Source organism: Equus asinus, chromosome 4 (genome assembly GCF_041296235.1).
Source record: "Equus asinus isolate D_3611 breed Donkey chromosome 4, EquAss-T2T_v2, whole genome shotgun sequence".
Taxonomy (NCBI): Eukaryota; Metazoa; Chordata; class Mammalia; order Perissodactyla; family Equidae; genus Equus; species Equus asinus.
Window position 1 is genome coordinate 73,662,659 of NC_091793.1, and position 144,179 is coordinate 73,806,837.

Consider the following 144,179-nt stretch of genomic DNA (forward strand, 5'->3'; position numbering starts at 1 on the left):
AAAAAAATAACTTATCAGGTACCATAAAAAGCCATGGTAACACAGCATCATAAAAAGAAAATAAAGTACTCCAGAAACCAAAAATAAAGTCATGGACGATTGCAATCTAACTGATAAAAAATTCAAAATAGCTCTCATGAAGAAACTCTATGAGCTACAAGAACACTCAGAAAGGCAGTTCAATGAGCTCAGATATAAAATTAATGAATAGAAAAATACTTTAACAAAGAGATAGAAACTCTGAAATAGAACCAAACAGAAATTCTGGAGCTAAGGAACTCAATAAATGAGACGAGGAGAGCATCAGAAAGCACTAGAAATAGAGCAGACTGTATGAAAGGGAGAATTAGTAAGGTTGAAGATAAAAACCTAGAAATGATGCAGGGCGAAGATGAGAGAGAACAATGATTATTTTAAAAATGCAGAAATTCTATGAGAATTATTTGACTCCATTGGGAAGGGCAACATAAGGATAATGGATATCCCAGAAGGAGAAGAAAGAGAGAAGGCAGCAGAGAGCTTACTTAAAGAAATAATAGCTGAGAAATTTCCAAACCTGGGGAAGGAACTGGATACAAAAAATCCACAGAGCTAATGGAGCACCCAATTATCTTAATGCAAAAAGGCCTTCTCCAAGACACACGACCATAAAACTGTCAAAAATCAGTGGCAAAGAAAGAATATTGAAGACAGCTGGGGTGAGGGGGGCAAGGGTGGACAATAACCTACAAGGAAACCCTTATTAGTCTATCACAGATTTCTCAACAAAAACTCTATAGGCCAGGAGACAGTGGAATGATATATTGAAAATATTGAAAGATAAAAACTGTGGGCCAAGATTCCTCTATCTGGAAAAGTTATCCCGGAGATGCGAAGGAGAAGTAGTCTTTCCCAGACAAAGAAAAGCTGGGGAAGTTCATTGCCACCAGACCTGCCCTACAAGAAATATTGAAAAAAGACTCTCCTACCTGAAATGAAAAGGCAATGGTACACAAAACTTTGAGCAAGGCAATAAATAGACAGATAGAATCAGAAAATTGCAACTCTGCATCAGAATAGGTTAGCAAACTCTTAATTATAACATAAAGTTCAAAGGGAAAGGAAGCACTGAAAAGAACTATAACTACTTCAATTTGGTAACAAACTCATGAGATAAAAAGGGATACTCTGCATCAACAAAAATATAGAAGGGAAAGAGAAAAAGGATGGAACCTGTGTAGGACAATGAGGATAAGATGTTCTCAGCAGAAAAAGGACTATCTAATCTATGAGATCTTTATACAAACCTCATGGCAACCACAAAACAAAAATTCAGAGCAGAGATACAAAACATAACAAAAAAGAAAACCGAGAAACACATCACAGAAAAACCACCAAACTGAAATGGCAGACGGAAACACAAGGAAAAAGAAACAACAGAAATATAGAGAAACCAGAACACAAAAGATAAAATGGCAGTGTTAAGTCCACTTATATCACTAATCACCCTGAATGTAAATGGATTGAATTCACCAATCAAAAGACATAGAGTGGCTGAATGGATTAAAATTCGTGATCCAACAATGTGCTGTCTCTAAGAGACCCATCTCAGCTCTAAAGAGAAACATAGGCTCAAAGTGAAGGGATGGAAGATGATACTTCAAGCGATTGGCAGTCAAAATAAAGTGGGTATAGCCCTACTTATATCAGACAAAATGGACTTCAAGCCAAAAAAGATAACAAGAGACAAAGATGGATATTATATAATGATAAAGGGGACAATTCATTAAAAGTTATAAAATTGATACAGATATGTGTGTGTATACTATACATAATACTGGACTACAAAAAGTGAAATCTTGCCATTTGTGACAACATGGGTGGATCTTGAGGGTATTATGCTAAGTGAAATAAGTCAGATAGAGAAAGACAAATACTGCATGATTTCTTTCATATGTAGAAGATAAAAAACAACAACAACAAACAAACACATACATACAGGGAACAGATTGCTGGTTACCAAAGGGGAAGGCAGGTCAGGGGAAGGGTGAAAGGGTAAAGGGGATCATTTTGACAGTAACAGGTATAAAATAGACTTTTGGTGGCAATGTAGTGGGTACAGTAGTCGGAATATAATAATGTACTCCTGAAATCCATATAATGTTATAAACCAATGTTACCTCAATACAAATAAATAGTTACTGAGTTACAGTTATGATGAGTGCTGCAGAGAAGAGCATACTGAAAGTGGGTATCATGAGAAAGCCTAACCTTGGTTAAGAGGAGAGGTTGGGAGAGGTTTAGGAAGGCTTCTCTGAGGAAAGCAAACTTAAGCTGACACTTGAAAGAGTCAGTGAACGCCAAGTCATGTATGGACAAGATGCAAAGAAGTGTTGGGAGATCTAGATAGAAGAGCAGCTTGTGGGGTCGCTCTGGCAGGCATGGTTGGTACACCCAGAACATGCAGGGTCTGTGGGCCATGCAAGCTGCTTATCTCTCTGGATTTCAATGGCCTCTTCCATGAAATGTTGTGATGGTGACACCTTTCTAGGACTGACTTTAGAAAGAGAATGAGTTTATATAAATCATCTAGTGTCTGTGCACGCACATACACACACACAGGAGGAGATTGCAAAATATAATCACAGTTTTGACCTGTGAAACTGAATTTTACGTGAATTATAGAATTTTAGAACTAGAAAGGGTCTTGAAAATCATCCTGGACAACACTTTATAGATGAGGGCAATAAAATTAGAGCTTGTTATTTTCCCTAGATTATAGCATTGCTTAGAGGCAGAGCTAGTAACGCATTTCCTGATCTTGAATTTATCACTCTTGCTCATATACAGTAAGCTTCAAAATGAATTATTTGCTTATGTCACATACTACTCAGGATTACACATTAACTGTTGAAGTCAAAATTTGAACCCAGGTCTTCCTAATAGTAAAACCCTAATAGTAAAACCCACATTTTTTATACCAAATCATAATGATATTCAGTAAATGATTGAACCAAATTATATAAGTAAACGAGCAAATGAATGTGTAAAGCTGTAAAACAGTATTATGAATTAGGCAGCGTTTATATTGAGCAAACAAGAACAGTTTTGAGAAGAACATTGTTATCATTCAGAAGTTTTTTTTTAACAGAATTCAATCCTGGCTATATGAGAGTACAAGGAGATTTATCATAAGAATCTAGAATTGGTGGGAGACTTGGAAAATAAAGAATTCATGAGTTTGGCAGCAAGAGCAATTGGGCCAGGATTTTCCTGCTGCCTTCACGCTACACTCCAGGGCAATAAAGAGCTCCCGCTGGCCACTCATCCCTGTGGTTCTTGATCTAGATTCAAAGACTTTAGCGGGAAGATCTGATTGGCAAAGCAAGGGTCAAATATTTCTGCCAGGGAGTCAGGAGACAAAAGAAAACCCATCTCTAATTTCTATTTAGGAAGTTAAGACACTATGCCCTACTAATATTATAAGCAATGAAGAATTTCTATAAAATATGAAGGGAGATTGGATGTTTGTCAAGCAAAATAATAGAATATCCCACTACAGCACTTTTTCTGAATACTGATAAAAGTAGGAAGAGAATTAAAAAATAAGCTTAAGTAAATTATTACTTTAAATGTGCCTTAGAAGAGTATTTGGTGATATTATGAAACAGATGAAGATTAATTCTAAGCTTATTGCTAAAAGCAAGAAGAAGGAGAAATCAACATCAAGAAAGTTTGTGATTCTAAAGCCCTTTCAAAAATGAAAGCAAAGAATTAAATATGCAGATATCTTTTTGCTTGAAAAATAGTAGCTTTAGCATTTGCTCACTGACGTATCACACAAGAGTACAGAAATGGTAGTGGAAGAGGGAAGAATAAAAACTAAAAGTTTAATATATATATATTTTTTGAGAATTGTAGCTGTATTCTAGAGGCAGTAAAGATCACTACAAAGCATTGAAATTAAATTATTCATATTGTGGGAATGAATAATGAAAATGTCCATCACATTTTTTAGCTAACAAAACAAAACAGAAAAACACACATACGCAGATAAAATAAGTTGTTTTTTTGTTTTTTCTTTTGTTTTATTTTTACAAAAGCTCAAAGGTTCTTTTTAATATTATCTATATAGACAGGATAACAGTTCTAAAGGATGGGAAACAACAGTGCAAATTTTTTATTATATGCATGCACTGTATCCATAAGAAAGGATTTTGTAATAATTGGCTGGAATAAAGGTTGTATTATTTGTGCGTCTCATCTTTCCCTCATTGTATATCCTCTATCACTACCGATAGTAAAAAGCTAGTTGATTCAATTCTTTACACCTCAATGAGGTACTTTGACAAGGAGGTCTCAAAATTCCACTATATTCACAGGTCGCAGAATGCTATGCTCATCCTCTCAGAGGATTTGAATAAATGCCAAAGGTTATGGATGCTTCCAACATGTGAATTTCTAGAGAAATGTGATAACAAAGAATCCAGGCATTCTGTCTACTGTCTGAACTTTTTTCATTCCCCATGTGTATTTATTGATGCCACAGCTCTTCCTGAATGCCTCAGTGCTTTCTCGCCAAGACTTTAACAAGCTAATAATTAAAGAAAGATGTACAGATCACTAGAAAGAGACATGATCAATAACAGTTCCCACACACTGTGGTCTTCGCGTGGTACCAACTGAGCACCTTAAACGGATTCACTTAGTTAATCTTTACAAAGAACCCGTAAAATACATACTATTGTCCCAAGTTCCTATGAAAACAAACAAGGCTTGAGGAGGTTTAGTTAACTAAAAATAACTAAACTGTACAATATTACACAGACTCTAAGGAGTGGATTTAAACATAGGTCTTTTGAGGACTAAGTCCAACATCTTAACTACTCCCCCTTCAGCCACCAAATTGTGAATTTTGTTTTTACCCATCTGCAGCAATGAAGCATGCTTTCATCATATTTGTTTTGTGCCTCCTCTACTTGTGTTTCAGCATTTGGACTTTACAGTTTGGCTAGAAAACAAATAGAGAAGAGGCTTTGTATATCAGGTGTATTTGGGGAGCATTTTCATCAGCTATGGAGACTTCAGCACTGTCACCTGGGATTAGGCAGGTCTGGGATGTGGCTATCCTGAGTTGCCAAAAATGCTAAAGTTCACCTAGTGATATAAACCAAAAGCATTAATTTGTTTGGGACCCCTTTCAGGTTCCCCATTCCTCTAATCCTTTACTGATTATTCTCTCTGATATGTACATGCATCTGCAGGTTAATCATAATTCTTTCAGTTCCACTCTCGTCAACAGCTCTTTTTTGTTACTCATGATACATGTACATGCTATATAAATTTGAATGCTTATGATTATGTACCCCTCATAGAATCAGATGAGTGCTATGAAAGCCATCCTCCTCCTACTATTGAAGTAACATACATCAAATATTTGAAATCTCAGTATACAGAGGCGAGGATTCTGGCATGGTGGTGTGAAACGATCAAAATATTCTTTCTCCAGCAAATATAAAACTGGGAAAATGATCAAAACCAATCACTTTAGGGTTTTGGAAGTTAACCAAAAGCAAACAACAAATTGAGAAATACTTATTCATAAAAAGCTACTGGTCAGCCTTCTTTCCTGAGGCTGTTCTTATTCCCTTTTTCCCATCCAGGACAAAGTCCTGGACTGTTTCTCTAGGATGCAGCTGGCCCTAAAAGTCAGTAGCCATGCTACCAGAAGGGGCAGATTTGATTTGGTGTCAAGGCCAAAAATCACGTTCACAGTATTAGTAAAAGTAACAGTATTGGGATGAAATGAACAGAGAAATCTATACCTCCATCAGGTCAAGGTTGAGGACAAGTCAATAGGCCATGTATTTAACAGAGAGAACCTAGAGATGAGAGAGCCACTGAAGGACCTCATAAGTTCCTCATACCTCCCTGAATGACTGAGGAAATAATCACGTGAGCAAGGAAGATCAAAATGAGGCCAGCAGAAAGGAAAAGACTAGGGAGATATGAGAACTGGCTGAATTTTGAATGCATTCTGCAGAGACAGCCTTTCAGCAGAGAATGAAAGCCTTATGGAATCAATGTGCTCAAGTCAACCTCTGCCCAAAATATTGACCAGCCACTAAGCAATATGACACGGGGGTGATCCTCAGATAACTGGATTAAAAAACAAAACTAAGGAAAAATAACTGAACAAAGACATCGGTGGCCATATGTCATGGGAGTTTAAGTCCAGGCAAGTTATGAAACAAACAATAACAAAAACACATTCCTTAAGGGCGAAATCAGAGGATAATATATCATCTAAGATGTCTGGTTTATAACAAAATAGTTATGACATATGATAAGCAAAATGAAAATGTAATCCATACTCAAGGGGAAAAAAAACAGTTAATAGAAAATAAGAGGCTGGATTCAGCAAAATATAGTTATATTCAAAAAATTAAAGGGAATAAATTTAAAATAAAGTCCTGAATAGAAGCCGAATGACGTATTCAAAAGGCTTAAGAAAACAAATAAACCAAAAAACTCTTAACCGATAATTTTATTATGACAAAATTATCTTTCAAAGATAAAAGCAAAATGAAACAAAAAACCCAAAGATATTCATTGTAGCAGACATGCTCTACAAGAAAGACTGAAGGAATACATTTAGTCTGAAAAAAAATGACACCAGACAATAACTTGAATATAGGAAAATAAATGAAGATCCTCAGAAATAGCAGGTATGTGCCGAAGTGTAAAACACAGTACTTTAAAAAAGTTCTTTTGGGGGGGGCCAGCCTGATGGCACAGTGGTTAAGTTCACGTGCTCCGCTTTGGCAGCCCAGGATTTGCGGGTTTGGATCCTGAGCACAGACTACACACCACTCATCAAGCCATACTGTGGCAGTGTCCCATGTATAAAATAGAGGAAGATTGGCACAGATGTTACCCAAGGGACAATCTTCCTCAAGCAAAAAGAGGAAGCTTGACAACAGATGTTAGTCCAGTGACAATCTTCCTCAAGCAAAAAGGGGAAGATTGGCAACAGATGTTAGCTCTGGGCCAATTTTCCTCACCAAAAAAAAAAAAAAAAAAATTTCTCATATGAATTTGTTTAAAAAATATTAGATGTTATAAAGCAATAAATATGCTGTTCAACTGTTGGGTTTATAACATATACAGATGTATGATATATATCAAAACAACACAAAAGAAGGATGAAATGGATCATTATTAGAACAAAGTTACTACATATTATTGGAATTACATAATTATTAACCTGAATTAGTTTGTGATAAATTAAGATCTATACTGTAATTCTTAGAGCAACTCTTAAAAAAATAGCTAAAAAATTATATTAAAACATACAAATGAAATTAAAATAGTACACCAAATATATTTGTTGAACAAAATATGTCAGTGATATCTCTCAATAAACAAAAATGAAAGTCACATATTTGGAAATGAAATCAGTATCAGTAAATTACCATTATTTCTTTTTACCTCCTTTCATCGTTTCTTTGAATAATCCAAGATCGACATATTCATAAGCAGAAGCCTAGCTTGTTACAATCCTATGTCCTTCTGAGATTAACTGTGGAAGTTGCTTCTTCACTTGTATATCTATTTTCTCTTAAGTAAAATATTATTGTCAATGTTATATTCTAAGCAGTATATAAAAAATAAGTCAGTCAGGCTTCCAGTGATTCTTTGTGGGGGGGTCACAAACAATGTTTCTCGTTCACTCAATGGTGAAGAATCAACTTTACTTTCATTTTTAAATTTGTCACCAACCAATGCTTTTCTAAAGTACAGTAAAATAAATTACTATAAAAATGAAATTTTGAGGGCTGGCCCAGTGGCATAGTGGTTAAGTTTGCATGTTCCACTTCAGTGGCCCGGGGATCACGGGTTTAGATCCCAGATGCAGACCTGCATACCACTCATCAAGCCATGCTGTGGTGGCATCCCACATACAAAACAGAGGAATATTTGCACAGATGTTAGCTCAGGGCCAATGTTCCTCAACAAAAAACAAAAAAAAATTTACTAGACCAGAAAATGTAAGGCAACATCTTTTTTCATTATAAGAATCACCAAATTTTACCAAATTGCTGTGAGAGCTTCTAAACACTCTCAATTTCTTTACTTACCACAGTGTGATGGTTAATTTTATGTGTCAAGTTGACTGGGCTAAGGGATGCACAGAGAGCTGGTAAAAGTTTATTTCTGTGTCTGAGATGGTGTCTCCAGGAAAGAAGTGTTTGAATTGGTAGACTGAGTAAAGATTTGCGCTCACCAATGTGGCTGGGCATCATTCTGTCTGACAAGGACCTAAATAGAACAAGAGGTGGAGGAAGGGCGAATTCTCTCTCTCTGCTGGAGCCGAGATTGAACTTCTTCCTCTAAGACAGGTGCTGTTGGTTCTTGGGCTTTCAGACTCAGATCAGAATTTACACGATAGGCCCCCAATTCTTGGACTTCTGGACTCTATTAGCTCCCTAGTTCTCAAACCTTGGGACTCAGAGTGAAATATACTGTCAGCTTTCCTGGTTCTTCAACTTGCAGATAGCAGGTTGTGGGACTTCTCAGCCTCCATAATACCTTGAACTAGTTCCTATAATTAATCTTCTATTATATCATCTATCTATCTATCTATCTATCTACCTACCTACCTACCTATCTATCTATCTATCTATCTTTTATTGGTTCTGTTTCTCTGGAGAATCCTGACTAATACACACAGTCTGGGCACAAACAGTTAGTTTCGGGAATAACAGGAGGCCAAACAGCACTTTGAGTAGTTCTTCTCTGAAAAATCATCTCTACTTTTGAGGGCAAAGAGTCTTCTAGCACAGTATTCTAAGAACGCTTATTTGAATTTCCATGGTTATCCAGGCTTATGTTGCATAAGGGCAAAGCAGATGGTCAAATATATGATGTGATATTGAATGCAGAGAGGGAGTCACCCTTCCCCCCATTTTAATACTTCCTAACTTGAAAAATGTCAAAGGTTCTGCCTTTTTTATGTTCAAAATTTACTCCTCTCAAAAGGGGACAATGTAAGGGAGACTTGAGTGCAGTTAAAGGATCTGAAAAAATAGCAAGCCCCAGGAGGAAATGGAGTTAGCATGAGGATGCTGAGCAGGAAGAGAGGGGAACAGGAAATGGAGAGTAGATTAATCACAGTGAAGAGCAAGAGTTGGAAAACATGTTTATTTTCTAAAGAGGTATGCTTGGGATGGTAATAAAATCCAAATTTCCTTGACCTGACAATGAGTTTGTTTGGCAGACTTTGTTTTATACCTGGCTCTAGCCATATATGAGACTTACTAAGGTGATAAGATGCTGTTGCTTTATGAATGACTCTGATGTCCTTTGACCTGGTTTAACATCTTCTACTGAATTTGTGGAATAACAACTTTCTTTACAACCTGCGAACATATATTCCTAATTGCTAGATGATAGCGGACAGAACAAAATAAAAAGGTAGAATTTTGGAAGCAGTACAAATCAAATGGAAATGAGAAAATTCTGCATGAATGTAATTTACTTTTTAGACTACCTCATGTGCTTTTTAGATATAATCAGTTCCTAACACATTCCTGAATGGTGCCTTTGTTGCATCTAAGCTCTCTTTTAAATAGGGATGAGGAAATCTAATGGCTTTCTTTATCAATGCTAGAATTGGATCATAAAGCAAACATAAATGTAGTCGTATATATGCAAAAACCTGTAAATCACACAGAAACAAGTGTTTGCTTATGTATGGAAGCTATTATGGTTGAGTTTTCTTGTGAAGCCTAGTTCTCAGTCTATAAAAACTTCTTTGTAAGAACCATTTAATAACAGACCAGTTCTTCCTTGTAGTTTCATGGAATGCTCTCACTGGTTCTCTTTATGTTCTGAGATTCAGCGAACAAACACTTAAGTGACAGAAGAAATGAGAAGCAAGAGTGACCTTGCCTTATAGGAGAACGTGTGACGCCACAACAGAAATGACACTGGGAAATTTAGTCTAGACTTTAGAAGTTTGAACTGCAAAAGACCAAACAATGAATTCAAGGATTGGTGGAATTGGGTCAATATTCAATTTTGAAAACACGGTCATAGTCTTTTTGAGTTCAACTTCTTTTCATAAATATTTGTCTGACATCTATTATGAGTAAAACCTATTGATAGAATGATATTGAGTCAATGCTACTTATTCTCTTGTTAGAATCCTATGCAAAGATTAAAATGTGGGGGAGGGACTGTGCTTATATTTAGAATAACTCATATAGAACAGATTTCCCCAAAGAGAAATCTAACACAGTTCAAATACATAGTAGATATTGAGTAAAATTTATTGAATGAATACACAATAACTGATTGTTATTTGTTCCAGAGATTATCTCTCCATAAGGAGAAAATGCACTTTTTTTAACAGGAAAAATATTTCAACAACTATTAATATGATTTTTTCCCTTAGTTTTCTTGAGTACATGATTTTCACCCAGTTAACCCACAGTATCCATACCCCCAGACTTGTGGGAGGGAGAGAGAAAATTAGGAATACTAATATTCAGCCTCTTGCATTCAAAAATGGGATTTTACGGCAAGACAATTATGTTCATTCTAAGCTACTTTTTTTGAGAAAGAATGGCCTAAATTCTACTTTTGGTTTTTCTTTTTAAGCATATTAAGAGACAGGAATGTCAGACTAGATTTGACATAAGGAAATCGAAATAGAAAGAAGGGTGAAAGTTAAGACCCTTTCTTGAACTAAGGTGTTAAGCAAAGGAAAAGAAGAAAAAATGGAGGAGAATGAAAAAGCCAGATAAATGTCTAACTCAGAGAGGGAGAGCTGACTACATACTGTGAGAGGAGTACTGAAAAATCATTTGCTGGGCTACGATAAGGTCATCTCATCAACTTTCCTGTTCCAGCAATCATGGTGGGCAATGTAGTCAAGCAGAGGGGGTTGCAGCAGCTTAGTCATCCTGGTCCCTCTCAGTTCCAATGTAGCATAGATGCTCATCTACCAGCCTGATTTGCCAGTGGCCTGCTGTGAGAGAATACTGATGGAAGTACAAAGTGACCTCTCCTTGGAGGATGTGGGAGACATCCATTCCAGGGGACAACATAGACCATGGACCAGGAAGAAGCACCAGTTGAAGCTAAGTTGAAGTCTAGAGGTATCCCAAAACTACTGCTGGAGCCTAGAGAGACCAGACTGTGAATTAAACTGGGTGTAGATCTCTCCACCTATGTCATGCAACAGCTAGAGATGTGCAAAAAAACTATTATTCTGCAGATCCAAGGATTGGCAAGAGGTCAGAGAACCCCTACCTTTCACTTTCTGGAGCATACAGACTCTGCTTTACCATAAATTTAGATCTTAGGGAAAAGAGTCCAGGAGATGGGGGAGGCTGTTCTAGAGACTAAGCACTTTTATGCAAAAGAGACTGAAAACCCATCCCCCCTTAAGGAACTTTAATGATTGAGTTGGACTAAAATTTAGTCCAGATTAGATATCTAGTGATTTTTTTTCTTGCTATTTAGGATGTGAAACCTTGTATAAAACAACATACTCAGTTTAATCAAGAATAAATAAATTTCCTTTTATGTTGAATGTCCAAGAGGCATTGTGAGCCAAAATTTATGATCTGAAGCCCCTCTTCCTCCATACAATTTTAATTTAAAGAGAATTGCCGCTCAAAAGCAACAAGCATTGACAGACCATGCTCTTTTTTTATTTCCAAATCAGTTAGTTTCTCTTTTTTTTCTCGAGAAGTTGAATCTCCTGAAAGAAGTCTTTCAAAACAGATACACGACTGAATAAGACAGAGTTCTGCCTTTTCTAGCAAGAGGTGGGGGCTAGTCACAGAAGCTCACCTTTGTGGAATAACACGTTAAGTTTGACAGTGTGATTTATACAAAATGTCACAAGAACCCAGAGGACAGAGTTACTCCCTGCGTCAGGGGAAGTTTTGCTGCTGAGGTGGCATTTGACCAAGGCCTTGAAGAGCTGCTAGTAATCAGTCAGAATGGGAAGATGGGAGAAGGATATCCCAAACAGTTTATTTAAAAGTGCAGAACTGAACAAAAACCAGGCACGCTTGGGGACTCTGAGGGTTTGTTGTGTCTGAAACATACAGAGCATACACGTAGAAGTGGAGAATGATTAGCTATAAGGATAGAAGCAATGAGCCAGAAGTACAAGCCAGTTCCAATTAAATATTGAACTGTGAGTCATTAGATATTCGAGTATTATGGGAGTTATGAGTATTATGGGAGTTTAGAAAAGAGGGAAACTAATGAGGACAGAGCACTCAGTGAAGGCTTCACGGAGAAGACACGTGATTCATGCAGATGCCTTCAGCATTATGGTTCTTATGTCAGCAGTATTCTTATTACACCTCATGCAATCAATGGGCACCAGTCAATTAAAGCATCATGACGGAAGGGACCAGCATGTGGACCTTCTGATTGAGATTCGTGGCTATTAGGCTGACTGATCCAGAGACAGATGTGGGAAAAGACTAGTTTTTTTGGCTGTTCCATGTGTGGCAGCATTTCCCAAGACTGCTCCTCAGGAGCCATTGCCATTGGTGGTTAACAGGTGTTTCCTGTAAAAAGAATTTTTTAGACAAATATCAGTGGGCTTCTGAGATGTCCTTTACTAATATTCTAATAGGTGTTGGGGTGCTCTAAGTGGTGACAATGTAAGCAGTGTTTCTGAACAAATTTAACCACAAAATACTTTCCTGGAACATCTCACGGGATTAACCTTCCACAGCACACATTTTAAGAAACAGAGACATGGTTTGGCTACTATAACAGGAGAATCTAGATTATCATTTGGCAAGAAAATAATTCAAAATATAATAGGATGCCCTACCAGAGAGCAGAGTTCTGCAAAATGAAATACTGAAGCGAGTTATATTTAGGGACAGAAGTAAGGCAATGTGCAGTTTTTATTGGGAGTGCTTCACAGTCTCATACCTGTCCCAACTTTTAAAAAAGTATTAGTTTTTATGGAAAGGCATAGACTTTCTGTCTCTGAAATTTGACATTCAACCCTTTCAATTAGCTGCTCTTCGTCATCTCCTTCCCTGCCTTTTGGTGTTTGGTTCAGCCACGTCAGCTCTAATATTTTCCTCCCTATAGCCCCCTCCTTTTCTCTGGTGGCTGAATTTAAGAACTCTCCTTTGACTGAATTCAGAAATTAAACTTACACATCCATCTTGATAGATTGTAGGCAAGAAATTCCCTCATTCTTCTCATTCCCAAGGTCCTCAATAGAGGTGCAGGGGTGAAGGATCCACTGTTTATAAAGCAAATCAAGGCTAATGTATTAGAAAAGGGTTTCTTGTCCTAGAACAGTACCCATAGAATCTTGGGAGGATCTCTGCTCTTAAATGATTTGGGTAAAATAAGTGACTCACTCCAGCATTCAGGCAAAAGGATGAAGATCAGAACCTAGTTACCTGAGCTGGGAGCAAGGTAGGAACTGGAGCGAAAGTCAGTCATCCTTGCAGCAACAATGACTTGAAGTTCAATTCTAGCATATTAGTCTAGAATGTCTTAAATCCCAACTGCTTGAGATCAGAATTTGTTTAAATGTATACCTCTAGCTTCAATCCTGTGTTCCAATGGTCAATTTCACGTTTCTAGTTGGATGTTTAAGAGATATCCCAAACTTAGAATTTCTAAAACTGAACTTTTGATCCCCTCTCCCCCATCATTAATCCTTATGTTCCTACAATTTTTCCTATCTTAATAAAAGACATCACCAATAATCCGTTTTCTCATGGCTAAAACTTAAAGTCTAAGCTCAGGCTAGGATCCTTCCTACTTTGAGAATTTTATAATTAATTTTACCTCTTAAACTTTTCCCGCAGATATTGTGTTTTGGTCTTCCATATCATTTAGTTCTGTCTTTAAATGTTATCTTCCCAGAGAGTTCTTTTCTGGCATCCTGATCTCAAATGATACTCACTCTTCTCCATTTTATTATTCTTCATCACACTTATCACTTCATGAAATTATATCATTTATGTTTCTTTTCTACTTGTGAATTGACTCTGTCTCCCATTTTTGATTTGAATCATATTAAGCCAGTAGTTCTGATTACCAGTGTATAGTAAATACAGAAGACAGAGAAATATGTCACATGACGTCACATGTATGCCATCAGTGAATTTTAGATTGTGGAAAACTCTGGTTCAAAAACAACCCATTTTTTCCCAATAAACAAATTACAAGAAAATAAAAGATTAAAAGATGTATAAAAGATGTTATAAATAAATTTGATGTGTAGACCTTATTTAGATCCCAATCCAAAAAGAGAAATCAGTGATAAAGATAAAATAAAACAAACAAAAATACTCTTATGAGACAATCCTAGAAAATTTAATACTTTATTATCTTCTGGAAAATGAGGAAGCCCACTTGAGGAAATTCAACTAAAGAGATTCATGTTACTGTATAAACCAATGGACCTTTCATACAACTATCTTAAAACACCGTTATGTAGATAAACCTAGAAAAGACATAGATTTCAGGTCACTGTGTACAAAGACACATTATTAAAAACCAAAACATTCCCAGAGAAGTTGAAAATATTGGGGGAAAAAAGTTGTAACTTAATTTCTCGGCAATTTCATGGCGATATTTATAAGAACTTTAAAGTTATTATTCCTCAGGAAAAATTCTTGTACATCTTCTGGGGCTTGACGGCAATGAATTTACAAAATTACTTCTACCCACTTTACTTATGACCCACTACTCAGGGATAGATACATTTGCTGTGATTACTTTAATCTCCCAAATGAAAAGAATATGGCTCTAAATTTCCAGCCAGTACTGGATAATCTCAGAACGTAGTTCCCAGTCCCTAAAGCTACAGTTTTGAGATGGGTGGTATCCAGAAAGCTTTGGATAGACTCTTTCTTTTGTAATCCATAGAAAGGAGGGACTATTAGAGACTAGACACATGCCAACCACGGATAAAAGCTCAACTGTATCTCCAATCTCCAACTTCTCTACCTTCAAAATTTCTGTCAGAAATAGAAAAATAGATTTATAGTAGTGTACCTTTTTCTTCATTTTTCTCTCCTTACTCTCTATGTAAATATTATTGACTGGGGAAGAAATACAATGCCTAGGTTTTATCTTCCTTGTAAGTACAGATTCAATGTTAATGTTCTTCTCTCCTCCATTAAAAGTATAAAGAAGTCTCAAGGACTTTTCAGGCTGAGTATTGACAAGGTGATCTTTTGCTGCAGGATTCCAGGTCTGTAACCCCTACGCCTGTCCTTCTGAGTTGTGTAAAATGGTCAGGTTACGGATTTACAGGCTTACAACATGGGTATTATGAGACTCTAATAAGATGGATGTGTCGGCACTTTGGAGCAGAAAGTTTTCCACAGCTACGGAATGCTTACTATTATTGCCATAATTGCAATTATTATTAATAACTAATGCAGAAGTGGCTCAAAAATTCATATTGCTCAAAATTAAAGTCAAGTATTTTCTATAGTCATAACTGTGATCCTTACATTTGTCTTCCTAAATAATTGCTAAATTACTAATTATTAAAGTGCACTTAGATGTGAATTTGAAACTCACTGTGTATCTGCCAACATAAGCCCCTTCCCACCCTTGCCTAATAGAGCTGGGAACCTGTGCTCTTCTCTCACGCTGTTTTACCCATAACCTATTATTGTACAGAGTTTTTGTGTTTTAAGAAACAAATGCATTTCTGTAGAAACATTTTAGTTTTATTATGCTTTTTATGTTTTAATTAGATCTCCTGGGAAACATCTAGGCACATGAATTAAAAGTAAAAATGTAGCAAGAGGAATACTCATTATTGGATATCTTTAGGTGTCCTTATGTTTTTGGGTTGAGGATCTTACCAGAGGATTTCCAGATGGAGATCTCACCTGTAGTGCTCATGCATAAAACGCAACCCCACAGGTTTAACTTACCTTGAGTCCTCCATTACTTCCAAGCTCGATTAGGCATTTGGCCCACTGATTCTCAATATGCCAGCTATTAGCTAACATAAAAAGTATCACCAGCTTTTTATCCTGCTGTCGTTCTATGCCGACTTTTGTTTTTTGCAATATCACTGAGGACAAAGCAAACTGATAAGATATTTTGCACTGTTCTATCTCCTAAGAAATCCACTTCCATTTTAATAAGCTAATAGCACTTTCAAATGCATATACTTCGATTGACTTTTGCTAATCAGTTTAGATCAACAGACTAATTAAGACCTTAAGTTTGAAGTTCAGCGTTAGGTGCAAGGATAAATAAGAAGCACTCCTTATCCTTAAGGAGCCCAGGGTCAAGAAGAGGAGATCATTGTGTAATTAATCATTGGCAATACAGCAGGATACATGCAGTAGTTATACGATTATAAAGGAGATGTAGATAATTTAAATCTTGAAGTCGTTTTTTACCTTCAACATGCCATCTAACAAATTTCACAATAAAATGTAGTTTAACCAATGACCTCTCATTTAAAACCGTCTATGGATTATTTTTTCTGCAGTTTTCCAGTACAATATTAATTGATATATCTGATAATGAACATGAAGTAGTCTAAGAGAGTGACTTCTGAATCATTGAATCGCTTAATTAAACACTGGGTTATTTTCTCATTAAAATTTCTTATTTATTATATTCTTATCCTCTGAAAATTGAAGTTGCCTATCCAATATATAAAATCAATTTTCATTCAGTCATTTTATTAAGGAGAAAGTTCTCTAATAATGCTAGAAGCCGAAAAAGTTTAGTTTCTTAAGCTTGGTAAGGATTTACGAAATAAGGATCATCTATCAAAAATTATTCACTAGACTTTAAGCTCCATTTATGCTTGTATCACCAGGATTGATCTTTTTCAGAGAGAAGAAAATATTTTGCATTAATAATTACGAGTAGTAGTAACCCATGCTTGATTAACATATTCTGTCATGTTTTGGTATACAGAATCCTAAGCCAGGCAAAATTTCTTTGCTACCCATATATTTTGCTTCTTTTTATTCCTCAAAAATAGGGCAAAACAAAACAAAATAAACTCTATCAAAGAAAATTTTCAAAACTAAGTTTTTAGATAGGATTTTCTCTATTGTCGGTTCTGATATTTACAGGAGATAGCAATTTCTATTTTGTATTGTCCATTTTCCATTTTTATTTCTTTTCTGTGTCTGAGTTTATGTTTTCTACACTCTGCTTCTGTCTTTTCTTCTCATTCATTTTCAGTTCTCAAAAGGAAGCCTGAATTAGTCTGTTTTATCTCTAATGTCTGTGCTCTAGATTATTGTCATTACCATACCAGAAATTGATGGAAGTTGACTTTTTCTAGAGCTAACCGGAGATCTTTGCATTATCACTAGTGATTTAAATAGTATGGACAGCTTGTTTCTAGGAAATATAGGGGTTGACAGTCTTAAAAGAATATTTTTATTAAAAAGATGACAAAGCGCCAACTCCAGTGGATTGTATTGCTTCCATTCATGAGATTGACCTCAGGCAGTGGGATTTAAAACTTATTTTTCTAAGTAGCCAACTAATCAACATAAAAATTCTCTCACTACTTTTTTTCTCCATTGTCTTTCTTTTGTGTGCCTATGTCTAGGCTGTTGAGTCCTGATGCAAAAAAATTCACATTGCTATGAAATGTGTAATCAAATCAAAATAATATTCACCAAACATCCAAGCCATCAATGCACCTCTCAGATCCTATGTATTCATATAGTATCATCCTTCCTGTTTCTCCAGTTCTCTCTATCCTCTCAACACTCTATATTCCAGCCATTTGAAATTTCAGATTTTGCTCATGTTCTCTTTTATTAAATGATATATAATTTTTCCTTCTATTTATTATGAGTCACATTCCAGTATGAGGGTATCAAATCCAAAACATGTGACAGCTAGCATATTGTGTTAGCAGTCCCTTCTTTGTACTATTTGCGATTCCCCTGGAAATATCTGCCACACATCAGAAAATATAGTAAATTATTTGTTTACTTGTTTCTTTTGTTTGTTGGACTATTAGCTCCTTGAAGACAGACACTGAGTCTTCTGTCTTTATTTCTCCAGCCACTCTTCATATTTAGCACAGATTTTACTGCCTGATAAATTCCTTCAAGGTAAACTGGATCCATTTGAGCATTTGGAAGATCACTTAAGGAGATATTTAACTCAACAAAAAGCAAGATTTTCTTTTTCCCCCGAGGAAGATGAGCCCTAAGCTAATATTTGTACCAATCTTCCTTTACTTTATATGTGGATTGCCTCCACAGCCTGGCTGATAAGTGGTGTAGGTCCACGCCTGAGATCTGAACCCATGGACCCCAGCCAACGAAGCAGAGTGTGCTGAACTTTAACCACTACACCATGGGGCTAGCCCCAGCAAGAATATTTTATACTCCAAGGAGTTGAAAACTTCATCTGCTAGTGATTGGGCCCTAGCATTTTGTTGAAGGCAGTGCTGAAATCCTGAAATATTGAATTAAAAACTAAATTTTGTGGCCAGCCCAGTGGCGCAGTGGTTAAGTTCACACATTCTGCTTTGCTGACCCAGGGTTCACTGTTTTGGATCCCGGGTGTGGACATGGCACTGCTTGGAGAAAGCCATGCTGTGGTAGGCGTCCCACATATAAAGTAGAGGAAGACGGGCACAGATGTTAGCTCAGGGCCAGGCTTCCTCAGCAAAAAGAGGAGGATTGGCAGTAGTTAGCTCAGGGCTAATCTTCCTCACAAAAAACAAACAAACAAACAAACAACTAAATCTCTTGAAATTTAAATAAAGTCATTAAATATACTTGTGGACTAATTTATAGTCTGCTTTTGATTAAAATCACATATTTGAGAGTTAATTTTTGTTGGCAAACTGATTAAGAACTTTGAATATAAATTTCTATATCTCCTAACCAACAGGGCACATGACATACAAAAACATATTGGGTGTATAAAGTAGCAAAGTGGCTTCTAAACCACCTCTACAAAAGCATCTTCAAAAGAGGCAGACATAGAAGGATCATTTCTCACAAATCTAACTCCTATCAAATATGAATTAAGATCTGTTTAATGTAAAATAATGTTACTTAGCTACTTGTGAAAGTCAAGCCTAACACTTCATGGCTGAATTTTCAGGAATGAAGAGTCAGCAATATATTTAGCATTGATGGGAAGCCATATTGTTAAGTCTTTTTGGGGATTCTTAAATGATGAAAATCGCTGAAGTCCACCTTCCAATGAATCTGATCATTCACCATTTCAGATCTAACTCTTCTGTGTGAACACCTCAAATAAACCTAAGACACGGAGTCTTTATGTAGAACATGAGTAATGGAGGCTGGATTACATATCTGAATGCTGTGGCCAGCTGAGGGAAAGAGAGAGAAAGCGAGGGGGAGAGGGAGAGTGTGAAGAGAGAGACAGAAAATGAAAGAGGAAGAAAGAGAGAGAATAATACCAAGTAAAAAACAACTAGTCAGAATTAAAATGCAATATACCTATATGATTCCATTTATAGGATATTAGCATATCCTGGAATAGATAAAATAGAGAACAGAAAACAAATCAGTGGGTGTCAGGGGCTGCAGGTGGAAGAAAGAATTCATAACAAAGTACATAAGGATACTTTGGAAATGAGGGAATTCTTGTGTGTCCTGATTCTAGTAGTTGTACGGAAGTGTAAGCATTTGTAAAGTCTTATAGAGCTAAATACTAATATGGAAAAATATCTTAAACTTTTGATTTTGAGATAATTGTAGATTGACATATAGTTGTAAAATAATACAGAAAGATTCCACATAGCCTTCATTCAGTTTTTCCCAATGGTAACATCTTGCAAAACCATAGTACGATATCACAATCAGCATATTGAGATTGATGTATGTCAAGAAACAGAACACTTCATCACCACAAGGATCTCTCATGACGCCCTTTTACAGCTGCATCCTCCTGCTGCCACCCAATTCTTAACCCATGGCAAGCGCAATTATATTCTTTGTTATTAGATAATCATGTTATTCGTAAATAAGGATAGTTGCATTTCTTTCTTTTAAATTCTATGTCTACTAGTTCCTTGTCTTGACTTATTTTCCTGGCTAAAGGGCGTCAGTAACGTATTGAATAAGAGTGATAAGAGCAAGAACCTGTCCGTTTCTGATTGTAGGGGGAAAGCACTGTCTTTCACCATTAAGGAAAAAATTAGCTGTAGTTTTTGTGCAGATGCTCTTATCAATTTGAGGAATTTCCCCTCTGTTTCTACGTTGCTGAGTGTTTTTATTGTGAATGGGTGTTGAATTTTGTCAAATGCTTTCCCTGTATCAATTGATAGGATCATGTGAGTTTTCATCTTTAGCTTATAAATATGGTAGATTATATTGGTTAATTTTTTAATATTGAACCTGTATTGCCTACTTGAAACAAACTCCCATTGGTCATGATGTTTAATTCTTTTTATATATTACAGAATTCTATTTGCTATATTTTCATGAGGATTTTTGTATATGTATCATAAGGGATATTGGCCTGTAATATTCTCTTTTTTTGGAACTTTTTCTGGTTTTGTTATCAGGGTAACAATATTAAATTAGGAAGTGTTCTCTCTTCTATTTTATAAAGGCAATTATATAGAATTGGTATTAATTCTTCTTTGAAGGTTTTATAGAATTCTTAGGTGAAACCACCTGGTATTGGAGATCTCTTTAGAGGGAGTTTTTAAATTACAAATTCAATATTCTTAACGTTATAGGACTATTAAAATTATTTATTTCACATTGGAGGAGTTGTATAAATTTGTGGTTTTGGAGGAATTGATCCATTTCAACGAAGTTGCCAAATTTATGTGTGTAGAGTTGTGTTCACAGTATTCTCTTATGATCTTTTGATGTCTGCAGGTCTGTTGTGAGAACGTCTGTTTCATACCAGATGTTGGTAATTTTGTTTTCTTTTTTGCTTTGTGAGTTTTGTACAGATTTGTCAATTTTGTTGATATTTTGGAAGAATCAGCTCTTTGTTTCATTGATTTCACTCTTCTTTTCAGTTTTCAATTCTATTGATCTCTGTCTTGTTGCAATTATTGTTGTTATCCCTTTCTTTTTGTTTGCTTTTGAGTCTTTGACACGTAAGCTCAGGTTACCTATGTTAGCCTTTGCCTCTTTTCTTATGTATGCATGTAGAGCTGTAAATTTCTTTCTCAGCATTGTTCTACCTATGTCCCACAGGTTTTGATATGTTATATTTTCATTTTTATTCAGTTCAATGTATTTATTGATTTTCCTTGAGCCATTTTTGACCAATGGGTTATTTAAAAGTGTGTTGTTTAGTTTATAAGTGTCTGGAGATATTTCTGTTATCTTTCTGTTATTGATTTCTGGATTGATTCCCTTATGTTCAAACTCTGCGTAATTTCAATCCATTTAACTTTACTGAGGTTTGTTTTATGACCCAAGATATGGTACTATCTTGGTCCATGTTCCGTGGGCACCTAAAAAGAATGTATATTCTGCTATTATTGTAAGGCGTGTTCTATAAATGTTGATTAGATCCTGCTGGTTCATTGTGTCGTTGAGTTCTTCTATATTCTTGCAGATTTTCTGTCTAATTGTTTAATAAATTATAAGTTATTGAGAAAGGGGTCCTGAAATATCAAACTATAATTTTGGATTTTTCTATTTCTCATTTCAGTTTTATCAGTTTCTGCTTCACATTTTTGCACCTCTGTTGTTGCATACATTTAGGATTGTTATGTCTTCTTGGTGGATTGACCCTTTACTAATTATATTCTCTCTGCTTCTCTTTGGTGATTTTCTTTATTCTGAAGCCCATGTCATCTGATATTAAATAGTCATTCTTGTTTCTTTTGATTAATTTTTGCATGATATATCCTTTTCCTTTTCATTTCAATTTGCCTATATTGTTATATTCGAAGTGAGTTTCTTGTTGATGGCATAGAGATAGATGATATTTTCAATCCACCCTGCCCATCTCTGTCTTTTTGTTGGTGCATTTAGATCATTTACATTAAGTTAATTATGTACGCCATTTTACTTTTGAGTTTCTGTTTTTTCTCTTTGATTTTGTATGTCTGTTTTCTTTTTTCCTGCCTTATTGACCTTTTTAAGAATTTTATTTTGACTATTTATATTCCTCTTGAGCATATTTTACAGTTATTTTAATGGTTGCTTTAGGTGTTATGTTATTTACACTTAAATTATCAAAGTCTATTGGTGTCATTATTTTGCCAGTTCAAGAGAAGTATAGAAATTATCTCCATTTCTGTTCCTTCACCTTCCTCCATTTATAATATTAAATATTTTTAAAATGTTACTTCTACAGGTATTTCGACCCACGTCAATATTATAAATTTTGCTTAACCATCAAACATAATTTAGAAAGCACAAAAGAAGATGGAAAGCCTATTTTGCTTTTGCTAACCATGCTCTTTCTACCTTTCTGATGTTTTAAGTTCTTTTCCTTTTATTGTTACCTTTCTGTTTAGAGAAATTCCTTTAGCCATTCCTTTAGGTTGCGTCATCTGCTAGCAACAAATTCTTTTCATTTTCCTTTGTCTGAGAATGTCTTCATTTCTCCTTTGTTGCTGAAGGATATCTTTGCTGGGTATAGGCTTCTGAGTTGACAATTGTTTCAACACTTGAAAAATACTCTGCACTTCCTTCTGTTCTCAATGGTTTCTGATGAGAAATCCGATACGTTTTAAAATGTTTTTTCATTATGTATAAGGTGTTGTTTTTCTCTGGCTGCTTTCAAGATTTCTTTCTTTGTTTTTGGCTATCAGAATTTTAATTATGATGTGTCTTGTACTCGATTTATTTTGGTTTACCCTGTTTAGGTTTTGCTTAGTTTCTTAAATCTATTAGTATACATATCTTGCCAAATTCAGGACATTTTCAGCCAGTACTTTTACAGCCTTGCCCCTTTTTCCTCTCCTTCCAGAACTCTGATAAAGGTGAATGCTAGATATTTTGTTATAGTCCCATAATTCCCATATCCCCATATATGTAGCCTCTGTTCATGTTTTTCCTGTTTGTTTCCTCTCTGTTGTTTAGATTGAGTAATTTCTATTGTTCCTCATCCCAGTTCACTAATTCTTTCCTCTGTCCATTGAGCTTTTCATTTTGTTTATTGTATTTTTTATTTCTAAAATTTCCGTTTGATTCTTCTTTTTAACTTATATTTATTTGCTGAGACTTCTTATTTGGTATTACTTTCTATTTTTTATCTGTTTCAAGCATGTTCATCATTGCTTGTCAAAGCAATTTGATGAAGTTGGCTTTCAAATCCCTAGTAGATGATTCAAAAATATCTGTAATCTGAGAGTGGCGTCTATCAGTTGATTGTCTTTTTCATTCAGTCTGAGATATTTCAATTTTGAGTGAAATGTGAATGCTTTTACATAATTTTATGAAACTTTGGATCTTATTTAACCTTTCTGTCTTAGTTGGCTTTTTTTGATACTGCTCCAGCTGGAGAAGGAAGGTACTGTGCTGTATTGCCAGGTGGAGGTAAAAATCCAGGTGTCCTACTTGTTGTACTGTAACACTCAAGGTTAGGGATCCTCATTACTGGTTGATGATCTTGACAGTCTTGACTCTTCAGTAGCTCTCTTCTTATGTCATCCCAGTCAGATGTGAAAGGAGCACTTTCATTACTGCTGAGTAGGAGTGGAACTTTAAACTCCCATGTTATTTCCATTGAAACACTGGGGGTGGAAGTTGTTACTGGCTGATGAAGATGAAAATCTTGAGTCTCTGCTTTGCCTTCTCAGGCATCACATCAGTGGGAGTATTCGAGTATCTCATCACACACTTGCCAATGTGGAAGTCTCAATTTCCCACTCAGCATTTGCTGGCATGGCTGGGGTTGGGCCACAGTTTTTTTCTGTGGTGTTTGGCTGGAATAGAGCACTTATTATCTAAAATGGATCATTAACAGAGATGAGTCATGTTGATAGTATTTTCTCTTGACATAATATGAAGAAAAGAGTGCTTTACCCCTGTGATCTTTCTCCCCAAAACCCATAACCCCAGTCAAATCATGGGAAAATATGGAACAAATCCCAACTCAGGATCCTTCTACAAAATACCTGGCTTAGACTCCTCAAAACCATCAATGTCATCAAAAACAAAGAAATTCTGAGAAATTTTCACAACTACGAGGAGCCTAAGGAGACATGACAACTAAATGTAACATAGTATCTAGGATGGGATCCTGGAGCAGACAAAAGACATTAGGTAGAAACTAAGGAAATGTGAAAAAGAATGGACTTTAGTTAATAATGATATATCAATATTGGTCCATTAATTGTAAGAAATGCATCATACTAATGTAAGATATTGATGATAGAGGAAACTGGGTGTGAGATATATGACATCTCTCTGCACTATCTCTACAATTTTTCCATAAATCTAAAACAGTTATAAAAAATACATTTTATTTTAAAAAGATAATATGTTTATAATTACCTTAACAACAAAAACTCTCATTTAATGATATACTTTTTTTGCCAGCCAGTGATTTTTATTTAATTAGGCAGAGTAAAAAATTATAATAGTGACTTGTGAAACTATCTGTTATTCAACAGAATTCCTTGTTTAAGCCACATCTTCATGTTTGTACTATATAGTTCACGTGAAAGTACTCAGAAAGACTGACAACAGCTGCTGTTCTGGTGTTTATTATAATGACCTTAAGGAACTGAACTTATCCAAGGACGGTCAACACATGCTCAGATAAATTTTTTTACTAAATATCACTTGTGGTGATATCATTCTTTGACAGCTGTTAATCATATAAATGGCACATTTTTATCAACCCATCTTTTAACAGGTAGAACAGCCCTGTCCTTGTATTTAAAGAAATATACATTATTGGTGACTGCTGATTTGAAATCTATTTAAGTTCTTGATTCCAAATATAAACACGCATGGTTAGTTACCTATTTAGTTAGTTTGTTAATCAATAAAGTCCAATTTCCCTCACCTCACTAATGTTTATTTCCTTCCATTATATCTTTTCACTTTGCAAATTCAATGCTGAGAAATACTTTTTATAATCATTGTCCTTCTTGCTTTATGGAAACTCAGAAACTCACCCCTTGCTATTAGCACTGATGTTTAGGCATGTTTCTAGTCTTCCTCTGACACTGCCTTTGTGGTTTGGAGCTTGTATTTCTAATCTGCAATTCACATATCCCCAGCATCTCCATCTGGGAATTTCACAAACCAGGGCCATGCAGACTTGCTTAAATGGGCTTCCTTCTGACACTTGAAGATCTGTGAGCTCTCAATTTCATGCCATACCAGAGACCCAGTGAACTCTCAAATGTGCCATCCAATCAGAATATCTCTAGAAGAAAACTCATCTTCTAACATCAAGCTGGAAAGCTCAAAAGTGGAGCTAGTTGGAGTAGGGGATGGCAGGCCCTCCCAGCTGGTTGGTGGAAAAGCTAGTACATTAAAAAGGCATCACTTTTTAACTCCTTTTTCTGCATATCTCAAGGTCTAACTGTTGTTTCAATCGTGTGTTGAATTAGTTGACCTTCTTTCACACTTCAGTTAACTCATCTCAAACACTATTTCAACACATTCTCTATATATTGTTGAAAGGAACCACTTTGGGAGCAAATGCTGAGCAGAAGTACCCAACTCACTCACATCTGGAGGCAACCTCTTGTGGATACCCTTGCAACCTATTCAGTAGCTGGACCACAGCTGTGAATGTTTTGAGTTAATTTTTTGCCTTGATGAGAATGGGGTTTAATTCAAGATAGGCTGCTGCCTCTGAAATGTCAATATTTAAGGCAGTGACCCAGTTCTCTCCAGTGCTCTCCTGAACCCACCCTGCCTCACTAGACAAGTGGTCCTAATATCACAGCTTTCCCTTCCCCTCTTACAGGGCTTGTTGAGGAAATTACCTGTCTGACCGGATCTGGGTTCTGATGTTTCCTCTTTAAAGCACAGTCCTTGTTACAAAGGCATCCTCAGCGTCCTCTAAAGTATCTCATTTAGCAGATCTTTTCATCCACACACTTTCCTCATGGTTAGGTTTCACCATTGACCACCATATGGCCTTTCCATGTGCTATCCTCAGAGGAAAAGCATCGTCTGACATACATTGTCTGCTTCCAAGAGCCAGGGCTCCATGGTATAAAAGGCTGCACATTAGAACTATTCAAAGGGTTTTTAAAAACTCTAATGCCTTTCTCAGTCCATCCCCACAGATATTCACATTAATGGTTTTGGCCTCCTGTGAGGCTTGGCCATCAGAGGTTTATAAAAGCCTGGCCTATTGAAAGTCCTTAACTATCATTATTAGCCATTTCCATTATTTCATCAGCTTTCTTACCTATTCACTAATTTTTCCTTCCTCTCCCACCCCTCAAAACAAATACAAATAAGGATAAGAGGCCTCCAGCATCATCATCATCATTAGCTAATAGTTAGCAGAAGCTATTGAAGTATCTTTTTAATTTTTTTTATTGCAGTAACATTTTATTATAACATTATATAACTTTTGAAGTGCCTTTTACACTAACCAGCTCAAAGATAAAAATACTTGCTTGAAAAGCACGATTAAGATTAATTATTTTTACATGGATTGAGTTCTTCAAAGTCACATTTATATTTATATTGCAGATTCTCATTCTAAAGTTTTTGACTTTTCTATCATATTATAAACCAGAGATGAAGAAGTCTTAGTCTGTAGCATTTATAAAACTAACCGCTAAAGCACATTCAAATTTGGAGGTTAACAAGTTGTATTTTTTAAAGATATTTTAAAAAGATATTTATGTGCCTAGTCCTAGTTTTACCATTATGTGTACATCCATTTAGTGAACATGGGCCATTACTTCTCTTCCAAAGGAATATTGTTAATTACAATAAAATTATAAGCCAAGGTTACTGTTTGGTTCTAATGTATCTACTTGCTTATGAGCTGTGGTATTTTGCTAGCTACATTTAGGTTTCCTTTGTTAAGATCTTCAAAGTGCCATTGGAAGGATCATTGGAAGGGCTTTGAGCAGAAAAGTGAGAAGGCTCAGTTGGTAACAAATATTCTTTTGGCCAGTGGGCAGAGCTGTAGGATAGAAACTACTTTTTGACTACTAAGATAAAGGATGCAGATTGGCCAAGAGAGTAAGAGTACAACAGTTAGAGGAGCTTCTGGATATTGGGCTGTTTGGGGATGATAGAATAACCTGAAAGCCCAGAGGACCTGATGACTATGTGGAAGCAGGACCCAGTAACACTGTAACAATCTCATTCAAGGGATGTCTGAATAGAATGTGAAGGATGTGTGTAGGGTTGAGCCTGCCCAGAGGTGCAATGTCTGTGTATTTGTCATGGTTCTCCAGAGAAAAATAAGCAATTACATATGTATAGATCTATATAATTATATCTGTTAGACATAGATATAATACAGTATAGTATAAGTATATATAGATAGAGATATCTAATAAATATAAATATAAACATACATATACATATATGGAGAGAGAGATTTTAAAGAATTGGCTTACATGATTGTTGGGACTGGCAAGTCTGAAGTTTGCAACGCAGCATGGCAGAGTGGGGGTGCAGGCAAGAATTGATATTGCAGCTTGATTTGGAAGTCTTTCTTGAGGCAGAATTCCTTCTTTTTAGGGGAAACTTCAATCTTTTCTCTTAAGTCCTTCACCTGATTGGGTGAGGCCCATCCACCTTATGGATGGTAATCTGCCTTACTCAAAGTCTACTCCAAGTCTACTAGTTTAAATGTTAATCATATCTAAAAAAATGCTTTCATAGCAATACCTAGATGGGTGTTTGACCAACCAGCAATCTGTGCTTGTATTTTAGAACCAATAATGTGTCATCAAACTGTGAGTTCCTGAGCATAAGAACTACTAAAAGGTGTGCTGTGGTTCTTAACATAAGTGTTCGGTGATATGTGCTGTTTGTGCAGAATTTAATACTAAAGTTGGAATCCGTTCTCTCCTCTCTATAACACCGTCTCATCTAGGGAAACTTAGTTGAAAATCAAAGATAAGAAGAAAAGTAAAGCCACTACTTAAAATACTGTAAAATTTGGAGATGAAACTGAGCATTGGATAGAAAAGTTAGAAATGGTATGGAGATGGCATAAGGATTTTGTAAGGAATAATTGATAATTTATCACCAGTGTGAAAGTTGCAAGCATTTTGATTAACTTGGATTTAGAGACGTGGTTCAGATGGGCTGCATCAGTGAAACAAACATTATTGACAATTATTTTCTAATATTTGCAGCAATAAATAAGTTCAAGGTTCTTCTGGTATCCAAATGTTCTATCGAATAAATCAAGTTCTGTGTTGCCCATGGAATTGATTTCGCCAGAAATAAAAGAATGATTTATTTTGACTTATCCCACAAGTTGAGAGGGCTCTTTGTTATTCTAATAGAAGAACCTAAAAAAAGATTTAAAGAGTCACTATCAGTTTGTTCACAAATAAGTGTATTCTCTCAGCAGTCTCTCTTTCACTGCGCTCCTCTGACCTGCTCATGGAGTAAAAATATTCTCTTGTTTTCTCTTCCTTGTTTTTCCGAGGATGGTAATTTCAAGACAGCATTTAAACTCTCCAAGGCTTCTTTATAAATATAGTTGTAAATTACACTTTTTACTGGCAAGACCAGTCCAAGGAATTATTCCACAATGTGAGGTATCATTTATTTGTCGTTACTGTTCCAATATATTTGTTATCATGTGGCATTAACTGGAATGCCGTCTTTGATATCGTATAACATGTAACCACCAAGAGGCAGGGCCTTTGAAATTGGCTGGGATATATAGTGTTTAATATTTCTCACTTTTACTGGGTGATTATCTTACACTAATTCAACTTAATCACTTTGCAGCATTTCTAGAAAATCACAGTGCTTTATGTAATTTCAAAGGGAGCTAAACTTTTTGAACTTCTCCTTACATTAATTTTAAATGCCAGCAGAGAGCCAACTGCTCTGAAAAAAATGAATGAACTATGTCATTCTGTCTTCACTTTGCGCTTGACTAATATCGTCCTCTGAGAACATATGCAGCAAACGAAATAAACCCAGATAATACAAATGACGCCAAAGAAATAGCAATCTATCTGTTATTTGGCTAAGAAGGGACTGACAATCCCAGTCTTTTTTCTGTAGACAATTTTTCTTAAGGAAATGAAGAAAAAAAAATTAGTTGTTCTTGTTGCTAATCTTAGAGAGTCATATTAGAATGTGTTACTATGAGATTCTATTGTATTACTTTTACCGAATTATAGTATTTATTATTTCTATTCCATCATGTCATGCATCACATTCAAAGAGATACGTGTGTTAGCTCAGGGCCAATCTTCCTCACACACACACACACACACACACTCACACAAAAGAGATCTGTGAACTCTAAGTTCTGAAATTCCACAACCTCACTATTCTGCACGAGATGGTGTGGAAGGTGGTGGTGTTGGGTTCCTCATACTTGGCTTCAAATCTTGGTGCTGCTCTGCTATTTCTCAGCTTGAGAAACTTTGTTAATGGCTCAGAGAATCACTCTCCTCATTTGTAAAATGGAGATAATGGGCCTAATTGTAGGCATTGGATTCTGATGAGGAGTAGAAGTAATATGCGTTAAGGATCTAGTTTAGTCTGTAGTAGACACTCCATAAATTGCGCTTATAATAACAACACTTATCATTATCATTATACAATAAAGACGTCATGCAGAAAAAGAGACATATTCTTTCTAGGCTATGCTAAATCTCAGCGCAACACCTGTGCACATTTGCAAACTATAAACAGACTACCTCCAGATACATCATTCTTATATTTTTGCTGCAAATGACTCTAATCCTAATGCACAAACAAACAGGATATTTGGCCTGAATACCAGGAAAGAATCTTTTTATTTTAGTATTTTTATCCCTGGGTTGAATTTGGGGAGTTAATTATTTTTTTTCTTTACTGACCCGGGAAAAGATTTTTCTCTTAAGAACAGAAAGTATGCAGAGTTAAAAACATTCCAAAGGAACAAAACATAAACTACAATTGCTCAAACACACTTTTGGTGAAACTAAATACCCTTTTTTTTTCCTTTTTGCCCACAGAAGTCACTCATGTTGGACTGCATGACTCTGAAATACACTAATAGAAAAAATTATAGAAACTGATTAAATAAAGGGCATCATTCCCAATACACTTAAATGGCATTATACATGTGTGTGGTATCTAAGTAGCTGTATTTATACTACACCACAGCCATGTAATAGAAACTTGGCACTGCAGTATAACAAATCTATGTGCTTAATTAAAACACTGGCTTCTCTGCAACTAAGAGAAATAACGAAAGGTTACTAATGCGCTTTTTGAATAAGCAGATTCTAGATCGTGAGTCTGTAGCATCTGTGCTCCTATTCTCACTCAGATAAGCGAGGTGACTGGTTTGGAAGGCTGAAGCGCCACAAACCTTGCAGCCGTATATGTGTGGGCTTCAGAGGATTATCAATGAGCTCATATTTGTCTTCACTTCCTGACAATTTGCGCAAGCTAGGAATGCTTGATGCCATTTTTCTCATTTAACTTTCCCTTTCCAGCCCAACTGCGTGTACCAGGAGACGTTAAACAAATACTAAGAATTCGTGGACATAGACTTTTGTCTGTCATGCTTCAGGTGTTCCTATCTTCCACCTTCTGCTCTCTTCTGATTCCCAGGAATAATCCATAGTGCCATGCCTGGCTTGCCAATTCTCCAGGACTTTCTTTCTGGTGCTCAACAACTCTGGTCTTACTGTTCAGCTATTCCTATCTCAGATTTCTGTTTATTTCTTTCTCATGGAGACATCCACTTCTCTGGCAAACTCTGGAATGTTTAGTTTTTTGTTTCATATTCTCATTGTACCTAAATTTCTTATTCTACTATAGTTGTCTTTGACTGATGAATAGTTTAAGAAACCAAGGAGTGAAAAATTTGTTCTGATTTCCATAATTTTATGGAAAATTTCTACTGTTTGTTTTAGTTTATGATCACCTAGAGATCAGAGATATTATTGTTTCAGAGTATGACTACAGAGAGATAATATAATATTCAGATAATGAATCAGAGTAAAATCCTACTTCTGTTGTTTAATTATTTGACCTGAACTAAACTCTCCAGGCTTGAGAAAAATATCTTCATCTGTAAAATGGGGTAATAATAATATCGACCTCATAGAGATGTGGTCAGAAGAAGACATAATATATATGAAATCCTTGTTTCTTTGTCACTGAGAAAGAACTCAGTGACTAATAGCTATTATTTCCATGATTATTTTAGTTTTTTATTTTAATTTTAACTCTTCAAGGAATTCATAATACTTTAATAGGAATTTTAGCTTTAAGCATTTTTGTTGCTTTTTCTAATAGCCTTGAAGTAATGATGTCACCTCACTGTCAGTCCAATATTTCACTAATTTGTTTAAAAGGAAGAAATCCTAGAATCCATCACTATACATTGTCCCATGTCTCTATACAGTAGCATCATTTGCTGAAGAAGTACTCTATATACCTACTGTACTATCAGGTATTAATGGCAAAAGTTGCTTGCTTTTCTTCCCATTGTGTAGTTTAGATATCTATTTTTGCATTTCTGTCTTCAGCTAAGTAAGCTGATTAATGTCCTTGGCAACACCAAACACGTTCCATAGCAGATGGTTTTTGAGTCCTTGCACCTGCCTAGAAGACATGATTCTAGTCATCATCTTTGCAGCTGTAAGTCTCTAAGCACAAAAGTATAATTTTTTTTGTCAATAAATGTCTGCCTTATAACACTGTAAAATAAAATATTATGAAATTTATGAAAAATAATAGATATATAGTTTGGAGAACGGAGAATATCTTTTCCCAACTTGAGCATATTTTTATTAACAGAATAATGTGTAGGGTAAGTTTATTGTTTATTTATTTGGGCTTTGAGAAATGCCTGTGACGAATCAGGGTTAGACAGAATTTCCTTTTCTGAGCATGGAAACTGAAGCTCGGGAAAGATAAGTGACTTTCTTCAAGGCAAAGGAAGTGCTGTAAACAGACTGTCATCCAGGCCTTTGATGATAATTCTGAGATGATTCTCCTGCTGCCACCTCTTCCGTGTGTCTTAATGATAAACATTCTATTGATCTTGGAACTGTTGGTGGATTCATATCAAGGGTAGATTCTTGCAAGTGTTCACATCCTATTCATAAGAAAATGGACTGAGTTGCGCTATCCTACAATTTTGAAGATTGTTGCTCTTCATAAACTGGCTATGATGCATGGATTTTTAATACTTTAGCTGACAATTGCTGTTTTTAATAATAGCTGGTTAACCAGTGTGATACAGTCTTGCTTCTGAAGTGTATTAAAATGTAGAACTTACACAAATCTCTACAATAAATAATTAGAAGATGGTAAGTAAAACAATATACAGATATATGATTAAATTTTTGCTACTTATTTGGTTTAGCTTAAACTATATTTTGAATCTACAAAAATATATTCGGGCAAAGAGAACATTTTAGATGAATATTAATGATTTCTTGAGCAGCTTTGATTTTGAAAATTGCACCATTGTGTTGTACTCCATACAGTCAATGAAAAGGCTATTAAGAAGAGAATTGTTTTCCATGCTCTTGGTCAAGACTTGAATGGAAGATGAAAAAAAAAAGTAATGTTTTCAGTGGTATTATAGCTCTGCTCTAGTTTGGGAACAATTGGCATCTCTTTCATGAACCTCTTTGGCATGGTTTTGTAAAAAGTCCAATGTTAAATACTCAGTTAAATACTCAGTAAATTGTAAAATTTACTGAAATCTTCATTTACAAAGTGTGAACCAGTGTTACATGATTCCATTTCTATGTTCATCCCACAGAGGGATATTTAATGACCTATGTGCCCTTCCCTTCCCAGGCTTCCTCTGTCTTCATTTAGTCCCCTATTCAAGTTTCTGAGACTAATGATCCCGTCAACCTCTTTGAGAAATTTCAGCCCACCAAACAGAAGCTGGTATCCCTCTGGGTTCCTTCTTGCATTTTGGAAAATTGGAGCATAGTTAGTCTTCAGCCTGACACTCTTTGATGTTTTTCTCCTCTCTGTTATTGATGCTTCAGAAGTGCAGGAGCTATGGATCCATGAACCAAGGGGGAGCTGGACCACTCAACTCCAGTCAATTTATGTACTGATAAGAACTTTAGCCTGTCTGGTTATCTTTTCTACACCACTTGTTAAATAAACATGCTTTGTGAAAACAAGCTTCATTTCTGTAAGAGACATCAGAATCTAACCCTACATTAAGGAAATTATATTTATGCTCTTTGAGGAGTTTTATCATCATCAGGATACACTAGAAAGAAAAATGATCGTTCAATTATCATCCAGGGAAGCATTAGATATTTCCTGCATTATCTGAGATGAGTTTGACGGTTAAAGGAAAACCAAACCCATTAATTAAATCACAAAAGGGACCATATAAAACTCTTTCACTGACTGATATGTCATCTTGTTGAATTCTTTTTTGAGTCTGGGTTTTCTTCTGCTAAAATAATATGGTGAAAGTTTTACTTGTTTGGTTCATTTTCTCTAAAAAGTGAACAGCGACAGACACACTAAAAATGAAGTTCAGTGATGAGCTTAGAAGGAAAAGATAATTTCTCTAGTGTCTGGAGATCAGGAAACCCAACTAAGCTAAGTTGTATTATTACAAGGACAAAATTAAATCATAAATCAAGATGCAGTGGAAATATGGCCAACTTTTAGTCAGAAAGAGCCAAGTTCACATCCTGGTGCTGCCACTTGCTCACTTGATGCATCTGTAACTGATTTCACTCTTGAAGCCTGTTTCTTCAGCAGTAAAAATGGGGTCAAATAGTTGCAGGAGTTGCTCACATAATATATGTGGAGTGCTTGGCCCATTGTGGACTCTCAACGTGAATGAGAAGGCTTCCCTCTACAGTATAGGCTACATAATGTAAACAAGTAAGATTCAATTAACCATTCATATGCAACATTTTTTATCTCTGTGGTGCACATAACTCAGGTATTCCTCTACTTTACTTCTGCCTAACTCACAGGGTGTTATGCAGAGCCCTAATGAGACAATCCATCTGAAAATGCTTTGTAAACTAAAGCATAACTTTCCAAAAATATGATAACTCTTATTGTTCTGAAGGCTTTTTATATCTGATGTCATATTTAACTTCTGTGACTTCTGTGAGCTAAGTAGGACAATAATATTATCTCCATGTCATAGACAGCAGAGAATTCTCAAAGTTTACGCTGTAGGGTTATGGTCGGCTCAGGAGTTAAATCCAGAATCTTAACTCCAGCCTTTGAGGTATTTCCATTGTCAGATGCTCTATTTGCTATTGCCTATTTTCCTGATGTGTTGAAATTTCTTTTTAGTTCAATTTTCAGTTAGAGAATTCAGATCCCTCACTCCTGGGTGCCTCGCCACATTCCTCAATGAGTTCAGCTAATGGTCCACCAGTTTTGGAGAAAATATTTACTACGAAGGTTATGAACTGAATGTGATGGTTTGACTTTTCTGAATTCTTGCTGCATTGTGGCCCCTGCTGTGTTCTGGGCAGCAGTTCTTTGTTGTTATAGAACAATGGAAGCACCAGATAATAGTAGCCATGCACTTCCCTTTCTGCCCTGGGCTTTAACCTGCCAAAATCTGTACACAGAATATGTGGGCACCAATTAGAGAGTTAAAAAAATGACTGACCCTTTTGAGCAATCTGAAAAACACTTCCACTGGACTCAAGATGCCATTAAAAATAAATTCTGAAGACTAAATTTAACAATGGCAGACTAAAATTGCCTCCCTTTTTCTTTTGATATTATCTAAAATGAAAGAATAAAAAAGAAACAGGAAATAAAACTCTATCTTTAAAGAAAAAGGTACAGATCCATATCTCAGAAATACAGTCACAAAAAGGAGTTCCAAATGCTGTAAAAATTGTACCGCCAATCTCTGCCAAGTGGCAGTGCATGATTACGAGGGCTAGTACACCTTAGTTAAAATCCTTATTTCATCACCTAATAGCCATGGGACTTTGGGAAAGTTACGTAGTCAATTTCTGTGCCTCATTTTCCTCATATGCAAACAGGGTATGTTTACTGGGTACATGTGGGTGTCGTGAAGATTAATTGAATCATTATATGCAGAATGCTTAGAACCATGTCTGTCATATAGTAAGCACTCAAAAGTTAACTATGTTTATTATTCTCTCCCGTAGAATAGATGAAGCATGAAGTTTCCCCAGGAGTCATATATTTGAAGGGCAAAGCCAATGACTATTTAGAACAGCAAGTTCGATGAGAAGAAGAAAAACACTGGATAGTGTCTGAGCACTTTTAAATGTCATCGTGTCAAGAAAGTCAGAGCAGAATGAGGAAATTTGCAGGCTCAACATCTCTGTAAGATGCAAGCTGTTGGAATGATAAAATAGAGGAGACATTTTGTGAGTTATAAGCCTTACTGTTCTTGATCAGCAGAAAAATAAAGACTAATGCACCACATAAAGTGCTTTGACAAAAAGAGGATGGGATAGATCTTCACTTTGAGCTTTGGAGACTTCGTGCTAGCCCAGAGTAGAGTCACACCTGCCAGGTCAAGTGATAGTGAGAAAATCATCAGTCCAGGGACCAAAATTTAAGATCCTGTGACTAATACTTTACTCAACACAATTTTCTTAACAATCAGACATGGGAAATACCTCTATTTGATGAGCAATCATTAAAAAATAACCGTATTATAGCAGTTTCTTTATAATATTCAGAAATTGTAAAAGACCCAGATGTCAAATATTTAAAAAAAGGAAAAAGCTACCTGGCAAAGACAGATATATAGATCATATACCAGAATTTATGTACACTAAAAAATTAAAGTGAGCTTTGTAATATCGGCATTCCAGATTTTTTTGCCAATAAACAAAATTACAAACAGATTTCCATAAAACAAAGAATAAAAGAAAAATTGACCTATTTAAAATAAAAATTGAAAGAAGATGTGCAATATCTCAAAGAAAAAAGGATACTCTTGGGGCAGGCCCGGTGGCACAGTGGTTAAGTGTGCACGTTCCACTTTGGCGGCCTGGGGTTCTCCGGTTCGGATCCCTGGTGTGGAAGTGGCACCACTTGGCACACCATGCTGTGGTAGGTGTCCCACATATAAAGTAGAGGAAGCTGGGCACGGATGTTAGCTCAGGGCGAGTCTTCCTCAGAAAAAAGAGGAAGATTGGTAGCAGTTAGCTCAGGGCTAATCTTCCTCAAAAATAAAAAAAAAAAGAAAACAAAAAAAAATGGATATTATTGGTGAAAGAACAAGAGTGAACTGAAGGAGTTTAGGGAAAAACGCAAAAGAAATATAAAACCATTCCAAAAACGCATCTGAAACATGATCAGGAGAATGTAAGACAGACTTGTGAAAACTGAACAAAAAGAAATGACAACATCAAGGAATATTATAGAGTATAGGGGGACATGGTCAAATAGGGAGACAGAGAAAATCAACAAAAGTCCAACTGATGCCTTTGAAGAAGATAAAATAACAATAAAAGAAAAGAAATGTTTGGATATATTGGAAGATTGAAAGAGTAAACTGTATATATGTTAGGAAAAAAACTAATAAAGGATGATAAACACCAAGATATCACCAAATAAATTTATTTCCACAAAATATAAAATTCTATGAGCATTAACACAAAACTAAAAGCAAATGTTACAATTGAGGAAGAATATAGAAACCTTGGATTTCTTCAAAGTAACATGCAACGCTAATAAATAGAGGAGCAACGTCCAAAAAGTCATCAGAGAAAGAATGCAGTTCCCCAGATATTGTATGTATCCTTGGTTTGTTTGTTTTGTTTTGTTTAATATAAGTAACTTAGAAGTATTTTTCAAATGTGCATAATATTAGGGAATGTAGTTTCCCTAAATTCTGACCAGACACCAGAGTAAGAGATTGTGTTCCCCGTCAGTGCTTGACTGACTTATAGCTATTAGTCTCCTCTTATCATCTCTCCCTCAAGCTAACTGAAGTCTGAAATTTCACAAACAGGATTTGACCCACTTCTATTAAGGCTACTTACCTCCTACCTAGGTGCAAAGATTCCCAAACCAAGTCACACTTTAACTGAACTTATAACTGGGGGGAAGGGAGAAGTGGGGAGATGCTATTCAAAGGGTACAAATGTCCATTTATAAGATGAATAAGTTCTGGAGATCTAATGTACAACATTGTGACTATAGTTAATAATACTGTGCTATGTATTGTAATAACAGAACTTGAAATTGCTGAAAGAGTAGATCGTAAGCATTCTTACCCCCCCCCATACACACACACAATACTAACTAAAGCACATGAAGTGATAGATGTATTAATCAACCCGATTGTGGGGATCGTTTCACAAAGTATATGTATGTCAAACCATAACATTGTACACTTTAAATATATAGAATTTTATTTGTCAATTATTCTTCAATAAACCTGGGGAAAAACTAAATAAAATTGAGAAACTACAAACAAGAAGAGGTTAAATTTCCCAGGGACACATTACTAATAACTGGCCCAAAGAGCTTTGAACTCAGCCTTGTTTGACTCCAAAATTCTTTGTGTTTTTCTTTTTTTATCTTATGATGTGCTCTGAGTCAAGAAGTGTTTAGTAATAGATGACCTTCCTTTTTAGAAATAGCGAATTTGCCTTTCTCTTATATTGCTTGTTGTATCATTCTTAGTGGTAAATGAAAAAAAAAAAAGAAGAAAAGTTGTGTGATGGGGGAAGAGGAAGAATAAGTTGAAATAATGAGGATCTTAAAATGGGAGGCGAAAACATCAATGGGAAACATTTTTTAAAAAGGAGAGGTCAGGATGATTTTTCCTGCTTTCCATTTATGCTATGTAAAGCCGAGATCTCCACAGTGTTCTTAAAAAAAAAAATGAGGCCTTTCTTTTTATGAACAGTGTAACCCAACTAGAACTGAAACTCAGTATTGCTTTGTCTGATGCACAGTGCAATGTTATTAAGACTATTGCTTAGAATTTGATTATATGCAGCTCCATCGGCTGAAAAGAGGCAAAAAAAAAACCCACAAGAAGACTAAATGTGGTGATATACTGCATAAACAGTCATTGATGCCTTTGGGACGCCCATGCTCTACCTGTAGCAGTGACTCATTCCTACCCCAGAGACCCTGATTTCAGCACAGTTGGGCTGGACAGTTCTCTTCACATTGCTGTGTTTTTCTGCTTTCTCTGAGGCCAAGGGAGGCAGATCAGCCCAAGCGCACATACAGCCTAAAAGAGTTGGGAGGTTAGCATGGTGGGGTCAACACTCTACCAAATAAGACCTCGTCTCCCATCTCTTGGCAGTAAGAATCTCGATGTCCTCTATGGGTTTGAGCTCCAGTTGCCCACAGGGAAAACCAGTTCAATAACGTGCTCTGTGTTGTTAGCTTTTCTCCCTTCTCTAACTCACTCCACTCCTTTACTTTTGCTTCCTAAGATCACCTCTCAAATAAGCTACCAATAGGAAAATTCTTACTTCAGAGGAGCTGAAACCAAAGTAACAACTTCTAGGATCTATAGGTTAGGTGGTCCTTGGAGTAGTGAGTCAAAACCAGGAATATAAAACTAGGTCTTAAAATGTATAGGTTCTAGGTTACAAGGATGCCATAAGGAGGGATAAAGTCACTGGAAGCATCCCAATGAGACAACCATTCCTTTTATATAGATTACAGGCAACTCTGCAGTTTAAATAAAATATGAAATCACTCCTCAATATATTAGCAAATGAAAGAAAATGAACGCCTCCAGTTTTCCAGCAAATGTAGCAGCATAGTCAGAATGGCAAGGCAAGTTATGACATTAGCCCAGGCTGCTTCCCATGGAGAGAAGGCAAAATAAATTAGATTGCATAAAACCTCTCTGCTGTTTGAAGCCATGGAGGGATTGCTAATGGTGACTGCTTTCTAAAACAATAAATTAATGAAATTCTGTTTAAAATACTCCCCCAAACGCCTTTAGTTTATTTTCTCATTAAACAGAGGTCTCAGAGTCCCAGTTGTGACTTTGTTGGGTTAATGACAGTTGAACATGAAAAAAATATCCAGACTTTGAGGGGATAAAAGGATGGGAGTCTGGGAGATAAAACTGTAGACGAACAATCATTTCTTATAATCCGTCCACCCAGGAAAGTTCAAAAATGATTTATTTTTGGTAAAATGTCTTTTCAACTTTTACTTTATGTTTTTTCTATTTTTTTTTCTTTCCTGGTCTATGCAGAGCTGGTTCCCCAAGCGAAAGTTTAGTTCAGGCTTTCACATCCTGATGTTTCATGAAGGAAGTGTAAGGGGTTTTGATTTAACTCTGAGGGCAGCCAAGTTCCCTCATTTTCATGCTATCAGGTCTCTAGAGATGAGTGCATGGCGATGTGTCTTGATTCAAGTTACTTTTCACATAAGCCCTTTTTAAAAGCATGATTACCTCACTGGGAGCTCACTGACTTCCCATCCACTCCACCAGGGCCATCGAGGGCGGAACAAAAGGAAATCAGCTCCAAGTAGGACAGTTACAGAAAATTCAAATTTCTATGAAATAGGGAGATAGCAAGTTTTCATGTTTATAATGCCCAAAACTAACTTTGTACAACACCATAGTTTACAAAACACTTTCCCATATATATAGGGTAGAAATGAAAAATTAACTTTACCAATGAAGACATGGAGACTCAGAAGCTAAACCGCAAGAATAAAATCTCAGTATTAAGGGGAAAAGGTAGTCACATGATTCCTAGAAAGGGGCCATGTGTATAGCTCCTCAATAAATGTTAGCTGACTATCACCAAGCTCATCTATGACTCGTGATTTTCTCATGAAATTTACAAAAGGAAAAGACTAGTTGGAAAAAGGCATTTGCGCAGGAAGTAGCTTCTAAGTTTGAGAAAGAATTATAAAGATACATTCCATATTTCTTTTTTTTTTTTTTAAGATTGGCACCTGGGCTAAGAACTGTTGCCAATCTTCCGGGTTTTTTTTTTGTTTCTGTTGTATCTCCCCAAATCCCCCCTGTACACAGTTGTATATCTTAGTTGCAGGTCCTGCTAGTTGTGGGATGTGGGACGCTGCCTCAACGTGGCCTGATGAGCGGTGCCATGTCCGCGCCCAGGATCCGAACCCTGGGCCACCACAGCGGAGCGGGCGAACTTAACCACTTGGCCATGGAACCAGCCCCCATTCTGTACTTCTAATGAAAATTTATACAATGTGAACATTGTTGCTAATTATTGATTAATTCAATTTTAAGAACAGGGCAAGTGGTCTATAATACGTTTCCTTTAACGGGCTAGAGTGTTTGAATGTCAATTACAATAGAGTTTGTAATAATGTATTGAATAAAACTACTTTGAATCATTTTCAATAAAGATGTTTGAAGATTTCTGAAAACTTTTAAAAGTGGGAATGATGTTCTCTTCCTCCGCTTAACTCCTCCCCATACCACACACATACATCCGGAACTCATTTTACCTAAGAAAGACCTGAATATGAAATAATTATTTAATATACACTTGCTAATTGGTTTTAAATCATTGAAATGTAGGACCAATGTTATGGCAGTACCTGAAATAGCATGTGTCAGGGAACTATGCTCCTTGTTCTGACAATGAATAACTGAATAGTGAATTTCTCACATACGAATGGTGTTTGGAGGAGGGGACTAGCTGTTCTACTTCCTTAATAATTAAAGTACTTAAATGTCAACAGGATGGATTAGGAGATCTCGCTCAGAAACTTTAAACCCTCAGTTGGGATACAGTGAAAAGTCATACAATTCCCCTAATAGAATTAGTAGCATATCTTTTTTAGATTGTTTGTGGGAAAAAAAGTCCTGAACTTGGTTTTTATGATCGAATAGAGTTTAGTAAGAATTGGCTACTTATTATTGTAGTTTAGTTCCTCTCACAATACACCTGTTCAGGGATAATTTCTGTCTCACCTCCAGAAGTGCTGTTTACCTTTCTCCACTCTGTTTTGTGTCGTGAGGGATGTCTGGTCAGTAACAACCGGCTCTTGGGCCTCCGAGGTCTGGTTAGTTTGGGCTGAGGGGAGGCAATGGAGGTTTGAAGGTAGGAGGAAGTGACCTATGTTTGTTCCCCCAATTCTCCGTCTGCCAGGTTGTTGCTTCCCTCTCATGAAGACCACAGCCCCTCCAAGTTCCCTCTCCAGGCTCCTTTACCCTGGAGATAATTAATGTCTCCCTCACTGGTTTGGGGGAAAAATGAATAAAGCATCTGGCTTTTGACCTATTTCTCTCTCTTTAATGATGGGGTGTTCTTGGAAAAATAGTGAAGGCAGGAGACCTAATGTGTCTAATCATCGGGTAAACATGATCATAATCAATCTCCTGATAGACTAATGGTATAGACTGCTTTAAGCATGGTAGTTTAGGATTACTTCAAGTAAACAAACCTACAGTCTATGGATTTCTGGGCATAGGTTCTTGGAAATGTAATGTAAATTAGGAATTACCGGGGCACAAAATTGAGATGTTTTATAACCTCAAATACCCCGTGCTGTTAGAGCAGATATCTCACTTAAAAACACCATCTTTGAACCTGGATCAGGAAATCCTTGCCAATCCAGGAAGCAAGGATCTGGAACAGCAGAATTGGTGCCCTGGATCTCTCTACCTCACCTGTGTCTTGAGGCTGCTTGTATCCTTGAACATGGGTACAGTCTCTGATTAATATGAGCCTGATTTGGCCATCCCACCCTTTGTGTCAACCCAGCTTTTCTAAATCATGTTAAATTTCCTTAATTAAACTCTCACCGAATACACAGTTTGTTGTGCCATGGCTCTCTGGCTGGTATACAGACTGAACTTGCATCGTTGCTTTTCAGTGCTGTTTTTATTGCTGTTGATTGTTTTCTTTGTTTTTTCCTTTGCTTGAAGTAGTGTAATATAGCATCACAAGCACCTAACTTGTTCTAGCAGTAAGACAACCAATCCACAGATAATTCAAGTGTAATTTCAATGTATAGGACTCTTATTTATTTTATTTTATTTTATTTTATTTTTTGTTTATAACAGTAACGTTGGATTATAACATTATATAGCTTACAGATGTACGTCATAATATATTTCGAATTCTGTGTAGATTACATCATGTTCACCACCCAAAAACTAATTATATTCCATCACCTCACATGTGAGCCTAATCACCTCATTTGTCCCCCCCCCCACTTCCCCTATGGTACCCACCAATCCAATCTCTGTTGCTATGTGTTCCTTTGTCGTTGTTTTTATCTTCTACTTATGAGTGAGATCATATGATATTTGACATTATCCCTCTGACTTATTTCACTTAGCCTAATACCCTCAAAGTCCATTCATGTTGTCACAAATGGCAGGATTTCATCATTTCCTATGGCTAAGTAGTATTCCATTGTGTACATATACAACATCTTCATTATCCATTCACCCTTTGATGGGCACCTAGGTTGCTTCCAAGTCTTGGCTATAGTGTATAATGCTGCAATGAACATAGGGGTGCATATATATTTACACATATATGTTTTCAAGTTCTTTGGATAAAGACCTAGCAGTGGGATAGCTGGATCATATGGTAGATCTATTCTTAATTTTCTGAGGATACTCCATACTGCTTTCCATAGTGGCTGCACCAGTTTGCACTCCCACCAGCAATGTACCAGGGTTACCTTCTCTCCACATCCTCTCCAACATTTATTTTTTCCTGTCTTGTTAATTATAGCCATTCTGACTGGAGTGAGGTGATACCTCATTGTAGTTTTGATTTGCATTTCCCTGATAGCTAATGACGTTGAATATCTTTTCTTGTGCCTGTTGGCCATCCATATAACTTCTTTGGAGAAATCTCTGTTCAGGTCTTTTGCCCATTTTTTAATTGGGTTGTTGGTTTTTTTGTTGTTGAGACTTATGTGTTCTTTGTATATTTTGGATCTTAATCCCTTATCTGATACATGGTTTGCAAATATCTTCTCCCAATTGTTAAGTTGTCTTTTCATTTTGTTGATGGTTTCCTTTGCTGTGCAGAAGCTTTTTAGTTTGATGCAGTCCCATTTGTCCATTTTTTCTTTTGTTTCCCTTGCCCAGTCAGACATGGTACTTGAAAATATGCTGCCAAGATCACTGTCAAAGAGCATACTCCCTATGTTTTCTTCTAGAAGTTTCATGGTTTCTGGTCTTACATTCAAGTCTTTAATCCATTTTGAGTTGATTTTTGTGCATGGTATAAGGGAATGGTCTACTTTCATTCTTTTGCATGTAGCTGTCCAGTTTTACCAACACCATTTATTGAAGAGACTCTCCTTTCTCCATCATATGCTCTTGGCTCTCTTGTCGAATATTAGCTGTCCATAAACGTGTGGGTTTATTTCTGGGCTCTCAATTCTTTTCCACTGATCTGTGTGTCTGTTTTTGTGCCAGAACCATGCTGTTTTGTTTACTATGGCTTTGCAGTATATTTTTAAATCAGGGAGTGTGATACCTCTGGCTTTATTTTTTCTTTCTCAGGAATCCTTTGTCTATTCGGGGTCTTTTGTTATTCTATATAAATTTTAGGATTCTTTTTTCTATTTCTGTGAAAAATGTTGTTGGAACTTTGATAAGGATTGCGTTGAATCTGTAGATTGCTTTAGGAAGTATGGACATTTTAATGATGTTAATTCTTCCAATCCAAGAGTACAGACTATCTTTCCATTTCTTTGTGTCTTGTTTGATTTCTTTCAACATTTTATAGTTTTCAATGTACAGATCTTTTATCTCCTTGGTTAAGTTTATTCCTAGGTATTTCACTCTTTTTGTTGCAGTTGTAAGTGGGATTGTATTCTTAATTTCTCTTTCTGCTACTTCATTGTTAGTGTATAGAAACACAACCTACTTTTGTATGTTGATTTTGTATCCTGCGACTTGACTGTATTCATTTATTATTTCTAAAAGTTTTGTAGTGGATTCTTTAGGGTTTTCTATATATAAAATCATGTCGTCTGCCAAGAGTGACAGTTTCCCTCACCAAATACACAGTTTGACGTGCCACGGCTCTCTGGCTGGTATCCAGACTGACATTGCATCATTGCTTTTCAGTGTTGTTTTTACTGCTGTTGATAATTTTGTTTGTTCCTTTGCTTTAAGTAATGTAACATAGCAGCACAAACACCTAACTTGTTCTAGCAGTAAGACAGCCAATCTGCAGATAATTCATGTGTAATTTCAATGTCTAGGACTCTTGTCTAAATTCTGTGACAGCTAATAAAATGGATGGTGCTTTGTTTCCATCCTATTCAGGAAACAAAACAGAATATACGAAAAGAACAACATACTGTAGTAGAAAAGATCATAGGCTTTGGATTCGGACATTTATGTGTGATCAAGTCCCTGTAATGTGACCTTATTATGTAGCCTGAGGCAACATTCTTACTCGTCTATGCCCTCAATAGAAGTAATAATATTGGTCTTGTAGGATTGCAGTGGAAATAAATTCAATAATGTTCATGTAAACATCGGGAAGTATGTGGCACACTTTAGGGCATGAGGACATTTTCTTTCCTCCTCCCTTCTTCTCTTTCTAGGGAATAGTTCCTAGTGGAATTTTTATTTTTTATTTTTTTTATTTTATTTTTTTTATTAATGTTATGATAGATTACAACCTTGTGAGATTTCAGTTGTACATTTTTGTTAGTCATGTTGTGGGTACACCACTTCCCCCTCTGTGCCCTCCCCCCACCCCCCCTTTTCCTTGGTAACCACCGATCAGATCTCCATATCAATATACTAAATTCCACCTATGAGTGGAGTCATATAGAGTTCGTCTTTCTCTGACTGGCTTATTTCACTTAACATAATACCCTCGAGGTCCATCCACGTTGTTGTGAATGGGACAATTTTGTCTTTTTTTATGGCTGAGTAGTATTCCATTGTGTATATATACCACATCTTCTTTATCCAATCATCAGTTTCTGGGCATGTAGGCTGGTTCCACATCTTGGCTATTGTAAATAATGCTGCTATGAACATAGGGGTGCAACGGACTCTTGAGATTTCTGATATCAGGTTCTTAGGATAGATACCCAGTAATGGGATGGCTGGGTCATAGGGTATTTCTATTTTTAACTTTTTGAGAAATCTCCATACTGTTTTCCATAGTGGTTGTACCAGTTTGCATTCCCACCAACAGTGTATGAGGGTTCCTTTTTCTCCACAACCTCTCCAACATTTGTCACTCTTGGTTTTGGATGTTTTTGCCAATCTAACGGGTATAAGGTGATATCTTAGTGTAGTTTTGATTTGCATTTCCCTGATGATCAGCGATGATGAACATCTTTTCTTTTTTTTTTTTTTTTTTTTTAGGATTTTATTTTTTCCTTTTTCTCCCCAAAGCCCCCCCGGTACATAGTTGTATATTATTCGTTGTGGGTCCTTCTAGTTGTGGCATGTGGGACGCTGCCTCAGTGTGGTTTCATGAGCAGTGTCGTGTCCGCGCCCAGGATTCGAACCAACGAAACACTGGGCCGCCTGCAGCGGAGCGCGCGAACTTAACCACTCGGCCACGGGGCCAGCCCCAATGATGAACATCTTTTCATGTGTCTATTGGCCATATTCATATCTTCTTTTGAGAAATGTCTGTTCATGTCCTCTGCCCATTTTTTGATCGGGTTGTTTGTTTTTTTGTTGTTAAGCCGTGTGAGTTCTTTGTATATTATGGAGATTAACCCTTTGTCGGATATGTGGCTTGTGAATATTTTTTCCCAATTAGTGAGCTGTTTTTTTTGTTTCAATCCTGTTTTCCCTTGCCTTGAAGAAGCTCTTTAGTCTGATGAAGTCCCATTTGTTTATTCTTTCTATTGTTTCCCTCAACTGAGGAGTTACAGTGTCCGAAAAGATTCTTTTGAAACTGATGTCAAAGAGTGTACTGCCTATATTCTCTTCCAAAAGACTTATTGTCTCAGGCCTAATCTTTAGGTCTTTGATCCATTTTGAGTTTATTTTGGTGTGTGGTGAAAAAGAATGGTCAATTTTCAATCTTTTGCGTGTGGCTGTCCAGTTTTCCCAGCACCATTTGTTGAAGAGACTTTCTTTTCTCCATTGTAGGCCCTCTGCTCCTTTGTCGAAGATTAGCTGTCCAAAGATGTGTGGTTTTATCTCTGGGCTTTCAATTCTGTTCCATTGATCTGTGGACCTGTTTTTGTATCAGTACCATGCTGTTTTGATCACTGTAGCTTTGTAGTATGTTTTGAAATCAGGGATTGTGATTCCGCCAGCTTTGTTTTGCTTGCTCAGGATTGCTTTAGCAATTCGCACTCTTTTGTTGCCCCATATGAATTTTAGGATTGTTTGTTCAATATCTGTGAAGAATGTTCTTGGGATTCTGATTGGGATAGCATTGAATCTGTATATTGCTTTAGGTAGTATGGACATTTTAACTATGTTTATTCTTCCAATCCATGTGCAAGGAATGTCTTTCCATCTCTTTATGTCATCGTCAATTTCTTTCAAGAAAGTCTTGTAGTTTTCATTGTATAGATCCTTCACTTCCTTGGTTAAGTTTATCCCAAGGTATTTTATTCTTTTCGTTGTGATTGTGAATGGGATTGAGTTCTTGATTTCTTTTTCTGTTAGTTCATTGTTAGTGTATAGAAATGCTACTGATTTATGCACGTTAATTTTATACCCTGCTACTTTGCTGTAGTTGTTGATTATTTCTAATAGTTTTTCTGTGGATTCTTTGGGGTTTTCTATATATAAGATCATGTCGTCTGCAAACAACGAGAGTTTTACTTCTTCATTACCTATTTGGATTCCTTTTATTTCTTTTTCCTGCCGAATTGCTCTGGCTAGCACCTCCAGTACTATGTTGAATAGGAGTGGTGAAAGTGGGCACCCTTGTCTTGTTCCTGTCCTCAGAGGGATAACTTTCAGTTTTTGCCCATTGAGTATGATTTTGGCTGTGGGTCTATCATATATGGCCTTTATTATGTTGAGGTACTTTCCTTCTATACCCATTTTCTTGAGGGTTTTTATCATATATGGGTGTTGGATCTTGTCAAATGCTTTCTCTGCATCTATTGAGATGATCATGTGGTTTTTGTTTTTCATTTTGTTGATGTAGTGTATCACGTTGATTGACTTGCGGATGTTGAACCATCCCTGTGTCCCTGGTATAAATCCCACTTGATCATGGTGTATAATCTTTTTGATGTATTGCTGTAATCGGTTTGCCAAAATTTTATTGAGGATTTTTGCATCTATGTTCATCAGTGATATCGGCCTGTAGTTCTCCTTCTTTGTGTTGTCCTTGTCAGGTTTGGGGATCAGGGTGATGTTGGCTTCATAGAATGTGTTAGGGAGTTCTCCATCTTTCTCAATTTTCTGGAACAGTTTGAGGAGAATAGGTATTAAGTCTTCTTTGAATGTTTGGTAAAATTCTCCAGAGAAGCCGTCTGGTCCTGGACTCTTATTTTTGGGGAGGTTTTTGATTACCGTTTCTATTTCCTTACTTGTGATTGGCCTATTCAGATTCTCCATTTCTTCCTGATTCAGTTTGGGGAGGTTGTAGGAGTCTAGGAAGTTGTCCATTTCTTCCAGGTTGTTCAATTTGTTGGCATATAGTTTTTCATAGTATTCTCTTATGATCTCTTGTATTTCATTGGTATCTGTTGTGATTTCTCCTCTGTCATTCCTAATTTTATTAATTTGCGATTTCTCTCTTATTTTCTTGGTGAGTCTGGCTAGGGGTTTGTCAATTTTGTTAATTCTTTCGAAGAACCAACTCTTTGTTTCATTGATCCTTTCTATTGTCTTTTTTGTTTCAATATCGTTTATTTCTGCTCTTATTTTTATTATTTCCCTCCTTCTACTGACTCTGGGCTTTGTTTGTTCTTCTTTTTCTAGTTCTGTTAGGTGTCGTTTGAGGTTGCTTATGTGAGCTTTTTCTTGTTTAGTGAGGTGGGCCTGTATTGCGATGAATTTCCCTCTTAGGACTGCTTTTGCTGCATCCCAAATGTTTTGGTATGTCCTGCTCTCATTTTCATTAGTCTCCAGATAAAATTAGATTTCTTCTTTAATTTCTTCAATGATCCATTGTTTGTTGAGAAGTGTGTTGTTTAGTCTCCACATTTTTGCACCTTTCTCTGCTTTTTTCTTGTAGTTGATTTCTAGTTTAATAGCGTTATGATCAGAAAAGATGCTTGATATTATTTCAACTCTCTTGTATTTATTGATGTTTGCTTTGTTTCCCAAAATATGGTCAATCCTTGAGAATGTTCCATGTGCACTTGAGAAGAATGTGTAACCTGCTGTGTTTGGATGAAGTGTTCTATATATATCTATTAAGTCCATCTGGTCTAATTTTTCATTTAATTCTGTCATTTCCTTGTTCATTTTCTGTCTGGATGTTCTGTCCATTGGTGTTAATGGTGTGTTGAGGTCCCCTACTATTATTGTATTGTTGTTCATGTCTTCTTTTAGTTCTATTAAGAGTTGCTTTACAAATTTTGGTGCTCCTGTGTTGGGTGCGTATATATTTATAAGTGTTATGTCTTCTTGGTGGAGAGTCCCTTTTATCATTATATACTGTTCCTCTTTATCTTTCTTTATCTGTTTTGCTTTGAAATCTACCTTGTCTGATATTAGTATAGCGACACCTGCTTTCTTTTGTTCATTATTAGCTTGGAGTATTGTTCTCCATCCCTTCACTCTGAGTCTGTGTTTGTCTTTGGGGCTGAGGTGTGTTTCCTGGAGGCAGCATATTGTTGGATCTTGTTCTTTGATCCATCCTGCCACTCTGTGTCTTTTGATTGGGGAGTTCAATCCATTTACATTTAGAGTGATTATTGAGATGTGGGGGCCTACCACTACCATTTTGTGTCTTGTTTTCCGCTTTTCTTCAGTTTCCTTTGTTTCTCGTCCCATGGTTTAATCTGTTCTGATGTAGAGCTGCTACTCTCTGTTGTTGTCCTTCTACTTATCTCCTCTGCTCTTGGTTTTGTAGCCCCTTTCCTTTTTTGGTTTTTTCAGGAATGAGGGTTTTCCTGAGGATTTCCTGAAGAGGATGTTTTGTGGCAATGAACTCCCTTAATTTTTGTCTATCTGGGAAAGTTTTTATTTCTCCATCGTATTTGAAGGATATTTTCGCTGGGTAGAGAATTCTCGGCTGTAGATTTTTGTCCTTCAGATTTTTGAATATATCATTCCACTCTCTTCTAGCCTGTAAAGTTTCTGCTGATAAATCTGCTGATAGCCTGATGGGGGTTCCTTTGTAGGTTAGTTTCTTTTGCCTGGCTGTCCTTAGTATTTTCTCCTTGTCGTTGACTTTTGCTAGCTTCACTACTATATGGCGTGGAGTTGGTCTTCTTGCATTGATAAAGTTTGGAGATCTATTGGCTTCTGTCACCTGAAGATCCATCTCCCTCACCAGATTTGGGAAGTTCTCAGCCATTATTTCTTTGAATAGGCTTTCTGCCCCTTTCTCCTTCTCTTCTCCCTCTGGTATACCTATAATCCTTACGTTGCATCTCCTAATTGTGTCTGATAATTCTCGGAGAGTTTCTTCATTTCTTTTTAGTCTTGCTTCTCTCTCCTCCTCTGCCTGCAGCAATTCTATATTGCCATCTTCCAAATTGCTAATTCTTTCCTCCATATTATCGGCCCTACTGTTCAGTGCATCTAGATTTTTCTTAATCTCCTCTATTGTGTTCTTCATTTCCAATATTTCTGTTTGGTTCTTCTTTATTGTCTCAAACTCTTTTGTGACATAGCTCCTGAACTCGTTGAGTTGATGGTCAGAACTCTCTCTTAACTCATTGAGAATTTTAATGATGGCTGTTTTGAAGTCATCATCATTTAGGTTATATATCTCATTTTCTTTGGGATTGTTTTCTGTGTATTTGTTACTTTCTTTCTGTTCTGGAGATTTAATGTATTTTTTCATATTGCTTGATGTTGTTGATTTGTGCCTCCGCATGGAGATAGAGTTTAGTTGCTCCTTTCACTTGTTTCAGCTGCTGCGGTGGGGGAGCAGCTGTTTATACTGCACCAACCAGGAACCCTATCCGCAGTTGCTAACTGGGCCTGGGCCCCTGCTCGTAGCCACAGTGGCCCTTTGGATTCCCTCCTCTGCTGTGGGGGCCGTCACAGGGGGGCTTCAGGCTGCTGGTGCCTACTGTTGCAGCCCACCTAGATGTGCTCTCTCCTTGGGGTCTGCAACGGTGTTATGGGCTTTTCCAGCGGCCAGGGGTGGGATCACTTATATTTGTTGCTCCGTTGCTGTCGGCACCCACAAAATCTCACTTGTCCTCTATGGGTCGTAGGAGAGCTATTGGCATCTTCTACAGTCTGTGGTTAGTTCACCTAGCTATGCTGCTTTTGCCCTGGGGTCTTCCAGCCTTGTGGCTGGTGGCTGGGTGCCTTCTACTGGTGCTGTGCAGAGGCTTTCCCTAAGGCTGCTGTGAGCCTGTAGGGTTTCCCCCTAGGCTACGAAGCTGGGTCTCTGGAACTCCCCCAGCCCCAGTCCTCTCCGAGATCTCCGGCTATCCCTAGACCCACGGGGCAGGCAACGGCAGCTGGGGGTCGCCCCACCCTCTGGGATTCTCTCCGGGCCTCTCCCGGAGCTGTGAATGCTCGGTGTGGCCCCTCTGCTAATGGCAGACGGAGAGTTTTGTCTGCTGCCCGGGCAGAACTCCGGCGCTTCCCATCAGGGTCGCAGAGCTGGCCTTTGAAACTTCCCCCAGCCCCGGTCCTCTCCGAGATCTCCAGCAATCCCTAGTCCCACGGGGCGGGCAACGGCAGCTGGGGGTCACCCCGCCCTCTGGGATTCTCTCCGGGCCTCTCCCGGAGCCGTGAATGCTCGGCGTGGCCCCTCTGCTAATGGCAGACAGAGAGTTTTGTCTGCTGCCCGGGCGGAAATCCGGCGCTTCCCGTCCGGGTCGCAGAGCCGGCCTTTGAAACTTCCCCCAGCCCCGGTCCTCTCCGAGATCTCCGGCAATCCCTAGTCCCACGGGGTGGGCAACAGCAGCTGGGGGTCACCCCGCCCTCTGGGATTCTCTCCGGGCCTCTCCCGGAGCCGTGAATGCTCGGCGTGGCCCCTCTGCTAATGGCAGACAGAGAGTTTTGTCTGCTGCCCGGGCGGAACTCCGGCGCTTCCCATCCGGGTCGCAGAGCCGGCCTTTGAAACTTCCCCCAGCCCCGGTCCTCTCCGAGATCTCCGGCAATCCCTAGTCCCACGGGGCAGGCAACGGCAGCTGGGAGACCTCCGTACCCTCAGCGACTCTCTCTGGGACCCTCCGGGCGCCGCGAACACCTGGCGGGGACTCCCCGCCAATGGCGGGGAGAGACTCTCCCCGCGGGCTCAGGTGTGCAACTCCAAAGTTTTCCTCTGCGTTTAGGAGTAATTGCAGGGGGTTTAGGTAGGGTTCTGGTCACCTGTATCCACTGTCGCTCCTCTGTTGTGTGCTCGCTCCTGCCCTAGATGTGTGTACATCCTCTGGGGGCGTCCGTTGGAAGAAAGACGCTTGCGGGTACTAGGCTGCTCGTCGGGGTCGGAGAGTTTTCACCTATTTCCACATCCTCCTGGAGGAAAGTCCATCTGCCTTCCGATGTATAGTCACGTGGGTCTCTCAGACGTCCTGAGATGCTGTCTGGATATCCTTTGTCAAGCGATAAGTGTCCAAATAATTGTAGACTCGAAGGGGGAGAGACAAAGAGGACTACTCACGGCGCCATCTTGGATCCAGATCCCTAGTGGAATTTTTAGAATGTAAAAAAACATAACAATTCGAGCTTTAGCTCGGATGTTGCCACTGCTCTCAGTTTTTTCAGTATCTATAAAATGTGGACATTTTAGCAGCTTCTGTTAACTTAGAAGTGAGTGGCACATACTTAAACGAAGCCAGTATGGACATGAGAAGTAAGAAGAGGAGGCGAAGTTGTAAGAGTTATGGTAGCAGCTCAGTCAGGCAGACGACAGGACAGCAGAGGAAGAGAGATGAGGAGTGTACAGAGGAGGCAGAAGTCATGAGGGCTGTCATGGTAAAAGGAGACAACAGGAGCAACAGTAAATGGAACTAATGTGGGGGCTAGTTACCCATTCCTGCTGTAGTCATGGACATTGGTCAGGGTGAAAGATAGCCGAAAATGGAAAAAGTGGGGCAGAGTAGAGGAAGGAATACAAACATAGCAAGATAGAGGCAAAAGGGAAAGAAATAAAATGCTCTCGATTTGCTATGTCATCTAGGTTCTACAGCAGTTGATATAGAAGAAGGCAAAACATGTGACAAGAATATGAAAAATTGTAGAATTTCAAAAGTGGGGCAGGAGAATAAACCCGGCAAGGATTGGAGCCAACTTCCTAGCACAGGAGTAGGATGAACACCCAACGAACATTATCCTCAGTAACCAAAATCCCAAGAATTAAGGATTTTAAGGTGAATTTTCAGATCAGCAGACAAATTAGATTAATTCTGATGACTCTATTAGGAGAAAAATTATCAAGACGGCAGAAAGCACCTCATGGGTGATCCAGTTAATGCATCATGACTGGTTAAAAGGTATATAGGGTCAAGGGAATTGGAATGTACGAATTGTTGAGATTAAGCAGAAAAAAGGAAGGAATAAAGTTGTAATAAAGATGGAAAATAAAGTTAATGGCAAGCAGATGGAGCAACACATTCTTGGCACTCCATTGAGGGTCAGCAGAGATGTAAAAAGACAGATATTAAATATTTTAAGCTTTGTGGATATGATGGCTACTTTTATGCATCAACTTGACTGGGCTAAGAGATGCCCAGATAGTTGGCAAAATGTCATTTCCAGGTGTTTTTGTGGGGGTGTTTCTGGAAGAGATTATCATTTAATTCAATAGACCGAGTAAAAAAGATTGCCCTCACCAATGTGAGGCACCTTGTAATCCACTGGGGCCTGAAAAGAACAAAAAAGGGAAGAGAGGGTGAGTTGTCTCTCTTTCTTTTTGAGCCAGGGCATCCATCTTCTCTTGCACTCAGACAGCAGAGCTCCTGGTTCTCTGGCCTTTGGTCTCCAGGACTTATACCAGCAGCAGCCCCTCACCCAGTTCGTAGACTTCCGACCTTAGACTGAGAGTCGCATCCTCAGCTCCCCTGGTTCTCAGGCCTTCTGACTTGGACTGAATTCTACCAATAGCTTTCCTGGTTCTTCAGCTCGCAGACAGCAGACTGTGGGAGGTCTTAGCTGCCATAAATGCATGAGCAAATTCTTATAATAAATCTCCTCTTATATATATGTCTATATATCCTATTGTTCTTGTTTCTCTGGAGAACCCTGACTAATACAGCAGGCTGTGGGGCTCGGCCACAGAGACTCTGCCTTTGTAGTGCAATAGCAGCCATAAACAGTACATAAACAAATGAATGTGACTCTGTTCCAATAAATCTTTATTTATGAAAATCGGCGATGGGTCAGATTTAGCCTGTGGGTGGTAATTTCCTGACTCCTGCGCTGTATTCCTACCTCTGAGAGGGAAGAGAGATTAGAACCACTGACGAAAGGCCTAGAGGAGATCCCTGGGCAGGAAAACACCACACACAGAGGTAGGGCTCTGTGTTTAGGGAAGATTTGAGGGAGACCTCTAATTACCTGTGACATTCCACCTCATTTATTTTAGAAGGTTGCGTAAAGGTTTCTCAAAGTTTTTCTGCACCCCTCCCCATCTAAATTAAAAGGTTATTGTGAATTTCCAGAATCATGTTTCTACCAGGAAGCAAGCAGTCCCCTCTCTGTTAATTCTTATGAAAACAGCCTGCATGTTTAGGATTTCAGTGGACTACACAAATTTGAAAGAAGAGAGGATAGGGCTAACCATCTGCCAGATGTGACTTTTTTATTTAGGAGTTACTAATGATGTAGCTTTTACATCAAAAAAGCTGAAAAGCCCACTATTGCTTAAGAAAGCATCTGAATATAACATGCCATCAGGAAATGTGCTCCAGGTGTGGAGAACAAGGCCTCACTGGGCCTTCTGCAGAAAGTGAATGGTGTGTAACTTCTGTAATAAGAAAGGCCGTGTCTATGCAAAATGCATGAAAGCATGTCAGCCAGAAAGGAAGTCAGCCCCATGGGGTCAGCTGCATGGGCCCAGAATGAAAGGGGACATGAAAGAGTTGCCCTGGTCACTACTGTCCCAGTGAATGCAACGGTAGGGGGACAGCGAGGCTTTGAAAGGCGTTGCCAAGAAGACATGGGAAGAAAAATAAAGATCCGATTTCAGGTTGTAGGTGGAAAAGATTACTGAATGCAGCATAAAGTAGCTGTGGTGACCAACACACAGGGCTAGAGAAGTCTGGGGTGGGGAGGGGGAAGCTAGTTCCCTCCGAGGAAGAGAGGGGCAGGGCCTGTTTTGGTAAAAATGGACTTGTGTAAGAGGCACGGGAGCGGGAAGTGAGGAGAGAGGACACAAAGGGGAAACAGGGAGGATGAGAACACAAAAAGAGGGGCTCCTTCTCTCCCCAGCCCTAGAATAGAGGGTACCCAAGCGGACCCAAAACAAAGAGGACCAGGAGGAAGTAGAGAATCTGATCTCAGAGGAAATGTAACAAAGAAGTCAAAGGGGGAAATGAAAGGGGGAATTCAAAGAAAGTCTCCGAAGAGGAGTATTTGAATTGACAGAGAAATCTAACACAGCATTGTTGAGAGCAGGAATATGTAACCGCTGCTGAGAGAGGAATAAAGAACAGTGAGGGAAGAAGGGAGGGGCGAGGAGAGGGGAAGGGAATACATATTTGTTGTGTGTGGTTTGTGAGAAACCAGAATGTAATTTCAGTTTTGAAAGATTTGAGGGAGATCTGTTTGCGCTGCTGGGGAGGAATTATAAACAGCTCATCGTCTATTTCAACTCTGGGAGCAGTCCTCTCAAAAAGACTCTGCAAATGTGAGATATTATTATATGTTCGAATTCATGTCATAAAGTACACACTTGGTTCTGAATACTGGATTAGTCAATGTGATAGAAAAGGGTGAGTTTAGTGTATATAGAATGGAAAAGTACATGCACATACACACACGTATGTACGTATCCACACATGCATATATGTATGCATATATCACGGTACCAATTTAAAGGATTAATTAGCAATTACGAGTACCTGTTAGATACTCAATTCATTTATCAGAAGAATTAAATAGGAGATTAAAAAAATGAATAGTGCAGCTATGTGTCTGAATCATTATTCACATAACTTAGATACTCATCTATTGACATGTCAAGGGAGATATCAAAGTTATCCAGTTGATGATGATCATTTCTCACTGATGAGAATAAAGAAGTGGGCTCCAGGCTTTATGAGTGCATATTGCTATTTCTAAAGACAACGAAGTGTCTTGCTCTTTTGGATGCCACCATTGCTAAAACTTCTCTTTTTACAGTTTGGTTGTTCTTCCTCCATTGGCTACTTGCCTTCTTCACAGTCAGAATCTGAGTTTACCCACTGTCCTCAGTATCATTAGTTTCTTTTCATCTGTCACTTGTCTTTCTATGTTACAGAGGAGAAAGCTTGAGCCAATTCTGGGAACAGAGAGCTTGCTGGGATGTAACAGGATAGGGTAGGAGTGGCAAGTGCTCTCCTAATTGGCATCTCGTGTACATCTCATAGAACTTGCCTCTCTCTTGACTCTGTCCCCATAGCAACCCCAGTGAGACAGCCTTGCTGTTTTTTCTTTCTTTGTTTTTGCTATTAGGATTGCCAGACATTATCATTTAGTGTAAGAAATTAACTTCAATTTAACATGTAGGAACCATGCAACATATAGCGGAGGCATTCTTTCCTTTTAGTAGTTTGTGTGCTGGATGGTCAATATCTCAACCTTTGTTGATTGCTAAAGCAATTAACATTTTTTTAATACAGACTTTTTCAGACCATACCCATTAAACCTCCTGCTTCTCTACCTCCCCTTAGCACTGTGCCTACCACAAAAGTCAAAACTGGAGCATGATGTCCTTTTTTAATTTAAAGAATTGTCATCTGAGACTGCTAGATCTTGAAACACATCTCGTTAACAAAGCACTAAATACGTCCCACAGAAGATGACCTTACCTCGGAATTAAGATGGGAGAAAAACTATCAGGAATTTCTAATATCAGGTAAATATATGGCATGATGTGACAATGATAAATATTGCCTAATTTTCAGTAACTAGAGACCTATCAACATTATAAATCTTTCTAAGAAAAATCTAGGGTATTAAACAGATGGCTTGTGACAAATAGGAAAGGTTCACTCGCGTTTTTTATTCATTCAATAAGTGTTTATTGAACATCTACTTTGTGCCTGATGCATTAGATTAAGTCGATCTTATAGGAGAGTGTCTTTTGCATTATCTTTCCTTTAGAAATATAGAGGTGATGCATAACTGTAATTTACTTGTATACTTTTTTATAAGTTTTATATGAACACATGCATGAAGCAGCAGAGGAAAAAAAAGGCCTCTGAATATTAACTTTATATTAAAGCATTATGGCAACTATAATGTTGGCTGTCAGCCTTGGATAGAAAACAGCTTTACTCCCAGCTCCTCCCGTCACTTGTTTCATGGTTTTAAAAATGTCTGCAGTTGAAAACATCCTCTGAAAAGTTTAAAAGTATATCTCTTTTAAAATTTTTATATGAATTTGAAATCCCTAGGAGAGAAACATCTTCATAATGTAATTTTTCAAGACTTTCTCCTCAGAGTCTAAACTGTGCCAAGTTCAAGACAATTTTCTCCTTAATCATATGAATATTTTACGTAAGTATAATATTCCCTTGTACTAAGATAAATCAAACTTGCCTCAAAAATTTAACTTTGGGCAGATTCTTCTTTGGTCAATTTATCTGATATATTCTTCTAATTCTGAGGGAATAGACATTTCTTAGAGATCAGAATTTCATTGAATTTCTGAGAATAAAAATGCAAGCAAGTCATTATTCTTGCCTATGGGGAAAGGAGCAAGTGAGAATAAATGAAAATCCAAGGGTAATCCCTAAAACTCATTTTAATGATTACTTTCAACTCCTTTCTTTAATAAAGCTGCTGTGGTGAGGCTTACGATGGGCAGGCAGGAGTGGCTGCTGTGTCTGGTTTCACCCCTTCTCCCTGCTTCTGGGGACACCGGGACTGAAGGTACTTGTGGGTTAAAGGGAACAGAGGCAAGGATCAGAGGAGCAGAAAAAGAAACTTTGCGAGGGAGAGTAAATATAAATCAAATCAGTCTTTCTTCCCACGTGATTCCACCACACTTTGTTCTAGTTCCGTCATCTCTCTTCTCAAACTTCAGTGTGATTAGTTAGTTAGCTGTTTTCATAGATCCATTGTCACTGATTCATTAAACAAATATTTATTTTGTGTTTCCTGTGTGCAAAGACTGCAAGCCCCAAGAGAATAATGGAGAGTGTGTCTCCTAGGGGCATGTCTCATTTTGGTACCTTTAAGATACTCTCATAAAGGACAGAAACTTCCATGGGCTCAGTGTGCAGGGTAGATCTGCCAGCTGGAGCAGTGGGAAGCGTAGAGTTCTTTCCAAGGCCCTGTGGATGCACCTCTTTTCATTCTAATGTGACTTAGGCTTGTGAGCATGTTCGATTTTCTGGCTTTTACTTCTGTTGCATTTCTACTTTTGTGACAGAGGCGTACTGGTGTGACCAGCTATTTTAAGGTACTTGGGATTTGTTTTAATCAGATATGTTTAAGACACACAGACATTGAAATGACTAAGAAGTTTTTTACACTCACAAATCCTAGGAGCAGGAGGCATGCCACACCACAAAGGCCTTCATGGGGGAGCAGTGGGGTCAGTAGGTCAAGAGGCAGAGGAAGTGAGGGGAAAATGTGAGCAAGAGCCTTCATTCTGGTTTCTGTAGGAACGGGCAAAGCAGGGTAAATAGATTTAGGATTGGCTAGTTTGAATAATTTCAGGGGGCTCTTGGGCATAGGGGCTGTCCCTAGTTGTCTGATACTTGGCCCTGAGTTATTGGGGCGGGGGAATAATGGCATTGAGTGTGAGAGCCCCAGAGGAAGGAGTTTGGGGGTGGGCTCTGGATTGTGGGTTTACATGTCAAGGGTATGATCCCATGGGACTTGTTCCGTATCTCTATGCATTAGCTAACGCTGAGAGTGGCAGCAAGGGCCCAAGATGTCAAAGCATCAGAAAATTGAAAAGGCATTCTTTTTTTTTTATTATTTTTTTGAGGAAGATTAGCCCTGAGCTAAGTGCTGCCAATCCTCCTCTTTTCACTGGGGAAGACTGGCCCTGAGCTGACATCCATGCCCATTTTCCTCTACTTTATATGTAGGACGCCTAGCACAGCATGGCGTGCCAAGAGGTGCCACGTCCACACCCGGGATCAGAACCAGTGAACACCAGGCCACCGAGAAGTGGAATGTGCGAACTTAACTGCCGCACCACTGGGTCAGCCCCTGAAAAGGCATTCTTAATACACTTTTAGATTTATGATCTCTGTTTCTAAACTTTCCCATTACCATGAACATTCAGCTCTAGTTATGTGCTAGCTTTGGATCTGTCTGTAGGCCATTTCTGTGCCCCAACTCAGTTTAGTCCTTCCTGCAATTACATCTCTTCATGCTAACATTTGGTTAATAGTTTATGCTGACCTAATGATAACCACTTCTATACACACACGCACACACCACACACACATACACATGGGTCCTCACCACAGTAATATTAGTAAAGACAAAATCAGAGAATAACTTAAATATCATTACAGACTAGATTGGTTAAATAAATTATAATACATCTATGTGACAGAATTCAGTATAAAATTTTTGAAATATTTTTTAATAATATTTAAATAATTTAAAAATATTCATAATATTAAATGATAAAAATAAATCAAAATGTACATGTAATAAAGCCAATTTTAAAACAGATACATAGATAAATTATAGTAAAAACTTGAATACACATATTTTATCAGGAAATTACTGGAAAAATATGCCAAAATCATTTCAATTTTTTTCTTTGTACTCTTCTATATTTAGCATTTATTACTTTTGTAATCGGAAATGTACATTTTACTTAACAATTGAAGGATTTACTGTCTAATAGAAAGAGAACTAAATCATTCATTCAATCAATATTTTTGAGCACTCATTTTATGTAGGTGCTATGATAGATATTGAAGAATCAATTTAAACAAGTTCCTGCCTTCTTGGAATTTAGAGTGGTGAATACTGATAAATAAATAGGATATTACAGTGTCTCAGACAGTATCTCACACATATTCAATATCTAATAAATGCGTATTTAATAATCAGAGGAGAAATAATTGTACACTGTACAGATAAGAAGATAATTAGGATTTTGACAGTCTTATTTCAAACTTTAATACCATCTACTATTTTTCTACTTCTTTCAACTTTACCACTATTTCAAAATCTTTTAAGCAAAAATATCTCATTCATTCACTGGAATAAGTCTGTGACTAACTTCTAAACACTCCTATGGTTTTGGGTCTCCTCTGCCCCCAACATGTGACTTGCAACAGGACCTCTGCAGACTTGCTCCACGTCTCCTTCCAGGTGGTATGCTAGAGGATGGTACTTGATGTGGAGTCTAGCACATGCTGTGTAAACGAAAGGGACAAGGGAGGAAAAAGAAGTCAAGAGAGGATGAGCACATTTTCTGTGGGAAGAGTGAGAGCTGGGGGAATCTTATGGCAGAGCAAATGTGGTCTTATGAGAATATAGTCAGTAGGTCTCAGTCACAAAGCTCAGTGGGCTTCCAACCACAGACACTTCAGAACAGCCCGTTGTCAGGTCTCTCAGCCCCATCTGTAGGCTAGCCTAACTGAACTGAATCTAAGCTAAGCCTGAGGCGGGCAGCAGACCTTCTAATTCAAGGAGCTGCATGACATCCAAGGAATGCTTTTCATCCACTGAGTCCCAAAGCTAGACTCAGGAAGGAGAAAAGGAAGCAACTTTATTCTAAGTCTCCCACGAAGGAGCAGCTGGGACCTTGGTGTACAGCCTATCCTGGCTGGACTGGACTGAGGAACCTGGCCTGGACTCAGTCCACACCCGGGGCAGTGCCAAATAGAAGTGGATCATGAAATTTATGCAACTTGGAGAGCTGTCTTTAAGAAAAAGAATACATTATACAGATGCAAATTTAAGTACAAAAGTGAATATTTATTTAGGATGAATAAAGAAATCATGACAAATTAAAAATACAAAAAAACTGACAATGAAATTCTAGAAAAACAACATAATGTATTTTTTATTGATTTATATAACTTTATGATACATCGCAACATTATGTTTTTACTTCTTCCTTTTGATGGATAATCTTATTTACTTCTTCATGTAAAAATACAATGATTTTGTAATATCTTTCAGAAAGAAGAGAAAAGTAAATCAATTTGTCTTAATATGATGGACCAAAATTTTATTATGATTACTATTATTATTGATGGTTTATGATTTTTTATAATGTTCTTCAATTTGAAAACTAGTTATTCATAATTAAATTCTGCTTGGATTTTAATATGAGTTAAACGTTCCTTCTTGTTATATTTGGATTCTGATATGGCTGACGATTCTGAAAGAAACAGAAAATTAATCTGAAATTGAAATCACATGAGTAATCCAGATTAGTTTTAAGTATAGAAATGTGTTATGTTAAGATACATATTTTAATAATAAAATTATTCTTATACTACATACCCTCATTTGTTAGTGAATATATGAAGAAGTTGTGTCACGGAAACACTCATTTCTTCAAGCTGTTAAGACAATCTAGTGTGCCATTCCAATGAGACTTTGAGATTTCATCAGTGTTTCAACACTGACACACTAAAATGTGATCCAAAATGGGGGGATGCACAAAGACACAATTTCAGGCACAAATGTAATCATTTGTGGTACTGTTACACGTTCATGTCTTACAAATTGAGAAATTCGGATACATTCTACTTCAACTGTTTCCTATCACATTGGAAAATACAGGGTACGTGACTAACGATCTACACAGCACTATCAAGTATATTCTGGCCAGGAGGAAACTATTTTTTCTAGGGATGAAAGATCACTGAACTCTCTATATAAAAGTTTGTACAGCTAATGATTACAGTAAGTTTCCACTGTTCTAGTCCTATACATTCCAAACCTTGTATTTCCTCTGCTACTCAAAAATTTATAGTGCCTGTATACACCATAAGATACTTTCATATAGTGATATGACCTCTCGCTTTGCCCCGAGGTCATGACACAGTGGGAGGCTAGAAAGATGTTCCTACACTGTGGTGGCTACAGGGAAGTAGCTGTAAGTCACATAAAAATAACCCACTGAAGTCAAACTGAATGTTTCTTAAATACAACCTCATCTTGGCCACATGTTAAAATGGCCTATAGTCACTTCAGTGTCAAGGGCAAATAGGGGCAAGAAAGAGTGGAAAAAGCCAGGAGTTTTAATCAGTTGCAATTAAAATGTCATATTTTGCAAAATTTCTAAAACATATGGTTATGTAAAGGCATTGCTTGAATCTCTTTGTTGGAAACGGCTCATGCGAATGAAGCTCCATTAGTTTCACGAAAAACCTACCACTGGCTGCAGAACATTAGGGGACTTGGTTTTGAGGCACTGAGACAACAAAGACAAGGAGACAAAGTAAGGATTTGTACTAAGTAGATGGAAGTATAAATTTTTTGTTTTTGTTATCCTACAGAATTAGATAACCTCACATATTGACCCCTTTTTCTACTGCTGCATAACAATTTACCACAAACTGGGCAGCTTAAAACCACATGTATTTATTATTCCATAGTTCTGTAGGTTATAAGTCCTGCATAGTTCTTTTGAGTTCTCTGCTTAGGGTCTCACAAGGACAAAATCAAAGCATTGGCAGACTGGGCTCTTATCTGGAGTGTCTGGGGAGGAATCCACTTGCAGGCTCATTCGGGTTGTTGACACAATCCAGTTCCTAGCAGCTTTGGGTCCGAGATCCCCACATCCTTGCTCACTCTCAGCCCTGGGTCCACTTCCAGCTCTTGGAAGCCTTCTGCACGCTTATCACGTGGCACTCTCCAACTTCAAGCCAACATCACGCAGGGCTCATCTCGTTCTTCAAATATGTCTGACTTCTCTTTTTGCTCCTTCTGCCATCAACCAGAGAAAACTCTTGACTTTTAAGGGCTCTATGATTAGATCAGGAACACCTGGATAATTTCCCTATCTTAACGTCAATTGTGCCATATAACATAACATAATTATGGAAGAAATATCTCATTATATTCACAGGTTTTGGGGATCAGGGGGACGATTTCAGAAATTCTGTCTGCTACACACATTAAATAGAAAAGAAGTTTTCTCTCTTTCCTGATTACTGAATTCTTACCGTGTGCCAGGTACTTTCTTTGCTATATTCTTTATATGCATTATTTTATTTAATCCTCTAGCAAGCCTGTGAATTTAATGTTAACCTATAAAAAGTTAAAAAATTCATATGGTACCTTCAGAAGTATAGAAAAAATGTGCACTCTTTTCCTTAAGCTGATCAAGTCTTCCCGTACAACTAAATTATTTTTGTTCAATCCAGGAAACTTAATACGAACCAATAATTCAAAAATTCTCTTCAGGTAAAATTTTTCAGTATCTTTTTAATAAAATGAAATGTTTCAGAGTTCCTCCCTTCTTCTTCTCCTTTCCATGATGTCAACTGAGTTTGTAGGAAAGGAGCATAAATTAACTGTGCTTGGTACCTGGTTGTTCTGCTCGCCAATGCTGCTGAAGCCTCCAGCTCTTGTAATGCTCCCCTCCTCTGCTTTCTCCTCCCCCTCTTCCCGCTCCTCTCTCCTTTCCTCTCTTCTCTCTTCCTTCTTCTGTTTCCCTCTTTTCTCCTTCCTCTCCTCCTCTCTCCTCTTTTGCTCAGTCATCTGCAATCTGGACTCAGCCCTGCCTAAATCCTTGCTAGTATTACAGAATATCCCGATTTGGGATTTGGGTAGCAGCCTCTCTGACGCTGATAAAATGCACCTCCTGCTTTGGGAATATCTGTCCAAGGAGAGGGAGATTGAGGCAAGTACTGGACCCCCTGCTGTCTTGTGTCTTCTTTCTCTTCTTTTCCCAGAGTCAACCCTAGTCTGCAGTGGAGGCAGAGTCTTTCTTTCACTTCCCTTGTCTCTCTGTTTGAGGTATCTCCTGGTACATCCAGGTTGGAAGGAGTGCGTTCCACTTTCTCTCTATCACACCTACTTCCCTCACAGTCAGGCTCTAGTGGGGAGTGGGAGTCTGAGTATGAGAGAGATTAGGGCAGGGTTTCTCAACATCAGCGCAGTTGACATTTGGGGCTAGATAATTCTTTGGCGTGGGGCTTCCCATGTGCTGTAGGATACTTAGCAGCATTCCTGACCTCATACTGGCCTGTACCCAGATGCCAGTAGTACAACCCCTTTCCTCTCAGTTGTAACAACTTAATATGTCTCCAGACAGAGCCAGATGTCTCCTAGGGGACAAAATCACCCCTACTTGAAAACCTCTGGTTTAGAGATAGAGTAATTAAAATGAAGGAATTAAAAATTTTATATACCCATCAGGCTTCTCATTTGCAGGTTTAAAAAAATTGCCAAAGGTCAAACAGATCTTAAATAGCAGGACAGGAAGTCATAACCAAGTCTAGCTTCTAATCCAGTCTCCACTGCCGGTGGACAGTCTTGTTACTCACACATAGCCTAGTCCACACCAGATGACCCTCAGGCAACATTAGCACGGTAAATACCTGGAGAGAAGAAATACATCCTGGGAGAGAGAGCAACGAGAATGAATTTACCGAGCTCACAATTTTTGGAGCACCTGCTCATTCCTGTGATGATCACATCAGACTGTCTTAGATGGAGATACCCCCTGGGGAAAAGGAGACAGAACGTGGTTAGGGAGCCTTTAGAATCACAATATGCTTGATTTTATGTGTCTCAAGAACTTCTGGTGAATCAAGAGGCACTTCATTTCCCAGAAACATGAGGGTAAATTGACATGCCCCTGATCGATGCATAAAGCATGGCTGCACCCTAGACACAACACTTGTTATGTCTTTAGCAACAACAAAAATGTTTTAAACAAAATCCTCTAATTCTTTAAAAGAGCATTTTCTGAATTTATCTGCATGTCAGAAAGCTGAAATATGGTCTGATAACAGGAGTGGGAATGTTGCCTTCCCGTCATCCCAAAGCCCAGCACAGGATCTGGCAGTGAGTGGGGGTTGACAACCTTTTATTGAATAAATTCATGCTGACCCGGTGCTGGTTCCTCTTGACGTTGTCAGTAGCCACATAAGACATCCTGCAATTAGGTGTTCTCTCCCTCTCTCTTTCTACTTTCTCCTTTTTACAAATGAAAGTTTGAAGTTTGGTCTACAATGAGTATTGACCAACGGGTGGAGATTTTCATCCTTGAGCAAGTAGAAGCATTCTCACATGAGTGAGAGCCTGGGAAAGATGCTCAAAGAGCAAACATTTGATGAAATGTGGGCCCTGAAATTACACAGACTTGGGTTCAAATGACAGCTTCACGATCCACTGAGCAAGTCACTTAATTTCTCTAAGTGTAGTTGCTTATTTTGCAACATAAGTAATCTTTAACTTTCAGTAATGCTGTGAAGCTTACTTGAATTAGTGAATACAAAACAGTTAGCATATTCTTAAGATTTTCACACTCTCTTTAGTAGTTGACTTTTTTCAGAGCCTCTCACCCATAAATAAAGCATTTAAACCACCTAATTAAAGGTGTGATTGTGTCGTAATAAAAATAAAACATTAAATCTACCTTGACATAATTTTAACATTTTATTTTGTTTTCCTTGGCTTGTCACATTCACCAATTAATTACTCTTTCACACTGGCCTTATAGCAAGTCGAATCAAAATTATGCCTCTGCAAAATATCTCATGGACTTTGGAGGGGCTCAAGGAGAGCTGCAATGGACATCAGCGCATCAGAATGCCATGAGGAGTGTGCTTCTCTGTGGGGCTTTGCAGACAAACAGCTTGGGTTGACACCCAGCTCTACCACTAGCTATGTGATCTTGGGCTGGTTTGCTCACATTCTCTGATTCACGGCCTTCTCTGTGGAAAGAGGATGATAATAACAGTGCCTACTTCAGTAGGCATTTGAAAGGATAAAAATAGTTAATAGACTTGAAGCCCTTTAATAGTGACTGGACTATAATAACTACTCACTAAATATTCATTCTGATCGTTTGAGAATGCTAAGGGCTTACTATTTTTTCGTACTCTTAACAGGTGTGAAGACTGGCTTTCTTAGTCATTTTCCCTGCACCCCATCTTCCACATACACACACTTTCAGTATACTCCATCCATGAGCATGGGGACCTGAGCACCTACAAGTCACCAGCCCCTCCTCATAGGTCCTGAGGATAATCTTCCCCTGAGTGCCAGGTTAGAGATTTAATTCAGGAATGCAGATAGTTCTCAGCTTTCACGCCAGTACCAAACAACTGTATGGGTTGCCCAGGCTGCAGTTTTATAAGGTTTCCAGAGTGGTGTCTCTGTTCATTAAGAAACAAGTCTTGTGATGGATTAGGAATGGTTGCCGTGAGTAGAAGAAGAGGAAGTAAGGGCTAAGTATGTTTCATCTATGAACTTGTCCATGGCTCTTTGTGTATGGTTGGGGGTGAGAGGCAACACTCTTTAAAATTTTGCAGTTTGAAAAAGATCCTAAACTGTGTTCTCTATTAAAGACTGTCCTCTGCTTTGGAACCTAATGTAGCCTTCCATGGGCTTCCAAGGGCGGGCGTGCAGAGGCAGGGACCAAGGAGCAGTCTACCCAGGTCCAGGTGATAACAGAGTGCGTGCCTGAAAACAATAAATTAAAATTATCTGAAAGTTGGGCTAGTTTTTATTTTCTCTATGCTCTGGCAATTTTAGACAATGTCAGTAAAAAATCCCTTCTCCTTGAAAAACTATTTTGTTGATCTAAATGTGAAACAAGTTCTATGATTACTGTGAAGTTTTTAATAAAATATACCTAAGCCCCAAACAAACACACTTTTAATATACACCCTTTAGTAAACATTGTGTTCCTCTGGAAGTTAATTTGGAAAACCCCCAGTTATAAAATTGGCTCCCGACATACGTGCACTCGGCTACATGCATTCGTTTGCACAGTAAGAGTAAGAGTGAGGACGTCAGCAGTTCAGAATCGTTCCTTCTTCTCTCAGGGGCGGTCCTTGTCTCCCACGACTGTCACACTACATGCTTCCATATTTAGGGAGCAAACTTGAAATAAACAATGATAACTAATTGCAAAGAAGAAGAAAGAGAGCTTGAGTTGTGTCAATTCTGTCATTCAAGGTGCAAAACATTCTGTGAATTTTGACGAATTCACTCTTTTGGAAGAATTTTTCGCATCTGTTTTTCCCTTTTATGAAAAAATATAGTTAAAATGACTAATCTATTACTTTTTTGTAATAATTATTAGTATTTACTGCCATGATGACACAAAGTTCAATAAAAGTTTGTTTTCTGATTATTATTTTCATGATGAATACTGAAGATAACTTGGTCATTTAAGAGAAGGAAATGCTAAAAGCTTATCTACTTTGAATATCAGACACTTAGTAAGCTACTGCTTCTGAAAATCCTTCTGCCCTCACGTCCACTTTACTGGGGAGAGACTGGTTAAATGCCGAGACTGTAACACTTTTCCACGTATATTATTATGCCTTTAAGCAAGTCGCTTTTCAGTTGTAAAAATGGCCCTGAATTTTATGGAAACGACCCTATTTGCTTTTGACAGTCTTACCATCACTCTTTCATATTAAAATGTGCAAGTAACTACCATGTTAATTTGCATAGAAGCGTAGATACATTTTTTGCTAATATGTAATTTTTATTATTAACCATAATAATCATCGATCAAAGACCTCATTGTACTAAGACTTAACATATATTGTTCCTTACATCAAGGAATTTACATTTAAAATAGATATAATCAAGGCATACAGATGGTGGGCAGAATGGTGCCAAATGGTTTCTCAGAGGGAAAATGACTTCAAAATATGCATGCACACAGGTACACAAATGTATAGTATAACCATGAAGTCATGCAACTGATTATTAAATGTCATAGAACATAATTATCCAAATGTCTGGCACTCTCATCAAAGAAGGCACCTTGGTAAACTATACATATTGCCATTACATTGCTTTTCCTCATATTATTTTTTGGAACTCGTCTTTGGAATAGAATGAGTCTGTGCTTTATTAAATTTTTGTATATTGACATCTGTCTTTGTGCCACTAGGTCAATAGTTTCTAACTTCAGATTTTGTGATGGAATGATCATTTTGACAGCAAATGAATTTTTATTGCAAATGGGTCTAATACTTTATGCTTGATTATAGGCCTATCCTTTCTTCTGGACTCACCAGCAGTGAAAACAGGATGCTCTGATTCCCCAGCGCAGAGGCTTCTCTCTGAGCCACTGAAGCCAGTGAGTGTAGATTCGCTGTGACCCCAACAGAAAGATGAGGTTGTAAGAAGCAGGAGCTGCATTGCTGACTGCCTGTTTTCTCAGTTTCACCAAAACTTTAATTTTTTATTGTAACGAGTGTCTGCCATATGCCAGGTGTTTTGCAAGGGGCTGTTTGCAATTGAGTTCCACAAATGTTTATGATGTGTATAATTTGCAAGAGCAACCGTCACTTTGCAATAGGATTAGAGCATCTGACAGAGTACAATTTTACTGGGTAATCCTTTGCTAGAAACACCAGTCACATGGGTAAAGTGGGAGGTTGTGTGGAACTAAAGGACCTGGATAGAGGAAATATCCACATCGATGAGGCTGGGATATGTAATCCCAGCTCTAGAAGCATCTTGGGTCACGTGCTACCCCAAGCTTGATAACCAGACCTTGGCAAGGCTCTTAGGGGACGTTGGGCTTTGAAGAAGAAAGAGGAGACACTGCATTCTGCCTGATGTCATGAAAACTGAAATTACAAATACGTGTTGTGTTTACGTGTTGTGTATGTATGCCATCACCCAGCTTTCTTTATGAACACACAACTTTCTTGCATGCCTCATTCTAAACTTGGGTGGGAATTAAAGCCCAGCCATAGGTAGATTACTAATCTACTAAAACGGGTCCTGTGAAAATTAATTTTTTCTTTAAAATATATATTTTTATGTGTATATATACATAAAATTTGTACAAACTTATGAATGAAATCATTTCACGTATACCATCTTTGGTATATACTTGCAATGTTTTTGGTGTGCTTGCTTCTCTTCCCCTCCCTTATTTGGATAAGTTATATTAACCACTTTGGATGTATTCTTCCATATTTTCATCACTGTTGTGTGTACACACACTCACATAGACGTACCTATATAAACACTGGCTTTACTACCCTCTGTAGTTACACACGTATATAGTGCAATCATAACTTTTCAAAACTGGGGTCATATTATATACATTTTTCTACACCCTTCTTTCTTCAGCCAACCAATACATCATTGAAATCTCCAAGTTAACTGATATAACTATAAGGGTTCGGGAACCAATTTCCATGAGTGTGGAGAGGGGAGGGGTTCCACACCACCAAGCGATTCTCAGACAACAGCAAGCTGTTCTACTATTCAACTCAATTCTGCCACTATCTACCCAGACATAACAACATATTCGACAGGTTAAGCACTCAGTCCCACAAAGCCACCCTCCACTTCAGATGCCAATCAAGGGTCCAGTTTGTTACCTGTACTTCTGACAGGCTGGCTATAAATAAGAGGTTTCCACGGATGGAATAAATAAAAAGCAGTAAGGAAAGTTAATGTATTGAGGTATATGAGGAAGCCATTTTGGTTTAAAATTGATTTGGCTTGACCTTGTTTTTCCAGAACGACCTGACGTGGCCTGTCAAGCAAGCATTGTACATCTGCTTTAAATATTTAGAGTATTCCAAAGCAAAGAATGCTGTTTTTAAATATAGGGATGAATGCACCCCTCCCATATCAGCATTTCTTTAAAGATGAGCATTCCTTCCCAGAAACCAGGGTCAGACTGACCTGCTGTATATAGCAAAACATCTTGTGACTGTAGTAAAAAGAAGAAAAGTATTCCTGTCATCTTTGATGTGTGTTCCTTCTTCCAAAACAGTGTATAGCCATGCTGTACACCTCACTTCTCTGGAGCGCCTCCTTCCCTGGTGGAGGTTGCTCTCCCAGGCTATTGTCCTCAGAATTGGCTCATATAACAAACTCCCCCCATTTTTAATCTATAGATTAATTATTGGTTACTGATGTTGACACCAACATCAATTCATTCATGTGTTCAATTAATTTCCTAGAGTGGCTCACAGGACTCAGAAACCAGTTTACTCACTAGATACCAATTTATTAGAAAGGATAATAAAGAACACAAATCTACAGCCAGATGAAGAGACACACAGGGAGAGGTACTGAACAAATGAGCTTGTGTCCTTCGGAGTTTGGGGCCCGGCACAGCAGCTCCAGGAAGCATTCTGGTTCACCAACCTGGAAGCTCTCTGAATGGTACTTTTGGGTTTTTTAATGGAGACTTCATCACATAAGCATGATTGACTAAATCATTGGCTATTAGTGACTGATTCAACCTCCAGCCCGCATCCTTAGAAGTGTCCAAAAGTCCCCAAACTAACATAACAAGAGACAACTTTATTGTTCTCATCACAGGAAATTATAAGGATTTTAGGAGCTCTGTGCCAGAAATGGAGATGGAAACCAAATATATATTTCTTATTATAAGTCACAATATCACGCACACAATTTATTTTGTAATAGCTACAAAATATTCCATTGTGTAGTATACAATAATTCATTCAATTATTTCCCTATAATCAATACTTACTCTTTTGGGAGCTGCTCTGTACAATATTGCAATAAATATCTGTATCTTACATACTGTTGTTGTTGATTCTATCTAATAAATTCTTTGAAGCAGAAAAGCTGACTCAAAGGAGATATACATTTTTCGTGCTAATAGCATCACCAGATCTCTTTTCAAAAAATGACTAGAACAAGTCACATGTCAATCAGAAATGTTTAAATGTGAATTCCAGTAATTTGCCTAACAGCAATAGATCTTAGTCTTTTAAAAGTTTCCAATTTGATACCAAAAATGTGAAATATTAATTTATTTCTCAGATTGCTGACTACTATTGAATTTAAGCAAATTTTCATGTTTCGTGACTATTTGGATTTGCTCTTCCATGAATTGTCTACTCATATCCTTTGACTAATTATTGGATATTTATGATCATTTTAGTTTGGCATTATAAAAGGTTCACAATAAAGAATTTTTAATATAAATTTTGTTCTAGGCTGTCGTTGGTGGGGAGTTGTGTTTTCTAATATAAATTTCTAGAAGCACAATTGGTCTGCGAAAGTATATGTATTTTTTAGGACTCTTGACAACATGCAGAGTTTTCCTTGGAATGGTGTTAGTTTACGCACACATTTGCAGAGCACAAGAAAGCCCATGTCCCTTGAGAGTCAATGATACTGCACATGATCTCTGCTAATTTGATAGTTTAAAATAGGATTTTATTTGTCTAGTTTGCATTTCTTACTTTTAATTTACTAGTGATATTTAACATTTTTGTTATATTTATTGGCTATTGTCATTCTATTGACAAATAGAAATGGCAAGCAATAGGATATATTGGAGTATATGAGGAAGCCATTTGGTGTAAACATAATTCGGCCTAACTGTTTTTCCAAAAGGGCCTGACATGGTCATTGAGCACTCATTGTATATCTGCTTTAAACATTTACTATGGCAAGAACAAATGGCCTTAAGATAAAGGTGCAACTTCCCCCTACATTGGCATTTCCTTAAGGATAAGCATCTTTCCTTAGGGTAGGAACTGATTGCTGTGCTCACCTTTGACCACCCAGCTGACCTGTGACCACCGAGCTTGAGACAACAGATCTTCCACCCTGCTGTGTCCACTGAGACAGCAGACCTACCTGCTTTTTCCAACAATCACTGTGCAGACAGAGCAGTCTCGCGACTATTGTAAAAGGGACATTTCAATCATGTATGAGACATCCTCTTTGGGGGTATATAACCACTCTGTGCACCCCACTTCTTTGGTGCCCTTTCTTCCTTTGGGAAGAAAGGACCCGGGCCCTAGTCTTCACATTTTAGCTCAGATAAACTCACCCAAATTTTCATTTATAGATCGGTTATGGACTATTTTCGTCGACACTATACATCATAAACACCAGCCCTCATATCAAATATAATATCTACTACATATTCGAGAGACATAATAAATTTCAACTCTGAAATGTGATTGCCTACATATATTGTGTAGTGAAACCACTTTAATTTTTCTCTGACAGTGTGAACACCAGTGAGTTCTTTTATTTGTCTGTTTGAAACCAAGCTAGAAGATTTGATCTCCAGACTTCCAAGCCAGTATATTTTTAGAACATCACTAGATTATTCATGCCCTTTAGGCTGTTAGCTCTTGCCTTTTGTCTCAAGTGAGCTCCGTTTGAGCTGGGGAGTGATTTCTGCAATCACTCGGAACATCTATCTCTCTGTTTTATATACATACATGTACACATACATACATACATATACCTTTACACATACTTATTCATATGTTCAGAAAGAGAGGATTAGACTGGCTTCACTATGGAAGAACTTTAAAGATTCTAAACATAAATTAATTAGAGGTGTATCTTTCAAGCTGCCAGAGCTGAAAGGGAGGGTGAAGCTCCGTGCATCAGTTTCAAACTAAGTTCTGTTTACTAATTCATCATCCGCTTGAATTTGGAGTGTGAAGAAGTACTTGCTTCAGGATCCTGATTTGAGAAACACGACCAGGTGTGCTGATCTCACAGGTGAGGCCTTTAGGTGGAGAGGAGTGTCAAGGGCCAAGAGCTGCTCTTGCCCTCGGTATTCAGAGGTGTTTGCACTATTCACTACATGTTTTTAGTGACCTTGCTGCAGAGATTGTCAACTTTCCTGTTTATTAGGTATAGAGAAGACAATCCCTCTGAAAGTTTGGGGGTTGGGGTTGTCAATTCCGCACTGTGATTGTGGTAATTTTAATCCAGGAGAAACGAGAAAATGAGACTCAAAGGTGAGTCAGAGATGACAGCCTGAGGAGGTGGGCAGAATTTTCCTGGAGTGTGGGTGCAGAGCCTTCTGTCTAACTGCGCATATGTGAGCGTCGGCTTGGTATTAGTACCAGCTGGCAGAGCCTCTCCTCCTTGCTTGCTGATTACCTCCCTCAGCATGTGTCCAGCCAGAAAAGCATATGGTCTACACTCCTACTTGATTCAACTGCTACCATTTCCAGAGAGTTCTTTGAGCGTCTCCCCAATATTCATGTTGAGTTAGGCGTCCCTCCTCAACGTTCCCATAGCTCCCCGTGCCTGATCAGATCATGCTGTTTACCACACTAAGCAGTTTTTGTTTATTTCTGTCTTGACTGGGCTGCCAACTATTTCAGGGCAGAACTTTCTTTTATCTCTGCACCCCTAAAGCCTAATTCAGTGCTTATGACACAGTAAGCACTGTCATGAAATGTGCTTGAATAAATAAAGAGAAGAATATGCTTTTTCATTTTACCAAAGCTTATATAAGTCTCTGAGTGCTGACCCAGGAAACTGAGGTTTCTAGAAATGATATGCTGAATTTTGAAGGTCAGTCTCCCTGGGAAGCCAACTTTGAGATGGAGATTGACATGCAAAAAGTTTATTGGGGAACGCTCTCCAGATCAACACTTGTGGGGGGAAGTGAAAGGAGGAGGAAGGAACAGAGAGAAAAGTTGGTCTGGGTTGTAGTCACAAAGACTTGGTCATGCCCTCAGGGAATACTGCATCTCTGATGGCCCTGCAAAGTTGTCCCCAGTGGGGCATGCATCCAGGTCTCTACACATCGACACTGACTAGTCATTGGCTGTCTGGCACATAATAAGTTCTCAATAAGTGCTTACTGAACCATAAAATCCTAAAGAGAAAATGGAGTGAATAGCACATTAGTTTGGGATATCCTCTTATATAAGGGGAGTGTTGAAAGAATTGTTAAGCAAGCTGAGACTATACTCCGGCTCAATTCTACCCTGTCATATGCCAATCTGGGGTAGTATGTCATTGTCACAGCCCTGGTAGCTATGTCTTACCTAAGGCCAGCATCAGAATGTCACAAAGCTGGCTGACACCCCTTGACATTCCCTCTGGTACACTCCCACAGCTTTGGTCCCCAGTCTCACTTTTAAAAGGGAGCGGATGCTTTGTCAAGCATCTGGCTTCTCATACATGCCTTTTGTTATCCTGTCACTAGGCCCTGATCAGGGGAAGAGCCACTCAGCAGGAAAATTCACTGCATCATAAATTCATAATCCATTTTTCTCCATATGCTCTGACCAACTTATGATGTTCGTAATTAAAACTTTATGCAGACTTACGGCTGCTGAGACAGGTTGATTCAGTGCTGGTTGTAGAGCATCATAAATCACCATGGCTTATTGTATAATTGGGCCCTAATAATTATTCCATCAACGTCAGGCTGGCACTGAGAACAAATGTGAGGCAGACATACTCTTCTTTCAAGGCTCTACATCGCCATGCAATGCCCTTTTAGTACCAGCCCTTGACCCACTGTCATTTTGTTTCCTGATTCCAGGTCTTCTTTAGTACGAAATTCTTCTCCATGATTCCAGGCTCCATTAAATTACACTTTCACCAAGTAGCCATCTCAGCATATCCGTCTCCCAATACCCTGAGTTCCACTGTGTGTAGTAACATCACCGTTCTTGTGGGGATTTACTTCATATTGCCTCTTGGTGCCCTCTGTAGATGATCTGCCTCCAGAGGCCGGGCCATCTAAACGGCATCATATGCTTTGAACCCTCGCTCTTCTTTAATCACCATTGAAACGGTCTCTTTCCTATTTCTTCCAAATACACAGAGACAGCTTGATGTCTTGGAGAGTACACAGAGATTAGGGCTGGATACTGTGTAGCTCTTTCACTTATTAGCTGTGCAACTCTGAACGTTACTTAAAATCCCAATTACAGCATTCTTTGCTACACAATGGAGATTATGCAAATATGATAGAGTTTTGTCTTGGCTTCCGCTCTGTGAATTTGCACAAGTAATTTAAATTCCTTGAATCTCATATTTTCTTAGTTGTAAAATGGAGAAAATACTACATAACTTAAAGTCCTTCTATCTTCTTAGAGAGGATTAAAATGAAGTAATACATCTAAAGTTCTTGTCATTGAATATGGTTCAATAAATGTTGTATTTCCCTTTTTCATCTTACCTGTTAAAATGTTAGTGACTGATAATGTGTTTTTTATGCTAATTTAAGACTGATTGGTATTGGACATTTCAGGGCCCTGAAAAGGTCAAGAGGTGGAAAATATGTTAATTTTGGGAGGACCTTTTAAGTGTCTCTCAGTTCACTCAATATAGAGTAATGCTATACTGAAACACCAAAGCAAAACAGTTCAAAGACAGTTTTAAAATCCATCAAAGCACTAGAGAGCTGATGTCTTGTAACTTTCTTGTTAGAGCATTTATGTATAATTTGAATGGATTGGATTTTAGTAAATGTAGATGGAGCTACATGGAGAGAGCATTTAAACAGCAAGGGGACAGCCTCCGTGCAATAACATTTAGGCGCTGACCTTCACCAGCTGCTCCGTTGGGTGATGGTGCAGACTCATCTATCTCATTAGAAAGCAGACTGGAAGCTTCATGTACGGCTCAACTACTGGGGTCGAATAATCACTAAGGAGTATTCAGAACAACGGTCAACACCAAAGTAAGTTTGGTAGATTTTTTAAAAAATTAGAGAGACATCATCACTAATCATCAGGGAAATACAAATCAAAACTACACTAAGATATCACCTTACACCCGTTAAATTGGCAAAAACATCCAAAACCAAGAATGACAAATGTTGGAGAGGTTGTGGAGAAAAAGGAACCCTCATACACTGTTGGTGGGAATGTAAACTGGTACAGCCACTATGGAAAACAGTATGGAGATTTCTCAAAAAGTTAAAAATAGAAATACCCTATGACCCAGCCATCCCATTACTGGGTATCTATCCTAAGAACCTGAAATCAGAAATCCCAAGAGTCCCTTGCACCCCTATGTTCATCGAAGCATTATTTACAATAGCCAAGACGTGGAACCAGCCTACATGCCCAGAAACTGATGATTGGATAAAGAAGATATGGTATATATACACAATGGAATACTACTCAGCCATAAAAAAAGACAAAATTGGCCCATTTGCAGCAACGTGGATGGACCTCAAAGGTATTATGTTAAGCGAAATAAGCCAGTCAGAGAAGGATGAACTCTATATGACTCCACTCATAGATGGAAGTTAATATATTGAGAAGGCGGTCTGATCAGTGGTTACCAGGGAAAAGGGGGGGGTGGGGGGAGGGCACAGAGGGGGAAGTGGTGTACCCACAACATGACTAACAAAAATGTACAACTGAAATATCACAAGGTTGTAATCTATCATAACATTAATAAAAAAAAATTAGAGAGAGCTTGTTAAATTTCAGTTAATTAATAATTATCAACCAATCAGAAAACGATGTGCACAGTTACTAATAAAATATGTAGTGGTTCACAGAACAAACTCTAGATTGACATAGACCTGGGTCCTATAAGAAATACATGACGATTATTATTATTACATTTTCATTATTATTATTTACAGTGGTTGGTGGTGTTCATTCTGGCATTTCACTCTTGTTTGTATTTTTATTATTTCACCTAGGTTTTTGCTCAGATATCACTTTCTTAGTAAGTCCTGCTCTAAAGAAACCTATTTAAGATTGCAACCCCCTGCGCTGACCCTGACATTGCACATCTTTCTTCTGCTTGATTTTAATCCATAACCCTAATCATCATCTGGAAAAATAATTCACTATGCATTCTACTTCTTTATTTATTTATGGTTTGTCTCACTCAATTAGAATATTAACTCCTGACCCAGGGATTTTTCTCTGTCTCGTTAACTCTGATATCTCAGCATATAGAATAGAACCAGGCAGATAGTAGACACTCAATAAATAATTGAATAATTTTTAAAAATTAATCTTTAACATGGAGCTAAAGATGCTTTCTTCATATAGTTATTTGTGTGGCAAATGAGATAGCACTTAATAAAAATGCACCATTTATATCAAATACCATCATCATTTCCTTATGCAAATCTATGTTTGAAAGAAAAGCATTTTTTCATTCAAAATATGCATTACTTACTTCTCATCCTCTTACCAAAGAAAGTGTATGAACTTCTTCCCAAGATTGGGCAGAGTATAGTGTGTGGATGAGTCAAGAAAGACCCAAGTGATGAAGTTTAAAAATTTCCGGATTGAGTCAGTGCAGAGTTGTTACTTGCTTTCAAAGATATAGCTGAATTCTACTGAATATTGACAGCAACTTTTGAATTCTAGAAGGACAACCTCTCCCCCACCCCAGGAGAAGAGGAGGAAATAACACTGACCAGGAAGACAAACCTGGCCTTGCTGTCACTAGGTAAAGATTTTCCGTGGTATAAGCAAAGCATGAGTCTGTTTATTATGTGTGGGTAATTTTCTAATATTTCTTTTTTTTTTTTTGACCTCCTAATTTGAAGTTCTCTTATTTCTCTTCCCTCTCAAGCAGCTGACACAATGAGACAGACCTAGACACACACATGCACTGCCACACATCGCCTCCAAAGACGACCGTCAATTTGAAAGGCAACGTGAACACCATCATAGAGCATCTGAAGTGAGTGGTTGAAGATAACTTTCTTCCGATTACGAGAAATTGAAAACTCACATGAATTCAGAGACCAGAGAAATGCTATGAATGTGAACAGCAGAATGTAGCAGCAGAAAATGGTAATGCTTGCGCCTCAGAGTGAATGCTCTGCTTAGATGCATCCTAAGTTGTCTTTATTTTTTTAACGTTGACTATGTAAAACACATCTTTGCACAGATTATGCCAGTAGGCTTTAAGAATTTGAATGTGTAACCTCTGTGTAGCCAGATAGAAAACTGTTTCCCTGGGAGAGAATCAAGGGGGCTCATCAAATGCGTCAGGATGCTCCAAGTTGAAGCTGGACGGACCAGAGCAGTCCTTACAGATGGTATTACAAATGTTCCCTCCCGGCTCTCCAGAGTAGGGGACCACACCGGATTCAGGGACCAAAGACCTGACTGGGTAATACTGTACGCTGGCAGACCTGTAGAGTTCTCAGATATGCTTCACAAGTACCTGAAGTGTAGGTGGCTGCTCAAGGATTAGGGGATTTACAGTGCTAACATATTTGATAAAGCCAAGTTCCAAAACCAAATAAAATGAAATGTCGAGGCTTTTGACTTTTCTCCTGTTTTTATTTATCTATGTCTCATAGCTCTATTATTGCATATCTGTCATCTCTATGTGATTCAGTGATCTGCTTTGACTCAGCTAGAATTTACTGGGTGACAATATCTTCAGGGAATAGTACTAGCTACCATGTCCAGGGGAGTGGAAAAATCCCAGGTGGACCAGACATGGCCCACTATGTGACGGTTGTAATAGCTAGTTGGAGCAAATCTAAGTAACACCGTGCTGTAATATACTTTACTAAAGTTTATGAAAATGTAGAATGAGAAAAGACTAATACTGGGTGTTCTGTATTGGTTCGATATTTCAAATCCACTTGTTTATGACTTATTGAAGTTAAAACAACTTGTTTATGACAAAGACAAAAAGATTGTTGCTTTGATATAAGAATCAAGTGAATTGTGTCAAGATGTCATCATCTCCTTTGTTATTGATAAGAACTCAGTAGCCCAGCTGCTGAGGGACCCTATTGGGGCCTTATAAATAAGAACTCGTGGAGAGCCAACTACGGCAAAGGGACATTTAGACTAGTAATACCCAGTGTTGTGAGGAATATCCGAGAGTTTCCGTTTGGGCAAAGCAACACTTTGCTGACCTAAATAAACTCTCTGAAGACCCTGGGGTATTAGCTCCCACCACGGTAAGGATGGTTCAGCAGCCCCCAGGGGGCAATCTACCTGCCTGCCAAAGCCAACACTGGCGCCTCCTTTCCCTAGCAGCAGGGGACTTTTCACTTTCCTTTCCAACTGCCAGCTGGACTTCAGCTCTCCGTTGGTCAAGCCCTCTCTCCGCAGTGCCTCCTCTATAAAAGGTACACCTTGAGCTAAATTTGGACTTTATTCCTTTCATCTCCCCTTGGCCGAAACAGTAGTGTGATTAATTTATCATTGGTTTGGACTATGTTATGTTATTTCTTTATTGGCTTGTTACAGACATTGTCCTTTATGCTACTGGCTTGTGAAACTATTATAAATCCCACAGTGAACCTGTGTTAAACTATTGGCAAAGACAGTCTCAGTTTCTGAGCATAATTTTGGCCCATAAAACAAGACACTGGGTGGGTTGAGGAGAAAACAGACAGGATTTTGATAAACAGAGAGAGTTAGTGAAGAGTCATCTCAAGTCACCGTCATTTATTTTCTGCTTGAACATTATGAAGAGCCATCAGGTGCGTTATGCTTTATATCTCCCCACATGTAGCTCTTTTCTCCAAATTCTTTTTCCTTCCTCACTAATATAGTTTGTAATTATTTTCATTGTTATTTTCTTTATATCACAAAACATAGCTATAATGCTACATGCAGTGTCCTAGTAAAACATTAATTAATATCCCCAAGTACAAAATTTTGACTTTAACTCAAAATGAGTAGTGGGAGCAAAATGGGCAATTCCATACAAATTGCTAAGAAATTATTATCAGGAAATGCATTCTTCAATCTATGATAAGAAGTAACTAGTGACATCACCCTCTATGCTACTTCAACTAGTTACATATCTGTACTTAACACAGTATTTCCTCCTCCCTCACAATCAATTTGCTAAGTCATTCTTCAGTTTCAGTTAATTGCTTTAATAATCTCTCTGGTTTCACAAATTAGATTCTTTTGCATTTAAATCACCTGTATAAGAAAATAATATATTATGCTTTGGATGTTTTATGGTAACCAGTTGATTGGATCTTTAAAGTTCACAATAAATATGGTATCTTAACTTCTGCAATTAATTTGGGTGACAAAAGCACAATGCTTGGGATGCAACTGATGTTTGATTGTTTGATGTATGGTTAGATGGATGCCACAGAGACAAACATTTGTTTCACTGGATGCATATAAATGGACCCTGTGGAAATGTGACTGGTTTTGAAGCTAAAATGATGGTAGAGTTTTTAAATAATGACAATAGGCATCATTTATTAAATGTTTTCTGTGTGCTACGCATATCTTTAACCTTTGTAAGAGCTTGCGTGGTTGCTTTTCTTATTGCACACATGAAGACTCACAGTCTAAGAGAAGTTATGAATCTTGCACAATGTCACAAATATAGAACATAAATGAAAAGAATGAAAATCCAAAATCATAACTATGTGATTAAAAATCTGTGCTTTTTTTACTTTTCCACTATATCATTGAGGTAGGCAGAATAATGGCCCCAAAGATGATCACATCTTAATGCCAGGAACCTGTGGATAGATTATATGGCAAAAAGGAATTAAGGTACAGATGGAACTAAGATTGCTAATCACTTGACATTAAAATACAGAGATTATCTTAAACTATCTGTGTGATCCCTGTGTAATCACAAGGTCCTTAAGTGGTGAAGGGGGAAACAAAAGACTCAGGACCAGAGAGATGGCGTTATGAGAAAGATTCAGCTGATCATTACTGGCTTTGAACATGGAAGAGGCCGTGAGCCAAGAGATGTGGCTAGCCTCTAGATGCTGGAAAAGGCAAGGATCCTCTTTAGGGCCTCCAGAAAGGAATGTAGCCCTGCCAACATCTTGCTTTTAGCCCAGTGAGTCCCATATCTGGCTTCTGCTCTCCAGAACATTTGTGCTGTTTTAACCCACTAAGTTTATTGTAATTTGTTACAGCAGCAAGAGAAACTAATACAGTCACTTTGCTTCTCCAGTGATGCGAGAGACATTCTTTTGTGCCTGATAGAAAGCCATCATGTGCAAAGAAACACAACTGAAGTAGGGGATGCAGGCCTATTGAGAGGCAAGAGCAAACAGTAAGTCTAGAGGTAAAAGATACAGGTATGAGTCAAACAGCGTGAGCCTTAATCATAGGAAGTGTTGAACCAGTATTTGCTTAACAATGAATAAAATGATGAATGAATGAAAAACCTGCAGATAAGTACCAATTTATATTTCATCAATCTTACAGATATATAATTGCTTTGTGAGGATGGCATCCCATTGTTTTAATTTGAATTTCTTGGATTGTTAAGTGGAAAGTCTTTCGTATGATTATTAGCTATTTGCATATTCTCTTTTGTGAATTGTCTTTGGACTACTGGGAAATTAAGGTCTTTATTTAATTTCAATTTCATAAGGCCTTTAAAAAGTGTATCCATTACCCTTGTATTTGGCATAAATTATTTTGTAAATATAATTTTCCAGTTTGTTGATTATCTTTTAAATGTGTTTATAATACCTTTGGAGCACAGACTTATTAAATATTTTGCAATCAAATTTGTTTTCACCTTGGTGACTTCTTTCATTATTTTTAAGCTGTAGTCCTTCTGGAATTAATTTTAGAACAATATGTGTAGACAAAAATTTGTTGTATTTTTAAAACAACTGACTTAATAGTTATAGCAACATGTTAAATAATCTTCTCCTTCCCTAATAGTTGATTATGATACTTCATTTAAAATCCTTCATTATGTTTGTTATGTTCTTGTTTCTCTTTAAATCTGTTTATTTCAGTTCATGGGCCTGTTTCTTTATTCTGTGTCATCATTTTACCATGCTGGAAATTATTACAGCTTTGTAGCATGTTTTTTTTTTTTTTAAAGATTTTATTTTTTTCCTTTTTCTCCCCAAAGCCCCCTGGTAGATAGTTGTATATTCTTAGTTGTGGGTCCTTCTAGTTGTGGCATGTGGGACACCACCTCAGCGTGGCTTGCTGAGCGGTGCCATGTCCGTGCCCAGGATTCGAACTGACGAAACACTGGGCTGCCTGCAGCAGAGCCTGCGAACTTAACCACTCAGCCACGGGCCGGCCCCTGTAGCATGTTTTAATACCATTTATAGCTTCTACTGAATCCTCAAGCCCCACCATACAAACCTTGCTTCAAAGTATTATTTTAACTGTTTAATTGTTTTAACCTTTAATACTCCATAGAAACATGAAAGTTTTTTGGATTTTTGTTTGTAATATTTGATTGCATTTAGTTTAAAAGTATCAGTGGACTTTTGAAGATTTGCCGTAATCACAACATTGTTCTTATGCCCTAGAGGCATATGTGGCTTTCCATTTATGCAAGTTTGTTTGGCCCTTGTTACATATGTGTAATTAATAATTCCCCCCCTCACAATTACCTTGTTAACTAGTTTAAATTAAAGTTATAGCATTCCAATTTAAAAATCATCTCGGGAATTGTTGATTACATCTTCAAATTAGTTATTGCTGCATATCTGAAAATTATTAACTTTTGTATTTATCTTAAATAGTTTGCTTTGCTGAGATAGGTTATTAGTTGTAATCATTCTTTAGACGACAATTTTGGATTGATTAATTCTAAGAGCAAACCCTTTTTGTCTTTTTAAAAAAATTATACCAATTATTTATCTTTCATATTTTATTTCAATGACTGTCATTTCTGTATTAATAGTAAATAATAATGAAAATAATAGCCATCTTTCTCTTATTGCTGGATTTTCTGAGAATGTTTTATTGTTACATTATTAAATCTACTTTTGACTACTAGTTGAAACTATTTCTGAGTGATTCTTCTATCATAATATATTTAGTAAAGTGTTTATCATCATGAATAAATACTGAACCTTTATTGAATTTCACATCTAGCTACTGTCCAAAGACTACCCATTATCTATTTATAGGATATTTGATAAAATGCTATTGTAGATTCTTTGGTCACTGCCCTATTAATAATAATCTTATGAACATAGTTCATTTTTTTCTCAATGATTCATGGTCTCCCTTAGAAACTTCCATTATTGCTGTCTAGCTGTGAATGGCCAATTGGTCCTTCCAGAACAGACCTCATATTCTTTGACTTTTTAAATTCTTTTATCTGCTATAAACTGGTATCCATGATAATTCTTTCTGCACTGTTAAAGAGAAATTTTTCTGATATACACCTAAATTTTTTCTGTTCCATTTCACAAACAAAGGTGCAAGGGTTCTATGACAGCAACTCAAAAGGAGGAAAAAGAATTGTATAAAAGAAAGAAGTCAGAGAAAACAGAAGGAAAGGAGACACTGAGGGGAGCAGGAAGCTAGCAGTGGTAAGAAAGGGCTGAAGGCCAGTATTCAGACATATTCAATCTTTTATACATATTATCTTATTTAATCCTCTCAACAATAGTAAGGAAAGAGAACTGTAGGGAGGTTAAATAAATTACCTGAAATTCTCCGTATAGCTTGTATCTTAAAAAGCTTTACCACTGAGATGCAAACAGAAAATACAGTAATTTTTGCCCCCCTGCCCACTGTTTTAAACGACTCTATTGGGCTAGTGTTACCTCTGCTCCGTTAGATGAATATTCAGGAAGCTCATGAGTTTTTTGGTTACTTTTAGGGAAGACGAAATCCTAGGGTCACTTTAAATCATAAAACACAATTTCAGAGTACAAATTAGAATGCCCTATCCCATGTCATCATTAACACTTCACTCCCCTGGTAAGGCCTCAAGCAAGGGGCATGAGTACCCAGGGAAGGATAGCCAGTTTCTCATTTTTATTGCTCCAGTCCTGCCTCATCCATTGCCTGGTAACTTTGCATCCCTGTGGCTGGCAGATCTTAAAAGCTAACTCGCTTGTTTGGGTGCTTTTAAGATTGGGATGTGGGTTTTCTAGTATCTCCTCCCACCCTAACTGAATTGCTAATGATCTTTACTGGAGATTTTTTTTACAGCAGCAGAGCATTGTCACTAGTTTGGCCGGTGGCTTGCAAAGACTTCTGCAGAGACTAAGAATTCAGTGGCCTACTGCTACTTCTTCCTACCAGGGTCCCGTTGCCCTAGGCAGCCCCGCTGGAGAGGCCCTACACTCATCTTGTGCTGGGGATCTTTGGTCGGGATTCAAATCCATTCTCATCTCTCAACCGCAGAGCAGGCTTTTAAAACACACACACACACACACACACACACACACACACACACACACACACAAAGTCTCTGATTAATCTTTTTGAGGACCTTCTCACCAGGTGTGAGAGGAGGGACCTGTGCCTCCTAAACTTCCTCCTTTGGAGTCATGGAACTCACAGCAGGACTTCTCCAGACAACTCCAGTCCTCCCCATCTCACCAGTCTGCTCTTTTCTTGATCCTTTAATACACTCAATGGGGATGGGGGGTTTCAGAGTCATCTGACTTGAGTGGTCTGTTTCACAATCGACTTTGGTATTTAATGTATGCCACAGTAGGGTCTCCGCAGGAATTCTCATTATAACAGTCTGCTATCCATCTTATTAGACGTGGAGATGGGTCTTGAACTCAACTCTCTCTAACTCCAAAGACTTTGGGTTTTGCTCTAAATCATACTTATGAGTTTAAAACTCTCTTTCATTTGGTAGAGATTTCCATAAACGTTTCTTTCTTGATACATTTATGATCGTATTGCCGTAGTTACATAAAATGTTATGCTACAATATATTTTCTGCTATAGATACAAGTTTGAGTCATGTCTCTACTCCTAACATGTGTAAGAAAATATACCAAATTCCATGCTAGAGTCTCAGAGAATTCAAAACGGAAGAAAAGGTAATTATATTACCATTCCTTGGGGGCACGTTAATTATCTTTTTGCCAATTGAAAAAAAAACCTCATTTGGAGCTAGCAAATCGAAATGTATGAAAATAGGTCAGACTCTGGAGGATAAAACTTCTATTTTATATAAGTTAAAAAGTATTTCATTTATTTAAAGTTGAGAATCTTTTTTTAAAAAATCTTAGCATATTTCTCTGCTTCAGGATTAGAATTAAAATTACATGATATTTTCCCTTGAGACATTCTTCTTGGAAATGAAACTGCATGAACAAAGTGATTTCATTTTCTCATCATATTTGTATTTCACTGAAACTCAATTGTCATCTTTTTCTCACTCTTTGTGGAATATCTGCAAAGTTTCCATTTTTTCTCTCAACTGCATTGATTTTCACACTTGAGCCATATTTTTCTTTTTAAAAAAATTTCTCTTCGCTGCACTCACGGACAGATCAATGATTTCCTCCTTCAGAAGCCAACGGTACAGATGGTTGAATAATTATCCTTTTTCCATTGACAGGTGTCTTTGGCCTGGCACTGACTCTGCTTTGATGAAAATTTCCTTTAGGACCTGAGAGGGTAGAAATGAGGCTTGAGTAGAATAAGGCTGACACCTTTGGGAGTCAGTGACCTTATACAAGGTAGAGACTGTTGCTGAGTCTTTGAAGCTTATGCAGGGGAGAAGCATCTCAGAGCCAGTGTCTGAAGGCCAGGTCACTGATCTGTTTCCAGTGGCTCAAGCTAAAGCAGTTCCCACATCCCATAAACATGCAAATAATTCATTGAACTTGGGAATCTTGAGTAAATTTTGACTTTGCTGAAATTCCAGTAGGTTTGAAGCAAAAATCAGGCCCTTTGGCTCTGAGAAAGAAGCCTGAATTTAGATGCTTTGATTTGGGGTCTTCTTTTCTGACCCAGAGGTTTATTATTTATTTTCTGCTACCCCTCCCTGTGAACACTGATTCCTACTTCCTGAGAAAGAAAGGCCAGGTTCATGTAATATAGGGAAGGAGGGCCTGTGTTAGGAGTCTCGTGTTTTGCGTGTCTGTGATTATTTTGGCCTTGGAGACTTAATGATCTGGAGACCCTGAACAGACTAATTGAAGTTGAATTACATGAATATTAAAATAACTAAAATAAAATAAACTGCATAAATTTAACTATGTAATTTAATAAGTATGACATATGGGTACATCCATGAAACAATTGCCACAATCAAGACTGTGAACGTTTCCATCCTCATCAAAAGTTTCCTCATGCCCTTTTGTAATCTCTCCCTCCCACCTTTCTCTAGCTCCTGCCCCCTATCTCCAGGCAATCACTGATGGGTTTTCTCTTACTATAGATTAGTTTGCATGTTTTAGAATTTTACACCAATGTAATCATATAGTTAGTAATTTATTTTGTCTAGTAACTTTAGCTCAGTATTATTATTTTGAGATTCTTTCATATTGTTGCATTTATCAATAGTTATTTCATTCCTTTTTATTGCTGAATTATATTCTATTGCTTGGATGTGCTGCGGTCTATTTATCAATCCACCTGTTAATGGAAATTTTTCTTGTTTCCAGTTTGGGGCTATTACAAATAAAGCTTCTTTGTTTGCTTTCTGTTAAAGATGACTGTCTTGACAACCGTCATTTCATATATTTCGTCTGTTTTTTGTTTGTTTCAGGTGTGTGGGAGGGAGGTGATGTGGAGTAAATCCACTCCCTATTACTCCACCGTGGCTAAAAGTTGAAGTTCCACATAAAATTTTAAAAATATGTTATTGAATCCATTGTGTACAGCAAGTACTCTTCAAAATATTCCTGTTATTAAATTTCAATGATTCACATGGAATGTGACTGAAACAATGTGTTTATCAAACTCTTTCATTTTCCTCTGCAACTTACAATAAGGCTATAATTCCCAACCTTCTTTGCATACAGGTGGCACTATGTGACTAGTTTTGCTCAGTGAATTGAGCAGAAAAAATGGAAGTCATTTTCAGGTCTGGCTTGGAACTATCTTTCACTATTCACTACTTTCCCTCTCACGCATATCCATGCAGCTAAAAGCAGAGGCCTCTGAGGTTGTTGAGATGCATGACAGGAGTCCACATTCGAGTCTCTGCTTGGAGAAAGGTCACTAAGGGAAGATACTCGAGTGAGAATACCACTACTGGACTCTGAGTGGATGGGAAATGCTCATTGTGATAAGGTTAGGTTTGATTCCCAACGCATAGCACAATCTCTTGTGACTAATACGTGTAGAAATATGGTTGGGTAGCCACTGTTATGAAACTATGGTTCTCAACAAGAGTAGAGCAAATTTTATCCCCCAAAGACACTTGGCAACCTCAGGAGATATTTTTGATTGTCGCAATAGGGGAGGCATATCTAGTGGGTAGAGTCCAGGGATGCTGCTAAAGACCCTACAATGCACAGGAAGCCCCCACCACAAAGAACTGTTTGGCCAAAAATGTCGATGGTGCCAAGGTTGAGAAATTCTAATATATACCTACTCCTCTGTACATTCAATAACATTTCATTGGCATTTGATGTTTCCCAAAGTGAGTTAAACTATTCTGAACATGGTTGAGAACTTGTAAGTGCACAGAATGGATTTTGTATTGCTAACAGTAGTTGAGCCATAGATATCTGTGGATGATATTCCTAATTATATATTTGTGTATGTACTCAATCAACTTTTTAAAGATTGTACCATGTACAAGTGTTTTTTGGGGGGAGAGGAGCTGAATAAAAAATAATAGACTAGAATTTTGAGGGGCTTATGAACATTTCATGAAAGAAGATAAATCTTGTTTATAAAGAATTATAATGTGAAACAATTTATGCTAGTTACATTTAAGAAACTATAAGTTCTAAGAATATATAGATGTGGTAGAAAATTATTCTGGTGGAAGAATTCAGAAAAGTCCTATGTGAGCTTTAAAAAATGGGTCCAATTGGGGCCAACCTGGTGGCATAGTGGTTGAGTGTGCATATTCCACTTTGGCAGCCCAGGGCTCATGGGTATGAATTTTGGGCGTGGACCTAGCACCACTTGTCAAGCCACACTGTAGTGGCATCTCACATAAAATAAAGGAGGATTGGGGCTGGCCCCATGGCCGAGTGGTTAAGTTCATGAGCTCTGCTGCAGCGGCTAGGGTTTCGCCGGTTCAGATCCTGGGCATGGACATGGCACCATTTGTCAGGCCACGCTGAGGCGGTGTCCCACATGCCACAATCAGGAAGACCTGAAACTAAGATATACAACTATGTGCCAGGGGGATTTGGGGAGATGAAGCAGAAAAGAAAAGAAAAGATTGGCAACAGTTGTTAGCTCAAGTGCCAATCTTTAAAAAGAAATAGAGGAGGATTGGCACAGATGTTAGCTCACAACAGTCTTCCTCAAGCAAAAGGAGGAAGATTGGCAACAGATGTTAGTTCAGGGCCAATCTTCCTCACAAAAGAAAAAAAGAATGGGTCCAATTTAGAAACAATGAGCCACTAGAAATAACATTGCAAATGGAGGCACAAGCATGGCAGGTTGAAGGTGGAAATGCTCAAGTCATATGAAGAATTGTGCAAGGTTCAATTTGGCTAGACCATAGGCCATGTATTGCTAAGAATTTTTTTAAAAATTTGAATGGTAGGGTGCAACTACTTTGCTTCAATGTAGGCTAAATTATATATTTAATTGTGTAGGCAAAGAGAGCAAGGGAAGTTTTGTGAGAAGAAAGTACAATGTACTTTATCTTCTATACTTGTATTAAAATAATGTTCTTCAATTGGAGCAAGTTAGAAACTGGAAGTAAAGGAATTATGTTAAATTGTATAGTTGAGAAGTGGCACAGAACTGAAGTATTAGCGTACTGGTGAAAGTGAAGAGGAAGGGGTACATTGCACAGAAAATTTAGAACTTGACGGAACTTGAGATGGCAATTGATTTGATGCAAATAGGATAGATGAGGAGAAAAAAATTCACAGATGATGCAAAAATTTGGCCCAATGGCCCTGAAAGTCACAGAAATAGAGAATTGAGGTGGTAATGGAAATGCATTGTGGAAGGAAGATAATAAAATTCATTTAGAAAATAATGAGTTTAATACGATGACAGCATACTCAGGAGGCAATGCCCATTAGGCAGAAAGTGAAAAGAGAGACCAGACACGTGGACATCAATTTAGGAATCATTAGACAAGTTTTGGTGGAATCTGTAAGTCACAATGAACTAACTCAAGGACAGTCTGAAGATAATTGGTGACGCTAATGTTTAAGGAAGAAGGCAGGGAGCTCGGAAAGTGAGACACGCAAAGAAATGTCAGAGAGATAGGACAAATAAACAAGAATAGTATAAAAAGCCAAAGATAAATCCAAAAGGAAAGTGTACGTACAAAAAAGTCTTGAATACTTTACGAAGTTGTAACAGGGAAATGACCAAGAAAATATCACTGAATTTACTACTCTTTCAGTGGAGATGGGGAACTAAAATATGGCCAAGGAAAATTCTTGGTAATAACTAGGAATTAGAACTTTTAACTGCTCAGAAAATGCTCTCACCATTTATCTGAGAAGATAAAAGAAGTGAGAGATGATGCTAGACATCTAGGTGCATGAGGGGTATAGACATTAAATCAGTAGGTTCACAAGAAATCATCCAGAGAAAGTGTATTTAGGAGAGCAGATTAGAGAGAGGCGGGAAAGTGAGGCATATGGGAAGACACACAATATCTTGAATATTATATATTGTGCTTTGTCCTGGGTTTTGAGTGCTAACACCAAACCGCTAGGTGGTCCCTCCACGTACTATGTGAGGTTTCTTATCTGTTATCCTTTGCTCAACCTGTCCCCTTTTTCTAGAATGTCTTTATTCCTCTTCCCTTGACTCATCTTAACATTATTTTTTATTCCTCCAACATTGTCTTTCATAAATGCCGTTCTGCAGCTGAAATTGCTCTTTCTAGAGTTCCAGAGCAATTTATTTTCTGTGCAGATCTCTGTTTCCCTTTGTTACAGCTCCAGCTGCCCCTCAGTAGCTGTGGTCTTCATAGAATCACAAGAGAAAAATTAAGACAACAGAGGCTAGTTTTGGAAAAACTGGGTACCCACATGCAGAAGAATGAAATGGGACCCTTATCTCACACCATATATAAAAAACCACTCAAAATAGACGAAAGACTTAAATGTAGGACCTGAAAGAGTAAAACTACTAGAAAAAAGCATAGGGAAAAAGCTCCTTGACATTGGTCTGGGCTACGGTTCTTTTGGATATGACACCAAAAGCACGGGCAACAAAAGCAAAAATAGACAAGTGAGATTACATCAAACTAAAAAGCTTCTGCTCAACAAAGGAAATAATCAAAAGAATGAAAAGGCACCCTACAAGATGGGAGAAAATATTAGCAAACCACACATCTGATAAGGGGTTAATATCCAAAATATATAAGGAATTTAAACAATTTAATAGCAAAAAAAACCACAACGGTATTAAAAAATGAAAAAAAGACCTGAATAGACTTTTTTCAAAAGAAGACTTACAAAAGCCAACAGATATATGAAAAGATGCTTAAGTCACTAGAATGGTGGGGTGCAAGCATTGAGGGCTGGGGAAAATGGAGAGATATTGGTGCAAAAGTTTCATCAAAAAGTCTCATGTTGATCAAATTTTCAGTTATGCAAGACAAGTTCTTGAGGTCTAATATGCAGCATGGTGATGATAGTTAACAGTACTGTATTGTATTCTTGAAATTTGCCAAGAGAGTAGATCTCACACATACAAAAAAAGGGAACTGTGTGAAGTGATGGATATGCTAATTAGCTTCATTGTGGTGCTCACTTCACAATTATACATATATCAAAACACCGAGTTGTACACCTTAAATATATACAATTTTATCTGACAGTTATACCCCAATAAAACAAACCAAAAAATAGTATAATGAATTCCTGCATATCTTTCATCCAACTTCCCCTAATGTTAGCATTTGACATAACTACAGGGCAATGATCAAAAGCAGGAAATTAACATTGGTGCAATATTACTAATATTACTGTATATATTTTTAATAATAAAATTGAAAATGTCTTTATACAATTATCGGTCATTTGAATTTTCTTTTTGTAAAGTTTGCTCAGGTCATTAGCCAATTTTTCTACTGAATTGTCTAATTTTTCTTCTAATTAAATTTATGGTTTCCTTATAATCTTCACTTAATGAAAATTGCTGTCAAAATATTTGTGTATTAACTAGTTCAAAATGATAAACCCATATATGTTAATACAATTAATGTATTTTTAAAAAAATCTATATTTTCAAAAACAAAAACCAGTGTGAAGAGTGACATTGTCATACATTTTGCAAGTCTCTTCAACATCTGGCTTAATGGAAGATAATTGAATTCACAGACTCGCTTCTTCATTCGATTTGCCATGTTTTTTATTTGCTTTGTATTCAGTGGTGACACTTTAGTCAAGTTTATTCAGCCATTATTTTTTATTTTATTTTATTTCTTTTTCTTTGAGGAAGATTAGCCCTGAGCTAATATTTGATGCAATCTTCCTCTTTTTGCAGAGGAAGACTAGCCCTGAGCTAACACATGTGGCCATCTTCCTCTACTTTATATGTGGGACCCCTGCCACAGCATGGCTAGCCAAGTGGTGCCGATTTTTAAAACCAGGTAGAATGATTCCTCCCACTTCATTCTTCTTTTTCAAAATTGTACTAGTTATTTTAGTTTCTTTGCCTCGCCATAAAAATTCTTCAACAGAATTTTTGCTGGGATTTTGATAAGAATTGTGTTAAACTTATATATCTATTAGGGGAGAATAACATCTTAATCTTTCAGTCTTTGAACATGCTATGTCTTCTTTGATCTTAATTTGTAGTCTCTTTAACTTCTTTCATCAGTGTTTTGTAGCTTTTAGCATATTATACACACTTTATTAGATTTACATCTAAGTATTTCTTTTTTTTGAGCAATTGCAAGTGTATTTTTAATATCAGTGGTATGTAGAAATGTAATTGACTTTTTTGTGTTTATTTTGTATCATTTGACCTTGCTCAACTCACTTATTAGTTCTAAGAGTTTGTGTGTAAATGCCTTGGGATTTTCTAAATAGACGATGTCATCTGTAAGTAGGGACAATTTTATTTCTTTCTTTTTGATCTGTGTGATTTTTTAGTTTTTTCCTTGCCTTCATGCACTGGCTAAAACTTCCAGCCCAGTGCTGAGTAAGAGTGATGTGAGAGGACAACCTTGCCTTGTTTCCAATCTTAGGGGAAAAGTATTCAGTGTTTCACCACTGAGGATCATGTTAGCTGTGGATTTATCGTAGATGTTCCAAGTTGAGAAAGTTCCCCTCTGCTCCTATTTTTCTGAGAGTTTTTGTAATGAATGAATGTTGAATTTTGTCAAATTATTTTTCTACATCAATTGATATATTTATATACTTACTCTTCTTTAGCCTGTTAATGTGGTGGGCTATAATTTTCAAATATTGAATCAGTCTTGCATCACTGTAATATCATAGGATATTATTATATCTTATTATGAGATATTATTTTTTAATAATTGGTGAATTCTAATTGATAATATATTAAGAACTTTTGTACCTATATTCGAGAGGGATATTGGTCAGCACTCTTGTCTTTCTGTATAGTCTTTGTTTGGTTTTGTTATCAGGGTAATACTAGCTCCATGAAATAATTTGGTTCGTGTTTCCCTCCTCTATTTTCTGGAAGATATTGTGTAAAATTTACATTAACTCTTCTTTAAATCTTTGTTAGAATTCTCCAATGAAGCTATATGGGCCTGGAGATTTCTTTTTTGGGAGCTTTAAAATTATGAATTCAATTTCGTTAATAGTTATAGAGCTATAAAAATTATCTATTTCATTTCGGATGAGATGTGACAGTTTGTACTTTTTGAGAAATTGGTTCATTTAATCTAAGTTGTCACATTTATCTGTGCAAAGTAGACCATAGCATTTGTTTATGATCCTTTTGATGTCTGTAGGGTCTGTAGTGATATCCCTATGTTTCATACCTGATATGGTTAATTTGTATATTCTTTCTTTTTTTCCTTTGTCAAGCCTGCTATACATTTATCAATTTTATTGATCTTTTTGAAAACTAACTCTATGTTTTACTGTTTTTCTCTATTGTTTTTCAATTCAATTTAATTAATTATCTGCTCTTCATTATTTCCTGCCTTCTGCTTGCTTGGGGTATATTTTGCTCTTCTTTTTCTAGGTTCTTGGGTGGGAGCTTAGACTGTTGATTTAAGGCTTGTTTTTTCTTTTCTAATGTCTGCGTTACTGCTATAAATTTCCCTTTCAGCTCTACCTTAACTATATGCCCCATTTTTTTAGACAATTTTTAGAGGAGTTTTAGGTTTACAACAAAATTGAGAGGAAAGTACACAGTTTTTCATATACCCTCTCTCTCTACTCATGCATAGACTTACCCATTATCAACATCACTCAGCAGAATGGTACATTTCTTACCAAAAATGAACCTATGTTGACATATCATAATCACCCAAAGTACATAGTTTGTCTTAGGATTCGTTTTTGGTGTTGTACATTCTATGGGTTTGGACAAAAGTATAATGACATCTATTCATCATTATAATACCGTAGAGAATATTTTTACTGCCCTGAAAATCCTCTGTGGTTTGTGTTTTCATCCATCTCCCAACCCCTGGCAACCATAGTGATTTTATTGTCTCTTTAGTATTGCCTTTTACCCTAATTTTTTGATCTCTTATATCTTCATTTTCATTTTATTTAATGCATTTTTTACTTCCCTTGCGACTCCTTCTATGACCCATATATTATTTAGAAGTGTGCTGTTAGTTTCCAAATGTTTAAAGATACTTCTCTTAAGATTTTTAGTTTGATTCCAGTGTGGTTGGAGACACACTGTATGTGATTTCAATTCTTTTACACTTACTGAGGGTTTTTTTTTTATTGCCTAGGATATGATTCATCTGGGTGTAGGTACTTTTATCACCTGATAAAAATATTTATTCCCTTGTTGTTGGTGGAGGGTTCTACATGTTGATGAGATCCTGCTATTGATGTTGTTCTGTTCTTTTATATCACTGCTGATTTTCTGTCTATTTGTTCCATCAATTGTTAAGAGAGGGATGTTGAAGTCTTCAACTCTCATTGGGGGTTTGTCTATGTTCCATCAGTTTTTGATTCACGTATTTTTAAGTTTTGTTGTTTGTTGCATACACTTTTAGAATTGCTATGTGCTCTTAGTAGATTGATTCTCTTATCATTATAAAATGTCCCATTCTCTCTCTGGTAATTTTCTTTGCTCTTCAGTCTTTTTAATCTGATATTAATAGAGTCACTCCTGCTTTCTTTTATTTTTTTTTTAAAGATTTTATTTTTTCCTTTTTCTCCCCAAAGCTCCGCGGTACATAGTTGTACATTCCTCGTTGTGGGTCCTTCTAGTTGTGGCATGTGGGACACTGCCTCAGCGTGGTTTGGTGAGCAGTGCCATGTCCGCACCCAGGATTTGAACCAACGAAACACTGGGCCTCCTGCAGCAGAATGTGCAAACTTAACCACTTGGCCACGGGGCCAGCCCCACTCCTTCTTTCTTTTAATTAATGTTTGCATGATATATCTTTTCTATCCTTTGATTTGTAACCTGCCTACTTTATATTTGAAGCAAGTTTTTTTTAGATAGCATAAAGTTAGGTCATGTTTTTTAATCTGCTCTCTCCATCTCTGTCTTTTAATTGGAGCCTTAGACTGTTTACATTTAATGTAAATGTTGATATATTGCAACTTGTCTGCATTCTATTTTGGCATTCGTTAATGTTTGTTTTTCTTTCTCTATTTACTTTTTCTTGGTTTGCTCTGGGATACTTGAACATTTGGTTAGAGTTACGTTTTGATATATCTATAGCATTTTTAATTTTATAAGTTCAAGAGAAGAATAGAACATTTAACTCCCTTTATATCCTTTTACCCACTCCTGTTTATTATATAATTATGTAACTATTATATAAATATTTCCTTTATGTACATTTAGAACCACAGTAGACAATGCTATCATTTGCATTTCAATTGTCAAACATAATTAAGAAGACTCAAGAGGAGAAGGAAAGTTCTATTGTATTTACACATATTTTTTCTTACCATGTTTTTCTTTCCTGATTGTTAATAGTTTCCTATTGCTGTAACCAAATACCCCAAACTCCATGGTTTAAAACTAAACAAATATATTATTTTACAATTCTTGGAGTCAGAAGTCTAAAACCAATGTGTTGGTAGGGCTGCATTCATTGTGGAGGCTTTAGGAGATAATCTGTTTCTTTGCCTTTTTTCAGCTTCTAGAGAAGACCTGTATTACTTGGCTCATGGTTCTTTCCTTGCATCTTTCCAACCACATGCTTCTATTGATACTTTTCCTTCTTCTAGCTCTGATCTTCCTGCCTCCTTCTTATACGGATCCTTATGATTACATTGTACCCACCAGGATATTTCAGGATAATCTCCCCATCTTAATAGCTTTAACTTAACCATATCTGCAAACTATATTTTACCATTTAAGCTAACTGATTAATAAGTTCTTCAGACTAGAAAATGAACGTCTTTGGGGAATCATGATTCAGTCTACTACACTGATGGTCCACGGATCTTTTGACATTTCTTTTCTGGTTATAAAAATTTCTTTACTCATTCTCTTGATGTAGGTCTGCTGGAAATAAATTCTTTTAGATTTCCTTCACCTGAGAATATCTTGATTTTTCCCTTAAGTTGTGAAGGATATTTTCACTGGAAATAACATTCTGGATAGACAGTTTTTTCTTACAGTACTTGCAAAATATTGCACCATTTCTTTCTTCCCTCCATTGTTCCTAATGAAAAACCTCCTATAGTTCCAAGTGTTTTCCCCATAAAGGTGGTTGTCATTTTTATCAGTTGCATTCAAGATATTTTTCTTATCTTGAGTTGTGAGAAATGCACTTTTGATTTGTTATGGCATGGATTCCTGGGGTTTATTCTGTTTGGGATTCACTAAGCTTCTTGAATCTATTTGTTTATGTCCTTTAATGTTAGATCTTTTGTTCTAGTCCCTTAGGTCCCTGAGGCTCTATTTTTATTTGTTTGTTTGGCCTATTTTTCTCCATTGTTTAGATTGTGTAATTTCTATTGTTCTATATTCAAGGTCACTGATTATTTCCTGTCTCTTAAATTATGCTGTTGATCTCATCCAGTGAGATTTTAATACCAATCACTGTATTCTTCAGTTCCAAAATTTCCATTTGGTTCTTCTTATAACATCTATCTCTTTGCTGAAACTTTCTTTCTTTTTTTGGTTTCAAGCATATTTGTAATTATTCTTGAAGTATTTTTATGATAATGACTCCTTTAAAATATATCTGAAAATTGTTACCTCTCTGTCATTTCAGTAGTATTATCTACTGATTGTCATTTTTCACTCAGTTTGAGATCTTCCTGGCTCTTGGTATGACCCCAGGTTTTCATCACTTTTGTAAATATTTTGTGAGTCTGTAGATCTTATTTATATATTTTCTTTTAGCTGACTTATTCTGACACTACTTTGGCAGGAGAAGGGGTATCATCACCTCATTACTGCCAAGTATAAGTAAAATTCCTGATTCCCCACTTGGCCCTTGTTGACATAAGAGAAGAGAGTTCCTCATTACTGCTGAATGGGGGTGGGAGATCCAGCTTCTCACTAGGCCTGCACTGATATATCTTTGACTAGTGGGGATGGAAGTGCCTTATTACTGCTCCCCATGAAGTTTCCACTGAAAACACAGTGGAAGGAGTGGCTTCAATACTGCTGGGCTGTAGTAAACTTCCTGACTCTTAATTAGTCCTCCTTGATAGCACAGAGAGGAGTGATGGTCAGATACGTTGTTGGGGCTACATGGGGGTCAAAGTCCCAGCTCTCCATGAGGTCTCTACTGACACAGCCAGGTAGGGGGGACCTTGTTACAACCTAGCTGGAATCAAAGTCCCTACCTGGCCTTCTCTGACACTACTCAGGGTGAGAGGAGTGGGAGTGCCTGGCAAGGGTGGAAACATAGGCTTTCCACTCAGCCTTTGTAGACATGGGTGAAGATGTGGCTACAGTTTGTTTGTTTTTCTGTCATGCTTGCCTGGAGTAGAGAAGTTATTGGCTAAAAATTTCCTGCTTGCTAGGCTGACCCTTCTCTGGTTCTTTGGCTAGAGAGAAGAGGCTTTTGTTCGGCCTTTTTTTCGCCTGCACATGTTGGCATTTCCAGGTTGATGGCTTCTTCAGCTCTAAATCTGGTGTATAAAAGGCAAAAGAAAACTCACTACCATGTCGTTCCTTGGGTGCCAAGATCACTGGCTCATGTCCTTTCTTCTCATCACTTTTCAGAGTCCACTTAAATATATATGTTAAACATAATGTCCTAGGTTTTACTTGTACTTAGCAGGAGAAACAGGAAAAATTATGTCTACTCTATTTTCCCAAAAGTGAATGTTCTCACTATGACTTTTTATGATCACTTTTTTCTCATTTATTTTACTTTTATCATTTTTTTGTTACTGTTTCATAAAAGCATTGCTCTTAGTTTTATTCAGATGGTGTTATATGACCCATCGTCCTGGCATTATTATACACTGATCTGACGAGATAACGTATTTGATAGCGTTTTTGAGCCTTAATAGTATCTTATTGTAATTAATAAATATTGTTACACAGAAATTTTAAATTCTGAGGCATCCCTCAGTAATCTAACCAGCACAACTAACTCTTCTCTTGGTATATTAATTTGTCATCTGAAATATATGGCTGAAACTTCTTTCTGCTTCATCATAGGATATGAACACCTGGTTGAATAAAGGTTGAACCCCTGTCTTTCTGTTTATTATGAGTAAACACTGACACTAATTGGTACTTCCACACCCATCTCCATGACTCAAAACAAAACAAAACATAACATTTATATATAGTTCATGAACTGGTGTGTATTTAAAGAAATAAGTACTTATGCTTATTAGCACTTAATTTTAGGTATTTAATCAAAAAATTTTAAACTTTTCTACTGTATAGACTTTTTACATATTTTATGATTGCTTTATTTTGAGAACTGTGGTAGAATGCATTATTATATGCAAATATTTACTCTCCCTCCGTAAAAGGGACATCCTTCCTTGCCTCATTAATATTGGACTTAGCTATGCAACTTGCTTTGCCTAATAGAATATGAATGGTCCTAACTTAGGACATATCTGAGCAATAGACTTAAATAAGATTATATGGTGTAGCTGAGTGTCTCTTACTACTCTCCTCTGCTGTGAGAATGTACAGGTCTCACATTGAAACTATCCCTTCAGCCTGGATCCTTAAAGAAGAATACATACAAAACAATGCTCTGCAGAGCTGCAGCAGCACACATGCAATATGAATAAGAAATAAATATTTGTTACTGTAAGTCACTAAGATTTCAGAATTATCTGATTTGCAGCAAGACTAACCAAAGTACCATTTGGTATTTACAGCCTTTTAAAAAACACTTATTTTAATTAAATCTGATGAGGAAGAGCTACCTCTTTCCTTTTCTTGAACAGTGCCTTACATTCTTGAAAATATTGTTGTTTTGTGGTAGTATAAAGATTTTCAGGGCTATTCTGATTTTTCCCCAAGATGAGGAATCCACTAATCTCCAAATATTTCAGCTTCCTTTTAGCTAACAAGACTAACAAACATCAACATCTGGGCTCTACACTTGCACATGAGAATCAGTAGTGGGCCAAAGTACTGCTGTAATGTTAAACTGCCAGTACATCAAGGAAAACATTTTCTTTTAAGGAATAAGATCATATGGATTATTTCCAATTAAATTTGAATACATCTTTGTATTTGGTAAAAATGTAAACCTATGTTTTCTTTTTAACATAATTGCTTAGTTTTTTAAATTAATTCTTCATCTTAATTATAATTATTCTTCCTTATCTTTTATAAGCCATATATATCTCATTACCTACTACTTTGTAGTCACTTTATTGACACAGAAAAGTTTTCATATGTTCACTCATTGTTTATATGGATTCTGGATTGCCTCAGTTCCAAAGTCTTCCCTTCTCTGTTGTGGGTAATTTGTTTTGTTTCTGGAATTTCAAAGCTCAAAAATATTTTTATAGTTACGTGTCAAAAATAAAACAATGGGGGTCAAAACTTTGTCTCTTGGTCATAGGGTAGTCCTGTATAGAAATGAGTTAGAAACAGTTGATTCTGAAGATATTTGTTTTTAGTTGTTCGAAAAAACAAAATAGAATAGGGAAAAAGCAAGTTATTGTCACAAATGTCTCAATTTGTAAGAGAAAGGGAGTTGCATAGGTGATCTAGGGATAAAGTACTTCGTGTAATCTAGCTCAACAGAAAATTTGGAGTATCCCAACCTAGATATTGATTTCTGATTGAGAAACATCGTGAGTGCCAATAAATTGGGGATACCTTTTCTTTGGATATTTCATGGTATCATGGGCAGCTGTCCTTATAACGCACATTTCTCCTTGGGATGCAGGTTGGGTAAGAATAATTTGAGAAAACAAATTCTACATTGTGACTGATATTTGGCCATTTCTTTAAACATGCAAAATTTTGCGTGTCTTCCTTTTGAACACAGTTCCTGGTGTATGGGTTAGATTAGAAATAAATTGATGTTTTAATTAGAAAACATGGATTAGAACATAACTCTTCATTCCATGTAGTTCTGTACGGAACTGCATCTTTCTAAGCCTCAGTTTGTTTATTACTTAAATGGGGATAATTATATGCATTTCATAAAGTTCTTATAAGGATTACATGAAAATATGCACATAACATTTTCTGTATAAATGAGCCCTTTCTCATTAGATTTTAAATTCCATGATAAAATTTTCAATTGATGTAAAAATATTGAAATATAGAGAACATATTATTTGAACACAAAGGCAGCAAATTAAAGATCAATAACAAAAAATATAAATAATGCCTCAAATTAAAAAATAATTCTCTACATGTGATCTCAGCATCATGGCAGACTGAGTTTTTCACTTTTTCCTTACATACAACTAAATGGACATCCATTAACCAACAGAGGATTCCCTACACAGCACAACAGGATGCCTGAAAGATCCATGCGGCTATATATTTCAAGGTGGGGGGACTGGACCCTCCTGGGAAGCAGTGTAACCAGAGGAATAGCCCCCTCCCCCTGCCCAATGGCAGTGATCCAAGACATGGATACCCATGCAGCAGCCTGCATGACTGTGAATGGAGGCAGGGGCAGCCCAATCCTTGCACGAATGCTTGCAGAGGGGTGGTAGCCCTGCCATCGGAGTGCCCACTGAGCCATGGTAGCCCCATCCACATGAATGCTCCTTACAGAGTGGCAATGGCCCAGCTCATGTGAAGATGCCCCACTGAGTGGCAGCCCCACCTGTGTGGGCACAACTTGCTGAGAAGCAGCATTGCCCACATAAAGGCACCCTGCCAAGTGGCTGCTGACTGGCATGCATGAATTTGCCCTGATAAGTGGTTGCTGCCTGGCCCACTCAAATGTGCCTTGACCCATGCAAAGTCAGAGTGGCCCAACCTGCACAACAATGAGCAGACAGAGCAAAGACAGAAAAACCAGCCACTACCTCCCCCAGTGATGGCACATGGAATCCATGACCAGAAGCATCAAGAACCACAGCAGAACCAGTGACCCAGCTCCAAGTGGTGGCAACCCCAACACCAGCTCCAGCAGCACCAGGGGCTGTACACAAGTCCCTGGGTTCCCAGGTCCCCACCAGTGACAATGACACCTGTGAAGCCAGGACTTCTGGTATTGGTGCAACCAGCACCCCAAGACAACCCAGTAATAGCAGCACAGGTGGTATATGGGACAGCAGCACCCAACCTTGCAGAGAGCCAGTGGAGAAACATGAGACACAGTTGACTAGAATCAAAGTAACCAAAACCATAACCCAATAAGAAAAGGTGATTGCCACCACAAAAGCACTGGCAGAGGATCAATTCATCAAACACCATAAAGAACTACCGTAACACTGCAGAATAGAAGGAAAATGACACTTTCCAGAAACCAAATATGAAGTAACAGAGGATTACAATTTAACTGTCAGAGAATTCAAAATTGCTGTCATAAAGAAACTCAATGAGTTACAAGAAAATTCAGAAAGGCAATTCAATGAGCTCAGGAATAAAATTAATAAACAGAATGAATACTTCATCAAAGAGAATGAAGCTCTAAAAAAAATCAAAAGGAAATTCTGGATATGAAGAACACAATTAATGAGATAAAAAATAATGTAGAAAGCATAAAAATAGAGCAGACCTTATGAAGGAGAGATTTAGTGAGGTCGAAGATAGAAACCTAGAAATGCTTCAGGTGGAGGAGGAGAAAAGAACTAAGACTTCAAAAAAAATGAAGAAGTTCTTTGAGAAATATCCAACTCAATTAGGAAAGTAACAGAAGGATTATAGGGACCCTAGAAGGAAAAGAAATGGAGAAAGAAGGAGAGAGCTTGTTCAAGGAAATAATAGCTGAGAACTCCCCAAACCTAGAGAAAGAACTAGATATACAAATACATGAAGCCAATAGAACTCCTAATTATATCAATGCAAAAAAATCTTTTACAAGCCCTACAATATTAAAACTGTCAAAAGTCAATAGCAAAAAGATATTAAGCACAGCAAGAGAGAAGAAAATAACCTAGAAAGGAACCCCCATCAGGCTCTCAGTGGACTTCTCAGCAGAAACTTTACAAGCTATGAGAGAATGGAATGATATATTCCAACTACAAAGACAAAAACTATCAACCAGGAATATTCTATCCATAGAAATTATTTTTCATATATAATGGAGAAATAAAAGCTCTCCCAGATAAACAAAAGCTGTGGGAATTCATTGCCACCAGACCTGCCTTACAAGAAAAGATTAAGGGAACCCTCTTACCTGAAACAAAAAGGCAAAGGTTTACAATGCTTTGAGAAAGGAGATAAATAGACAGAATCAGAAAATTGCACCTCTCTATCAGAATAGGTCAGCAAACAATAATAACATAAAAGATAAAGGTAAAGACAACATCAACAATATCTATAAACTCTTCAATTTAGTCACAAACTCACAACACACGAAAAAATAATTATCTCAACAAAAACACAGAAGTGGAAGAGGAAAAGGATAGAACCTGCTTAGGCTAGTGTAGATAAGAGGTTATCAGAAAATGAACTAGATCATCTATGAGATATTTTAAATAAACCTTATAGTAAACACAAAACAAAAAAATCAGAGAAGAGTCACAAATCATAAATAAAGAGAAAATCATCACAGAAAACCACCCAACTGAAACGGCAGTCAGAAATAGAAGGGAAAACAAGCAGTGGAAATATAGAACAACTGGAAAACAAAAGATAAAATGATGGTATTAAGCCCTCATATATCAATAGTCACTCTAAATGTAAATGGATTGAATTCTCCAATCAAAAGACACCGAGTGGCTGCATGGATTAAAAAACAAGACTCAACAATATGTTGCCTCTGGGAAACACATCTCAACTCTAAAGAGAAAAACAGGCTCAGAGTGAAGGGATGGAAGAAGATACTCTAAGTAAATGGCAAGCAAAGAAAGTGGATGTAGCCATACTTATAAAAAACAAGCCAGAATTCAAGATAAAAAAGATAATAAAAGGTAAAGATGGGCATTATATAATGACAAAAAGGGCATTCCACCAAGAAGGCATAACACTTACTAATATATACACACCTAACACAGGAACACCAAAGTATAGAAAGCAACTATTAACAGACCTAAAGAGAGAAATTCATATCAACACAATAATAGTAGGGGACCTCAACACACCATTTACATCAATGGATAGATCATCCAGACAAAAAGTCATCAAGCAAACATTGGCCTTAAATGAAACATCAGACCAGATAGACTTTATAGATATATATGAATATTCCATCCAAAAAGAGCAGAATACACATTCTTCTCAAATGCACATGAAACACTCTCAAAGATAGACCATATGTTGGGAGACAAAGCAAGTCTCAATAAATTTAAGAAGATTGACATCACATCAAGCATCTTCACTGGTCACAATGCTATGAAACTAGAAATTAACTGCAAGAAAAAAGCTGCAAAAGTTATACATGTTGGAAACTAAACAACTTGCTACTGGACAACTGTTAGATTAATGAAGAAATCAAAGGAGAAATAAAAAAATACTTAGAGACAAATGAAAATGAAAACACAAAATAACAGCATATGGGATGCAACAAAAGTGTTACTTAGAAGGAAATTTATAGCAATATAAGCCTACCTCAACAAAGAAGAAAAATCCCAAATAAACAAGCTTACCCTATACTTAAAAGAACCAGAAAAAGAAGAAAAACAGTCCAAAGCCAGTAAAGGGAAGGAAATAATAAAAATCATAGCACAAATAAATGAAATAGAGACTTAAAAAAACAGTAGAAATGATCAATCAAACTAAGTGCTGGTTCTTTGAGAAGACCAACAAAAATGAAAAACCTGTAGCCATCCTCACTAAGGAAAAAGAGAGAAGAATCAAATAAATAAAATCAGAAATGAAATAGGAGGAATCACAATGGATACTGCAGAAATACAAAGGATTATAAGAAAATACTATGAAAAGGTATATGCCAGAAAACTGGATAACCTAGAAGAAATGAATAAATTCTTAGAATCATACAACCTCCTCAAACTGAATCAAGAAGAAATAGAGAATCTGAATAGACCAATCACAAGCAGAGACTGAAATAGTAATCAGACTTCCCAAAAATTGAAGAAGTGAAGCTTCCTAACTTATTCTACAAGGCTAACATTACCCTGTTACTAAAACCAGACATGGACAACACAAAAAAAAGAAAATTATAGGCCAATATCACTGATGAACATCAACGCAAAAATCGTCAATACAATATTAGCAAATCAAGTACAACAATACATTAAAAAGATCATATACCACGATCAAATGAAATTTATTCCAGAGATGCAGAGATGGTACAATATCTGCAAATCAATCATGTGATACACCACAAGAAGAAAACGAGGAATAAAAATCACATGATTACCTCAATAGATGCAGAGAGAGCATTTGACAAGATCCAACATCCATTTATGATAAAAACTCTCATTAAAATGGGTATAGAAGGAAAGTACCTCAACATAAAAAAGGCCAATATGACAAACCCATCGCCAAAACAGAACCTAAGACCTGAAAACATAAAAGTCCTAAAAGAAAATATAGGCAGTTCACTCTTTGACATCAGTCTTAGCAGTATCTTTTTGAATACCATGTCTACTGAGGCAAGGGAAACTAAAGAAAAAATAAACAAATGGGACTGCATTAGACTAAAAAGCATCTGCAAGGCAAAGGAAACCATGAACAAAACAAAAAGATAACCCACCAACTAGCAGAAAATATTTTCCAATTGTTTATCTGACAAGGGGTTAATTTCCAAAATATATAAAGAACTCACATAACTCAACAAAACAATGAACAAATGCTGAAAATATGAGCAGAGGATATGAACAGACATTTTTCCAAAGAAGATATACAGGTGTCCAACAGGCACATGAAAAGGTGTTCAACATCACTGATTATAGGGAAATGCAAATCAAAACTACAATAAGATATCACCTCACACCTGTCAGAATGGCTATAATTAATAAGACAAGAAATAACAATTGTTGAAGAGGATGTAGAGAAAAGGGAACCCTCATACACTGCTGATGGGAATGCAAAGTGGTGTAGCAACTATGGAAAAGAGTATGGAGATTCCTCAAAAAATTAAAAACAGAAATACCATATGATCCAGATATCCCAGTACTGAATATTTATCCAAAGAACATGAAATCAACAATTCAAGAAGATTTATGGAACCCTTGTTCATCACAGCATTATTCACAATAGCAAAGATGTGGAAGCAACCCAAGTACCCAAGAATAGATGAATAGTTAAAGAAGATGTGGTGTATGTGCACAATGGAATACTACTCAGCCATAAAAAAATATGTGGAAGATAAACAAACACAGACAAGGAGAACAGACTTGTGATTACCAGAGAAGGAAGGTGTCAGGACAGGATAAAAGGGGTAAAGGGCACACATGTTTGGTGACGGATAATAACTAGACTATTGGTGATGAACACAAAGTATTCTATACAGAAACTGAAATATAATAATGTACACCTGAAATTTATGTGTACAATATTATAAGCCAAAATCATCCTCAATAAAGAAAAATTTTAAATAAATTTTCTAAATAATCAATAGATTAAAATAGAAATCAAAATGTATGAAATGCGCCCAAAGCAATTCCTAGAGGGAAATGTGGAGCACTAAATGCTTATATTGTTAAATAAGAAATAAAAAAGTCAATGATCTAAGGTTCTACCTTAAGAATTTAGAAAAAGAGGAGAAAATTTAACCCAAATTAAGTAAGAGAAAGGTAATTAAAAAGATAGGAACAGCAATCAATGAAATAGACAATGAGTAAAAATAGAGAAAATCAACAAAAACAAAAGCTGACCTTTGGGGAAAATCAAGAAAATAAAGAAATCTTTAGCTATCCTTTTTGAGAAAAGATAAGCAAACACTCAAATTATATTTGTTAGAAATGAGCAAGGGGATATCAGAGATATTTAAAAGAAAGTAAAGGAGTATTGTGTATAATTCCAGGCTCACGAATGCAGCACTTAGGTGAAATGGACAAATTCCTTGAAAGACACAAACTGCCAAAGCTCATTCAAGAAGAATTAGATAGTGTTCATAGCTCTATATATATTAAAGAAATTCAATTATAATTAAAAACCTTGCCACATGGGAACATAACTTGGTGTAGCCACTATGGAAAATAGTATGGAGGTTCCTCAAAAAAGTAAAAATAGAACTACGATATGATCTTGTAAGTTTACTTTTAGTTCTTTATCAAAAGGAAACAAAAACACTAATTGAAAAGATATCTGACCGGCATGTTCATTGCACCATTATTACAATAGCCAAGACATAGAGCCAACACAAGCGTCCACTGATGGATGAATAGATAAAGAAAATGTGATATATACATTAACTGAAATATTATTCAGCCATAAAAAAGAAGGAAGTCTCGCCATTCGCAACAACAAGGATGGACCTTGAAGGCATTATGCTAAGTGAAATAAGTCAAACGGAATGACAAATACCATCTGATCTGACTTGTATGTAGAATCTTAAGAAAAAAAAAAAGAGTTCATAGACTCAGAGAACAGATCTGTGGTTACCAGAGCCAGGAGATGGGGGATGGGCAGAACAAGTGAAGGTGGTAAAAAGACACAAAGTTCTAGTCATAAAATAAATAAGTCCTGGGGATGTAATGTATAGCATGGTGACTCTAGTTAATAATATTGCATTATATATTTGAAAGTTGTTAAGAGAGCAGATCTTAAAAGTTCTCATCACAGGAAAAAAATTGTAACTATGTATGCTAATAGACGTTTACTAAACATATTTTGGTGATTGCCGCACAATATATCAAATCATTACGCTGTACTCTTGAAACTAATATGTCAATTATATCTCAAAAAAAACTTTTCATGAAGAAAAGACAATAAAAGTCTTCACTAGTGAATTCTATAAAACATTTGACAGAAATATTACCAAATCTACATAAAATTTTCAAGAAAATTTGAGAAAATGACATACTTCCCAACTTACTCAATGAAGCCAGACTTACTCTGATGCCAAAATCATACATAAACATTACAAGAGAAAAAAATCTGGAGATCAATATAGCTTATGAAAATGGTTGGAATAATTCTTTAAAAAATGAGCAAATCAGGGGCCGGCTCCATGGTTAGTGTTTGGGTCTGGCACACTCCACTTAGGCAGCCCGGGTTTGTGGGTTTTGATCCTGAGTGCAGACCTACGCTGTTCATCATTCATGCTGTAGTGACAACCCACACATAAAGTAGAGGAAAATTGGCACGGATGTTAGAGCAGGGCTAATCTTCCTCAAGCAAGAAAAGTTTGGCAATGGATGTTAACTTGGGGTGAATCTCCCTCAGGAAAAAAACAAAAATGAACAAATCCAATCCAACAAACCAAATATACAACAGATCTGTACTAACGTCACATGTCATAACGAAAAGAAAATTATTTCTTCCTAAGGTCAAGAACAAAGCAATGATTACCACTTCAGCACTTCTATTGGAGGTCCTAAACAGTGACATAAGGAAAGAAAAAAATTATAATAAAACATACAGATAGGGAAATGAGATGTAAAATTGTCTTTATTCTCAAGCGCAATATTTATATATATAGACAATCCACGGCAGTCTACAAAAAATTGCCAGGCATAATATATGAATTATTAAGGTCCCAGTATACATGATCACTATGCAAAATCAATTTTATTTATATATTCTAGCAATTAATAAAAGCACATTGAAATTTTAAAAAGTAATTAGGCCAGTTACTGTTTCACTCCTAGGAGAGTTTAAAGAATACCTAAATTACTGGAGAGATGCCTTAAGAATCATAAGATTCAATAATACTAAGGTATCTATTCTCAACAAATTTATATACATATATATAGTCAGTGCAATTCCAATCAAAATCCCAGTAGACTTTAGCATGCAGATTATCACGATGACTCTGTAAGTTAAACAAACAAGCAGAGGCACTAGACCAGCCAAAGTAATTTGCTAAAGAATAACAAAGCTAGAACACTGACACTATCTGATTTCAAGACTTACTATAGGGAAATTTGTACAGGTCAATGAAACAGAAGAGAATCTAGAAATAGACACACATAAATGGTCAATTGATTTTTATCAAAAGTGTCAAGGTATTTCGATAGGGGAAAGGATATCCAGTCTTCTCAACAAAAAGTGCTAAACAACAGGGTATCATTTGGCACACAAGGACCCTGATCCTTACCTCACACCATATATCAACACATATTAACTCAAAATGTGGAATATGCCCCTAAATATAAAGGCTAAAGTTATAAAAATTTCCTAAATAAAACAAAGGAGAAAATTTTTGCAATCTTGAAGTTGACAAAGATTTCATAGATAAGATGCAAAAAGCACAAACCATAAAAGAAAGAAGATGTTTCATCAAATGAAAATCTTATGATGTTCAAAAGCATTGTTAAGAAAATGTAAATGCAAGCCAAAAAGTCAGAGAAAGCAATTGTGATACATATATCTGAAAGGGGGATTTTATTTATAATATATAAAGAACACTTAAACTTCAATAATATAGAAGTCAACGGCCCCATATAATTGGCAAAGCATTTGAACAGTTCACCTAGAAGATATAAAATTGACCTATAAGCACTCAATGAATGGAAAAATACTCAATGTCATTAGTTCTCTAAAATGCAGCATTAAACCACAATGAGATACTACTCTACATCCACTAGAATGGTTGTAACAAAAAATACTGACTATATCAAGTGTTAGTAAGGATTAACAGAACTATAACATGCACACATTACTAGTGGGAATATAAAATTGTATTACCACTTTGAAAAACTTTTTAATAGCTTCCTAAAATGTTAAACATATACTTACCAAACTATCCTTAAAATTCATTCCTAGCTATTTATCCAAAAGAAGTGATAAAAACTATGTTTAGGCAAAGGCTGTTTACAAATGAATGTTTGTAGTAGCTTTATTCATAATAGCTAAAAACTGTCAACAGGTGAATGAATAAACAAATTGTCTAACGTACAATTGAATGTTACTCAATAATAAGAAAGGAAAGAACTACTGATATTCATAAAATGAATAAATTTCAAAAAGATTTTGTGCTAAGAGAAACTGTTGACAAGAACGTATAATAAATAATTCAACCCTGAATGTAAGTTAAATCAATGAAGAGATATTTCACAAAAGAGAAAAAGAATGTGAAGGAACTTAAGAAAAACTATGCATGGTCCGGCCCGCTGGTGCAGCGATTAAGTGCTCACATTCCGCTTCAGCGACCCAGGGTTCACAGGTTCGGATCCCGGGTGCGGACATGGCACCACTTGGCACGCCACACTGTGGTAGGCGTCCCACATATACAGTAGAGGAAGATGAGCATGGATATTAGCTCAGGACCAGTCTTCCTCTGCAAAAAGAGGAGGATTGACAGCAGTTAGCTCAGGGCTAATCCTCCTCAAAAAAAAAAAAAAAGAAAAACTGTGCACAATCACATAAGTGATCAGGAATCTGGAATTTAGTACCATAATAAGATAGAATTTTATACTCTTAGATCGGCTAAAACACAGACGGCAATTACAAAAAAAAACATGAAGAATCCTGACTATACTAAAATGTTAGCAAAAGTAAAGAAATGGATACGCTTTTATACTTCTGGTAGATGTATAAATGATTGGCTTTCGAAAGCATTAACTCATAATGTTGGACACACACGTTACATAGCACAACTATTCCATTTCTCTGTGTGTGTGTGTTCAATAGAGAAACGCTGACTGGTTTTCCAGAGGACCTGCAAATGAATATACAGTGTGTCTTGTTCACTATAGCAAAAGCAAACAAACAAAACCTTGGACACAAACCAAATCTTCAGGAGAATGGGCTAAGGAAATTTGGAGAGATTCAAAGAGTGTGATTTCATAGAGCAGGGAAAATGAATGAGCTATAACAACACACAACACCAGGGAGATTTTCTCAAAATAACTCGATAACAAATTTATAAAGCTGAAAAAATGATATATCACATAAGAAGTTACCCATGAGGGAATAACACTATAACACAAGACAGCAAGAGCATGAAAAACAAAACTGAGGTAGTTGTTACCACTGGTGGTGGAAGAAATATGGAGTCAGGGAGAATACATGGAGAATCAAGAATTAATCATTTTGGGAATATACATATTCTTAAATTGAGTGATGTTTTTGCAGCCTTTCATTTTATAGTTACTAAGACAAATACATATTCATCAACATTGTTTGTAATGTATCCAATATTACATAAGAAAGACATATTTCCTTCCCACAGAGAGCTTACAATTTAACAGAACACTCAGATGCATCCACAACTAATAATTACATCATATAAATTCTATAGTAAAGATATTTAAAAACAAAACAGCTGTATTGTTTTAGTAAGTAGGCACAATCAAAATTCAAACAACAGAAAATTGTAGTTTACTGATTTTAATAACATGTAATTATATAGTACAGCATCCATGGCATTCTTTATAACAGTGCTATTCCTTAATTAATTTTTGGACTAGCTTAGACATGGCTGAAATTCACCTTTCTTATTTGTTCTTTCTTTGACTAACAGTTCCTAAGTCTTAGAAGCAAGGGTTGCATTAAAATAACTGGATGTTCAGTAACTGATTTGTGCAGAAAAATTTGTCAAATATTTATTTTGAATTACTTAGAATAAGGCAATACTCTATGCTGTACGAAATTCAATCAAGATTCTGTTTGTAATACTATGTACACATTGTTCTCTGCTGCCATTCTTTATTAAATTCTGTTAGAACACAGATTTTATTGTGGTCCACAGATTGTCATGGTTGGTTATAGATTTCAAGACAAAACTGGTTACTCAAGTGGTAATTTATTTTTTGTTGCTGTTCATCAAGTCATCTTGAAGAACGTTGAGCAGACCTTGTTATACAGCTGCTTAGAAACATACAATCTCTTCTGTAAACATGAAGTTGGTAAGTAATCTTGGAAGAATCGCCTCATTTTCTGGAAATATCCATTTTTAGAAAGCCCAGTAGATTCTCCACCAACATCATGTTGGCCAGGCTTTAGATTTTGGATTTCACCAAAGGAGAAAGAGGTCAGAAAAATACATGAAATCTTTCTTTTGTTGTTTGTCTTATTTAATTAGAAAAGGTCCTTGATAAATGGTATTTTTTTATACACGTTCAAATGCTTTCTACTGTAGGTCTGTCTGAGATTCACTAGCAAAATATTGTAGAGAATTTCAGAAAGAGGTGTTGTTGAATACCGAGCTGTACTTTTGATGAATGGAGAAAGCATTTTATTTACCACATTGCATGCGTATTAAAATGCACATTTAAAAAATACTTTAGCAGTCTGAAATTGAGGTGCATCATATAATAGAAGAATGCCAATTCTAGCTGTAATTTTTCTTTCTTAACGGTACATAAAATAGTGGCTACCCTGAAAATCAATGATATCTTAGATTAAATGAAATAAAGTAATAACTAATTGTCAAGGTGTTAACAAGAGAGATTGTTTCTTGTTTCATTGTCACTACCTTCTTCATAAAATTCATAGGAGACTAAATGATATAATGCTAAAGAGAAGCTAAAAGATACGTGTTTATAGTGTAACACTGAAACACTGGTTATATTGTCATTATTACAGTGAAGGAATTGCTCTCTGGACCCTACCAGAGAGTATAGTCATTCAGTGACATTTCTGGTCTTATACCATAAATCTTTTCTAGTATACTCACCTTTCTGGGTCTTTTGCCTTGCCCTCCTCAATAATCTGCCAATGAAATTCTAGATACTCCATCTCATTTACTGTAGCCCTTCATTGTTTTTTAGCTTTGAGAAGCCATCCCAGCAGCATATAAGGGCCAGTTCAAGGTTCTCTTGCCAGGATGTTAAACATTAAATAGTTAGAGATGGACCTCTTATCAATAAACTATCCCTTATCCAGCTGTATGGATAGTCTGTGATTGGTGGTTGGGGAGGCTGCTACCGAATTGGCTCCCAAATGTCAAGGAAAGGTGATGCAATTCTGAAATGGAAAAAGTCTAATGGCATCACATGATCATCAGAGGTAAGGTGGCATAATTACTATGACAGGCATGAAAACTGGAATGGAATCTAGTGGGTTCTGGCCTAAAAGGATCTCTGGTGAAGGTTAATAAACAATAGTGTACTAAGGACAACACAGATAGGGTGATGGTTAATATTATGTGTTGACTTGAAGGGTGTTTTGGGATGGGATTAACATTTAAATCAGTTAACTCTGAGTAAAGCAGATTGCGCTCTATAATCTGGTGGACTCCATCTAATTAGTTGAAGGCCTGAATAGAACAAAAAGACCACCTACCCCAAGCAAGAGGGAATTCTCCAGCAAACTGTCTTCAAATGCCATCTACACCATTGGCTCTCCTGAATCTCTAGCCTTCCAGCCTGTTGCAAATTTTGACTCACCAACCTTCGTGAATGCATGAGCCAATTCCTTATAATAAACTCCTTCTAAATGCGTACACACCCTATTGGTTTTGTTTCTCTGGAGAACCCTAATAAAAATAAAGAGGCAATTCATAAGAGCATTGTTTGACCTTTAGAACAAATAAGTATCAACACTGAGTGAGCAAAAGACCCAATGAGAAATTATAATCTATTGCCAGTTTCTATTTTTGAGCCAATCAGATCCAAATTTTATCAATTGAAGTCCTTGAGGAAGGGCTTAACATCATGGCAAATATATAAGGTAGCAGTTTCCCTATCCCATTCCCAAAGAAAGCTTTGGACATTTACCTAAATAATTAACCACTGGAGAAAGATCCACTATAGCCAGATCTTTGGAGAGTTGTTATATGCATGGTCTGAGCCACCACTGATTATAAGAGATACAATATACTATCATGGCTCCTGTCTTAGTGGAAACCAATGAAGGAAAGTCGATGCTTGATGTCTGGATACAAGTCTACCTGTCAGTGATTTAACAGGCCCGTAGACCTAGCTTCTGGTCACTTCTCCAGACCTCAGAGCATAATTGGGATGCAAATACTTGACAATTAAAAAACCCTGGCCTATTATGCCATAATCTGTGGAATAAGAGTCTTTTGTCTTGGTAGAAAAGTTCAAGTTGAAGCCCCTGAAACTGCTTCTTCCTCTCTAGTCAGGATAGTAAATAAGGAGCAATACTCTATTGCTATGTGGATTAGCAAAGGTTTGTGCCACTCTCAAAGATTAACAGGATCTCATAGTTGTGGTCCCCAATGTATACCCATTTAATTCACCAGATGGATCTTGATGGCTGGTGGTAGCCTACTGCGAGTAAGTAAGTAAGAGCTGCACTTAGTATGCAGCTATTTTTGTGATTAATTATGTCTGTAGAGATTTGACTTTTTGAACACTCATCAGAGTATGGCTATAATGATGATACCTTGCTAATAAAAACTGGGGAGCAGAAAGCACAAGTAATGTGGATACTATGGGAAGACAATGTTGCATCCAAGGATGGAAAACAGGCCCTACAAAGATTCAAAGGCCTGGTAAAAGGTGACATTTTTAAGAGTTTAGTGGTTTGGAGCATTCTAAGATACGACCTCTAAGGTAAATGAGAAAGAGGCATTTGATCAACTTCATCAGCTTTTGAAGATAACATATACCACATGCTAGAACACTTTCAACTCATTTATTTAGTAAGTCCAAAGTTGTCCAGTTGCTAAGTGAGGCTCAAAGCAGAATATATCTCTGAAGCAAGTTTAGTTTGAAATATAAGTGACCTTGCCACTTGTACTGTGTGACCCAGCAGATCCCATAGTACTAGAGGTACCTATGGAAGAGACCCCTTCCAAGTCCTAATATGAGAGACGCAGGCATAATTGTAATATTTTGAAGCAAGGCCATGTTATCTACACAAATAACCTTTCAACGTTTAAAAAGTAGCTCCCATTAAAAAATTTAAGCATGGGTCATCAATTGACTATGCTTCCAGAGTTACCCATCATGAGTTAAGAATTATTAGATATAAAGTCATAAAGGCAAGTGGGCACAGCCAATGTCTATTGTGTGTTGGAAAAGGTACATTCTGGAAAGGGCCAAAACAGATCTGGAGACACAAATAAATTAAGTGAAACATAGTCTAGATTCTCATGCTGCCTATGTCTGTTACACCAATGCTTAGATTTCAGTTGAAACCTTTGTCCTTATAGAACATTTCCTGTGAAAAGTTAAGATATAAGGGAAAAAAAATTAACTTGGCTTATTGAATTCAATATGTTTGTGTAAAACATGGACCTCTGCTACCTTACAACCTCACTCTAGGGTGGCCCTGAAACATGGTGGTGAGGAGGAAATCCTCCCATTAGGCAGAACTCCATTAAATTAATCTCAAAGGAGAAGTAGCCTGAGGTAAAAATTTCCACAGATTACTAGGCAGTGGCAAATAGCTCGACTGACTGACTGGGATCCTGGAAAGGGTGATATATGAAAGCAAGGATATATGAGGAAGAAGTATGTGGATGAATTTATAGAAATGTGTATAAAATATGTGGCTATCTTAATTCGTGTCAATCCCTGTCAGAGAGCACCCATGATACCAGAGGCAGTAAATGGCCCAGTGAATAGAATGACTGGTCTAAGTGGAGGTCAACCAGCTCTGTCCTTTGCTACACCAGAGCTTGCACAGAAGCACCATGAACAGAGTAGAAGGCATGGCAGCAGAGATGAAGCTATCCATTGATCTGGCAATATGGAGTTGCTGTCACCAAGGTTGATTCTAAGTCTCACAGAGAATCTGATTGATGGTGATGGGATATTGCACAACATTGCTACACATGAGGGTGCCCATTTTATATAAAAGAATGGGGGCAAGGGGCAAATGGCATGGAATCCATTGATTCTACCATATACCACATCACTGACTACTTGCCAGTTTAATTTAACATGCAAATAGCCTCCTAAAGGTGCACCTAAAACTTCTCAGATGTCATGACACTGTGAGGATGGTCACTGTCCTTCAACATGAGGAATATATTTTGAATCAATGGTTTTTATGTGGTGCTGTGTACCTGAAAAGTGGAAGCCACAAGTCTGTGAACCAAGAGGTGGAAATAGACCTTCAACTCCCAGTCTTAGTGATCCAGGTGAGACTTTGCTCTTTCCTAGTCCTACAACTGTAGGTTTTGTTGCCATAGATACATTCTGATTCTTGGTCATCAGGGAGCAAGACACTTCTACCAGGGGACATAGTGATATTTCCACTAAACTTAGAGTTATGGATGCTGACAGGATCCTTATACCAGTGGACCAGCATGCCAAGAAGAGAATGACCATTTTGGCAGGGGAAATTAACCCTGATTATCCACTGCTACATAGTAGGGGCAAGGAGGAGTATTCTGGAATTCAGGAGAATCACAGGAGTGGTGAAAGCTCTTGGTGCTTCCATGCTTAGTGATATCTGCAAACCATGGTCAACTAAAGGTGCAATAAGCAGGGACTCTTGGGTATCAAAATGTCTGCTTTACCCAACAGGGCAAGCCAACTAAGGGTGAGGAGAATCTAGAATAGGTGGTAGAGGAAGCAGATAGTAAGTATCAGTTGTGCAGCAAAGGGGAATAAAACTTGTCCCTCCATCTTCCCTTCAGTTATACAAGTTTATTCTTTAAAGTAATTTTGAATAGCCACTGCCTTAAAGAATCAGTGACAGGACAAAGTGAACTTAACATGTGATATGAGTGGATCTGACTATACTGTAGCAGGTGTTTTTGGCGCTTACCCTTCTTTCTTCTCCCTTACAATTCACGGCACACCAGCCCAACTTTCTGCTGTCAGCACCTGCATTTCTTTCCTAATGACTGACTTTGCCTCTGAAGCCCACTTTATCTGCTTATGCAGCAAGTCAGAAGTCCCAGTGAATCATGCACCCCTTCCTCAAGTGCTGTCTTCACCAAAGGATGGACAGGAGTTGGCATATAAGGATGCTGAGCTCCTTGTGCCTCAGTTGGCGTAAGTCTGATGACAGGCTTGTAAGTTTCTCTAGGGGTTTAAGTTCTCATCATCCACAATAGCAGCCAGCATATGGTGCCCCCTTTCCTGACTACATTTCTTCCTCTCTCTGTTAAACTTCCAGACCTCTCTCTTGGGATTTTATTCAATTTCTGTATGAATTCCTTGTACTTGAATCCTTGTATCAATGTCTGCTTCTGGGGGAAACCACACAAAGGACACTGACTATGTCAGAATGCTTAAAGAGCTTCCAAAAGTAGTGTTCTTGTGTTTCTGGATCCTGGATTTCCACGCTTTTTTCTCGAATCATGAAGACAGAAATGAAGGCTTGATGATTGAAGAATGGCAGTAGAAAGAGTGGCTGGTGACTGATGTAAAAGAATCAAGGAGGGCAATCATTATTCCTGCTCCCCAGCCCCACTTTCAGTCTTTCAGCTTTGGTTTCTGCACGTGACCTTGGCCTCTCTGCTCTCTTTCTAGCTAGCTCCCTTCGCCATCCTTGATAGGGCCTCTGTCTCTGAAAACTTCCTTACGAAGTGTTCCAGGCTTGTGTTATCTTCCTTCAGGAAGGTGGAAGAAGAGGAAGAGAGATCATTTTAGAAATACCCACCTCTGTTCTTGCCACCTTGACTAAATTTTTTATTATTGGTGTTTATTCCTTATGAGTAGATGAATTATCCAGGTATGCAAGTATTTTCTTCAAGAGAAGTAACTCAGGAATGGATAGTTGCCTTTTAAAAGCCTGTGAGAAGAATATTATTCTTATTGTCATTTTCAGATTAAGCACTTTTTCTAAAGTCATACAATAAGTACCTGACGAAGCCATTGATTTTAATCCAATTCCCTCCATCTTTGCACCTTGAACTGTTCACCACAAAACTACTTCCTCTCATAATTATTATATGTATGAAGGAATAAGATTTCCATCTCGGTGGCTTATAGACAAAAGCAACTTTATACTTCATCTCAATGTCTTCTTCTCTACCTTTCTGCCCCTTCTCTTCTTGTGACCTCATTTTTTCTGTCCTTCCTTCCTTCCTCTGTCTATAAATAGGAGAGTAAACTGCCTTCTAAATTTCATCTTTCTGGAGTTTCTGACTGAACACTATTGAGGCTATCTTTAAGCCATTATGCCTAATCTAGTTTCTAAAGCCACCACTCACAGAACTCGCTTGCACAGTGTCCATTGCCCATGAGGAAAGTGATAAGCAGCCTCAGTGAGACCTGTTGTTCCCTGTGACCCCAGCTGAGTACTGCCAGCTAGTGTCTCAGCCTCCTTTATGGCCAAGTAATCAATACGTCCCAGTCACTGCAACCGTAAAGGTCCCATTTTGCTCTGTGATTGATGCTCATTAACATTACTGGGAAATCGTTTTCTAGACACCTCAAAGACATAAACATGGATTGGAGGCATATGTGTGAATGTCAATGCTCACGTTTTAGGGTGCTTTCCTGCTCAAATGACATTGGAAGTGAAGGAGCAGAATCTCTTCTAGCTGGGTTCACATTAGCTCATTCTCCCATCGGGTGAGCCAGAGGCTCTTGTACACAATGGGAGCAGCTGGTACACAGGAGACTGCACTAGGAAGGGCTCATCACTGTAGTAAAGTGGCTTGACGTACTTGGGGTGGGGGAGGAGGATGGTGGGACAGACAATATTCTTGACAATTTTTCAGTTTTATATAATAATTTTAGTTGTTTATTTTCTTGATTTCTAGAATAACTATAAGCATAATCAAGATCCTGTACATAATCACCTAATGACCCCAATGATGGCATATTCAACACCTGTTTTCAAATGCATTTATGGCAGTGAGTGCTAGTTAGTACTGTTCCAATTGTCTTAGGTTAAAAACCAACTAAACAACATCAGTAAAAGCAAGAGGACTTGGTGAGAAATATTGTGTTTTTTCTTCTTGAAAATCAACCACTACACAAAGGTTATGCAATAGTTCCAAAAGAGGAAAGTTGAGGAATAATCGAGTAATTACATAGCACTAGGTACTATGTTCAAGACAAATAAAACATCCTACACTCTGTACATAAGGTTTATATTCATACTGGGAACAACCATTTACTGTAATCAAACAGCATTATGAACCACATTAAATAAATATTGATACCAAATTTTATTTTTATAGTTTTACACTTTGCAATATTTTAAATTATTTTCAGTCATATAAAATCAATAAACATGAAATTTTAAGAACACAGGTAATATTGCAGTAAAGAAAATTCAAATAAACACTACAGGTCAGAGAGTGATTTATGTTTTTTCCTTTTAAAAGGGGTTTATACATTATTGATGCCTGAGAGACTCTGACCTAAATACGAGAGCTACGTGTCTCTCTTTCACCGCTGATCCGCAGATCGCTTCCTAGGTAGCAGAGTCGTTGTAATGTATGTTACTTCATGTTAATACATTTTTATTGTGATTATTCTTTTCTTTTTGTTCTTTGATTTTGCTCCTCCAATTCTGTTTCCTAAAGCCACATGGAGATCCTTGTTGTTAGATATAATATGCTTCTCTTTATTTGCACACATTCATGGGGTTTTAAATGCTTTTGGAACTTTGAATTGGAGAGCAGGATGATGGGAAGGACATAAGCCAAGAATCCCTTGGTGCAAACGTAGCTCTACCAGCCACCCGCTGTGTGATTTGGCGGCAGGAATATCACCTCTATGAGCTTCAGTTTCTCAACTCTAAAAAGGTAATAGTAGAATTTAGATCAGAGGGTTGTGTTGCAAGTTAACAATTCAATTATGTGATGTGGCTGACTCATAGTGGGCCCTCCATAAAGAGTGCTTTGTTGCCTTTCTCCCTAACACTTAGAGCCAGTTATACTCCACATAAGAAAATCAGTGCTGCTACATTACACTGATATCTTCCATTTGAACAAACTGCCATTATCAAGTTTGAGAAGAATTCTAGATTTGATGATTTATCGCCAAATGTTATTTGCTGTTATAAAAAATACCCTTGCAAATATCAAAGAGTGAGGCTTCCCCACCTCTACGAAACACTAAACAACCAAGAAGCCTCAGTCAGAAGGAAAGAGCAAGTGAAGGAGTAGTGTTGACAGTTTGAAGGAGAATGAAAGGGCATCCGTGGGAGGGCCTCAAAAACAAATCACTTGAGGTCAGTTACCTTTTGAACTCATGCTGCTACGTGCTGGCTACTTTTCCAAGAACTAGGAAGGCATTGAACAAAATGGTGAAATGACAGTTTCCACAGAGCTAGCATACCTCTGGAGAAATGGTGGGGAGGCAGGTGATAAACAAGTAAACATATATGTGTTATATAAGGTCACAGAGTGATAAGTGCTGAGGGAAAAGTAAAGCAGCCTATTCATTCCCTGCTTCATAGAACAGTGCCAGGCATGCAACCGGCACTCAGTAAATATTGCTCCCTTTATGTGTGACCCACGCCAACAAAATTGTAACTCTTGCCACACCCTGATCCTAAACTCCAGTTTCATTGGTTTACAGGCGTATTGTATGTGGAATTGGTTATATTCCAATTTCTACCACTCATATCTACTGAGGGCCTATTATATGCCCGAAACTGTTCTAGACTTGGAACAGTGTATAGTTCACTAAGTCGCTCATACTCTAGGAAGGAAGACAATTAGTAATTATTAAGCAAATTATATAATATGATTCATAGCGATAAGTTCTATGAAGTGAAATAAAACAGTTTTGGGAGAGACAGGCGTGGGGTCTACAGCTTTAAGCGTGGTCGAAGAAGTCTTTGAGAAGTTGACATTTGAGAAGATACTTGAAGGAGGTGAGGAGAAAGCCATGTGTATATTTAAGGGATCCAAGTGGAAAAGGTGGCAAGACAAAAGTCATGAGATGGGAGCGTGTCTGGTGAGCTCAATAAACAGGAAGAGGAGCATTGTGGCTGAAGGAGGTTGAAGAAGGAAAAGATTAATAGGACAGAATACCAGAAACATAGTGTTTAAGACCAACTCTGCTGTGAAAAAAAAGAGACCACACACACAAAATTTTAAAAGTAAGACTTTATTCTTTATAAGAACTACACTGAAAAAAGGAAGAAGAAAACTATTCACCAACCAAGGGCTAGAGATCATAACTCAATTTCTTAACACTTCAGAATTAAAGGCCTTATTTTATATAAATATACTCAAGACTCCCTTCAGGACTTGCACTGTGGTCACCAGGAGAAGAAAAGGCCAAGTGATACATGATAATTAGGTAGAGAAAGTGGGATGATGCTCAGCAGTGCAGAAAGAAGTCGTAAGGTGACATATTTCAAATGAGTATTGGAAAGGGGTCACCGGTATTTGTTCAGTAAAATACCGAAGATTTAAAAAGGGATTGTTGTACTTGTCCAGAGCAGTAAAACATTGAAGATCTGTGTCAGGAGTCAACAAACCTTTTCCATAAAGGACCAGTTAGAAAATATTTTAGGCTTTTTGGGCCATATGGTCTCCATTGTAGCTATTTAACCCTGTCATTATAGCTGAAAACAACCACAGACAATATGTAAACAAGTGAACATGGCTAAGTTCCGATAAAACTTTATTTACAAAACCTGGTGATGGGCTGGATTTGCCCTGCAGGCCATGAGTTGATGACTCCTGATCTATATTAAAGAACTACAAAGGGAGGACAGTGTTTGCATAGAGGGACAAAACAATAATGATCCCTTTGTTAGTCGAGATTTTAAACTTTTATACTAGGTGAATGTTTGATTTTCTAATCAGATGACACAAGACATTGGAGGGCATCATCATAAAGACTTGGCTTTTACTCTGAAGAAGATAGGGAGCCATTGGAGGACATGACTCAGAGATGTACAATGATACTGAATTTCATTCCTTATTTACTCTGGCTGCTGAGTTGAGAATGGGTAGCAGGGAGAAGGGTAGAAGCAGGGAGACCAGTAAAGAGGCTATTGGAGTAATCCAGGTGTTATGGGTTGAATTGTTTCTCCCAAAAGATATTGAAGTCATAACTCCCAGAACATCAGAATGTGACCTTATTTGGAAATAGGGTATTTACAGAGGTAATCAAGTTAAAATGAGGTCATTATGGTGGGCCCTAATCCAATATGACTAGTGTCCTTATAAAAAGGGGCAATTTGGACACAGACATGCACACGGGGAGAATACTTTGTGAAGATGAAGACAGAGATCAAGATGATACATATACAAGCCAAAGATTGTCTATAAACCACCAAAATCTAGGAGAGAGGTATATAACAGACTCTCCTTCACAGCTTTCAGAAGAAATCAACCATGCCAACACCTTGATCTCAGACTGATAGCTTCTGGAATTGTGAGACAATGACTTCTCTTTTTTAAGCCACTCAGTTGGTGGTACTTTGTTATGGCAGCCCTAGAAAACTAATATACCGGGTGAGAGATGATGCTGGCTCAGACAATGACAGCAGCAGTGAGCAGTCATTGAATTCTGGATATATTTTTAAAGAAGAGTCAACAATAGTTGCCATTGGATTGAATGTGAAATGTGAGAGAAATAGAGAACACAAAGGTGACTCCAAACTTTTTGGAAGGATTGAATTAGAAGTAACCAAGATGAGGAAGACTATAGAGGAGCTGAGTTTTAGTTGAGAGAGTTTAGGATTTCTGTTTTGGATATGCCAAGATTGAGATGCATATCAGATAGTGAGAAGTCAGGAAAATTTGATTGATTTTCTGCAGGCTGGTCTCTGGGTCTCCTGCATAGTCATATGGAAACTGGCCATAATTAAGAGCTTAAGGCAATGCATTTTTCAATAGATGAAGGCTAGAAGCCAATGATTTTCCCCAACATGTAACTTCAATCCCAAGGCCTTGGACACCTCGGTCATGCAGGGAAGGAGCTGGTGCTCCCCTATCACAAATGTTGAGATGAAGCAACAGGAAGGGAGGCCACGTTTCTGCCATTTTATATTGCTATAACCTTAAGTCACCAACTTCAGCCCCCTGATTATGCCAGGAAATTAACTAGTATTCTCCTACCAACAAGTGATGAAGTGGCAGAACAAGGCCAAGATCCCTTGTTCTATTGCTATTGGATTCCAGCCCTTGATCTCAGACTAAGGGTAATGCTTTTCCAATTATGTAGCTTAACATTCCTTGGTCCAAGAGCTGAGGTCCGTCTCCTCAAATCTGATGTGTAACCCTACTAGATATACCCCTGTGTGCCATTGTGGAATGAAGCGGCAATGGTGAATCACACACTTGTTAATGTTGCTAACTTCATCTGTTTTCCCCAATAAACTCTTTAGCAAATGCCTGATGTGTGTGCTATAATGATTCACCCTGGTTTGCTAGAAAATTGATTGAGCAAACAATATCAAGCCTCGTAGCCACAATGACCTTCTGAAAGTAAAATCAAGGTTCTTTAGAGATATATCATATCCAGGTTCAAGGAGATATGAAGCCCATCTTTTGGTTGGGAAAAGTCTGCTTGTGATGTCCTGGCCTGTCATCTTCAAACATCAGAATGGCAACTCATCACAGGCCCTGGGAAATATCTCTCTGAAGTCCTACGGATTTTCTGAGATAATGTCAGTCTTGGAGGGAGTTGTCCAAAAGAAGATGGACTCCACAGAGAAGAAAGCTGAACCAGCACCCCGATAAAATTGCGACTTCAAAACTCTAGTGGGTAACATATGATCCATGATAACACACATCTTACTCTAAAAGTGTTAAACTTATCCAAACAGGACCAAACAAATGGACAACTTCTCTGACCTCCCTCCTGCTATTGGGACAGTACAATGTTGCTAGTGCATTGAAAGCACTGGTAAAAAGAAGCAAGGAAGAGGGAAGTCTGAGCTCTTGGGTCAATATGACTACACCTCCCTCCCATTAAGGAAGATGCCTCCAGGAGAGCATGTAAACCAACAAAGCCTTTAGGAGGGCCTCTCCAAATTGCTCCCTTCTCAAAACACTTTTTATGACTTTTAGATTGAAAGATTAAATATAATGAATTGATTCATTCAGCTCTGTAAAAAATATTAGGTTGTGGAAGACCCTCCCACAACCAAAGTGACAACTAAGTACAATTACAGAAGAAATATTAAAGGAGCTATGGACCATTTGGAAGACAGGGATAAATGGGACACTAAACTTGTACAGCATCCTTCTGAGACTAGTATAGTATAAAATTCAGTCTAGTAATGTGGCCCCAGGATGAAACTAGCCAAGTGTTTCCTCAGACTTCAGGGTCATCTGATACCCTCAACATTAACAAGAAAGCACAGGTTATCCAACTGTGGGTGCCCCCTTACCATCTACAACTCTTGAATTTGTGAGACAAGTCTGTTTCCTATTGGCATATCCAGATATTGTCCAGTCTTAAAATGGAACCTCTTCAATATTTGTCCACAAAATTCTAAGTCACCCAGCATGCATCTAATCACTCTGCCTCGTCATTTATATCTTCTGCAGAAAATGAAAACAATAGAATGGCAAAATAGCTAACAAAAACAAATGTTCTAACCGGGTTCTGGCCACTCACTGGTAAGCTGGCTGGATGCCAAAATACAGGCATCCCCTGTAGCAGTCCGTTTGTTCTTAGCTGTCTGTTAGCAACCAAAGAGTCAGGCTATGGGAAAGTGTCTGGAGCAGCACAACATGGATATCCCTTCACACAGTTCTCTTTCACTTCTTACTCAGTGATTCTCAGTCTGTTAGAAGTCTGGGCAGCATCATGCACCAGGATGTGAGTGAATGTTACCCGTTATCACTGCCATATTCTGTTGGGAATTTGAGCCCCACCATGGCAGGAACATATCCTTTGTCTTTACTGTTTCCTGTTATGTTGTGTGTTTTATCCAGATATTCTGCCAGGTGGACACTGGGCTGGCCCACATGGCCCTCACAGTGTGGGTGTAAATGAGTGCACTCTGACCATCACAGGCAGGAAAGTGCGTAAAGTTGTGACGGCAATGGGAAGAAGTCCCTTGCCTACTTGGATAAGAATACCTGAAACCTTGGGAAGTTGTGGTGGAGATGCATAATAACAGTTTGTATTTGAATCCTTCAAAAAGGATTGTCTCCTGGGCTGTCTCCAATTATTTGGTGCTCCTTTCACTGATAGCTACCCGCTCTGCTGTTTTGTTACAGTGCTAGATACTGCAGCCAATATCTGGTGTAGCAGGAGGGAGAGCCAGTAGCCATTCCAGCCCCTCCTAATGATATTACTATGCTCTCAATGCCTCCCAGATACCTGGTACACTCCATTAAGTCATACCACTCAACTCTTGTCAATTAAATTGTCAAGTAATTTATTGTCAACTATGGATTCTAGGAACTGAGGCCAAACAGGGCATGCAGATAACAGGCATAGAAGGACACTTGGAAGGAAGTTCTCGAGGTTTGCTTAGATATTTCTCACCACCCCACAACCCCCATCTCTGCCCTGCAGTGCAATTGCAGATGCTAGCCTTGCTCAGTTCCACACAAAGCATATCCCTACAAGTGAGAACTCCTTTGATGGATACGTGACAATATCTGGTCTGGGCCATGTGCTCTTCCTAGTCTGCTCATCATGTATGCATAAATGACTTCCCCTGGCTGCCATGGGTGAAAATAACCCATATTCTCAGGGGATTGCATCCAGCCATTCCCAAGTTTTACAGGAATCTCTTCAATCCCCCTATACTCACCCTCTGGTCCAGGTGGAAAGTACAAGTGAGACATCTTCTGGGGAAGATGGAAAGATGGAAGGCAGACTACTCTACAACTTTAGGCATTGTCTTGGTCTCGAACCGGGGATAATTGAGATGATATTGGTGATATTAATTCTGTCAACCATTCTCTCTCTCTCATTTTATATTTCACAGAAGTAGGCATTCTCTTATCTAAAGACACTAATTAAAGTTCTTGAAGTATTTTTTTCACTTTCCATGAATTTTCTGTTTCCTCTATGTTCCTTTTTTTTCTTATTTCTTTGTTAGTTTGGCTCCATATTTTTCACATTAGAGATTTTCATCAAATATCTACTGATTTGTGGATGTGTACTCATAGTTAAGAAGAGGGCGTTAAAAAACTAACTGGAAACTCTGTAAATGTGAAGGAGTGGTGGGCTTCTCATCTGGTAAACCTGATATAGCTGATCTGCTTGGTCAGTTTCCTGGAGGCCCCCAAATGTCAGTGTTTAGTTATTTTCCCTTGCACTGATCGCTCTCCTCTGAAACAATATTTCCAATCTACAAATGTGGGAGCAAACTAAGGGAAGGATAACTTGGATCCCCCCATTTAATTTGTAGACTTTTCTTCAAACCACTATTTCCAGAATGGAGTCTTCATTCACAGCAGTGCCTGGTGTCCAGAGTTTCTGAATCAATGTCTCTAGAAGACAGACCTTCAGTCTTTTGTGTAGTTGAGGAAAGAACAATGATGCAGAAGCAGTGGATAGAGAAAAGAATCTGAGCATCTAACTGCTTCTTAAGGGTTCTTTCAACCATACCTGGTCTTTATAGCCCCACCTGCTCTCTCACATTCAGAAGTCCCGGGGCTGCCAATCTCTGAATCCTTATGAATTATGATGGAAAAATCATCTTGATTGTGTATGCAGATCTCCCCAGCTCACTATTGGAAACATTTCTATACTTTTGTTTTGTTGTTGTGCCTGCTGAGTCAGTTACTACTTGTCCATCTGCTTCCTGGTTTCCAGTTTCCAGTATTTTGTTACTGCTGCCTCTTCTTTTGTTTACTTTATCCACATAGGTTGGTGCTTTTTAAAACATATCTCTACTCTTATTTTGAGGTTTCTATGAGGAATGGAGATTTACTCAATATATATGTCCAACTTTTGAAAATTTAATTCCATGGCTGTGGTGAGCTTTAAATTTATATATGAATCAGTCCAATATCCTGATTCTTCAATACTCCAAACTACCCAAGAAGCTGAAGTGTGGGAGTGTGTGTGTGTGTGTGTGTGTGTGTGTTTGCAGTGTGTAGAAATTTTATTTTCAAATTATGCAGATGAAAACAGGAAGAGCGATCTCACCAATATAAACAACTACTATATTTTTTTAGTACTTATGGCAGGCATTTTGCTAAATATTACATGTGTATCATTTTATTTAATCCTCACAACACTACTGGAAAGCAGGTTTTATGATTCTTCTCATTTTACGGATGAGCACCCTGAGTCTTAGAGACTTTCAGTAACTTACCTAAGCTACTAAGTGTCAGAGTTAAGGTTTTCCAGTTCTATGTGAATCCACAGGCCACCCTCTGAATGTGTGAGTCACACTGCTGTAGAGATTTTGATAGCTGAAAGACCCACAGTAGCCAGAAGGCGGGCTCAGTGATTTTGTGCTCCCAACCCCTCTTGAATTCCCCCACAAAGTTACAGAAGCAACTCTTGGATGGTACAGCAGGTGCTCATCTGTTATTCTAGTTTGTTTTCCATGGATTCTCCTCTGTCAACCACATAGAGTATGACAGAGGGGTTCACAGAAGAGTTTGCTTACCCTCCTTATCCTCCCAAGTTATGCCATCAGCCTGATTATTATGCAAATATTCATGTCACTCTCTCTTCCTTGCACCATTGCAGTAGGCTCTCAATGCATTTCTGAGACTTCATTCTCTCTTCCTTTTGACATAAAACTCCATAAAAATATATTTGAATATTACTTAACAAGATATAGATGCTTTGCCATAGATTGTTCGATCCTCACAATAAACCTAGCCTGCTAATTTTACAGAGAAGGGAAACAAAGCTTACAGAAATTAAGTAGCATTCCTTCATTAAATCAAGAAATAAGTGGTACAACTGGGACACAGAGGGGAGGTTGTGTCACTAAACCCAGTGCCTATTCCATTACAACAAATTGGCTTCTTAATTGGAAAGTCAATTGCCAAGTTAGAAACTAAGAATGTATGTGTCATTTCTCAGCTCACAAGTCTTCAGTGGCTCTCCACCACATACAAATTAGGGTACCAATACTGAGTCCTGCAATTTCATGAGGCTATTCAATTTCCATAGCCTCCTCTCTTCGCTTTCCTCCAAATCTACCTAAACTTAAGCTCTAGATAGAGGTTAGAAACAAGCCTTCCAGGGCCCATCTCCAGTCTGCTGACATGTTGGTTTGGCTCACACACAATTGTTTAAATGAGGAAATTAATCAGAACCAGTCAACAATTGGCTGGAACTATGTAACAGCTGCTTTCTTAACCAGAATCTGAAGCTGCCAACTTTGCACTGTCCTCCTCACATCCTGGTGTCGTACACCCATCATGCTTCACATGTGTGCATTACCTGTTAGACCCACATACACTGGTGAGGTTGTGGCCACTGTCATACTTGGTTTGCGTCTAACATTTACCAATATTCAAGAGACCCTACATTAAATTTCAAACTAAAGTTTTTGTTGTTCTCAAAATGTTTAAAAAACTCCTGGAGATACTTGCTAAAAGTGCAGTTTCACAGGCTTCACCCAGATGTGCTATATAGAATCTCTTGCATGGGACTTTGAAATTTTCATTTTCAGTAAGATACCTAGCATTTGTTATGTATACTAACATTTGAGAATCAGACATTAGATAAGGTTAACTACACTCTGTGTCTCCTGTTTTCTCAACACAGGCCACATTCCCTGCCTCCACATCTCTGCTCTTACTCTCCCCCTTGGCTGGAATCTCTTCCCTCTTACCGTTCTAATTCTTTTTGTTTGTTTGTTTTCACAGCATACTATTTAGAGGAATTTTCCACTAAGATCAAGGATACTTCCTTCTCCCTTTTAAGGCTCCAGGCTAATTGTAAGATCTTTTTATAAAGCAATGAATAAAATTCTCAGAATTCCGAGACACCACACAAAAGGAATTGTCAATAAAATTCCTTTACTTTCTATTCAAAACAATTTACTAAGGAGATATTACTTGATAATTACCAACGCTGATTGTCAGTCCTTTTGTCTAGAGCCCTCTCTCCTGGAGTTCAAGCAGAGATAAGCAAATATATCTATATCTAGAAATCAAGATCCAGTGATACCTCATGGTCACTGTGTGTCACATGGAACTTACCTGCATCCCTCTTCTATAGTCAAGATAATTAACAGTGAGGACATCCAACAACAACTTTTCCTTCCTCATTTGGCTCACTGAGAGATGGCCTTGATCTATTCTCTTACAGAGACTCTACCAAGAAACAACCATGTAAATGTTCTCATAACATAACGCAAAATTTGAAACCTTATAAAGTTTCCTTCTCTTTCCCTATTGATGTGTTTTACAGGTAATCTAATACCAATAGCCTGACTTAAGCCTTATAGTTCTCTGTATCCTTAACGAGAATTGAAAATTCTATGTTTATAAATAAAGGAAAAACTGTCCCATGGCAAATGGTCAAAATACACCTTGGCCTAAAAAGGCTGGATTGTACAAAGGTCTTCTAGCACCCCCTTCTCTTGCCCAATAAAAAAAAATATTTTTGATATAAGGAGAGAACCTTACATATTGCACAAAATTTGACATCCATGCAATGCCATTTCTGATTTGTTCATTTATATATTCACTGACTTTTTATTTACTATTTCATTTAAGTGTTTAGTGTCATCAAATGCCTGTTACTTTGCTATGCACCAGAAACACAGACCTGTATAAGACTATAAGCCAGCTTTTAAGTGACAGAATTCTAATTATCTCCTTTGTGAAATTTTGCTGCACCTACTAAATAACTCCTTTCTTTACCTTATTTCACTCTGCTTGTGTTTTTATGTATTTCTTCTTTCTGCTCCCAATACCCACTTTTCACTCAATTTTAAACTCTTTGATGGAAAGGCCTGTGCTTTATTCACAACACCAATTATGCTGTCGGACAAGCAATACTGCTGAATACATATTTTCATTTGGGTTGGTACTGAACTCTCAAGGAAATGGATAGATATGAAATACAGAATGAAGAGAAACAAATTATCTTACTATTCTCTAAATTTTTCTTCAGACTCAATTCCCTTTCTGCCTATTTTTACTATCCAAAGTCTATACTCACACTTATGAAAGAATTGCCTGTTTCTGAAACTCACTATTGTGTCACTGGGTATCTCTCTCTTGGCCAGTTTCTTGCACTAGTTTCCCTATCTTTTCGGTATTCAGATCCCTCAAGATGCTATCTAACTTGTTGTGGCAAGTTGCTTTCTTTCATCTTACCATACACTATCTTCAAACTTTTTAATAATCATTCATAATATTTACAACATAAGAGCAATAGAAACCTAAAACCACCCATCGGAAATGTGACTTGTTTACTTGGGGTGTTTATCAGTCCTCTGTGCAGAAGCGAGCTGCTATCTTAGGCTATTGATATTTGCAGTGCACGTTTCCAGGAAGAGCATGATTGCAGGGGACACTTAAAACCTAAGCTCCATATTAGTGAAGAAGGAGGCCCTGGGGTGTGCTCTCAAGAACCCAAGAACCTTTCAAATTGAAGTGCTTTAGAGTTGCTGTGTATGCGTGCACCCACCCACCCACACGCACGCATGCAAGTGTGTGTGCATATTTTGTGACAATCTGAAGTTTGGGAAACCAAATGTTTTTTTAAAAAAATAACTGATTTTCATGTTATCCTGAAGTTCTGTTCTTCAGGTAAAAGCTAGCTTTATTAAATTCCATATGGGGAAAATTACACTCTAACCATCGCCATGGCAACTAGAGACCTCATCTATTATTAAGCTAGAAACACACTTGGTCTGTAAGAGCAACGCCTCTCCATCCATCCCCCAGAGGTGAAAGGACTCAGCTTCCGGTAAAAGAACACTCTGCTTATGAAGCTGCATCTCTGCACAGTTTTATTTGTTTCATAACATCAAGGCAAGGCTCTGCATTGCTGGATAACTTTGCAGGACGTCAGGATTAACATACAGCTGGCTTAATAAGGAAATTCACTTAATAATGCTTTATAGTTGGAAAGATACTTCTTTTATTCTTTTTCAAAGAGAAATTGCCTCATTCCTTTAACCGTCCTTATTACAGTTCACTAATGACACAGCTGCAATTTAAAGATCTTCAGGGTTCTTTGTTAGTCTTATAAATTAAAGAGTTTTTCCCCCCCTCCTTCTCTTCTTTTCTCCATCTGAAAAAGGAAAAGATCCAGTCCCTTTCTTGGACATCCTGATCTTCTTCAATATATCATCACAGCATTTCATCTGCATGATGTATTAGCCTCACCCTTCAAAAGCATCCAGTCCCTTTGGTGATGTATTGCTCACTGACAAATGCCAGCTGGCAAGAATTGCTTTTGTGATTCTCACCAAGAGTTTCCTCCTTATTTAAAACAATGAATTGCTTTTGCAATGATAACTACTAGTTGAAGAAATGAACAGTGCATCGTTACCTAGGCTAGGCAGGCCTGAAGTCTGGCCAAGCCTATTCAAAATCACTCTTTTAATGAATGAGCATAATGTGACCATTCCATTTTGCAAAGGGAACGAGTCCATCATGGTCAGATAGAGAAAATGTTCGGAAGCGCTGAACTGAAGATCAGCGAGTTTCCTTCCCTCACTGGTCCAGATTAGAGTTTAAGAAGGTATAGGGCTTCCCAAAGGAAACAAATTAGACAGACACCTTTGCTTGAAAGAAAGTTGAATCTTTACTGAGGTTTTTTTTTTATTGTTTAAATTTTAGTAATTCCTCATTCTCTTCCTCTTTATAAAAATAAAAAGTATCAAGGAATGTATTGATGGCTTTGACACTAAGAGTTAACTTTGAAAAATGATCTGAAAGTGAATTTGGAGTGAGATTATAAAGAGTTTTGATAGCCACAAACAAGAGTATGGATTTATTTGGTAGAAAATGGAGAAAAGCTTATATGAAAGCAGACAAGAATGACATGATCAAATGCATATATATCTGCACTGCACTCTGCACTCTGGTTCTATTGAGAAAGAGATGATTTATGATGTGAATAACGTGATGAAGTCCTGATGAAAGGTAGAAGGGGAGAGAGGACCTCGCCTTCACAGAAGCCATTTAAAGAAGGAAAAGAAAACACAAGGCGAGGAGAGAATACAGAAGTTAGACTCTGGTTATTCAAATGCATTGGCTAATGATCTCATAGTACCCAGCAGATTTCCACAGAATGTAGGCACTCAATAAATATATGTTGACTTATTTAGTGAAAATAAGAATCAATATCAAGATGGATATTAGACTCTTGGAAATAAAATGCAATATGAGAATTAATAAAAATAGCATCTACTTATCTTATTTGGATTAAAGAAAATAATAGATACTATTCCAGAACCAAGTCTTTGTGTTTGATTATAACACCTCCCAATTCTATGAGGGCTAATGGTATGGCAGACAGCAATGAGTAGCAAGAGTAATGTTCGTGTATTAAACGTTTGTCTCATATTGTCAATTTGGTCTACATAGAGGGCTCAGTAAGTGTGATATAAATAGTTGTCATTATCCTCAGTTTACACACAAGGAAACTGAAATATTCAAGTATTCAACCTAATTTCACACAGTGAAGTAACTATTCAGTGGAGGCTCTGGTTTAGTGGCATCATGGTCTTACTTCCTTTTTACAAACATGAAAGATAAATTTTTAAGATGGAAAAATATAAAAGTATCTAAATTTAGCAATAGTCAAACTAATGATGACATATAGAAAGGAAACTTTTAAGAAAAAAATACCTGGGAAAAATTGGTAACTCTTATTAATCTTTGGGTATTGAGATTTTTTAAAATGTTTTCTGTCTAATCAGTTTTTGATTGGAGAATCTTGTTTGTTTCTATATCACTAAAGGAAGCTCCTGGTTTGTAATAGAGCTCTTTAACACTTGTAGCTGGTTATTCAAATTCAAAATCCTACAAGAAGAGTGCATTTAACAGAAATTCATAATGCCAGTGTGAAAAATTGACATCAGTGGAGCCAATTTAAAATCCAGCCAGAACAGCCATTCCAAACTAACTGCTTGCTTGTTTTGTTCCTTGAATCTTGGACTAGGCCAAACCTTTGGACTGAGCCAAAATGGCCATTTTCTATAGCAATTGTTTGAGAAGTCTATAGGAGAATGGATATCCTGATCAGAAGACTGATGATTATGAAATTCTTAAGATATAATCAATAATCAATCATGTAGAGCCAAGAGTAGCTTAGCATGTCAGCACCAAAGAACACTTCTTAAAAACATCTTGCGGCAGGCCCTATGGCATAGTGGTTAAATCTAGCATGTTCCACTTTGGCAGCCCAGATACATGGATTTGGATCCTGGGTAAGGACCTATACCACCTGGCAAGCCATATTGTGGAGGCTACCCACATACAAAATAGAGGAAGATTGGCACAGATGTTAGCTCAGGGCTAATCTTACTCAAGCAAAGAAAGAGGAAGATTGGCAAAGGATGCCAGCTCAGAGTGAATCTTCCTCACCAAAAAACAAAAACAAAAAATATCCTTCCTCCTTTTTCCTATGAAAACTCTGAGCCTGGCTCCTGTAATCTGGATACTATTTAAGTTTCCACCTGAATCTGTGTCCCTGAATTGTAATTCTTTGATCTCAAATAAATATTCTGCTTCTTAAATTGGTTTCTGCTTTTGTAGAGTGACGCCAGAAAAGTGTCAGTTAGTTATAAGCTTCTTGCATTTCAATCAAATATAACACCTAACTAGTTACAGTTCTTTGAAAACACTTGTAAAGACATTAGCTCTCCACCCCTTCTCCCAGTCTTAGTCCTTAACACATACACGCACACACACAAACACACACACACTTCAAAGCCAAATGATACTCTTCAGTGGTGGTACCTAAAAGAAGGATTTTACTTTTTAATTCCTGCCCTAAGGAAAAAGACTAAAAAAACATGGAAATAAAAGTTACCATAGATATCATCTAATTCAACCTTTACATTTTTCCTCTGTGTTTTACAAACCAGAAACTTTGGATAAGAAGCTTATGTGCCTAAAATTACATGCATTGTTAGAAGATGAGCCCGGAATAAAGAAACAGCAGAGTGTAAGGTAATAGGTAGTTACATGTCCTTAGGCAATTCAATTAGTCATTTTGACTGTAAGTTTCATTGGTTATTGTAGAAATCAAATGAGACCTCAGATTCAGTAGAGGTCAGTAGGCTATAAATGTCTAAAAAAATAAGTATCATCTGGACTTTCTTTTAGTCATGATGTTTAGACTTTGGAGATTTAAGCACAAGCTAAATAGGGTTGAGTTCAAATGCTAGCTTTTTACTTACTTCTTATCTCAGAATCCATGTCCTTAAATATCAATGTGGGGATAAAGATAAGGGCACTCTCATTGGGAGGTGTGCATTTGTGCACTTTTAGAATGCAATTTGTCAACATATGCCACATTTTAAAAGACACTATCCTTTTATTTAGCAATCCCACTGCAAGAAACTGACCCTGCAGATGTGTTGACAAAGGTCTTTTTACCTGAACGCTCATTGCAGCATTTTTTGATAGTAGCAAAAATTTGGGAACAAGAGATATTTTATAGATGATTGGTAGAGGATCAGTTAAATAAATCATCTTTTGACCATTGTTTTCAAATTTAAAAATGAATAAATATAAAGTATATTCAAACAGACATGAAAAAATAATATGTAGCCTTTCAAAAAATGAAGTAGAAAATAAAGATTTGAAATTTCTATTATTAAATGTCAAAAGCCATGGGCAGAACATTATGTATAGGATGATCACCTTTATAGTAAAAAGCTACGTATTATATGTCATATATCAATATTTTCCGTGAGGAAATTATATATATATATATTTATATTAGTAAAAACACAAAACAGTTTCAGGAGGGAATCAAAAGAAACTGTTATCAGTGGTTACCTTAGGGAGATAAATCATGTTAATGAATTGAGTATTCCACAATGTGTGTAGAGTGAGTGTGTGTGAATGTTTATGTGCAACTATGCATCACATAACCACGGAGATACGTTCTAAGAAATGCATCTTTAGGCAATTTTGTTGTTGTGTGAACATCATAGAGTGTACTTACACAAACCTGGATACACCTATTACACACCTAGGCTATATGGTACTAATCTTAAAGGACCACCATCTTGTGTGCAGTCCAGCACTGACTGAATATCGTTATGCAGCACACGACTGTGTATATAAGAATTATCTGGGTGGTGACAATTTGGACCATTATTGCTTTTTTGTTTTAATGAAAAATTAATAATATAGAGTATATTTAAAAATAAAAAAATACAAGAAGTATAGTAACACTGTCCAGACAGGCTATAATTACTAACATGATAATATGTGTAAAAGGTATAAGGCATAGTATTGATTATGTAGATAGAACAATTACTCCTTTTCTTTCTCTCCAACTTCTCCACTTGGAATTAAAAACCTATCATATAGTTTTTTACACCTGTGCCTCTAATGTTTGAATATTTATTTCTTGTCATACAACACGAGAGCATAAAGGGAATAAGACAGAATCGTATACATTCATTCCTTTAAAAATAAGTGCTTACTATGTACAAGATTCTGCTATATGCTGTGAATGAAAAGATGACTAAGACTCCCTTCCTTGAAGAGGTTTACATTCAGATGGGATCACAGACATGAAAATGTTACATCAAGTGTGATAAGTGCAAATATTCATGATATCGAGAAAAAAATAAAGCAGAGGTGCAAAGCCAGGTGAAGCGTTTCAGAAGGGGTGGCACTTACATTTAAGGCATGCTAATGTCAGGGCCAGAGTCAGTCCCCACACCCCCTGGTAAGGTATTTGAACTTAGTCCTTCATCAACATTGAGCCAGTGAAGTTTTTAAAGCATAGAAATGAGGCAATCAATTTCCTCTTTAGAAAGATCAATTGATCGATAATTTGGCAGCTAGTTTGTAAGGGACAAGTCAATTCTGTAAGCAGAACTGCCTTTTGGGAAGTGATTACAGCAGTTTAGGTGAGAGGAAAGAGTGTTCTGAGTAAAAAGAATAATAGTTACTATGGGACCAAGGCACGGATTTGAGAGGTGTTTAGGATGTACAATAAAAAGAAATAATTGGACACGTGAGGTGAAGAAGTGATGACTTGGAATATCAAATGAGGACAAGTGAATGCTGTGTTGTGCTATTAATTGAAAAATAAATTCAGGGAGAAGTCTGAGAAGGGTGGGGCAATGAATAACCATTAGTTTGGGCACAGTGAGTGTGAGATGCTGGAGCTGTCTTCCCCTGACAAGAAATGATGGTAAGCTGAGCATGATATATATCCACAGCTCAGTGTCACTTCTGTTGTGAAGTCTTCCTTGATTTCTCTTAGGAAAAGGCTGCATATCTCAATTTAGAAATTACTCATACAAGGAGAAGAAAACAAAAGTAAGGATGAGCAACTCACATTTAAAGAGAAGACATAAGAAAACAAGCCAGGAGCGGAGGCCGAGATGTGCTAAGGTAAATGATGTGTCTCTTTGTTAGAAATAAGAACACCCATGACTTCAGAAGTGAATCATTTTCCTTTTTGAAATAAAATTTAGCCCTTTCAAAATCCAGAAACGTGGTGAGACATTTTCTGCTCTTAATTGGCTGCTAGCTGCTCTAGATAATTAAATACTATTCACAGTCCTTAAAATCTGATGTAGCCTCTATCAACCTTCATTTTTAAATCTGTTCTTAACCAAGATTTCCTGGTTAAAGGAGTTTAGTTTGTTTAATACTGATTTTAAAGAGGCTTTTATTTCTCCCAGACCAAAACCCTTTGAAACCACTTTTTAAATACTTCAATAAGATTTTCAGACAAAATTTTACAGTGTTTTATGAAAACAAATGTTTTCTTGAAACTCCATAAGGGTCTCAACTACTCTACTCCCAAGAACTAAAACCAGAGAGTAGGGTAAAAATAAAGATGTCATGGCCAAGGCTTTCATTGCCCTCCGGAGAGTTGTTGGAAAAGATAATATGATATGAATCTCATCTCAACCTCAATAACCCCTGTCTTGCAGAGATCAATAACATGAGGAACACGCCCAGAGTACCCGGGGTTGGATTTAATATTGTCCTCTGAGGGTGTTCCTTTGTCCAGCCCACACAGGTTTCAGCAAAGTCATTGGTACTTAAAAACTTTTTCTCGTGCTCACCCTCAGTAGTCTAATTTTTATCCATGACTATACATATGTGCCTCTTTGTCCCTTTCGCCCACCCCAGAGCACGATGAAGTGTATTCGGGAATTCATAAACACTAATGTACACCCGAAATTACACAATGTTATAAACCATTATAATCCCAATAAAATTACTTTAAAAAACCCAACTTTTTGTCATAGATTTGTTTTAGCATACAAAAACTCCCAATTCCAACAAAACCGCTTTCAGCAAAATACCATACGAATCATTTTCTCCACAATCAAAGCAACTGGAATGTTCATTAAATCACTAAGCAGTTAATTCGATAGCCTCAGATCTGAAAGGTAAGTTACTCAAGGACCCAAAACTCATCCCTCCCAGTGACTTCTTTTCTATTTTCTGCCTGAAAATGATCCACTTTGGGGAATTTTTTTGCAATAAGAGTTCATTTTCCATCGAAATCTCTCCCTATCCACTGTCAGCGGTTGGGCATTTGACTGAAACGCACAGTATGAGGGAGGGAACTGAGGCTGCTTCCAGGCAGGACCCTGCATTCCAAAGCCAAATACACAGGTTTTAAAATGACGTACTGTTTTCGATTATTCTTTCTACCTACACCTCCACTCATGTAGATAGGACAGTTGATTTTCAGGAAAATTGCAATGTAGCTGAAATACGGAAACCTGCAAGCAAAGGGCCTAGATGCAAATCAGTCAGATAAAAAGCAGGAAAATTTGTGGGACATTTTTTTGGGCGGAAGGGAAGTGTGTTATGAATTCTATTTAATTTGGAGCCAGAATCTCACTTTAATATTAATTGTTAAGATCAATGTACCAGAAGGCCATTAATGATTAACAGAAATACGATAGAGTTATGTGATAATAATAACAACAAGGAATGCAATCGATCTTGTCATAAGGTCAATTTTAGACATTTGGCTTAATTTCCTGTGTTTCCCCTCCAGCCTTCAATAAAGATTGGCATTTCCTAGGGCCAGAATATCAAAAATATCCTTTAAAGGACAGACCAGAAGTCTATGGGATCAAGAGCCACTCTTCTCAGCTCTTCACCTCCATGTAGACAGAGTTGCAACAGTGGTGATTGTTTGCTGAGCATCCCTGAGGCCCAGTTCCTAAACTGTGCTTAGTGCAGGAACATCCCTGGCAGGAGGATTTGTCAAAGAACAAATTATTCCTGACACTTGGTAAAATGGTAAGGCAGACCTTATTCCGGATTGTTGTGATAGCGACAGGAACTACTGCAATGGGGATCTGCAGGAGAGGGGAGAGATTAGACTCAACTCCAAACAGAGCAAGGAAGTGAGGGAATTCACGGCCAAGGAGCAAAGTGGAGGGGATTGGTAGATGGAAAATTGCTACGAGAAAACATTAGGGATATGAGGTTCTGGGTAAACTGACCTAACAGGATGCCTGCTGAAAGTGGACCAGAATGGTCGGACATCACCTGGGCGCTGGTGGAGGATAAGGAACTGGGTCAGACAGAGAGGGGGATCAGATATGAAGGGTGGAGGTTTCCGGCCAAACCAACCTAGCAGGGTTCTTATAAAAATCGGGCCATGCAAAGACGGACATGGAAGCAGAGAAGTTGAGGCATAGGTAGGAAGAGGATTCAGAGGAATCTGACTAAAGTTTGGTCAAGGAGAAACTATTTGTCAGGTTGGAGGAAGAGTCAGAGTTCACCGTCTTACCTAAAATGAATTTTCTTTCCTCTGCGCATAGAGGAATATTTCCTCCAAGAAGTACAGTTTGGGCTGTCAAAGTTCCAGCTGCTTCCACTGGCCTGACGTTTTGCCCCTTGGTCTGCTTGTGCTCCTGACAAGACAGGGGACTCAGTGTGGAGGTAAGATGATATTTACTGGCCTAATGGTAAGCCATCTGCTCAGCTTACTGACCAGCAGTCTAGGCAAGGAACAATGCTGCTCCCTCACTTATTGATTTGATTTGCTTATGTTTTCCAGTCAGGTAAGCCACATGTCTTCCAGTTCTTCAGAGAAGAGATTATTTCAAGATTCCCCTGAAAGAGGAATTTGCTGACCTCCTTCATTCCCTGAGGAGCCTTGATACTTTTCATCCCAGGAAATGGTTCATGGCACAGGCCAACATGGACTTGTGAGACTTCAGCCCCTGGGGCCAGCCTTGGGGAACACCAGGGAATTGAAATTCCTCAGAAGCTCAGTTTCTGTAATAAAAGTATTTTTCTTGAAATTGATTGCTTGCTCTCCTGGAGACCTAAGTCATTTCTTCTGGTCACTCTGTTCTCCAAGCATACTGGTTATCACTGCGATCTTAAGAGGGATTGTTTCTGTGTTAAAAAATAAAAATAAAAGTAGAGGTGGATGTTGGCATCCAATATGAACTAAGACAATCTGAATTTCTCACGTTAACAAAGAAACAAGACTTCCAGCGACATCTTTCTTTTCTGTGGTTCTTTAGCCAAAACAGGGCCTTGTGCTTTTGATGTATTGTTCAATATTTATCCAGCATCTGCCTAGCACAAAAGCATAAGAACTGGGCTCTGCCCTCTAGTAGCTTAAAATACGATTAAGGAAATAAGACGTGGTAAGCAAATAATGACATGTAAAATAAATGTGAAAATGAAACTCAAATTTCAGGGTCTATAGACAAAGTTGTGTTGGGACCAGCCACGCTCATTTGTTTCCTTATAGTCTATGGCTGGTTTCACATCACAAGGGCAAAGTTGAACAGTCGAGAAAGAGACAGCATGACCTGCAAAACCTAAAATATTTACTATTTGACTCTTTACAGAAAAGGAAAAAAGCTCCTCTATTAAGTACACAAATGACAGCTCACACATATTTAATACTTTCAATCTTTTAAAATCTATGCTTTGATGTCATCATTACAGAATCTCCAGGAGTCAGGAAAGCCGGTATCACTATCCTCATTCGACCGTCAAGGAAGCTGTGGTAACAGATCCCAAATGAGACTCAGTACAGCTGCCACGCAGAAAACACCTCAGAAAGACGGTTCTTCCTTGTCAAAAACTTAAAGGGATGCCTGTCTGTTTTGCAAACTTCAAATTGGTGTGCAAAATCCTCCTGCTCTCCTTTGTGCACTCAATCCCCTTTCTACCCACCCCCCAAGGCTACCTCTCCATCTCACCCTGGGTTACAAATGAGAAATTTTGAGGACTGTTGAGCACTATAAATTTTCACAGCAGGGCTGCTTCTCAGCCCAGGAACTTGGGTAATTGTCACACATTGGTAAAATTCATAGGAGACAATTGCCCTCAAATCAACAATTCCATCTGCAAGATGCTGTTGGGGGTGGGGTAGGGTAAGGATTCTGTCTTCAATGCTGTGTATAGAGTTAAGAATTTTAACTCACTCTTGCATGAAGCATGCACACTTTTTTGGTCTTTTTTTTGAAGTTTTTTTTCCTGTTTGCATTGGTTTACTATCATTATGCTTTTAAAGCTATATTTGTGTTAAAATAGTGGATGGAAATACAATGAATCTAAAAAAAACTGACGTCTTTGGGAGGAGAGATAATGGATGTTTCATTCCTAAGTGTCCTATATTTCCCACATTTTCTATAAAAAGCAAGTTAATTTTAAAGAGTTTATTTAAATATGTGAACATATACGTAGAAGCACATATGCACATTTTATGAGATTCTTGGCAAAGACTATCTCCTTGACCAAACTTTAGACAGGGTCCTCTGAGCCCTCTTTTTGACTAGGCCTTGTGCTTGGGCCTTGTCTTCTACCTGCCTAGCCCAGGATTTGCAAAAATCCTGCTACATCAGTTTACTGAGAATCACCCCTCCCATATCTGGTCACTCTAGGGAAATGATCAAATTCTTCATCCTCCACCCTTGATATCTGATCACCCTCGTCTGTTTTCAGCAAGAATCCTGTTAAGTTGGTCTAGCAAGAATCCCCCTACCCTTGATGTCTTCTCTTAGTAATTTTCCTTCCACTGACGCCCTCACTCTGCTCCTTGTCTACAAATACCTACTTTTACATGTTTATTTGGAGTTGGGCTTCATCTCTCTCCCTTGTCACAATACTGTTAACACCTATTGAAATAGTTCTGAATAAAGTCTTGTTTATCATTTTTAACAGTGTCAGAATAAATTTTTCTTTAATACTCTCAGAGGACCCTATATTTTCTGAGTTGTCTTACAACACATTCCTCAAGGAGCTATAAAAGTTCTTTTCAGCCAGACTTATTTGTCTAGAAGTTCTCAAGCAAACCATCCACCTTTGCCACCTCTCTCTCTTTGCTAACAACATTCAACCATTTCAACCATGTGGAACTGTCTTCACCCCTTTTTAACAGTATTTAAGAAAATATAAAGTCTCTTTTTTTTTGGCTTTCTCAATCTATTGCATAACACTAATCTTTGCTGATGAAGACAACTACATATAGGGCACATCTATCAAGTCACAATTATGGAGGCTGATTATCGTGTCCAATTTAGGCTGATAATTGAGGACAATTTCAGCCTTGGTAAATCACAACATCAGTTTGTGAAGACCCAGTGTTGGAATTCTAGGTCAATGTTATCTTAGTTCTGAACAAGCTTCTGAAGCTAGAACAGAAGATATTTTTCAGCAAAATGTGCGGTTTCAACAATTCCAGTTTTCAGTGCTTGGTAAATATCTTCCAACCTCAAACGCCCAAAATGTGAGAAAGGGAAGGAGAGTGTTGGTTAGGCAGAGCCTAGCGTAGGTCTATGTATAGTTTCCACAAGGTCGAGATAAGTGAGCCACGGTCTAAGGGTGCCACTGATATAATTGACACAGCTTCTCACTGCAAGTGAGAGAGTAGATCTGGGCCAGTGAGGGCTGTTATAATAGATCAACCAGGTAAAAGAAGAGGCATAGAGTCATATAAAAAACATTGGGAAGCTTTTTTGTTGCAAAATGTATCTCAAGCCAGTCTAACCACTGTGTTAAAAGCCTCCACTATCCTGAGTGAATTATTTCGTTGTAAAGACATTGTGACACTAATGGCCCCAGTTAAAATTCAATTAATTTCTTAAAAGGGAGAAACATTAAACTATCATTCATTACAATTCAAGAAGCATTTGAAGTACCTGCTGTAGGTGTAGTTTGCTAAATCTTGTACGGGGTATTCAATAACTTACAATGCAGCTGGGAAGTTAGGCACATTAAGCTTTTTATCCTAAAGATCAGTTTTTATTTTTTATTTTTTCTACTTCATCATGAACTATAGGTGGCTTTTACACCTGACAAATATGCAGCTCACATGATTCAGTAAGTGAACTCAAAAGCACCCAGACCAGTCTACACCTTGTTTAAGGAGAGGTGTTCACTAATCACTTGCTTGAATGTCATAACAATGACAAATTGATATAAACATTTCTAAACACTTACTTTCAATTCCAGAACTCATCTCACTCTTAATTTATGAGTAAATCTCACTGTAGATTATAAGGGGCAATTGAGGGCCAGCCCTGCACTTTGAGCAGCCTCTGTCTATATCCAAAGTTAATAACTCCAGCTGCACATTAAAAATATCTGAGGCGTTTTAAGAATTACCCACCCTCAGCTCTACTTTGAACTCATTAACTCTCTGGAGATGAAGCCTGAGCATCAATATTTTCAGCATGTCAGAGGAGCGAGATTCTTGAAAGCTGAGAACTTACAAAACACACCAAGAACGACCTACAATACCTTTATGAGTAGATATTTGCCTTTTTACACTACAAAGTTTATATGACAAACCCATATATGGTGCCAACTCCCTTAAACCTTGTTAGAAAATTACTTTTGGGTGAGTGAATTCTTCTGTGTTGACTAAGCCAGGCATTAGTATTTAGACAAAAGTCAACTAGCAACTAGTCAAGATATTATAAAAATATTTTTGAGTCCTTTAAAATTTTTCACTGACTTTTTTTTCTGATTGAAAAGCAATTCATGCTTATTATAAAACATTTGGATAATATAGAATGATTAAAAGGGTGTAGGGACCTGAAACTGGCCACCCCAAGATATGTCTCTTTGGCATCAGGATTATTTGAGGTTGATTGCTTTTGATAAACTGGGACAGGGAAGGAGGAATGGAACTTGCCCTTTGTTAGGACACATTTACATTTGTAAGGTAAATCTCTATCTGTAAAAGGTGCCTCCCTCTCTGTACCAGGAAGAAGAAAGGAGATGACCTTCTCTCTAGAAACTCTTAATCAATACCAAAGGCAAGGACTTAAAGCTGCATTTTATTGTGCTTCTCTGGTAACCTCCTGTAACTCACTTCCCTCCCCCTCCCAACGTTGGCATCTCCTTAAAGATTAAGCATCTTTCTTTAGGTTGGGAACCGATTGCAGCGCTCATCTGTGACCCACCAGCCTGAGGCAACACACCTGCCACCCCATGGCATTCACTGAGACAGCAGACCCATCTGCCTCCATCAAGCACTGTGCTGACAGAGCAGCCTCGTGACTGTTGTAAGGGACATTTCAATCATATGTGAAACACCCCGTTTGGGGGTATATAACCACTCTGTGCACCCCACTTCTTCGGTGCCCTTTCTTCCTTCAGGAAGAAAGGACCCGGGCCATGGTTCCTCATAAAGCTTTGTTTAATTTTCTCTTGCTATTGTGTCTCATGTGAATTTAATTCGTTCTCCGGCCAGAAGAACCCACATTTGGGAAGAAGAAATGTCTTCCTCCCCTACAAGGGGAACAAAAATCACTCATAATCCTGCTACCCAAAGGACAGCCACTGCTAATGTGGTGGTGTATTACTTTCCAGATATATATTTTTTCACAAAAACACAAACATTTTTAAAATTATGACCATGTATGTACAATACTGTATCTTTTTTAAGTGCCATTTTCACAAGAATTTTACCATATTAATAAATACACATCTTACGGGTTTACTACCATTTATTTACTCAATCCCTTTAATTATTGGTAAACACTTGGATCATGTCATTTTTCCTCATAGTATTGGTAATACTGGGATCAACATTTTACATATATAGCAAATCTTTGTTATAATCTCTGACCTTTTCTTACAGATTTCTTAAAAATAACATCACTGAATCAAAGGGTATGAACATTTTAGCATCTGTATTAGGCAATTTCTAGCTACTTTTCTGTAAAATTTGCAATTTTATCCTTTCTCCAGCAAAGAGGGAGTGCATATTTTCTGAGCTCATAAAACACTGGAGAATATTACTACTTAAACTTTTGCTGAATGACAGTGTTATCTTATTTATGTTTTTATTTGCAACTCTGAGCATGAATATGGTTAAATATGTTTATAGTGATGCTGATGATGACAGTGGTGATAGACAAACTGATGCATTAGTTTGCTTGTGGATGTCTTCTTCTCTTCAACGTACCCTCCTCTTTCTCTTTAAATCTCTGAGTAACATTGATTGGGCCTGTGGACAAACTTTCTTCAATACTTTTTTGGGGCATAAGCTTTTGTCAAACATTTTTAAGTTCTTATAACATAGAGTCTTTAGCAATGGTTCTCAAAAAACTATTGCAGTAATAGATGAGGGTGAGAGGTGGGACCTCATGTGAACTCCATACTGATCAACCTAGGAAATGAGAACAACTAATTTTACCCTAAGAAATTAGGATGTATCTCAGCTGTACTATCATAGCTAGGAAGAAATCTTGCAGCTGTCTAGCAACGTGAGATAGCTTCAGAATTAACTTTAGGGAATACTGTGAAATTGAAACTCAAGAGAGTTACAAGCACACCAAGGGTCTGTGTGGGTTGCATCAAGCAAAATTCAAGGTAATGAATCTTAGTAAGCAATGTAGCAGTGACGTGAAATTTCAAGGTATTGTACATAATAAAGACAATACTAAAAGCATGCAAATGAAATCTCAGCATTGTAGGACTGACCACCTATTTGCTTCCCGTTGAACATCTGGGCTCCAGCATTTATATGTCCTGGCTATGTGTGGCAGAATGGGCAAACAGCTCATTACCTGAGAGACGTGGCCTTGACAGGGTGGTACTGTCTCCTGGCCCCAGATGGCAGGGCCCAGTTCACTGCTGGACACAGTTTTCAAGGGCTGATCTAGATTTCCTGTTTCATGGTAGTATTCGTGATATCACTGGGTAGCAGTTGCTCTGACATCCAACTGCCAAAAAAACAAATAGAAGAAAGAAAGACAAATAGTGGGAGCCACTCCACAGACATTAGATAAATTCTCAAATGTCCCTAGGACCACCTAACCTCTGGGGTATTGTTTTGTTTTGTCGATTTAATTATTAATTGGCTTTTCTCATCTGAATCCATCATATGATGGCTGATTCACAGAGGTGAATGCATCTTTTAGGAATCATTGACTTAAAACAAAAAAACCCAAAAACCTATTTATTTGAAGATAAGCAGGAAAAGACAGAAGCAATGAAGCCCCATGATTTTGGCTTTTACTTCCTATTCTCCCATTAAAATAAGCTTTTTAGCCATCCCAGGATTTGATGTTGTGGGCTATAGGTACTATTTAAGGCAAGCCAGACACTATGGACCTTCTACTGATCAGAATCCTTCTCTGGGCTTCCTTGTCTGCAGAAAAACACCAACTCCTTGGCTTATTCAATGAGGTTTCACAACTTGGTCCAAACCTATGACATTTCTATTAATCTCTCCCTCCCCTGTTGTTTGATCATTGATTTTGAATCCTCAACTAACCAGATCTTTGACACCTCCAAGCCCTTCTGGGTGCTATTCGGGTATCCAAACTATTCTTCTCCCTTCTTTATGTCCTGGAAGATTCTGTTCTTCCTTCAATATTCTGCTAAAAATAATTTCTTCTCTTCCCTGTCCTAACTCATCCTTTCTTCTCCACCCAGTCCTGTCTTTTCCTGTTTCTTCCATTATGTGTACCCATTAATGCAGAACTTACCAAACTGTGCAACAGTTCTTTACTTAGTTTTCAATAGGAAAGTCGTTTCAGCTAAAGCTCTGCACGTAGTCCTATGCTCAGCAAGAGAGGAACTTAAGATATATATTCCCTTAGTCCTCAGAATACTTAGAATTCAATGAGCAAAGAGAGTGACACAAAAGTTATGGCTCACTATTTGCAGATAGAAGTATTGGAGATTTTAATACAAAGCTCTGTAAATTCTTTTTTTTTTTTTTTTTTTTTTAAGGATTGGCACCTGAGCTAACAACTGATGCCAATCTTTTTTTTTTTTTTTCCTGCTTTATCTCCCCAAATCCCCCTGTACACAGTTGTATATCTTAGTTGCAGGTCCTCCTAGTTGTGGGATGTGGGACGCTGCCTCAACGTAGCCTGATGAGCGGTGCCACGTCCGCGCCCAGGATCCGAACCCTGGGCCGCCACAGCGGAGCGCGCAGACTTAACCACTCGGCCACGGAGCCAGCCCCTGTAAATTCTAAAGCCATAAATGGGTAGGCTTAGTCACAATTTCACACTAAAAAATGCTCCAAATATACTTCTATAAATATTTGAGTGTTTTTCATTGAGGATTATTCCACGTGATGTTAATGTCATCACTAACAGCACTCAAAGCCATTTCTCCTTTGGAAAGGGGAAGGGGAAAAGATTCCAGAGACTTTT